The 144,179-nt window shown below is 47.2% G+C and overlaps 4 protein-coding genes and 1 non-coding gene across 9 annotated transcripts in view; 2 read left to right on the top strand and 3 right to left on the bottom strand.

Annotated features, from left to right (window-relative positions):
- The window catches only part of KIF15 (kinesin family member 15), a 34,670-nt gene extending 30,080 nt beyond the window's left edge, over positions 1 to 4,590 (bottom strand). The window contains exons 1-5 of the mRNA XM_032974688.2: positions 4,399 to 4,590; positions 3,492 to 3,525; positions 2,312 to 2,510; positions 1,170 to 1,246; positions 168 to 205 (exon numbers count right to left, since the gene is read on the bottom strand). Coding sequence (XP_032830579.1) covers positions 168 to 205; positions 1,170 to 1,246; positions 2,312 to 2,510; positions 3,492 to 3,525; positions 4,399 to 4,417 — 367 coding nt within the window. The 5' untranslated portion in view covers positions 4,418 to 4,590. The remainder of the gene's footprint in view (positions 1 to 167; positions 206 to 1,169; positions 1,247 to 2,311; positions 2,511 to 3,491; positions 3,526 to 4,398) is intronic.
- A 3,040-nt stretch (positions 4,591 to 7,630) lies between these two features.
- On the bottom strand, positions 7,631 to 7,704 carry TRNAT-AGU (transfer RNA threonine (anticodon AGU)). The gene has a single exon. It is a non-coding gene; the product is annotated as a tRNA-Thr (tRNA).
- On the top strand, positions 7,674 to 44,459 carry MARCHF6 (membrane associated ring-CH-type finger 6). Of its 3 annotated transcripts, none has more exons than XM_032974711.2 (27): positions 7,674 to 8,172; positions 14,196 to 14,292; positions 15,345 to 15,418; positions 15,563 to 15,706; positions 16,981 to 17,053; positions 17,383 to 17,596; positions 18,354 to 18,495; positions 18,627 to 18,685; positions 20,257 to 20,289; positions 20,489 to 20,540; positions 21,204 to 21,262; positions 23,487 to 23,567; positions 24,619 to 24,687; positions 24,860 to 24,934; positions 27,539 to 27,673; positions 28,149 to 28,268; positions 28,899 to 28,999; positions 29,332 to 29,412; positions 29,643 to 29,780; positions 30,828 to 31,143; positions 31,997 to 32,066; positions 32,889 to 33,070; positions 33,840 to 33,974; positions 35,083 to 35,172; positions 36,142 to 36,274; positions 36,962 to 37,097; positions 37,748 to 44,459. In XM_032974711.2, exons 1-27 carry the CDS (start codon positions 8,154 to 8,156, stop codon positions 37,821 to 37,823), a joined length of 2,904 nt encoding a protein of 967 aa, XP_032830602.2. In that variant the 5' UTR covers positions 7,674 to 8,153; the 3' UTR covers positions 37,824 to 44,459. The 3 variants fall into 3 exon arrangements, with proteins under 3 accessions (XP_032830602.2, XP_032830600.2, XP_032830604.2); XM_032974709.2 differs by having other exon boundaries at positions 7,675 to 8,172; positions 18,624 to 18,685; XM_032974713.2 differs by lacking the exon at positions 29,332 to 29,412 and having other exon boundaries at positions 7,677 to 8,172; positions 18,624 to 18,685.
- A 12,733-nt stretch (positions 44,460 to 57,192) lies between these two features.
- Positions 57,193 to 65,674, top strand: TMEM208 (transmembrane protein 208). 2 transcript variants are annotated; one of them, XM_032974845.2, is made up of 6 exons: positions 57,193 to 57,875; positions 59,010 to 59,105; positions 60,429 to 60,488; positions 61,186 to 61,322; positions 63,400 to 63,484; positions 64,604 to 65,674. In XM_032974845.2, the coding sequence occupies exons 1-6, from the start codon at positions 57,870 to 57,872 to the stop codon at positions 64,739 to 64,741; spliced, it is 522 nt and encodes a 173-aa protein (XP_032830736.1). In that variant the 5' UTR covers positions 57,193 to 57,869; the 3' UTR covers positions 64,742 to 65,674. The 2 variants fall into 2 exon arrangements, with proteins under 2 accessions (XP_032830736.1, XP_032830735.1); XM_032974844.2 differs by lacking the exon at positions 57,193 to 57,875 and having other exon boundaries at positions 59,001 to 59,105.
- Positions 65,675 to 67,961: 2,287 nt separating this feature from the next.
- On the bottom strand, positions 67,962 to 126,212 carry LOC116954220 (septin-7-like). 2 transcript variants are annotated; one of them, XM_032974776.2, is made up of 13 exons: positions 126,093 to 126,212; positions 105,851 to 105,957; positions 98,571 to 98,671; positions 95,702 to 95,836; positions 81,212 to 81,329; positions 80,090 to 80,179; positions 78,092 to 78,188; positions 77,389 to 77,440; positions 76,654 to 76,779; positions 75,484 to 75,504; positions 71,975 to 72,110; positions 70,533 to 70,675; positions 67,962 to 69,094 (listed from the first exon to the last, which is right to left on the bottom strand). In XM_032974776.2, the coding sequence occupies exons 1-13, from the start codon at positions 126,100 to 126,102 to the stop codon at positions 69,055 to 69,057; spliced, it is 1,176 nt and encodes a 391-aa protein (XP_032830667.2). In that variant the 5' UTR covers positions 126,103 to 126,212; the 3' UTR covers positions 67,962 to 69,054. The 2 variants fall into 2 exon arrangements, with proteins under 2 accessions (XP_032830667.2, XP_032830666.2); XM_032974775.2 differs by lacking the exon at positions 75,484 to 75,504.
- Between the last annotated feature and the right edge of the window lie 17,967 nt (positions 126,213 to 144,179).

Raw genomic sequence — 144,179 nt, 5'->3', positions numbered from 1 at the left:
TGTGCTGATAGAAATGTATTCATAGGAGGCCAGGAGTTAGTTTCATAAAAATGTGAAGTGTCATTTTACTGCTTCACATTACAAACGTATGCAAATTATACTAAAGGTGTTTTAAGCAACATTTAAATGGGACACCAAATACGCTTAGAGACTTTATAACAACTCACCAAGCATGGTAAATGTTTTTCCTGAACCTGTCTGGCCACTGTTAAGACAAGATAGAGTTATTTTGCAGTCATTGTTAAGCACATAAAAAATCAATTAACTAAATTGGCACCAATGTAACAGCGCAGCCAAAATAGGTTAATTTTATTTTGTTTTCATATAAACAAAACATCCGTTAGGACTTCGTATTTAATTCACAAGATCTTGTGACTGAAGTCATGGACACGTATCTTACAAATTGTCCCATCATTTTCTAATTGTGACCTACTCTTGCTTATCATGCTAAAATACCCTTTAAATGCCCACTTTCTTTCAAATTTTGCCGTTTAAGAAATCCATGGACATTACTTGCCAATTTAAGGACTCCACATGAATAGGGTCCGTATTAAATGCACTGACAGCTAAGGTGTCATCCACCCATTATATACCTACAGTGTTATTTGTATTTTAGGATACTTTAATATTTACGATGGACGTACAGCAATAGTACACAATGTTAAACACCCCTCAAGGTCCACTGTCCTAGCTTAAAAGAAAATACCAAAGCATTCTTGGAAAGTAGCTGTTAACTCTTAAAAGGAGGCACCTCTGTGCCAGTCATTCCTTGGAGGCAAGTTTGGCCAAGAGCCAACCATCAGAAATTAAAACTTAAAACAGTGGAAGATGCTGCAAGCATTATTTTAAAGTATAGAATTGATACCACATACAATAGCGGAACTGCCTGCATATAGAGCCACAAGTGCTGGCATGTTCTTCTCATCAACTCAATACACATACATGTTTTGACCGAGTGTAGAATGTAGAGTAGCGACAAATCATTAGGCCTACAGGAATGTTTTATGAGTAATTAAAATATTATAGAAGTAACTTCTCCTGCACGGTACCTATTTCGCAACATGCGCCCACCAGGGGGATGTGACCAATGGGTTTAGAACATTTGTATTGGATGCATTATAATGAAGACATTCTTGTACGTCTGTGATTTGTGCAAGTATGATACTCACTAGGCAAAGATGGTGCCATTGTAGCCATTCATGCATGACTCAATTATGTTCTTTGCTACTACGGAAAATATCTCTTCCTGCAAATGCAAACAAGACACGATATAAATGAGTGGAACTATAGAGCTTTGATTTAAATTGCAATTCTGGAGACCGATATAACGGCAAGTCATACACACGTACAGTAGCTGATGATGCTCACATGATAAACTAAAAACGAAACTATTGTACTTAGTACGTAAAGCCACACTGAGCTATAAACTATTTTGAAAAGGAACCCGACCACAAATGATAGCTCAATGAAGTGGCTTATCATATGGAATTTATAGTAGCAGCCAAATAATCTAAATGCATGTTTCTAAATGTTGAGGCAAAAACTAGAGGACCCAGAAAAAATCCACGTGACCAGAGGGAGAGAGGACATGCAAACTCCAAATATACAGGTGTCAGGGTCGGGATAGAACCTACAAAACTCTTGTATGCCAGGCGAGGTAGTTCGTTTCTGTCGAAAAGGAAAAATTGTTCTGCTTACATGTGAATCGATTGGCGGTGACCCGGGTCACGATGGTGACCCGGGGGTGCCAAAACCTCCATAACTCCGAAACCAGAAGGCCTATGAAGACGGGAGATGTCACCGAGCCCGATACGCACGCCAAATATGGAAGTAAAAAACAAACGCAAAACACCCATAAAAAAGGGGGGCTGCTGGGGATTTGTGCGTGACAACGGCTGTTTATTGCTTGTTTTGAAAGTACATCAGGATGCTGGTCTGGTCATTTCCCAGCACGTTCTGCTTCTTACGGGGGCGGCCACCCTTGTCTTTGGGAGCGAGACCACTTGGAGGCAATGGCACACCAGGCGCTCTCTTGGTACGGCCGGCGGTCACGGTCGTGCTGGCGGGATCGACATCGTCGTCATCATCGCTCCCAGCGTCGCGCTCCGGCAGGACAGGGTAGTACCAGCGATGCTCCCAGAAAAAAAACTTAAACTATACCCGGCCCACCAATATTTTGCGGTGACCCGGGCTACCCCCAATCGATTCATGTGTTCAGAGACCGGATTATCACGTGCGCAATGTTGACACCCCAAATAAGGTTAAGAAGTGTATTTTTTTTTACAAATTCAACGACGCAATGACACCGTACCTGAGTGGCACTTATGCTGGCCACATAGTCAAAGGTGAAGGTGCGTGGCTCGGGCCGTGAGAGCACCCGAACTGTGTCTGGCGAGACCACCGTCACACACATGCCCTGCTCCATCGACTCGCCCTCGTTCGCCGCTATGCCCTCGGTCGGTGGGCGCACGCGCACGCACACACGGATTGCGTCGCCATCTGAACACGAGCTGTGGAGAGTGCCAACGTTGAGCATTTCAAACGTGCGACATTCACGCAATCTATTTAAAGACCTTAATCTGTATGTCTCAAAAACCTCTAAGGGTACTTCCTGACAAGGCAGAAAACTGAAAATCTGAGATTTTTAATTTTAAGGCCCCCAAATCTCGATTTTAAGTGTCTCATAAACTTGCTGGTGCATGTCATTCAGAAACCGTTCAAAATGTAAGATTTCGGGTTTTTTCGTTTGATAGAGCTTTAAACAGCAAATAAAATTTAAGCAAGAACCATTTTTCTATCTTTCATTGTTTGAGATATTTCGTATTCAAGCCGTTTTGAACGAATAAATCCACATTTTATGATGTTCAAACCTGATTAATTCGAAAACGGTAAAAGATTGGAGCTTCCCCTGAGTAACTTTAGGAATTTTGTTTTGTCTAATAAAAAAAATAACTGAATCTTTAAACCGAGCGGTTTCTGATAAACATTTTTGAGATAGTTAGTGTCTGATCGTAAGTAAAAATTGTAAAAAAATGGCAGTAGGTTAATGATTATATTTATTCAAAACGTTTGCCTGGCAGAATGGACAAGCTTTATCAACTGTTATCACAATAAGCATAGAACGGACATGGCAACGTTTCACCAACATTGAACAACATCATCATTACATGCGTTGTGAGCAATGTTGCTGCGTCGGGCTGTTATTGCCCTGTAAGACCAGACAACCCAGCAGCATGTTTATCGGGCCGAAACCAGCATTTGCATACTTTAACAAATGCTGCTGAAAACACTGATCCAGAAGTCTCACATGCTACTGCACCTAAATAGGATTTTATTTCACGTAAATGAAAGATCCTTGTCCGTTTTTAATTGTATTACCCAACAACCGGTGTTGTACAATTGCGCAGCTTGTCAACACAAGTAATACTGTACAACAAAATACGTTTAATTTTGGTTTGCTACGTGCAGATTGAAAGATGATATTGCCTCACCTTTGGTTCAGGTTACAAGAACCCGGCACTTCACCTGTAAAATAATCGTACGGAATGACCATGTCAGAATTATACATTGATTAACACAATACACAAAATACAACTCCAGTAGTGTGCATGAGTTTCAAATAAGGCCCAGACGGAGGTTCCGACCAAAAATACACACGGACAGATACGGAGACACAGGCGCATATACAGACACGAATAGACACGGAGACAGCCACTGATATATAGACACGAAGACGTGAGACGAACATTTAGAAATAAATAAGTAAAGAGAATGCGACATCAGAGGCAAACAAGCGAGACGCGGACACAAGAGATACAGTGGACAAGCAATCCACTGCTAGATGAATTACTCCCCATGCCGTGTCGGTCGTAAGGGATGTGACAATATTTCACCAAACTGGTCAGTGCGCGTTTGTAAAACAATTGAGATTGAAGGGGGTTTTGATGGGGGGGTGTTGGACCAGGACCGATACAGATATCGTTTGGGATAACTGGTGCGACAAGCTAACCCTGCACCACCGCTCCACACTCACATATACAAATGACACGCTATAAGCAAATATGTACAGTTGTATATTTTGCTCTCACATTGCAACACTTTAAAAAACACACACATTCGCTTCTAGAGTAATTTTAAGAGCGGTCGTCGTAACGCGGTTATCGTTGAACGTGTACGATTATTTTTGGTGCTGCAAGGTCATTTCCCGATACGTTGTTTGTCAACCTATTGACGTTGCAACGAATGTGCCGAGTTCTCGTTATTTGTGCTCACGACAAAACAAGTTAAACGATTAACGTTCGATTTATCTCCGGCGGCCGCGGAAAGCCTGCGCTTAGGCCTCGTACGCACTCAAACTCCATACCAAAAAAACCCCGCAGTAACCGACGCAACTCTTACCTTTATAAACGGCCGGCATGGCGGCAGCAAACGAACTAAAAAAAAACGTAGTTCGCTTTAAAAATGTGACCTAGATTTTTTTATTTGTTTAAACCCGAGACACCGACCGATCGCAACAAACAACAAATAAAAAAAACTTTTCCGCCGCCTCAGCGAACGCCTCGCAGCAGAAAATGGCGGGATTTTAAAAGTTCGCGCTCGACCCGCGCTCGGCCAATCGGAACGCGGGGAGGACGCGTGACGTCACCGCAACCGCCCGCACCCCGATTGGTCCTCGCGCGCTCGAACACGCTCCGTCCACTGCTCGATGGGTTACCGCGTGGCGAGTCGTTGCGTACCGAAGTGGACCCCTACGTGGGTTAGCTCCGTGTTCTTGTACAGCGATATTGAGCTGTCAGGTGCATTGTCGATACGGGCGAATTGTGTTTGTTTCTCCCTTGCGATGGGACTTTGTAGGACGAACGCTGAGATTGAGAAGGGCACGGGGTGACACCAATACGGTCTGAATTGGTCTCTGACAGATATGCATTTTGTCAGAATCCAAAGTTTATTATCATTATTATCCGAGTAGATTACTTATTGGACAAAACACGGCTCTTTTTGTTTCCGAGGGTGGCTCGGCCCAGCAAATGTAAAGTAGATTAACAAACTAAATGATCTTACAAAATAATGACGTGCGTTTGTAGTTGTTTCGACCTCAATAATGTCGGTTTAGAAGACTTAGAGAGATCATCTTTGACATCAGCCGTGGTCAAATACACTGCAGGATGAAGACCTCGATCCTGCGATGCAACCATCCAGCGCCTACAGATGAACTGATTTCATCGATCCATCTCCTTGATGTCAGAGTTCCATTCCTTGGCTGCCAACCCCGTTATGAGTCTTGAACATCGGTTCAAGCACCACTGACTTGGAGGAGAATGATGATCCATATTAGTTTTTGGGGTACAGTCATCAGCATCAGAATATTTATACTGAAGGAATCCGATGAGCTATAAAGCGCTTTGTCACATGTCCAGCCACGTGGAAGCTCAATGACAAAAGTCTTGTCGTTCATGACAATAATTGTATTGGGTACGAAAATATAACGTTTTAATTTTTGATTTAAAGCTTTCGTGACTGCAGGGATTCCTTTTCTTGGTTCTTTCGGTAAAGTCACGTAGAAGGGAAGTAATAAAATAATACAAATAAAACAATAACATAAAATTCTCACGACGTTTCGGCCACTGCCTAGCAGTGTTCATTAGGACGCTGTCTTTCCGACAGCTCTGTTTCTTCACCTGAGGACGGCTGCTTGCGTTGTGGCCGAAACGTCGTGAGAATTGTATTATATTATGTTTTCTTTTTATTATATTATAATTTCCCTTCTACGTGACTTTACCGAAAGAACCAAGAATATAACCTTTTTAAGTTTGGACGACGGCAACCCAGCGTATATTCTATCATATATACGTGTTCCTCGCGTATTTATTAAAGGAAATAGTTCACCCAGGTTATATTCTTGCTTGTGGCAGCAATTTTTTTGCAGGAGCTGTGTGCTAATGTCGAGAGGTCTGCCAGCCACCACGCTTCAGGGTTTATCTCTCCAACAATACACCGTTTGTGCTGAAGTAGTAACTAATTGGCACGTTTTGTTCACGTGAAGAAACCTTACTAACTGACCGTATCGGCTGGTGGTGGGTGTAACGACACGTTTTATTTAAAACCTTTTAAGTCGCATAAACAAAATGTAAATCGAAACTGAACAGCATCTCGATGCGCATGTCTTCGTTGAATTTATATTGGAACAATCCAGCAAGAAGTATCACAAAACGAATTACGGACTTCAGAAGACAATTTACAGCTTCGTCCAGATAACATCTCGGTTTGGAACGGTTGACCCCCAGGTGGTTATAAAGTGACACGTACATATAGCAAACACGTTTACAATGTAAACATCCGCCTACTACAGTATACTTCAAATGGTTTAATGTAATCCAGGACTGCCTTGCAAAAGGGAGACAATGCTGCTGTTTGTTTCAATGGTGCACTCCATGGGGTTTAATTATTTTTTTTAAACCCCTCGAAGTCACGCATTTCAATGGAAATCTAAACTTAACAAAATCTCAACCCACAGGCCGACGGTGATTATTGATTTATTTATTGTAAGCAATCCAGCACAGTGTCACACATTTGCATGATACCACATCAGGGGCGTATTATCCAAAAGGCACAATAGGCACTGCGCCTACGGCTACGAAAGAATGTTGACCGTGTATTGTGTTTGTATGTATAGTAAAAAATATAACCAAAGATATCTTCTTGGATAAATATATTCATATAGCAAGGATAGGCAACAGTGTATATATACGAGGCAGAGTCATGTTAATGCGGGGGTTTTTTTTCACGTGAGACAAATTAACAGCGGATATTTTTTTTTAATTGAAGAATTAGCAATAGCATATTCAAATGGTGTTTCCCCCCCCCCCCACAATCTAATTCTCTACAAAGATTAATAAGGGCAGACAAGCGTTGTGGTGGTAGTAGTGACATGGGGCAGCAGCAGCAGCACCACCAACTCTATAAAGTTATCACTCAAGGCCTACGAAATATAAGTGCATAAGGACCTACAAATAACTTTAATCCAGCCCTTGCAATTCTGCAAAACAGATATCTAACAAAGCCCCAATTCAAGAATGTAATGGAAAGTTTCAGCTTAACGTGACACAACATAAAATAATAATAAATACAAAATAGTCAGCAGGTGGCGTAGGTTACCAATCATTAGAATGAAACCACGAAGGAGTGGATTGGTGGTTCGATATGAGACATACAAACTCATTCAACGTTGACGGCTAAAGCCTAAATGGCTACAAGCATATATATAAAAGCACGGTACTATATTGCTTTTTGCATTGAAAATTCTCACGTAGTTTAAGATTGAGTGCTGTTGCCAATGACAGCATTTAACGAACTTTGGCGCCGATTAGGTCAATAAGTGCCGCAGCCGGTGGAGACTTTGCTTGCTGCTCGGAAACGATTGTTCTTGAAAAGACAATAAGGCTAATGGATTAAAATATGTTCACGTTTGTGATGGAGACAGAACGGAGTTTAGACGATAGCTGCGCCTTAACTAGAATGAAATCAGATCACATCGCGTCACGGTGGAGGTTTTCCAAAAGCAAAAAAAAACTGTACCTATAGTCGGTGCAATCGTGTAGCTTATATTTGCATAAAATAATAATAAAATAAAAGGCACCGCTGGGATTCGAACCCAGGATCTCCTGTTTACTAGACAGGCGCTTTAACCATCTAAGCCACGGCGCCGCCCGTTGCCCGGTTGTGTCGCCCACTCTCTTATGCCTCTACTCGCCTCACCCTCCCTCCCTCCCCACCACGTCCTGCTCCCCGTGTGTTATTAAACAATGTAATCGGTAGCATGAGATAACGCTCGGGAGCCGTTGCGAGGATTAAAACCGCGCTCGCGTTTTAAGCGCGCTTGTCCAGCACGTGGCGCATTTTGGAGAGTTCGGAAGATCGAGTGGTGGTTGGTGGTGGGGGGGGGAAGGTTGGCCGTGCGGTGTCTTAGTGAGTCAGTCATGTACGTGACCCGCCCGGGCACATCGGCCGTTCGCCTTTGTTTTTACGGCTAGTATTGTTGCCGCTTTAAGAGAGGTCGCAGTTGTCGCCGGAGGCGCGGAGGGGGGTTTGTATCGTCGAGGGTGGTTTATTTTTTTTTAATGGCGACGACGTCGAGGTGACGACGAGGTCTCGACATGGAGCTCTCCGACGAAGGTGAGGACCACCTTCAGCGGCGCCTCCTCGCACCATCTTACGGTCGTTCACGGGCATCAACGGTACCTTGGCGCGCCCTTATAGGATTTCGACCCCACCCCTGCCCGTTTGTTGTAAAGAAAGTAAAAAAAAACTATCGTTAGAGGCACCCCTTTAAAATAAACGCGCTTCGTGCGAGGTGCGAGCGAGTTGGCCCCCACCCCGCCCCCTGAGGCCCCACGGGCCCTGTCGAGACCCCCGGCTTCGGCTTCGTGGCTCAACCGGCTTCGATCGCCCTTCCCCGGCGGACAATCTAGGAAAGTGCCGCTCTCTACATTTGCGGCCTTGTTTTGTTTAAGTGTGTGTGGTTTTTGTTTAGTGTTATGAACGGCTGAGCGTATCATTTATACGACGGTTGTTTAGTTTGTGAGTTGTTGTTGGGCTGCGGCGGATAATTGTCAACATGTTTGGTTCGTGTTTTAAGTTAAATGTCAAAAGTATTTCACGGTGGGATGTTGCACACCGTCTACGGTGCTGCAATGGACGTGTTATTTTGACATTTTTAAATGTATCAGTGCAAACCGACAAATCCTAGGTAATAAACACAAGGGAATGGGATGGAAACGCGTCGCAGAATACCAACATGCGGGAGATGGAGCCGTTAAAATGGGTGGCTGTGGACGGATTGTGGGGAGGCCTTCATACAGCAGTGATCATGGCCAATGGTGATGGCAGTGTGAACGGTCGCAACTTGCGTTAGTCCCGACTCGGTCGTGACATTTGAACAACGATTGCAGAGAACCAACGTAATTATCCTCGCAGACGTCAACCGTTGTTGGACAAACGGTTCCAACCACACGGATTATTATTAACAGATCCCTGCAGGGTGGGCTGGTAGGACAAGTCTCTGCGCTATTGATGATTTTACACCCAACAGCACGAGATTTCACTTCGTTAAAGTATTGAAAGGGGACGGACGGACACATTAATCTATTGCAGGCTGGTACACTCAGTTTACAACTTCGTTCCTACCAGTATTATTAACGTCGTAGGCTCGCGAGCGATGACGTGGACTTGATGGCGTGGCCTCCATGCAGCGTGAGATGGAAAACACACGGGCTGTAAGTGATGATGAAAGTATTGCCAATTCGAGTTGGTACCCAAACAATTGAAATGTCTGGCGTGTGCCCATAGACTGGGGAAGAGTGACACCTAATGCCTTGCAGCGTGGAAGTCCCGAGTTAGTTTGACTTGCGTCATGTATAATTTAGATGAAAGGCGGAGTTCGAACACGTCGGAACATTTGGTGTATTGGCTTGACAATATCTTACATTGCATAAGGGGTTGGAGCCTATTGTGGTAAGTAATGTCCCAACAATACAACAGGACTTAAACTTGTCATTGCCCCAGATCTGAAAGAAACTGGCATTTGTAAAATATAATTGAGATGAAATGGAATTGCTTCTATAATTGTGATATTGAAACACATTCACCTAAAGTACACTTGATCACTGCTGGGAAAAGTCATAATAACGTTAAACATTTGGCATAATGCTGTTTCTAACCTCATCTGTAATCATAACACACATCTAAACTTCAAGGAGTAATTTTACTAATTACATCCGAACCCGGAACCATTGTTCTGTGTAGACAGCGGTGGATAACAATGCAATTGTAGTGTCTAACTCCTCTTATCTCTTACAAAAAAGTTAAACATAAGTTGTCAAACTGCCCAATTCATTGCGGATGTATAGTAAGGCCAAATCAAGCCGAGGATGTAGTTGCAACAGCAATGCACACACCCTCTACATAGATTTCACAAGGCGTGCAACAATATAGTTGTGTAAGTGGTTCTATAGAGAGACGTCCCACCAGATGACCGAGATGATCGCCACTCCCCATTTGAGCATGGAAACACTTTTAACCAGCCAAATAAAAGCTGCTTAGGCGTGCAATAACTGTGTACACAGACGACGTGACTCAGCCAATGTATCCTCACCTTGCCAGAGGAGTCCACTGTGCAGATCTGCCAGTACCCGTGGACTCTATCCTCTGTAAGCTTAGGATGAATCATAGACCAGAATAATGTCAAGCTGGCGTGTGTGTGCCTGTAAGTGTACTCCCACAATACAGTGTTAACGAAAGTGTGCATATAATAATTCATCTGCCAAAATAACTTTTTTTCCCACTTGCATTGCATGTTATGTTTGTAAAGCTAGTTTATCTGGGATAAAAGCAATATATGCAAATTGTACGCAAAACTTTCCTTCAGGTTGATGGCACAAATGAGACAACATACGATAGAACAAATTAGCCACAACGAACACAAAATAACGCCTTCAATTAAAATCTGGCCGCGATATATGACTTAAATGGGATTCATCTTGATTTGAAGTTTTTGTGACTGCAGGGATCCATACTCTTTGGTTCCTTCGGTAAAGTCACGTAGTAGGTAGAAAATAAATTAAATCACGACGTTTCGGGCACAACACAAGCGTCCCTCATCAGGTGGAAACAACCCCAGCAATAAACAAATTGCTGAAGTGTCCCATTTCAGCAATTTGTATTTTATACCTACGTGACTTTACCGAAAGAACCAAAGAGTTTAAATGGAATTGTTAAATATCTAACAGTAAGCACGCGTGTGACTTCACAAGCATGTTTTCAGAACTCTTAGGGATGTATACATTGCCATGCAGACTGCACTGCAAGGGTCTGGCATACTTCAAAGTGGTAACGATATGCGAGTCGCACAACATCATGGAGATGGAGCGATGAAATGAGCTCGCGTGCAGATGTCGCGTATACAGTATTGCTATACACGGCAGGATCGTGGGAGATAGCGGAGGCTTGCGAAGCCTTCCAACCAGCAGTGGATTAACCGTGGCTAATGACGATGATATCATGGGGGAAACCCTCAGGGTTTTACAAGCCCCTGCATAGAGGCTCGATGTGACCGCCAGCATCATAAGGCTCAAAGATTGGCCTTTTGAAGTTTATTCTCATCGGGGTCTGGACAATAAACCACAGGTCCGTTAGCTGATCGGCACAGCTGACTGAGCACACGCCTCTGTGCACCAAAACTGTAGGGCATTGTACATTCTTACATAAAAGCACTTAATGGGAATGTAACAACTTAACAATTCGGATGCGTGTTCTGCAGGAGGGGACTTTGGAACGCTTACAAACAACGCGGTAGATCGTCGAGTTCACCTCGGGACGGATTTGTGAAACTGTGCCGTTCTTTGTGTGACGTGACACGCGCAGGGTTTATGAAACTGCACGACATTAAACTTTTAAGTCACGGCAAGCGTTGTGCATCATTACGAATGGGTTTTTGGTTAAGATCACACCTGTGATGAAATACTCCTATGTAACATAATTGTTTAAACTTCGGTGTTTTCTTACTTTCATTACAATATAGTCACCCAAAGCTCAAATGATCATAGGGTGGTTCTTTTCTCCGTTGAAAACCTAGAACCAGTGATGTAAATTTCACTTTCCTGTGGTAGGGGGCAGCCTGTACGTTTAAAGTCACCGGGGTTATCCTCACACAATGCGGGTGCCCCATTATGTTGACTGTGGAGGGATGATGGGTGGAGTTGACCTCCATTTGACGTTTGAACTCGCAACCTTTCGATTTTGAGTTGATGTGCGTGTCCAACAGTGTCAACCACCCATACAGTGTAGCTTTAAAATACAATTTGCAAGGCATCTATCACTAATTTGAACATGAAAGGGGTATAGAAAATACGTTTCACTTAATTCGTATGTTACATCAGTGCAATCGGTATTTCAGCTGTTTTTTTTACTTGAAAATAATGCACCCTAATAATCCCTTCAGATGATACATCTCGTTTTCAAGGGTGTCTTAGGGTGTTGATTGGCACGTAACATAGCGAACACGTAACGACACGTACACAAGCCGTTTACACATGTGTAACTTGGTTCCGTCTACATTTTTACAATGAACATCACATCCAGTCAAACACATAAATAAATACATGCATAATTAAGTGGTTCACATAGAATGTGCTCGAGCTGTAACAGTTGTGCGTGTTGTGGAAGTGTGTTTTAATGGCAGTACTAAAATATTAACTATATAAGCAAAACAACTCTTGAGATATATAGATGTTTTTTTCAGAAGCGACCTGGCCACAGTTGATGGCTTAACTAAGTGGCTTATCACGTGGACATTAATAGAAATCAAATACTCTAAACGCACGTTGATTCTAAATGTGGAGGGAAAAACCGGCGGACCTGGAGAAAAAATCTACGCGACCACGGGGAGAACATGCAAACTCTAAATATATATGGGTCAGGGTCGGGATCGAACCCACAACATCCTGTATACCTGGCGAGGTAGTTAACATCTCTCCACCGTGGCACCCTATGTTGAGACTGGCTTAGTGCGTGTGGAAGATTGTTCCATGTTAAAGCAGCTCTGTTTCTGAATGATAGTGTCTGTTGTTCTGTACAGTATAAAACACATGGCTCTTCCAGGCACTGCATTTCCTCTCACATGCAGTTATTCTGAATAATACAATTGGCCAAACATCCCAAACAGTGACCTTTCAAATTAATAGTCTTGGCACGCAATACATTGAATTTGGTATTTACAGTATAGAGAATATAGAGTCTGCAGCAGCAGTCCCCAACCTTTTTGGCACCAGGGACCAGTTTCGTGAAAGACATTTTTTTCACGGACCGGGGGGGGGGGTTCATCATTGGGTCTTTCCCCCTTTTCAAAGCTCTCCAGCGACATTTGTTTTTTACTCATTTTGGCTACTAGGGGTTAGCTTGTGGGCTTACCAACACTGTGACTGAGACAAGTGCGCAGTGCGGGAAAGAGGCGCGGACGGAAGTGGTAAATAATAAAATAATGGGCGGGCCACGCGCGGACTCACCGCTCTCACCTCCTGCTGGGCGGCCCGGTTCCTAACAGGCCACGGACCGGTACCGGTCCGCGGCCCGGGTGTTGGGGACCCCTGCTCTAAAGTATGCAGTGTGGAGTACAGGATTGTTTGCCATGTTTAGTGCTTAACTCACATTCTCAAGGTGCAAGTTCAGGCCTGTTTGGGGTGGAAACTCAGCCCATCATCATCCCTCTGAGGATGATAAAAAGAGTGCACATTTGTGAAAACTCAAAGTGATTCTGAGCCCAGTAATGCCAATGTGGACATTGTACGACTGTCTCAAGGCCACAAAAGGAGGAGCAGGGAGACACACTTCAACATACGTCCGTCGGTTAACTTTTTTAATCCGCTCCACGGAAACTGCTGTTTACCCAAATAACTCTTAATGGAATATAGGAATTACATGAGTCTGCAATAGAGCTGTTTCCACTGCCAAAACAGAAAACATAACGTCAACAAAGCCAGTCGAGGTCTGAACGGTCATAAATGGACATTGCTGTTTGGCTGAGGGCATGGCTCAGCCCCACTTCCGAGCGCTCGAATTGGCCTAAATTAGCGCACGTGTGCAGAACGTAAACATGCCATTAGAATGTTAACGTTAGTCGAAACTATGGGGTCCTATGGGAGGCGAAACATCAACTGAAAAAAAACGTTAACCGATGTCACTTAACCGAGGGACTCGTGTAATGTATTTTAGAAACACGTTTTGACAGAATTTGAGATGTATTGACACCTGGTGAGAGAGAACGTGTTTAACGGGGCTACCTAATTGTGGGATGGAGCACTATTCAAGTGGGCTAAGTGGTGCCGTAATGCTCGGCAAGTAGACATCCGCATTGCAGATTTGGATTAGAGTATTTGGCTGCTATAAATTTCCAGACGATAAGCCACTTTGTCGCTTCGTAAAAAGAACTAATAGCCCAGTGGGCTTTATCTGGTAAAATAAAAAGAGTACAGTTTTCGTTTATTTATTTGCTTACCTTTCCTATCCTTTGCACTCCTATCGTTTTTTGTTGTTGTAACTTTCTTACCCTGGTGGACAGCTATGAAAAAGAGCTTCATAACTCATCGGATTTCTCCAGGATGAATCAACATTTTGATGACCGGTGGCTATGTTGTTTGCGACAGATATCTGCCGGGTGTGCCGGTCGGAGGGGACTGTGGACAAGCCGCTCTTTCACCCTTGCGTGTGCACGGGCAGCATAAAGTTCATCCACCAGGACTGGTGAGCTGCCTTTGGCATTGGGGAGTTTTACCGAGCATGGGGGGGGGGGGGATGAGCAGATATGTGGGCCGAGGCTCTGTGCGATCGCCTGGTCAAGCTATGGGAACGTTTTGTACTGGAGAACTTATCCCGAGTGACTGAATAGGAGCAGCCTCGAGCCAATTCACTTGGAACGCACCCGGATCTTGTGGGATCTTTTATGCTAAGCTGGGTTGAGTGGATTCTCCTTGGATGTATGTACGTTGAACTTCTTTCGCGCCGTACGTAGCCAACCGTGCTAATCGGAGGTGCGGGGAAGGACAATAAACTAAACGCAAAAAGCAGTAGTATGAGTAACCGCCATGCACAGCAGGTTTGTTGTGGGCATCTGTGGGTCTGCGTGGTGGGCAGCAGAGGGGAGTGCAGCAATATCTAGTGTTGTCCTGTATTTCTATGCTCCCACATCTATGCTTCCCACCTTTACCAACCCGCACTAATTAGCATGATGCAGTGTGGTCACGTAACTTTCACGACCTGCATGCGGAAGTAGGGAGGCCTATTTCTGGTCTCAAAAAAATGGACACTTGACAGAGTTATTGTTGCAGCCTGCAACAGTAACTCTGTGTGCTGCACAAACATTTGCACCTGACTGTTGTTATTAAAGCCATGTCGACCTCATGAGAGCTCATGTGTGCCTCTGTGTCTCCACGCTCGGCACACAACAATCTGCAAAGCTAAAGGGACGATCTCTGTATTTATTGTTTGTGTGCGGGGAGGGGAAGTGAAATGGTTAACGCACTCCGCTACGAACACAGTGACGCGAGTTCGATTCTCGCTCACGGCCAACATCGGTGACGAATAACCATTCCTGGGTCTCCCCTAAGTCGATGCTTAGCTGGTGCCGTGTGTGCATTTTAGCATGGGCGAAAAAAATCCGGGAATGGTTTAGGCCACACCACCCCCTCGTACACCGTTCCGGCCTTCATAGGTGGTCGCTAACAGCACTTGACCTATCATTTTGTTCAAGGCTATATGGGTGATCTTTGTTTTTCTCTGTCTTCGTGTGGTTGCAGCCTGTTACAATGGCTCAAGCACAGCAGGAAGGAGTACTGCGAACTCTGCAAGCACCGCTTCACGTTCACGCCAAGTAAGCGAGCCTCTGGACAATCGATACGTTTCACACGTTAGTTCGTGGGTGATTATCCGCTTCACGGCAACACATCAATGAATCGAATTCAAATCGATTGTTCCCGTTATGGTACGTCTTTGCGTGTGTCCCGCGTTGGTGCAGTTTACTCTCCGGACATGCCGCCACGCTTGCCAGTCGGCGACGTGGTGGCGGGGCTGCTGGCCAGTGTGGGCACGGCGCTGCGGTTCTGGTTCCACTACACGCTGGTCGCCTTCGCGTGGCTCGGGGTCGTGCCGCTCACCGCCTGTACGAACTCACGCACGCACGCACGCACGCTCGGCCCGCGCCGCCATGCTCGGTCGCACAACTCGCGGCACAAGCCTACGCAGCGATTGCGAGAACATACGCTCGCAACAGTTGTGCACACGTGCAGACCTTTTGTCAGTCCACAGCTGGATGAGGGACTTCGCCGCGCCGCGCAGGTAATGGGGGTTAATGAGACATGCTTCACCACACATTACGACTGTGGATTTTCTACACTGCCCTCTGCTGCCACCACCTAACCCTGCAGCCCTATGACAATCTGGTTTTGCATGGCGGTCCCCCATGCATGGTGTGTGGTGATCACCCATCCAAGCACTGTTCAGGTTCAACCCTGATCTTATAATAATTTTTTAGCGCCTTATCCAAGATGCTTTACACAGAATTGACAATGGTACATATGAATGTAATGGTGGAGATTAGGTGTGTGAAATAGATGAGAGTGAAGCAATGGGGGCAAACCTGTGATGCGTGAAATCGGTGAAAGTGAAATTTATGACAGTAAATTATGATGAATGGTTTGAATGAATGGGGAATGAGTGAGAGCCACATGAGAATACGGAGAGGGAAAAGTAACCATACCCAGGCTATGGGGGCGTTCCCTCAATAATGACAAGGTCTCCAAAATGTCCGTAGTGTTTTACAGACCTTATCCTTCCTCCGCACCTTCTATTAGCATGGTTGGCGACGTGCGGTGCAAATGAAGTTCAACGTACGTACACACAAGACAATGGCAGTTGGATTTAAGAGAGAAATTTACTGCAAAACAATGACAAACTACAAAACTAACCCCACAGCAAACGTGCAATCCAGCTTCCTCCCACGTGCACACTACTACATGCACAATACAACACGAAATAACACAAGCAGTCTTCAAAACATCTCCTGTGCAAACATCCTGGAAAAGTCTTCATGCTGCGTGTGTATGCGTGTGTCTTTGCCTCTGTCAGGAGTGGTCGTGTAGCAGTTAGCGCGCCGCACTAAAAGGCCGGCGACCAGAGTTTTATTCCTGCTCACAGCCAACACCAGTGACTATTATCTGAACTGGTCCTGCACCTCCCATAGGTCGACTCAGCCTCAAATGAATACCTGGTGCGGTGTGTAAACATCGCCATTGGGGAGACAAATGCGGCTGGGCGTGGTGCTGGCCACCCACCCCCTCGTGTGCCGTACCGGCCTTCATAGCTACTCGCTAACAGCACTTGTCCCAACAGTCTATTAAGGCTACACGGGCGATCCTTGTCTCGGTGTGTCTGCAGGTCGGATATACAAGTGCCTCTTCACGGGCTGCGTGAGCTCGCTGCTCACCCTTCCCATGGACATGTTGTCAACGTGAGTGTAAACGTGGTTCATCACTTCATCACCATTCGCAAAAAAAATTACCACGTAGGCAAATTGGCACCTGGTTGCCATGGAAAAAACACACACTTTGCAGTGCATTTTATCACGTGTGCCACCTCGTGTGGACAAGAGGCACAAATTTACTGAACTCCGGAAGCCGTTTTGCGAAGTCATCTTCCGGCGGTCATTCTGTGACTCAATTTATTTACCCGGGAGATGAAATAATCACGTTGAGACACGTGAAACGTAATTGCCTCTTTTGCAATACCTTCCCCCCACCCCCCCTGCCGTCGCTCACCGATGTTTTCCCGCCCCTGCAGGGAGAACATCCTGGTGGACTGCCTGCAGGGCTGCCTGGTGGTCACGTGCACGCTCTGCGCCTTCATCAGCCTCGTGTGGCTGCGCGAGCAGATAATGCACGGTGGCGCACCTCCCTGGCTCGAGCAGAACCACCTCGCCGCCCGTGCCGCGCAGCACCAGCAGCAGCAGCACCCGCAGCAGCAGCAGCAGCCGCAGCAGCCTGACGGACAACAGGTTGAGTGCGCCAGTCGTTGCCCGCAGAACCCAGGGCCAACGATAATTAGATCTGCAGCAACATTGTACACTGAGAATGAGAAATTATAGTTTTTAACTCTGTTGCTGAGCACAGGCCCAAAGAGACCCAACATGTTAAGCAGCCAGCAAGAAAAGCATGGGCAAAGTTGGAATGGATAACAGTTCATACACGATTCTTGAATTGAGCAAGTTTATTGGAAGAGCTTTCGGGGGGGGAAAAAGGCGATGGGAGGGAATTCCAAAGTGGGGCAGTGCGAGGGGAAAAAACAGGAAGAGAGGCGTTGTAACCACTTGCAATAAAAAATATAAAAACTAAAACTTTATTTTACCAGGTAAAGCCCACTGAGCTATATAGCTCTTTTGCAGAAGCGACCTGGCCACAAATGATAGCTCAACGAAGTGGCTAATCACGTGTAAATTTATAACAGCCAAATACGCACGTTGATTCTAAATGTGGAGGGAAAAACCTGAGGACCCGGAGAAAAATTTACACGACCGCACACTCCAAATATACAGGTGTCGGGGTCGGGATTGAACCCACGACCTGCTGCATACCAGGCGAGGTAGTTAACATCTCGCCACCGTGGCAACCGATTAATAACCAATGGCACAATTCCAGTTGTGATCGATGAATTAAGATGTGCCCACCCAATCGGCGCGAGAGCCACGACTGGCACGGCGCGCTCGCCTTGCACGCCCCGCGAGTGCCGTCACTCACGCTGTCCTCTCACGCCAGCTCGACCCCGAGCCTCCGGGCGAGGCCCGGGTCGCCCAGGCTCTGCCGGCCGATGCCGAGGACGACGAGGACGAGGAAAACGTGGACGAAGGGGACGAGGAGGAAGAGCAAGCGGGCGACAACGCCAATAACGATGCGCAGGGTGGGTGGCCGCCTTCCCAATTTTTGGGTGACCTTTGAGCTCGTTGTTGCCCTGGGAATGTGACAGCACCGAGTATGCGCATCGGTGATGGTAATTTCGTCGGTGGATTTTTCTTGTGTGCTGCACAGAAGACATGAACTGGAATGCCTTGGAGTGGGATCGAGCAGCCGAAGAGTTGACCTGGGAACGGGTAAGGTGCAGTCCTCGAGAGAGGATATTTTGAGCTCTTTGTCCTTGCTGGCTAGAGGCGGGTGTACTCACACGTTTGCCTTCCACATGGGACCTGCCAATAAACTACCGTGGTGTACCGATTTTTACTGCTGGGTGGACGGTGTTGTAGGTGGGGGGGGGGCTAAATAAACTTGTTTCAACTGCTTCAGATGAATTAATGAACAATTAATTAGTTAATTCGGCAGCCAGTAAGATCCCACAAATGAAAATTCGCAAGAAATTAGATCTGTTAAGATAACAAATGAGTAACGGTCCCTGCATCAGTAAAACCACCACGTGTCCTTTTTGAGAGGGCGAATGTCACTCTGTTACCACTCGCTTAAATATGGAATATTGAAACATCTATCCGGGTGAATAAAATAAGTACACATTTTTATAAAAAATCATCCGTGGCCATCCTTTTGATAGATTAGTCATAGGAATGTAGAAATTTCGCTGCTGGCCCAGGGTCACTGATGGAGACGAGTGCTGTCTTGTTATATTGGGTTTTGGAGTTTTATTTTCCTTGCAAAAAATAGGTAAAAAGTACTACGCCAGGTGATTATATGAATCGTGACTAAGATGACATTAAGTAGGCTGAATCATTGCTGATGACGTCGAGGAGCATGAACCATTACGCAAACTCCCGGTCATCCTCACAGCGCCGGCTTTTGGCTCGCCATCAAACAAAGACAAGTCACCGAATCGCGTGCTTTCAGATGCACTTCTGTGGCCGTCTGGAACACTCTTCCGATATTAGGAAGCCACTGTGAGCCATGCACTTATAAATCACCTACATTGACAAACTCATCTTTAGAACTGCTTTTTGTGTTTAGTTTGTTGTCCTCCCCCCGCACCTCCGATTAGCACGGTTGACTACGTACGGTGCGAAAGAAGATCAACGTACATGCATCCAAGGAGTATCCACTCGGTTTTCATTTTTCATTTATTTGGAATAACCCTGTGAGCCGTTCGGCCCTTGATTCGGGTGCAACCGCAACAAACAATAAAATTACAAGAGACATTTAAAATTTACTGTAGGAAAATTTAAACATCCCCTACAAAAACAATGAAATCTTCCAGAAAAAGCGCCATTTGTGTATGCTGCGTACAAAAATGTGAAAAAATCCCACTCAACCAGCTTAGCATTAAAGATCCTAAAAGATCCCACAATATCAGGGTGCGTTCCAAGTGAATTGGCCCGAGGCTGCTATTCAGTTCAACATACATACATGTGTAAGGAATTTGAGATGAGTGTTTTATTGTAGTTGGCTCAGTGGTGGAACGAGCAGCTCTCAATCGAAATTTTGTGAGTTGAAATCCTGGTCCAGGGGCGGTTGACTCGGCCCATCATCCCTCCGTGGTTGATAAAATTAATTTTGCGGGGAAGTCCAAGAGTGGTTGCCATATGGGTAGATTTACCCTTGCCATTGGAATATGAAATTGTCAACACTGCACCAGGGTCTTGCACAGGAAATGAGCATCGTCTCAATGCTCATTTGAGCAGGAAATCTCTGTGACTCGTTTGTTTATATTTGTTTTTTTCTGCAGATTCTGGGGCTTGATGGGTCACTCATATTCCTGGTAAGACCGACTCGCTCGTCCTCATGTTGGGAAAGATTCCCACCACGTGATTATAAACACAAAGTTCACCCTCTCCTGCGTCGGTGACCAAGCAGCAGTGACTCTCCCACTGGGCTCTCACCCGTGCTTTGAGTGGTGGTCAGGTTTTAATTTACAGGCCCTGTCAACTTGAACCTCGTTCCTCTCTCTGTATTCGCAGGAGCACGTGTTTTGGGTGGTGTCGCTCAACACTCTGTTTATTCTGGTCTTCGGTGAGTGCAGCGCTTGCGAACAGGTTCCTTGTCGAAATGTGTTTGCCGACCGTGCTATCCGAAATTTACATAGATGTTTAAAATATGTTAATTTTTTAATGAAGTTATCACAATATAACTGACACAGATGCAATTAAAAGGCAACGACAATTTGGATGAGACACTGTTATCTGTGTATGAACTATTTTCCCCAAAATACAGTAAGCCTAAATGCTAAAGTTTTGTTTAATTAATCAAATAAACGATGATGAGTGTACCAGTGTAAATATAAATACTTTATTTATGCAGTCTTGTGGAAGTGGTGATTTGTGGTTAAAACACCCAACTTTCAATTGAAAGGTAAAAGTTATAATCCAGTTCGAGAGTTGACTCAGCTCAACATTTATCTGCTTCGATGAAATCCGAAAGAAGTTCCACATACATATGTACAGTACCAGCTTTTTGGCAAAGCTGCAGGGATGTCTTACGGATACATTGCACCCTACCATGGTAACGTGGATTTTCCACCACCGGTTTGTTATGGAATGGTGATTAGCGTCGCCCTACGCTCGTTTGAGAAGATGTTTGGCATTGAATTTTGTTGGCCTATACATTAAAGTAAGTGTCGTGTATGTGTGTGTATTTATACGAACGAAATCTGTGTGCTTTTGTTGTTGTTAACAGCATTCTGTCCTTACCACATTGGCCATTTCTCCGTGATCGGCCTGGGATTTAAAGACTTTGTAAGTCAGTGTTCATTAACATCAATTAATTTCTCTGTAAACTTTTAAAATAAACCCATCCGAGATGGTGAGTTGGGCGTTGTGATCAGGCATGTAATGGTTCGGTCATTCAAATTGATTCCTACATTCACAATACATACATGCTTAGAATTGTGATGGCAAACGTATATATTTTTATTTTGCTGTTTATGCACCATTTTAGCAAATGTTATATTTTTGCCGATTGAATAATTAAGACAGTACTTATGAGGCAGAAAACACCAATACAAATGAGACTTGAAATCAAGGCAAGAATCGATTCTTTAAATTGAGTCGCCACTCTAAGAAATGACAATTGCAACCTTTTTGGGGGGAGGGGGCCGTGAATTAGATGCCTAAATTGAATGCATCAGTGTAGTGACGTCACTAGAGCAGGCCGTGGCTGCCGCACATAACTTCTAAGGTTGTTTTTATTACTATCGGTGCTTAAATCTAAAATGAAAACTTTAGTATATATTTTTTATTTTACCCAGTAAGGCCCACTGAGCTATATACAGTGAGGGAAAAAAAGTATTTGATCCCCTGCTGATTTTGTACGTTTGCCCACTGACAAATGATCAGTCTATAATTTTAATGGTATGTTTATTTGAACAGTGAGAGACAGAATAACAACAAGAAAATCCCGAAAAACGCATGTCAAAAATGTTATAAATTGATTTGCATTTTCATGAGGGAAATAACTATTTGACCCCCTCTCAATCAGAAAGATTTCTGGCTCCCAAGTGTCTTATACAGGTAACGAGCTGAGATTAGGAGCACACTCTTAAAGGGAGTGCTCCTAATCTCAGCTTGTTACCTGTATAAAAGACACCTGTACACAGAAGCAATCAATCAATCAATCAGATTCCAAACTCTCCACCATGGCCAAGACCAAAGAGCTCTCCAAGGATGTCAGGGACAAGATTGTAGACCTACACAAGGCTGGAATGGGCTACAAGACCATTGCCAAGGAGCTTGGTGAGAAGGTGACAACAGTTGGTGGGATTATTCGCAAATGGAAGAAACACAAAAGAACTGTCAATCTCCCTCAGCCTGGGGCTCCATGCAAGATCTCACCTCGTGGAGTTGCAATGATCATGAGAACGGTGAGGAATCAGCCCAGAACTACACGGGAGGATCTTGTCAATGATCTCAAGGCAGCTGGGACCATAGTCACCAAGAAAACAATTGGTAACACACTACGCCGTGAAGGACTGAAATCCTGCATCGCCCGCAAGGTCCCCCTGCTCAAGAAAGCACATATACATGCCTGTCTGAAGTTTGCCAATGAACATCTGAATGATTCAGAGGACAACTGAGTGAAAGTGTTGTGGTCAGATGAGACCAAAATGGAGCTCTTTGGCATCAACTCAACTCGCCGTGTTTGGAGGAGGAGGATTGCTGCCTATGACCCCAAGAACACCATCCCCGCCGTCAAACATGGAGGTGGAAACATTATGCTTTGGGGGTTTTTTCTGCTAAGGGGACAGGACAACTTCACCGCATCAAAAGGACGATGGACGGGGCCACGTACCGTCAAATCTTGGGTGAGAACCTCCTTCCCTCAGCCAGGGCATTGAAAATGGGTCGTGGATGGGTATTCCAGCATGACGATGACCCAAAACACACGGCCAAGGCAATAAAGGAGTGGCTCAAGAAGAAGCACATTAAGGTCCTGGGGTGGCCTAGCCAGTCTCCAGACCTTAATCCCATAGAAAATCTGTGGAGGGAGCTGAAGGTTCGAGTTGCCAAACGTCAGCCTCAAAACCTTAATGGCTTGGAGAAGATCTGCAAAGAGGAGTGGGACAAAATCCCTCCTGAGATGTGTGCAAACTTGGTGGCCAACTACAAGAAACGTCTGACCTCTGTGATTGCCAACAAGGGTTTTGCCACCAAGTACTAAGTCATGTTTTCCAGAGGGGTCACATACTTATTTCCCTCGTTAAAATGCAAAACAATTTATAACATTTTTGACATGCGTTTTTCTGGATTTTTGATGTTGTTGTTCTGTCTCTCACTGTTCAAATAAACCTACCATTAAAATTATAGACTGATCATTTCTTTGTCAGTGGGCAAACGTACAAAATCAGCAGGGGATCAAATACTTTCTTCCCTCGCTGTATCTTCCTGCAAACGGGAGGCGGCATCGCTCCGAACAAAGGAACCCTGGTCTAATTGGCACGACGGAAATGTGCTTTGTCGGCAGGTGGAGGCGTCGCACTTTGAGGGCCTCATCACCACCATCGTGGGCTACGTGCTGCTGGCGTTCACCCTCATTCTCTGCCACGTATCCTCGCTGAGCGCCGCTGGATGTCTCGTGCCGTGTCTTTGTCTGCGTCGTTTGTGCGTGTCGTCTTTAGTTTGTAATTAGCACGGTACCAATAACCTTTTTCCGTTGTCAAACTTTGGCGTCCTTGGTTCAAGCTGCGGTCTTAACTTTACACGCAAAGGACACTGGATCATTACCCAGCTTTGGTAACAACTCTAGATTTGTATTACACTTACAACAGCCTGCATGTTTTGTACCCATAAGGCAGTATTCTTCATTGCAAAGCCCGCAGGCAACAGGCAGCCCCTGGGTGGCCTTTAGTGCGCCCCCTAACGTGCAGCCCCCAACAATACACAAATGGTGAAAACATCCCCCATTATCATTGTGCTACTGTCAAACACCCAATGGTTTCAAATGTGTGGCGGTCTGATACTGACTGATGTCTTATCGGCGAAAGTGCCCCCCCCGCCCCCTCTGAACATGAGTGAAGAACACTGCCATAAAGCAAGCGTTCCTAACAGTTATGTAGCATGATTGGTATGGGCCCTGGTGCAAGAAATTAGAGGGGGGCGGGGGGGTCCTTATCCAATGACCCACCCCCTCTCGTCATAGCCTGACACTTTGATCCCAGCCAGACGGCTCATCGGTAGAGCCGAGCGGCACGTGGTTGGAAGGTTGCGACTTCAAATCGTGGATTGGTGGTTCACTCGGCCTCTCATGCCCTCCAGAGACTATAAAATGTAAACCAACTTGTGTGGGGAAGTCAATATTAGTTGTCCTCAAGATAGACCCCACCGTCACCATAGGAATGTGGAATTTCAATTGCCGGCTCAGGGCTGTCACCAAGAGATGAGCGCTGCCTCGATGCTCGTTTTGAGCAGGAAATCACTTTCGAGGGAGGGCCTTCTGGCTCACGAAGCAGCATGGTGCGGCTGCGCCACCTGCACGCTCGCTAGTTGCACCACTGGTTCCTGACACCGACGCACTTTTGCCCGTGCATGCCCGCCCGCTCGTTCGCCCGCCCGCCCGCTCCCTCACTTCGCCCCTTTTCCCTGACTGGCGCCTCCAGGGTCTGGCGTCGCTCGTGCGGTTCCAGCGCTCGCGTCGCCTGCTCGGCGTCTGCTACATCGTTGTGAAGGTGGCCGCGCGAGCGCACAACGACGATTCGCTCCCTCCACGACTCTACGAATTGTCCCCAATTGCATTGGGCCAATCGGATCCCTTTGCTGCCCCTTTTTGAGCACGGTGGATGTCTTGTGATATGAATGTCGAATCTATAGGTGGGCCCTTTTTGTTTGTTGACACTGCAGGTGTCTCTTCTGGTGGTGATGGAGATTGGAGCGTTCCCTCTCGTTTGCGGATGGTGGCTCGACATCTGCTCTTTGGTACGAGGCCACGTGACCTAATCCCATTCTGATCTCCTCCACACTCCACACTCCCACCTCCACACTCCCACATTCCACACTCCTACCTCCACACTCATACCTCCACACTCCCACACTCCACACTCCTACCTCCACACTCCCACACTCCACACTCCCACCTCCACACTCCCACCTCCACAATCCACACTCATACCTCCATACTCATACCTCCACACTCCCACCTCCACACTCCACTCCACAATCCTACCTCCATACTCCCACACTCCACACTCCCACCTCCACAATCCACACTCATACATCCACACTCGTACCTCCACACTCCCACACTTCCACCTCCACACTCCCACACTCCCACCTCCACACTCCCACACTCCACACTCCCACCTCCACACTCTCACACTCCACACTCCCATCTCCACACTCCCACCTCCACACTCCCACACTCCCACACTCCCACCTCCACACTCCCACCTCCACACTCCCACTTCCACACTCCCACACTCCACACTCCCACACTCCCACACTCCCACACTCCCACACTCCACACTCCTACCTCCACACTTCCACACTCCCACCTCCACACTCCCACTTCCACACTCCCACACTCCCACCTCCACACTCCAAACTCCTACCCCCTACCTCCCACCTCTAAACGCCTACCCCTTCCCACACGCTAACCTCGCGTCCGACCCCAGAAGAGCAATTCTGTAATTGATGAGAAACTTATGAATCCTTCACTGGGCAGGGATTAAGGTGAGGTCAGGAGGGGGCGGTCGTATTGACTCATGTCACACGCATTGAACACACCATTAGCCCCGCTTCTAGCACGGCTTAAACTTAACTAGAAACTATGTTTTTATTTTGCGAGGTAAGGCCCACTGAGCTGCTGTCTATCTCTTTTTCAGAAGCGACCTGGCCACAAATGATAGCTCAGCGAAGTGGCTTATCACGTGGGACGTTACAGCAGTAGCCAAATACTCTAAACACGTGATGATTCGAAATCGGTAGGGAAAAACCGGAATACTCGTAAAAAAATTAACATGCCCACAGAGAGAGAGAGAGACACGCAAAGTCAAAATATACAGGCGTCAGGGTTGGGATCGAACCCACGACCTCCTGCATACCAGACGAGGTAGTTAACATCTCGCCACGTTGTCTTGACACCACAGCGAGATTCAAATGTCTTGTGGAGCCAGCGGAGCGCGGCTCGGTTTCGACTCTGCTCGGTAACATGCCGTCGGAAAATTATCCGTGCCTGGCTGGCCCCTTGCTGGCTCGGCTCAGATGTGCAAGTGGAAATCTCGGGGTATTACAAGCTTGGTCTAGGGGTACGGGTCTGGCTCGCTCGCAACGTCACGGTTCCACTTCGGAAACTGTGGGGACGAAGCAGTGGTTCTCAATCGGGGGGTACGTGAGGTCATTTATAAATGTGTGAAATGATGTCATACGTGAGAGTCATTTGTGAATAATCACGTGTGAGTCTGCCAATATAAAATAGCTATGATAACATTTTTAATCCATATGATAACCTAGAAAGATATAAAGTACCTTTCTAAACTCATTGATCATAAACTACGCGGTTACCAAGAGTAACCAGTGAGCACGAACACGTTAGTCACGCATGCAGAGCGTCCGTTGAAATTTTTTTTATTCGCTTGCAGTTCCTTAGCTGGTCAGGATACCTCGCAAAATAGACAATTGGTTGCAATATTGATGTTGATTAGTCATACTATTATTTCTCAGAACCATGTTGGGTCAGGCATGGGGGTACTCGGTTGAAACAAAATTCAAGGGATACAGTCGCCAAAAAAGTTTGAGAAGCACTAATTTAGCGTGCCGTGTAAATGAGGTGTTGGAGCAGGGATGGAGAGAGGCTTGTGGGCCGCATCCAACCCACAACTTCAGTTTATATGACCCAAGGCCTGAGGCCTAACGCTGCGAGATGTCCTGCCAACAGTATCTGTCACTGCAAGCATTTTAGGTGCACTCATCAGGCACGAAGTCGGGGATATCTTTGACCTGGACACATCGTGCTTTTAATTTTAGCGCGCTCAAGTCATCTGTGTGTGACATCACGGTGCTCTAACCCTGTGACGTCACAACTTTGTCCCAGAGTCGGACCACGCCCTCTCATGCCTCGTTTCCACTTGCGCGTCCGGGCCATGCTCGGGCTCTGGCGAGCCAGCACGGCTTTGCCATGTGCTCATCGCATCGCGTGTACAATGCTGTCAGCCTTGTGACTGCATCCGATCATTACCTGTGTGTCGATAGTTCAGTGTTAATGTGCCATTTTATTGAGGTACTACTGCTGTGTGTTGCCTTGGTGTGGTCTGGGACTGTTTTGCTGTTTTTGCTTCCTTGCCCAAGCTTGATAAATCGGACTTATATTGAAGTATTTATTGCTTATTTATATTTCGTGACTTGCTACTAATTTTCTCTATTTTGCACTCCTATCGTGTGTTTTTGTATGGTTTGCCGCTGGAGCTTGCCGACCCGCCTCACACTGGACATCGCTTGAAAACAGCTTCATAGCTCATCGGATTCCTCCTGCAGTGTTAAATAAAGATTCTGATTCCGATCTACCGCCACTCTGCGCCTTTTCAGGAGATGTTCGACGCCACCATGAAGGATCGCGAGGCCAGCTTCCAGTCTGCGCCCGGAACAACGATGTTCCTGCACTGGCTCGTCGGCATGGTCTACGTCTTCTACTTCGCCTCGTTCGTCTTGCTGCTGCGAGAGGTGCGGGGAGGAGGCGGTTGCGTGGGACTCGTGAGTTTAGAGGGAAGGGAGGGCCCTGCCACAGTATTTTATGTATGTATGTATGTTGAACTTATTTCACGCCGTACGTGGCCAACCATGCCAATCGGAGGTGTGGTGGGATGGGGGGTGTGCGACGGCTGTGTTGGGGACCGTAGCGCCACGTGGAGGAATGTTTGCACCGGTTTGGGAAATGTTTGATCTCGATTTTGTCAAATTTCACTCCTTTGTCAATCCACTGCTAGGTGAAGGCCTCGCCGCGCCGTGTTGGTTGTGGGGGGTTGTTTGATCATACTTCACCGCAGTTGGTCAGTGCTGGTTGCTGAAGCGGGGAAGGTGTCCCGTGGCGACGGTGCGGATGCGGCGGACGGTCGTTCGGTGGACCTCGTGACGTCACCAAGTCGGCTGCGCCCTGTGACCCCGTCGCCGCGTCCCTCTCACCGCCCGCCTCTCGCAGGTGCTGCGGCCGGGCGTGCTGTGGTTCCTGCGCAACATCAACGACCCGGACTTCAATCCCGTGCAGGAGATGATCCACCTGCCGCTCTTCCGGCACGCTCGCCGCTTCCTGCTGTCCACGGTCAGTGGCGCCTGCGTCGGCAGCGCGGTGTTGTAACGTGGTTGGCACTGGCCCTGGTGCGACAAAATCAAATGGGGCCACCTGCCTCCCCGGTGGTGCGATGTTAACTACTTCCTCGCCTCGTATACAGCAGGTCGTTTGTTCGATCCCGACCCTGACGCCTGCTGTATATTTGAAGTCTGCATGTCCCTCTTCCCGTGGTCGCATTCATTTTTCTCCGGGTCCTCTGGTTTTTCCCTCCACATTTAAAATCAATGTGCGTTTCGAGTATTTGGCTGCTGTATATTTCCACGTGATAAGCCACTTATTTGTGGCCTGGTCGCTTCTGAAAAAGAGCTATATAGCTCAGTGGGCCTTACCTGGTTAAAAAAAAAATAGTTTATAGTTTTTATTCCATCCTCCCCCCGACCGTCTACTTCATCGTGAACCCCGGTGCAGTTGCAACACCTTCACGCTCGCTCGCTCACCGCAAAACCGAGGCGGCGTGATGCGACCGCCAGGGTGCGCGGCCGCACAGGAGTTGTGGGATCGCGACGGCGTGACTTGCCGCGGGATTGTCGCGGGGACGCAACGTGTCGGCTCGTGTGTGTGTCTCTCTCTCTGTCTCTCTCGTGCTGCTCCCGCACTTAGGTTGTGTTCGGCTCCATTGTCGTGCTCATGCTGTGGCTGCCCATCCGCATCATAAAGGGGACCCTGCCGAGCTTCCTGCCGTACAACGTCACGCTGTACAGGTAACGCCGGGGAAGTACGCGTAGACTGCACCTCCGATTGGCACGGCGTTGGCTATGTACGGTGCGAAAGTAGTTCAACGTACATACGTGCGTTACAAGTTAATTTGACGGGTGACCGCGAGGGTGCGAGGGAAAGACTGAAGATGACAAGTAGTTGTGAAATGCAGACATGAGGACAAGAGTTTGTCTCGTAAAAAGCAGCTGGTTCACCAAATCCTCACAGCCACCTTCCAGCTTAGTTTGTTCTATTTGCTCGTGTGTGTGTTTGTTTGTGGTTTGTGTAAAGTTGTGGTTACTGTGTGTGCATGTTTGTGTGTGCTCGTGTGAGGCAGTCGCAACAACGGAGGGCAGAGGAGTGACGCTTACAACGCCGGGCGGCTAAAACGCAGAAATTGGCACAGTGGGGAGCACAGGTGGTGCATCTTCAAGTCATCTCAGTCGGTCAACCCATGGCACCTGGGTCTGTTCAGTGACCTGCCAGCGGGCCTTCGACACTTTACGTGGCCTCAAAGTGCACCTAGCGTGGCACAAGCACCGCGGTGACGTCGCCACCACCACTTAGTGGTGAATGACGGTTGTTGTGCTCGTGTATTTATATGTGTGTGTGTGTGGTTCACGTGCGTGCGTGTGCGTGCATGTCCAGTGACGCCCCTGTGAGCGAGCTGTCGCTGGAGCTACTGCTGCTGCAGGTGGTGCTGCCGGCGCTCCTGGAGCAGGGCCACACGCGCCACTGGCTCAAGGGGCTTCTCCGAGCGTGGACGCGCACCGCCGCATACTTGCTGTGAGTGTACACGGCACACAACGTACGCAGTACACACAGCACACAACACACACTGCACAACACACACGGTACAGAGCACACGCAGTACACACAGCACACACGTTGCACTGCCCAGCACACATGGTACAGAGCACACACATTACATGCAGCACACACATTGCACTGCACAGCACACATGGTACAGAGCACACACATTGCACTGCACAACACGCACGGTACAGAGCACGTGCAGTACACACAGCACAAACATTGCACTGCACAGCACACACGGTACAGAGCACACGCAGTACACACAGCACACACATTGCACTGTACAGCACACACGGTACAGAGCACGTGCAGTACACACAGCACAAACATTGCACTGCACAGCACGCACGGTACAGAGCACGTGCAGTACACACAGCACACACATTGCACTGCACAACACACACGGTACAGAGTGCACTCAGTACACGCAGCACACACATTGCACTGCACAGCACACAACACACAGGTTGCACTGCACAGTACACACGGTACAGAGCGCACGCAGTACACAGCACACACATTGCACAGCACACACATTGCACTGCACAGCACACACGGTACAGAGCACACGCAGTACACACAGCACACACATTGTACTGCACAGCATGCACGGTACAGAGCACATGCAGTACACACAGCACACACATTGCACTGCACAGCACACACTGTACTGCACTGCACACAGAGCTGCAAAGGAGTGTTTGTCACGTGGTGTTCAAACCAGATTTGTTAATTCTCCCCCTTCCCTTTTATGTTCATTATCTTCTCCCTTACCTTCCCCCAGCCCCCCCCCCCCCATATAAACTTTCGCTTCTCTGCTAGGGGCTCCCCACCTGGGTAGGGGAGTGAGCCCAATCCACCCCTCTTCAACAAGTCCGCCTGTGTCGATCTCGGGCTTTTCCTTGCGGGATTTATGCCCCCACCCTCCTCCCCCTTCTGGTTCTGTGATCGGTGCTACATACCGGGCTCGCGTCGAGTTGCAATAAAATTGACTCCGCTTGTCTCCAATACCCACAGGGACCTTCACTCCTACCTCCTCGGAGACCAGGACGAAGAGAACGAAAACAACGCCGAGAACGCGCGCGAGGAGGAGGAGGAGGACGATGACGACGGCGAGGAGGAAGAGGAGGACGACGATGACGACGACGATGAAGACGACGACGAGGAGGAGGTGGCGGAGGAGGAGCTGCTGCCGCCCCTCCTTGCTGCCGGGCGCAATGGGATTGCCGTCCCCATAGTGGAGGGGCTGCACGCGGCGCACCAGGCCATGCTGCAGCAGGGCGGCCCGACGGAGTTCCAGCCGTACACGCGGCCCCTGCACTTCACCCTGCGTGTGCGTTGCCGCTGCTCTGCGCTTGTGACAGCGCTGCGCCGGCTGTAGCCCTGCGGTGGAATGGCAGCGGGGTCACTGCACGGACGCTCTCTTTAATCCGCAAGCCTGTGGCCTGAAATAAACTAGCTCATTAAACTAAGTTATTTTATTTAAAGGTTAATGGCCACTCTGCGAATGGCCACTCTGCCAATTATTCTCGCAACCGCTCACTCGCCCAACCAATCATGCAACCGCTCATTCAAAAGAGTAGGGAAAATGTTGTTAGACTTAAAACTAAACTATTTGTATTTGACCAGATAATGCCCACTGAGCTATATTGCTCTTTTTCATTAAGCGACCTGGCTATCACCAATGTTAGCTCAACGAAGTGGCCTATCGTCGCGTGGAAATGTAATTCAGCCGAATGCTCTAAACGCGTGACGTTAATTCTAAATGTGGAGGGGAAAAACCGGAGGACCCGGAGAAATATCCACGGGTGAGAGAGAAACACAACTTCCAAATACACAGGTGTCAGGGTCGGAATCAAACGCATGACCTCCTGCACACCAAGCGAGGTAGTTAACATCTCGCCACCTAGCCCGAACACGAACAGCATGGCGTGGGGAGGCCCTCATCCAGCGGTGGATTAACAAAGGGCGAGAGGGCTACAACTTTCAACTCTGTTTTACTCTGATGAGCTCGATGATGGCAGTCGGTAGAACCTCAAATATGCGTGTATGTACATATGTTGAACTTCTTTCGCACCGTGCGTAGCCAACCGCGCTAATCGGAGGTGCGGGGAAAGGACGGCAATATGTTCCATAATTAAGACGCAGAATGTATCACAAGTACTTTTGTGCCGTTTGCGCTGCAGATCTTCCTGCTCATTGGCTGCATCTGCCTGACGCTGCTGTCGTCCAGCCTTACGTGCCTGGTCGTGCCAGGTGAGTCCTGCGGTGGCGGCGGCGGCGGCAGCGTCGTGCATGCCTCTTCGCTGCGTTGCTGACCGCCACCGAAGCTGGAATGATGGAGCGAAGGGAAACGTAGGACGGGGAGGGGATTTGTGCCAGAAAAGTACCACGTTTGTGAACAAAATTAAAATTGACTTGACTTGGACATTTTCCTTTACCCCCATTTTTTAGTCCCCTAGATTGAAAAGTAATTTCTATAGAACTGCTTTTTGTGTTTAGTTTGTCGTCCTTTCCACGCACCTCCGATTAGCACGATTGGCTACGTACGGTGCAAAGGAAGTTCAACATACGTGAATTGCCCCATGTGTACGATGGGAACGTATGGAATTCACAGCATCTCCGAAGTCTGTTCTCTTCTAATCACTTGTTGAAGAGTGTCCAAGATTTACAGCCATGTGTAGGACATGTGTTGAATTTAACACAAGCGCATAATTTCACGATTGTGGTGTAGCGTGCGCGCTCGGTCACTCGTTCACGTGCGTGTCGTATTGGCATTGCCAATGTGGTTAATTGCACTGCGGTCACGATCTCAACAATCCCAGGTAAGATTTGCTAGATATGCATAGTGCCAGTACCACCTATAGAACGCACCCATCTTGGTCCTTCGCTGGGTTGACGCCACAGATAATATGGGTAACCTGGCGTAGTGGGCACCACCAGAGGCGGTCTCTGGTGGTGTTAGAAACCGCACCAGGCCCTCCCTCGCAAGCCGTGCCGGCCTTCGTAGGTGCTCGCTTAACAGCATTTGCTCCATCCGTCACTGTTGCCTTTGTGTGTCCCATGCGCGTGCTGCAGTGTTGGCAGGCCGTTACATCATGAGCATGTGGGCGGGCGGGCTGAAGCTGCACGAGCTGTACACGGCAGCGTGCGGGCTGTACGCGTGCTGGCTGGCGGCGCGCGGCGCCACCGTGCTGGCATCGTGGGCCCCGCAGGGCCGGCGCGTGCTGCTGCAGCGCCTCAAGGAGCGCACGCTCATGGTGAGTGGTGTTGGGGGGGGGGGGAGGCGCCGCGACATCACGCGAGCGGATTTGTGGCGAGGACTTCCTGGAAATTAAATCGACGATTTTTATTTTACCGCGTTGCTGAAGATCAATCATTTTACAACGTGTAAATAAATGCTGACTGGAAGACGAGGTCGATGCTGAATCTGCCGTTGATGCTGACATTGGCGCTGGTGTTGACGCTGGTGCTCATGTTGCAGTTCGTGTAGCTGGTGCTGGTGTTGACATTGGTGCTGGCGTTACAGCTGGTGATGCTGGTGCTGGTGTTGACCGGTGCTGGCCTTACAGCTGGTGACGCTGACGCTGGTGCTGGTGTTGACATTGGTGCTAGCGTTACAGCTGGTGACGCTGGTGCTGGTGTTGACATTGGTTCTGGCGTTACAGCTGGTGACGCTGGTGCTGGTGTTGACATTGGTTCTGGCGTTACAGCTGGTGACGCTGGTGCTGGTGTTACAGCTGGTGACGCTGGTGCTGGTGTTGACATTGGTGCTGGCGTTACAGCTGGTGACGCTGCTGTTGACAATGGTGCTAGCGTTACAGCTAGTGCTGGTGTTGACAATGGTGCTAGCGTTACAGCTAGTGCTGGTGTTGACAATGGTGCTAGCGTTACAGCTGGTGACGCTGGTGTTGACAATGGTGCTGGCGTTACAGCTAGTGCTGGTGTTGACAATGGTGCTAGCGTTACAGCTAGTGATGCTGGATTCTGCTCATGACGCGGACCGCGTGCGGGCGGCGTCTGTGGCAGGTTCTGAAGACCCTGCTGGCGGCGTTCCTGCTGGCGGGCGTCGTGCCCCTGCTGGTCGGGCTGCTCTTCGAGCTGGTGGTCGTGGTGCCCCTCCGCGTGCCACTGCACCAGACGCCGCTCTTCTTTCCCCTGCAGGCACGTGCCCCCTTGGCCCTCGTGAGACGGTCGCACCCGCGAGCGCGTTGTAACGTTGCAATTCGACTCGCGCCGCACAGCAATGGCTCACTGCTCGAGAAGAGAGAGAAGGACGACTGACTTGGTAGGCGCGTGGACGAACCACAGACCAGTAAGCAAGGCAGCGGCAGTAGCCACGTGCTGAGCCGGTGCCAACAGTTTGCCCCAGCTCTGTGGTCCTCTCTATATAACGGTGTTATCGGACAATTAATGAGTGTTTTTACATTTTGTAGGAATCCGGATAAAACACATGAGCGCCGTGAGAGGGAAACACTTGATCCCGCTCCTGGCGAGCCAGGGTACGGCTACCTCGTCGACGCCCACAGGAAGCGAGTTCGGCAGCGTTTGTGCGATGCTCCACCAACTCCTCGCCTCCACAGTGGTGGATTACGGGCGTGTGCGCCACATGCTCAGACACAGCAATTCCTCGTGTTGACGTTTTTACTTTCGTTTTACTTGGAAGCAAAGACTTTGGCCAGCCACAGATTTCATGATGAGTCTATTCCCGGTTGTGGACACGCTCGTCATTCTCATCGCCGGGAACATCGCCCCGCGTTTAGTGTTGGCCAGGCCGTATTAAATGTGACGTTGATGATGGCGTTACCTCCATTGAGGCAACGTGCCCGACAGCACGTCCACTGCGGAGATGGAGTGATGAAATTGGCTCGTCAGCAGGCGCTAGGTGGATTTTTACATTGGGAGACCACCAGACGTGACGGTGACTTGGTGAGGCCTTCATGTAGCAGTAGATAGGTCCGTGATTGTCATGACGGTGATGATGGATGATGCTTTGTGTAATGATGATGCTTTGTTTAACATGTAGGCTGTCACCTGATGATGCTGGTTATAATTCCTCTCGAAACGTAATGCTCGAATTGTAGATGTCGTGGGTTAACTCTCCAACACACAACCGTTGTGCTATGCTAGTATCGAATTGGCGTGTTTTGTTTACGTGACAACCCTTACTAATTGGCCGTGTCGGGTGGTGGCGGCAGGTTTGACGACACGTTCATATTTACGCGATCTAACACAAACCCCTCTTATGGATGATGCTTTGTGTTTTGCGCAGGACTGGGCGCTCGGAGTGCTGCACACGAAGATCGTCGCCGCCATCACACTCATGGGCCCCCAGTGGCGGCTCAAGGCTGCGATAGAGCAGGTAATGGCACCTTCGTTCAGCAAGTACCGCACGGTCGCCTTGTCTGCCTCTTTGCCCAAAGTGTGTGCAGTCATCTTGTCTGGAATGATTGACAATTTTTAATGATTTCACTATGTAACACGATTTTTGTTCCTGGGTAGTAAATATTATTTTTTAATTGCTTATGCCATATTATGTTGTTACACAGTGAATTTTCAATCATTCCAGGGGCGCTACGGCATCGAGATGTGAACTGCCTTACCTCGTATACAGGAGGTTGTGGGTTCGATCCATTGCCTGGCGCCTGCTGCTGCATATTTGGGAGTTTTTCATGTTTTCTGTCCGTGGTTGCGTGAGTTTTTCTCCGGCTCCTCCGGACTTTTCCCTCTAAATTTATAATCAACAGGCGTTGAGAATAGTTGGCCGCTATGAATTCCCACATAAGCCTTGTTGGGTGAACTAGCCACTGCATCGTGGCAGTATGCTGCTGTGTGTAATGAGTGGGTGAGTGGGTGACTAGTTGGGTGAGTGAGCTAGCCACTGCACTGTGGCAGTATGCTGTTGTGTGTAATGAGTGAGTGAGTGACTAGTTGGGTGAGTGAGCTAGCCACTGCACTGTGGCAGTGTGCTGCTGTGTGTAGTGAGTGAGTGGGTGACTGGTTGGGTGAGTGAGCTCGCCCACTGCACCGCGGCAGTATGCTGCTGTGTGTAATGAGTGGGTGAGTGAGTGACTAGTTGCGCGAGTGAGCTAGCCACTGCACTGTGGCAGTATGCTGCTGTGTGTAATGAGTGGGTGAGTGGGTGACTAGTTGCATGAGTGAGCTAGCCACTGCACCGCGGCAGTATGCTGCTGCGTTGTCGTGCACGCCAGTCCCTGTTGTTGCCCGGCGGGTTCCTGTTGACTGCCCCCGCCACCTCGATGGGCGAGGCGCTGACCGCCCCGTGTGCACACCGGCCGCCCCCCTGCGTGCGCGCGTGGGCCCCACGCAGGTGTACGCCAACGGCCTGCGCAACCTGGACATGCGCGTGCTGCTGCTGGAGCTGACGGGCCCCGTGACGGCCGCCCTGCTGCTCGCCCTCTGCGTGCCCTACGCCGTCTCCTTTGGGCTCGTGCCACTGCTCGGTGAGGGAGTGGCGGCCGGGCTCTCGCGTCGTCACGGGGGAGGGGTGGTGGTGGCTCGTAGAGGAACGTCTTGATTCACCGCCACTGCAATGCAATGAATTGGTCACGATTCAGTGTCACGAGTCAGTTCGAGGATGGATGCTTTATTTGTCCTGTTTGTATCGTCTTTCTCATGGTCACAGGCTCATAAGTACTCCGTGGCCTTCTGTACTGTCTGGCTCGTCTTTGCTGTCTTTGAAATCGTAACGCCTCTTTGCACTGCCTATATCCTCTTCTGTTCCCACTCGTTCCATCTTGTTTCCGATCTCTCTTGTCGTGCCCCATTCCAAGCGTTTGTCAAAGGAAACGGTTGCCTAGAACGTGCATGAAAAGAAAATGATCAGTTTCTGTAGCACAGGATTGGATGTATTGTAGGCGTAAGGATAATTTTTTTAATAATTTCATCACGTTCCTAGTGGCTACATCTGGAGCCTGTGGGGCTCATTTGCGAGTGATTCTGCAATCCGATTACATCTTCCCACTCTCCGTGTAAGCCTTGCTCTTCCTTGCCATCGTTTAACCCCACGGCATCTTTGATGTTTGCGCCCCACCTCCCCTGCCCCGGCCTCGGCTGCCCCACCTCCCCTGCCGCGCGTCCCCTGCCCCGCCCTCGGCTGCCCCACCTCCCCTGCCGCGCGTCCCCTGCAGGCCTGTCAGCCGAGACACAGACGCTGGCGGAGCGGCGCGTGTACCCGTGCCTGCTCGGGGGCTGCCTGGTGCTCGGCGTGCTGGGAGCTCAGCTGCGGCAGTTCCGCCGTCTCTACGAGCACATCAAGAACGACAAGTGAGTTGTGACGATCGCCGTCGCGACCAATGGGCAGTGAACAAACCTCGGCGCTGCGTGCATTGTAGACACAACGCCTCGGCCGTGCTTTGGGCGTTGTGATGAATATTAGGCCAATGGGTGTCACAGACTCCAGTGAAGTGCATCTAGAGATACCCAGTCCGTGTTGAGGATTGCGATCGCTCTTGGACTAATGGACTGCAGAGGTGATGTGCTTCACTCCCTAACACTAACCCTTCTCCCAATAAAGAATGAGTACTTTAAAGTGTTGGGTTACTTTTGAAAAGTAATTGGTCACTGATTAGCGATTACTGCACCTCATACGTAGCCAATCGATTAGCACGGTTGGCTGTTGTACGGTGCGAAAGAAGTTCAACATACGTTTCATACATACTGGTGGCTTTATTGAAATGTAACATTACCTCTTTTGCTATATTTAAAGTAACGAAGTTTGATTTATCGATTGACGTTAAAACATTCGTCAAGTTTAACATGCATGAGCTTGATATCCTCTCTTAAATTGCACCGTAACGTTTAGGACTTTGCAACGCGATACATACAGGTTGGCTGCAACTCTCTTTCCCTCTTCAGTTTAAGGTCGTCTCCAGCCAGTGTCTCGTCATTCACTTTTATTTCTTTTCTCCAAACAGGTATCTCGTTGGTCAGCGGCTCGTCAATTACGAACGGAAGAGTGGCAGGAGCAGCGCTTTGCCCTCGGACCTGTGACGAGAGCCGTTTTGACTCACGCCACGCCAACGATGCCCCTCTACCCGCCGAAATATTTTCGCGTGCTTTGAATTTTCCGAAACTTGGGATGTGACCGAAGTAAATGTGTGCGCTCGTGTGCGCTCTTGCGCGTCAGCCACTCAGATTCGCGAGCGGACTCTCTCCGCCGCTCCTCGGAACTGGAAAAATCGGCACGGAATTTGTGCAATGTCGTCCTTTACTGCTCGCTACTCTTCTGCGCTCTTTGCCGAACCCCGCATTTGCCGAATTGGGCAGAGGAAGCCGTCGAAGATCCGAGTTGTTGGCTGCGTTCAGCGGTTCCGCACTCGGGAGACACAAAGACGCAAGCACGACACAGAGACATTAAAAACAACACACAAACCGGAACTGCAGTTGGGCAGCCTGACCCAGGACAGGGGTGGACTGATTTTCAGCGTGGGGCGACCCGATGAACCGGCCCCAGAGTAAGACTGAGGAGCTGTCCGAATTCGCCAAGAAAGCCACGTTCTAAATGAAATATTAATGTATGCCGAAGGTTGTGAGCTTGCACAGTAACAGTTTTATTTAAGGTGCTGCCCTTTTGCGGGAGGAGGGGGTGTAGAACAGTATTGCATGAGGACAGGGCACCCTTTCAGTATTTTTAATGTGGCAGTTACAAAAGTGTTTGTTGACCCATGAAACCAGATCCGTTAGGTAACGCAACTCACCGGGCCAACGGCAACCTGTGCACGGGGAAAGCGTGCATTCAAAAACTTCCAATTGGTAGAAACGGCTACAGTTGGCGATATGCATATAGTGGAAGATATAAATGTGTAAACTGCGTCTTGGCTTGTACGGGCAATGAAATATTTTAAACTTTTCGGCACAGCCACCCACCGCCTGCAGTGAGTGCTGCTCGTGCCAAATGCCGACTGCGCCGCCACTTCACCGCGTGGTGGCAAGGATTAACCGTGGACGTTCCCACAAATTTAAAAATGTCGCAAAATCACCCCACGGGGGAGGGGGGGGGGTGGTGGGTGGGTTGGCGCGGCGCCCCCTCTGAAAAAAAAGGCCGTCCGGCATCCAGCGTCCGTCGTGTTTGTCTTCTTCGATGGCGTTGCGCGTCACGTCGTTCTCCCTCGAGACGTCATTGTTTTCGATGCCAGGCAGCAACGTGCGCTTGTGTGCGGGATGGTCTCTGTTGCCTCCGGCGGCAGGGTGGGGATAAAGTTGAGAGATGTGCGATGCTGGGAGCCGTCAAGCTGCGCCTTCCTTCATTGTTACAGAGCAGAACTACTGACGAGGAGGGGGGGGGCGGAAACCCTTCGCCGTGCTTGCATCTCTGTCCCCGAGTTTCTTGGTTTGATGTTGACGAGGGATCCACGCGAGCGCCCTTTGCCCGGCGTTCGCGTGCTCGACGAACCCTTGCGGGGTTGCACCATTCGGGCTCGAGGTGCGAGGTAGATCCCTGCTGAACGATGCATTTGCAGAGACGGTGTAGGAGCACAGGTGTGTTGATCGGGATATTGAGGCAGTACCGCTCAGAGGCTGTGTTCGTGTCCCTTGGGGTTGTCACGGTTGGTCGTGTTTGCAGGTGCTAACACGTGACGGTCTCACCACGTGGCTCCACAAAGCAAATTTCTGAATTCGGTCATTTGCACTTTATATCGGGCAAAACCACGCTTTAAGGGTGTTGCAAACAAAACATGTTTTAGGCACTGCGAAGTGAATGCAGTAACAACTAAATGTTACACGAGCAATAATTCCACTAGTCCACCTTGCCCAGAGTTCCACCCACAGCGCTAAGGGGTGCTGGCTCTTTGACCCGACACAAGGTGGGTTGAAGAGCCACACATTTCCATTGCGATGTCACCCAGTCTGGGCCGCCAGTGTCGACCCTGGTACCAGCCAGCTGGTCCTGTGGCACGTGAATAGCCTAGGACAGGCTATACATGGAGAAAATACGTGTCCTGACATATACACGGGGAAACTGTGTATATGTAGCCTTGGCAATATCGATGGCAGCTCTGTAAATCCCGGCCACATGGGCAGAGGTTATAGCCTAGTTGACAGCTTAGTGAAGGCCAACCCAGGCCTCCACTCGGCTATCCAGACCCCACAGGCCTTCCTTGTTTGGCTAAGCACACCGTAATCGGGGTGGAATTGGATCACTGACAGAGATTTTCAGTGACGATTCTAGTGGGCTGTAATTCGCCGTAATCGCCATTCTGGTGGGCTGCATTTGGCAATAATTAGTCGAGATAAGCATAGCCGATTGCTGGGAGAAGTTAGATGTGTAATGAAATTTCAAAAGAACCCGGTTGTTTCGCACACATGCCCCATGGCAGAGTCCCCGTGAGAATCCCGTCCGAACAAATTAAGGCTTTTTAAACGCGGGAATTTGTGGAAGTAACACAATTCCCCCTTGGAAACCGCGCAAGGTGGAAATTGTAGAAGTCGCCTAAGACAGTTCCTGTGGGAATTTCCTTGTCGCAATATGTGCACGCTAATTAAAGTTTTAACCAAACAACTGCAGCGGGATCCTTTGCACAGTCAACGTGAACGGTGGCGACGCTTAACGAGACTGAATAACCCCATTTCACCACGCGCGGGTTTCAGCTCGTGCTCGGTCAACGCACGGATGAGCAGTGTTACCGCCGGTCAAGGCCAGATTCAAATCCATCGCAGCGGGAACACACTCGAATGGAGGCTTGACGCGAAACAGATTCAGCAGCACTCAAGGGCTAACACGGCAATGGGTGCTGCTCGGTCTGTTCGACCGCCGCTGATGTGGCTCATCACATTCTCCAACGCACAGCGTTAAGGAACCGCGTGCTATTTTACTTGCGTTTTCATCGGAACCTGGCAGCTTGTGCTGTGTTTGGCCTTTCAAACGTATATATGAAATGTTCGTTTTGGAACAGCTGAAAACTATATGTATGCTAGTTGAATTTTTTCTTCTGTTCGTGGTTAATGTCACTCGCACGGTTGCACATGGGGGTGCCACGTGTTTCTCATTCAGTTCCCTGGGAATAGACGTCTTCGTAAATTTACATCCAATAAACATCCATGTTTTAAACATTGATTGCCATAGGGATGTTCACTTTACTACTGGTCCTTCGTGTGCCAAGATTGAGATCAAATTGGCCAGAGGTTTCTCAATCTCCCAGTCCTCGTGACTTTTCACATTTACCAATATGCCATTCAAGTACCAATTACGTCTTTACATGTTGCACATACCTGATATATATACACGCAAGCTGAAACAATTATATTCCACTTGCATTAATCATGAAAGTACATAACTTGATTGTAATGTTCTTAATTTAAATAAAGCATGAAGTTACAGAAGTTGCCCTGCCAAGGCTGATAGCGATGCGGATGCCGCCCTCCGTAATCCAGCAAAATAGTTATTTTTTTCAGTCATTTTCATTTCATTTAGCATCGCAATCTGTGCGCTTTAATTAAAATTCAGTTTCATCTTTGTTACAGCGGTTCATTGTGATAAACAGAATGGGCAGCTCGTCAGCCAACCAGAGTCGGGCATCCGCCCCTCACTGCTCATCCATCCGTTCGCTTGTGAATAATGCCACGTGGTTCTTGGTTGAGGTGGCAGACGGGGGGGGGGGTTGTCTTACCCACAAAACCAGAGAGATGTCTGCCCCCGACCATCTCCGATCCCATGAATTGGCCGAGCCTGCTAACTGGTTGCGAGGACACGATCACGTTAACAGTTAATAGTGTACGCAGGCTTAAGAGACTCGCTCCAGAGCGCAAGAGCAATTTTTACCTTTTTTGTTCAGTTTGAGAACGTTCACAAAAGCTGTGATCGACGCGTCAAGAAGCCACGCGTTGGCGCACGCTCAATGTGCTTTGGTGTCGCCTGTTGTTTTCGAGGAGGAATCCTCCACTTATTTCAAGACGTGTCTCTCTAAGGAAGGAACGCCACCGACAATCGCGCGTGTTTCCACGACGCGTGGTCGTTATCGAAACCTCGCGTGGCTGTTCAACTATGGGAAGTATTTTGATTGCACAGACCCCCTGGGGTACTTGAGAGCGATATTATTATTCAAGTGTCCCTGCCTGGCGGTCGCTGTGTGTGTGTGGGGAGCGGTCGTGTACCGGTTAGCGAGCTGCGCTACGAACCCGGCGACCTGAGTTCCATTCCCGCTCACGGTCAACACCCAGTGACGATTATCGGAACCGGTCCTGGGCCTCACCTAGGTCGACTCTGCCTCAAATGAGTACCTGGTGCGATGTGTAAATATCGCCACTGGGGAGACAAAGGCGGCCGGGCGTGGTGCTGGGCACTCACCCCCTCGTGTGCCGTTCAGGCCTTCAGAGGTGCTCGCTAACAGCACTTGCTCCAACAAACGGCTATACGCGGAATCTTTGTCTTGTGTGGTGTGGTTTTGCTAAGGATCTCGGCAAAGAAACCCCGATGTGATGTTTAAGCCCCACGATTAGGGCTGAATTTCAGCTGGGACCTGGCCATGTCGGCGACCCGGAATATATTCCCGCACCCGGCACATCCAGTACGCATCTCGCTGTGGCTGTGGCTACTGCAAAGCCATGCGCCTCACTCCAGTCCAACAGCGGCCCCGGGAAAAAAAATAGAGTTGAGAAATTAAAACCCTGCCCACGATGCTTTGTTGTCGAACTTGTCGCGCGCAGCTCTGCACGTATCATTAATATCCCAACACGTTAATCTTAGCTTGCTTTTTTTTTGTGTCAGCTGATGTGAGATTTGTTATCGGGTGGAGAGAGAGAGAGGATGTTGTTGGCTTGTTTCAAAGCCTTTGGGCTGTGCCAAGTCCTATTTTATGGGGATCCCATAATGTATGGGGGTTCCCCTGTTGTCTGTTTGAAGGGCTATTTTGAAGCGGTGTTCCCTGTCGATGGTTAAATTGGTGTCTAAGTAATACCGTGTGCAGTCATTTGGTGTATAGTCGCTCGAGATAATTTTGCTCACCACATCGATATATTACTTACTCCAGGATGTTTCTCGGCAGCTGGGGGTTCACACGAGGTGTGTAAACTGACCTAGTTTGTCTGCAACTTGCTTTACGCTACACACCCACAATGCACGAAGAGGCCTACACGTATGAAAAACAAATAATAGGTGTTTTACCCTTTCTGGCAATAAAACAGGTGTTAAGATGTCCAAACGCCAAATAGAAACCTTGTTCAAGGAATGAAGTACTGCACACAGTACTTGTTGTGACAAACGTGCAAACAAACATGCTCTGATAATAATGGCATGTTTTGTTTGCATGTTCTATACGGCCACCAATTCAAATTGACCCCTGAACCCAGGGCCCGGCTTACCATGTGGAGCCTAAGGGCTTGCCTAAATGCAAGCCTTAGCAGGACAGGAGGCTTATAAAAGGGGCAGAACAAAACATCCATTTGGCAGAGGCACGACTTGTTTTTACCCTGATATACGCAAACAAAACGTTTCGGCATCCACCATTTGGCCAACTGCTGGGGCAAGTGCTGTTAGCGAGCACCTATTACCTGTTGTATATGTTGAACCTCTTTTGCACCGTGCGTAGCCAACCGTCGGTGAACACGTAGAAGTGCATTCTAAATAACCACCGCACTAACGTTCTATACACAAATGTGTGTGTATATATGTATGTATATGAACACAAGTGCGGATGTAAACAAACATTGGCCCTCTCTCCTGCGTCTTTTCAGGGCTTGCTTTTTTAGGCAAGGCCCATAGGCCCCACCGGGTAGCCCAGGCCCTCACTCTGGGGTTGATTCAAAAGGAGCAGCAAAGCGGGAATTTGTTTAGCAGCAGTTTCCCCGGTTTGCCATGCGAGTTAACGCTCTAAAACCACGCTCACGCTACAATTTTACATGCGAGTTAACGCTGTAAACCATGTTCACTCTGCCGTTTTACATGCGAGTTAACGCTGTAAACCACGTTCACGCTGCCGTTTTACATGCGAGTTAACGCTCTAAAACCATGTTCACGCTGCCGTTTTACATGCGAGTTAACGCTCTAAAACCATATTCACGCCGCCGTATTACATGCGAGTGAACGCTGTAAACCATGTTCACGCTGCCGTATTACATGCGAGTGAACGCTGTAAACCATGTTCACGCTGCTGTTTTACATGCGAGTTAACGCTCTAAAACCATGTTCACGCTGCCGTATTACATGCGAGTGAATGCTGTAAACCATGTTCACGCTGCCGTATTACATGCGAGTGAATGCTGTAAACCATGTTCACGCTGCCGTATTACATGCGAGTGAACACATTCGCTCGGCCGTTTTACGCAAAAAAAAACACTATTGAGAACATTTGAAGCTTTCGAAACGTTGCTACGAAAATGATGCACCCCCACGAAGTGTAGTCAAGTTTCCCCGACACGACCATTGTTGGCAACGTTTTATTTTGCCATGTGTAAGTAGAAAAAAATATATATCATCGGCGGTGGGTTGAATTTGGCTGCGGTGCCTCTCCAATTATCCGCTTGTGTTCCAGACCGGCGGTTTCAACGTGACCACCTTGAGGCTCCTTCGCTTCCACAAATTTGTTCTTCACAAATGACCGTCGACTCGGAATGCGTCCCCCTCCCCAGTGTGAACATCTCTGCATGCGCCTCCTAAATTAGGAGGAACTTAATTAAAAATTATAAACACGGTTACTGGCCACCTTCGTCGTTAATGTTACGAGGATGAACTCCGCGTGGTTTACACCCTGGGTTTTTGTTTTGTCGTAATTCTCCACCCTACGCACCGACAGGGAGTTGCGTGCGTGTGTGTGAGACTCTACTAATTTTCAAATCCCTTGGATGGGACACCCCATTCGATTGGTAGTCTGGCAAATGGAATTTGGGCAATCTTCGTCTATCGTGTGGAATATGTATGTATGTTGAACTTATTTCACACCGTAAGTAGCCAACCGTGCTAATCGGAGGTGTGGAGTAAGGACAACAAACGAAACACAAAAAACAGTTCTAAAGCAATACTTCAATCTAGATGTAAAAGTCCATAGCTCCAGTGACTCCCTAGTAGCTCCAGTAGCTTCCTAGTAGCTCCAGTGGCTCCCTAGTAGCTCCAGTGACTCCCTAGTAGCTCCAGTAGCTCCCTAGTAGCTCCAGTGACTTCCTAGTAGCTCCAGTGACTCCCTAGTAGCTCCAGTGGCTCCCTAGTAGCGCCAGTAGCTTCCTAGTAGCTCCAGTGACTTCCTAGTAGCTCCAGTGACTTCCTAGTAGCTCCAGTGACTCCCTAGTAGCTCCAGTGACTCCCTAGTAGCTCCAGTGACTTCCTAGTAGCTCCAGTGACTTCCTAGTAGCTCTAGTGACTTCCTAGTAGCTCCAGTGGCGTCCTAGTAGCTCCAGTGGCTCCCTAGTAGCTCCAGTGGCTCCCTAGTAGCTCCAGTGACTCCCTAGTAGCTCCAGTGACTTCCTAGTAGCTCCAGTGACTCCCTAGTAGCTCCAGTGGCTCCCTAGTAGCTCCAGTGGCTCCCTAGTAGCTCCAGTGGCTCCCTAGTAGCTCCAGTGGCTCCCTAGTAGCTCCAGTGGCTCCCTAGTAGCTCCAGTGGCTCCCTAGTAGCTCCAGTGGCTCCCTAGTAGCTCCAGTGACTCCCTAGTAGCTCCAGTGGCTCCCTAGTAGCTCCAGTGACTTCCTAGTAGCTCCAGTAGCTCCCTAGTAGCTCCAGTGGCTCCCTAGTAGCTCCCGTGGCTCCCTAGTAGCTCCCGTGGCTCCCTAGTAGCTCCAGTGGCTTCCTAGTAGCTCCAGTAGCTTCCTAGTAGCTCCAGTGGCTCCCTAGTAGCTCCACTGACTTCCTAGTAGCTCCAGTGACTCCCTAGTAGCTCCAGTGGCTCCCTAGTAGCTCCAGTGGCTCCCTAGTAGCTCCAGTGACTTCCTAGTAGCTCCAGTGACTCCCTAGTAGCTCCAGTGACTCCCTAGTAGCTCCAGTGGCTCCCTAGTAGCTCCAGTGACTTCCTAGTAGCTCCAGTAGCTCCCTAGTAGCTCCAGTGGCTCCCTAGTAGCTCCCGTGGCTCCCTAGTAGCTCCCGTGGCTCCCTAGTAGCTCCAGTGGCTTCCTAGTAGCTCCAGTAGCTTCCTAGTAGCTCCAGTGGCTCCCTAGTAGCTCCAGTGACTTCCTAGTAGCTCCAGTGACTCCCTAGTAGCTCCAGTGGCTCCCTAGTAGCTCCAGTGGCTCCCTAGTAGCTCCAGTGACTCCCTAGTAGCTCCAGTAGCTCCCTAGTAGCTCCAGTGACTCCCTAGTAGCTCCAGTAGCTCCCTAGTAGCTCCAGTGACTCCCTAGTAGCTCCAGTAGCTTCCTAGTAGCTCCAGTGGCTCCCTAGTAGCTCCAGTGACTCCCTAGTAGCTCCACTGACTCCCTAGTAGCTCCACTGACTCCCTAGTAGCTCCAGTGGCTCCCTAGTAGCTCCAGTGACTTCCTAGTAGCTCCAGTGACTCCCTAGTAGCTCCAGTGGCTCCCTAGTAGCTCCAGTGGCTCCCTAGTAGCTCCAGTGACTCCGTAGTAGCTCCAGTAGCTCCCTAGTAGCTCCAGTGACTCCCTAGTAGCTCCAGTAGCTCCCTAGTAGCTCCAGTGACTCCCTAGTAGCTCCAGTAGCTTCCTAGTAGCTCCAGTGGCTCCCTAGTAGCTCCAGTGACTCCCTAGTAGCTCCACTGACTCCCTAGTAGCTCCAGTGACTTCCTAGTAGCTCAAGTGACTTCCTAGTAGCTCCAGTGACTCCCTAGTAGCTCCAGTGGCTCCCTAGTAGCGCCAGTGACTTCCTAGTAGCTCCAGTGGCTCCCTAGTAGCTCCAGTGGCTCCCTAGTAGCTCCAGTGGCTCCCTAGTAGCTCCAGTAGCTTCCTAGTAGCTCCAGTGGCTCCCTAGTAGCTCCAGTGACTCCCTAGTAGCTCCAGTAGCTCCCTAGTAGCTCCAGTGACTTCCTAGTAGCTCCAGTGACTCCCTAGTAGCTCCAGTGGCTCCCTAGTAGCTCCAGTGGCTCCCTAGTAGCGCCAGTAGCTTCCTAGTAGCTCCAGTGACTTCCTAGTAGCTCCAGTGACTTCCTCTAGTAGCTCCAGTGACTCCCTAGTAGCTCCAGTGACTTCCTAGTAGCTCCAGTGACTCCCTAGTAGCTCCAGTGACTTCCTAGTAGCTCCAGTGACTTCCTAGTAGCTCCAGTGACTTCCTAGTAGCTCCAGTGGCGTCCTAGTAGCTCCAGTGGCTCCCTAGTAGCTCCAGTGGCTCCCTAGTAGCTCCAGTGACTCCCTAGTAGCTCCAGTGACTTCCTAGTAGCTCCAGTGACTCCCTAGTAGCTCCAGTGGCTCCCTAGTAGCGCCAGTGACTTCCTAGTAGCTCCAGTGGCTCCCTAGTAGCTCCAGTGGCTCCCTAGTAGCTCCAGTGGCTCCCTAGTAGCTCCAGTGGCTCCCTAGTAGCTCCAGTAGCTCCCTAGTAGCTCCAGTGGCTCCCTAGTAGCTCCAGTGACTCCCTAGTAGCTCCAGTGACTTCCTAGTAGCTCCAGTGGCTCCCTAGTAGCTCCAGTGACTTCCTAGTAGCTCCAGTAACTCCCTAGTAGCTCCAGTGGCTCCCTAGTGGCTCCCGTGGCTCCCTAGTAGCTCCAGTAGCTCCAGTGGCTCCCTAGTAGCTCCCGTGGCTCCCTAGTAGCTCCAGTAGCTCCAGTGGCTCCCTAGTAGCTCCCGTGGCTCCCTAGTAGCTCCAGTGACTCCCTAGTAGCTCCAGTGGTTTCCTAGTAGCTCCAGTGACTCCCTAGTAGCTCCCGTGGCTCCCTAGTAGCTCCAGTGGCTTCCTAGTAGCTCCAGTAGCTTCCTAGTAGCTCCAGTGGCTCCCTAGTAGCTCCAGTGACTTCCTAGTATCTCCAGTGACTCCCTAGTAGCTCCAGTGGCTCCCTAGTAGCTCCAGTGGCTCCCTAGTAGCTCCAGTGACTCCCTAGTAGCTCCAGTAGCTCCCTAGTAGCTCCAGTGACTCCCTAGTAGCTCCAGTAGCTCCCTAGTAGCTCCAGTGACTCCCTAGTAGCTCCAGTAGCTTCCTAGTAGCTCCAGTGGCTCCCTAGTAGCTCCAGTGACTCCCTAGTAGCTCCACTGACTCCCTAGTAGCTCCACTGACTCCCTAGTAGCTCCAGTGGCTCCCTAGTAGCTCCAGTGACTTCCTAGTAGCTCCAGTGACTCCCTAGTAGCTCCAGTGGCTCCCTAGTAGCTCCAGTGGCTCCCTAGTAGCTCCAGTGACTCCGTAGTAGCTCCAGTAGCTCCCTAGTAGCTCCAGTGACTCCCTAGTAGCTCCAGTAGCTCCCTAGTAGCTCCAGTGACTCCCTAGTAGCTCCAGTAGCTTCCTAGTAGCTCCAGTGGCTCCCTACTAGCTCCAGTGACTCCCTAGTAGCTCCAGTGACTCCCTAGTAGCTCCAGTAGCTCCCTAGTAGCTCCAGTGACTTCCTAGTAGCTCCAGTGACTCCCTAGTAGCTCCAGTAGCTCCCTAGTAGCTCCAGTGACTTCCTAGTAGCTCCAGTGACTCCCTAGTAGCTCCAGTGGCTCCCTAGTAGCGCCAGTAGCTTCCTAGTAGCTCCAGTGACTTCCTAGTAGCTCCAGTGACTTCCTAGTAGCTCCAGTGACTCCCTAGTAGCTCCAGTGACTCCCTAGTAGCTCCAGTGACTTCCTAGTAGCTCCAGTGACTTCCTAGTAGCTCTAGTGACTTCCTAGTAGCTCCAGTGACTTCCTAGTAGCTCCAGTGGCGTCCTAGTAGCTCCAGTGGCTCCCTAGTAGCTCCAGTGGCTCCCTAGTAGCTCCAGTGACTCCCTAGTAGCTCCAGTGACTTCCTAGTAGCTCCAGTGACTCCCTAGTAGCTCCAGTGGCTCCCTAGTAGCTCCAGTGGCTCCCTAGTAGCTCCAGTGGCTCCCTAGTAGCTCCAGTGGCTCCCTAGTAGCTCCAGTGGCTCCCTAGTAGCTCCAGTGGCTCCCTAGTAGCTCCAGTAGCTCCCTAGTAGCTCCAGTGGCTCCCTAGTAGCTCCAGTGACTCCCTAGTAGCTCCAGTGGCTCCCTAGTAGCTCCAGTGACTTCCTAGTAGCTCCAATAGCTCCCTAGTAGCTCCAGTGGCTCCCTAGTAGCTCCCGTGGCTCCCTAGTAGCTCCCGTGGCTCCCTAGTAGCTCCAGTGGCTTCCTAGTAGCTCCAGTAGCTTCCTAGTAGCTCCAGTGGCTCCCTAGTAGCTCCAGTGACTTCCTAGTAGCTCCAGTGACTCCCTAGTAGCTCCAGTGGCTCCCTAGTAGCTCCAGTGGCTCCCTAGTAGCTCCAGTGACTCCCTAGTAGCTCCAGTAGCTCCCTAGTAGCTCCAGTGACTCCCTAGTAGCTCCAGTAGCTCCCTAGTAGCTCCAGTGACTCCCTAGTAGCTCCAGTAGCTTCCTAGTAGCTCCAGTGGCTCCCTAGTAGCTCCAGTGACTCCCTAGTAGCTCCGCTGACTCCCTAGTAGCTCCACTGACTCCCTAGTAGCTCCAGTGGCTCCCTAGTAGCTCCAGTGACTTCCTAGTAGCTCCAGTGACTCCCTAGTAGCTCCAGTGGCTCCCTAGTAGCTCCAGTGGCTCCCTAGTAGCTCCAGTGACTCCGTAGTAGCTCCAGTAGCTCCCTAGTAGCTCCAGTGACTCCCTAGTAGCTCCAGTAGCTCCCTAGTAGCTCCAGTGACTCCCTAGTAGCTCCAGTAGCTTCCTAGTAGCTCCAGTGGCTCCCTAGTAGCTCCAGTGACTCCCTAGTAGCTCCACTGACTCCCTAGTAGCTCCAGTGACTTCCTAGTAGCTCCAGTGACTTCCTAGTAGCTCCAGTGACTCCCTAGTAGCTCCAGTGGCTCCCTAGTAGCGCCAGTGACTTCCTAGTAGCTCCAGTGGCTCCCTAGTAGCTCCAGTGGCTCCCTAGTAGCTCCAATGGCTCCCTATTAGCTCCAGTAGCTTCCTAGTAGCTCCAGTGGCTCCCTAGTAGCTCCAGTGACTCCCTAGTAGCTCCAGTAGCTCCCTAGTAGCTCCAGTGACTTCCTAGTAGCTCCAGTGACTCCCTAGTAGCTCCAGTGGCTCCCTAGTAGCTCCAGTGGCTCCCTAGTAGCGCCAGTAGCTTCCTAGTAGCTCCAGTGACTTCCTAGTAGCTCCAGTGACTTCCTCTAGTAGCTCCAGTGACTCCCTAGTAGCTCCAGTGACTTCCTAGTAGCTCCAGTGACTCCCTAGTAGCTCCAGTGACTTCCTAGTAGCTCCAGTGACTTCCTAGTAGCTCCAGTGACTTCCTAGTAGCTCCAGTGGCGTCCTAGTAGCTCCAGTGGCTCCCTAGTAGCTCCAGTGGCTCCCTAGTAGCTCCAGTGACTCCCTAGTAGCTCCAGTGACTTCCTAGTAGCTCCAGTGACTCCCTAGTAGCTCCAGTGGCTCCCTAGTAGCGCCAGTGACTTCCTAGTAGCTCCAGTGGCTCCCTAGTAGCTCCAGTGGCTCCCTAGTAGCTCCAGTGGCTCCCTAGTAGCTCCAGTGGCTCCCTAGTAGCTCCAGTAGCTCCCTAGTAGCTCCAGTGGCTCCCTAGTAGCTCCAGTGACTCCCTAGTAGCTCCAGTGACTTCCTAGTAGCTCCAGTGGCTCCCTAGTAGCTCCAGTGACTTCCTAGTAGCTCCAGTAGCTCCCTAGTAGCTCCAGTGGCTCCCTAGTAGCTCCCGTGGCTCCCTAGTAGCTCCAGTAGCTCCAGTGGCTCCCTAGTAGCTCCAGTGACTCCCTAGTAGCTCCAGTGGTTTCCTAGTAGCTCCAGTGACTCCCTAGTAGCTCCCGTGGCTCCCTAGTAGCTCCAGTGGCTTCCTAGTAGCTCCAGTAGCTTCCTAGTAGCTCCAGTGGCTCCCTAGTAGCTCCAGTGACTTCCTAGTATCTCCAGTGACTCCCTAGTAGCTCCAGTGGCTCCCTAGTAGCTCCAGTGGCTCCCTAGTAGCTCCAGTGACTCCCTAGTAGCTCCAGTAGCTCCCTAGTAGCTCCAGTGACTCCCTAGTAGCTCCAGTAGCTCCCTAGTAGCTCCAGTGACTCCCTAGTAGCTCCAGTAGCTTCCTAGTAGCTCCAGTGGCTTCCTAGTAGCTCCAGTGACTCCCTAGTAGCTCCACTGACTCCCTAGTAGCTCCACTGACTCCCTAGTAGCTCCAGTGGCTCCCTAGTAGCTCCAGTGACTTCCTAGTAGCTCCAGTGACTCCCTAGTAGCTCCAGTGGCTCCCTAGTAGCTCCAGTGGCTCCCTAGTAGCTCCAGTGACTCCGTAGTAGCTCCAGTAGCTCCCTAGTAGCTCCAGTGACTCCCTAGTAGCTCCAGTAGCTCCCTAGTAGCTCCAGTGACTCCCTAGTAGCTCCAGTAGCTTCCTAGTAGCTCCAGTGGCTCCCTAGTAGCTCCAGTGACTCCCTAGTAGCTCCACTGACTCCCTAGTAGCTCCACTGACTCCCTAGTAGCTCCAGTGGCTCCCTAGTAGCTCCAGTGACTTCCTAGTAGCTCCAGTGACTTCCTAGTAGCTCCAGTGACTCCCTAGTAGCTCCAGTGACTCCCTAGTAGCTCCAGTGGCTTCCTAGTAGCTCCCGTGGCTCCCTAGTAGCTCCAGTGGCTTTCTAGTAGCTCCAGTGACTCCCTAGTAGCTCCAGTGACTCCCTAGTAGCTCCAGTGGCTTCCTAGTAGCTCCAGTGACTCCCTATTAGCTCCAGTGGCTTCCTAGTAGCTCCAGTAGCTCCCTAGTAGCTCCAGTGGCTCCCTAGTAGCTCCAGTGACTCCCTAGTAGCTCCAGTGACTCCCTAGTAGCTCCAGTGACTTCCTAGTAGCTCCAGTGACTCCCTAGTAGCTCCAGTGGCTCCCTAGTAGCTCCAGTGGCTCCCTAGTAGCTCCAGTGGCTCCCTAGTAGCTCCAGTAGCTCCCTAGTAGCTCCAGTGGCTCCCTAGTAGCTCCAGTGGCTCCCTAGTAGCTCCAGTAGCTCCCTAGTAGCTCCAGTAGCTCCCTAGTAGCTCCAGTGGCTCCCTAGTAGCTCCCGTGGCTCCCTAGTAGCTCCAGTAGCTCCCTAGTAGCTCCAGTGGCTCCCTAGTAGCTCCAGTGACTCCCTAGTAGCTCCAGTGACTTCCTAGTAGCTCCAGTAGCTTCCTAGTAGCTCCAGTGGCTCCCTAGTAGCTCCAGTGACTCCCTAGTAGCTCCAGTGGCTCCCTAGTAGCTCCAGTGGCTCCCTAGTAGCTCCAGTGGCTCCCTAGTAGTTTCAGTGGCGTCCTAGTAGCTCCAGTGGCTTCCTGAGAACACTTACAAGGGTAGATCGGGTTTAGTTATCTCCATCAGGGCAGTGATGTACACCTGTCTTGCTCTGGGTGTTTGAATCATCTCATCAAATTGACCGACACCTGCAACAATTCAAGGGTGCAATATCAATGATGGCGCCCTTTCGCATAACCTTGTTGGGCATATCCGTCAGTATGTTGTGTGGAATATATTATTTTATTTTTGCAGCGTTTTGTTTTGCACGTAATGTAATTGGCTATGTCCCCAGATGTTATGGCTAAAAGCGCATTTTTGAAAGACTGCTCTGTAAGTGTTTCTGTATACTCATACTTAGCACAACCTGTGAAGAGCGGTAGTGTAGCAGTTAGCGCACTGCGCTACGAACCTGACGACCCAAGTTCGATTCCCGCTCACGGCCAACACCAGTGACGATTATTTGCACCGGTCCCGGGCCTCCCCTAGGGCGACTCAGCCTCAAATGAGTACCTGGTGCGGTGTGTAAATATCGCCACTGGGGAGACAAAGGCGGCCGGGCGTGGTGTTGGCCACCCACCATCCCTTGTTCCGTGCCGGCCTTCATAGGTGCTCGCTAACAGCACTTGCCCCAACAGTCTGTTAAGGCTATACTGGAGGTTGGTGTTCCCAGTCTGTTCATGGCCAATTCAATGTCGTCTCTTAGGCAGAGAGACACACGGAGTGGAATGAAAAGCCGGTCTTACACAACGATGGAGAGCACTTGAGTATGACAGACCTTTGAAGGATTAACCAAAATCTTCTTGGTTTACTCAATTTAATTGGGCTCAATGGAATATAGAATATTGGGTAAAGCACAGTCCGCGATAACACGCGAGATGCGTACGCAGGCTGAGAAAAGACTTGATGCGCGCGTCTAGAAGCATCCAGCAGCATCCCAATGTCTTGTGTGATGCTACGCCGAGGCAGCCGTACGACCACTTATTCCTACTTGCGCGAGCGACGTAGTACCATTCACTCGATCGCGTTATGTCCAATCCGCATCCGCCTTATAAAAAAATGTGTTCCTCAATACATTAATCGCGTTATAGCCAATTCACATTATGAAAACAACACGCGGCGTTATAGGAGAACTGAGTATATTTGAAGTATTTGGCTGCTATAAATATCTACGCGATAAGCCACTTCGTTGAGCTATCATTTGTGGCCAGTCCGCTTCGGAAATAGAGCTGTGTACCTCAGCGGGCCTCACCTGGTCAAATATAAATAGTAAAAAAAAATGACGTCAATCTATATTTGAAGTTTTCGTGACTGCAGGGATCCATACTCTTTGGTTCTTTTGGTAAAGTCACGTAGGCAAAAAATAAAATAAATTAGATCACGACACTTCGGGCGCAACACAAGCGTCCGTCATCAGGTGGGACAACCACAGCAAGAAACAATAGCTGAAGTGGGCAAAAGGGGCTGCCGTGACAAGAGGCGATATCGGTAAGAGAGGGGGGAGGAGTAAGGGGGTAGAGATAGAGAGGGGGTGGGGTAGGGCACGGGGAGCGCTGCGAGAGCGTTTACGGAACGAGCAAACAAGCAGACAAAACGCTCTCGCAGCGGTCCCATCCTCCTACCCCACCCCCCTCTCTATCTCTAACCCCTTACTCCTCCCCCCCGCCTCTGTTACCTATATAGCCTCTTGTCACGGCAGCCCCTTTTGCTCACTTCAGCTATTGTTTCTTGCTGTGGTTGTCCCACCTGATGACGGACGCTTGTGTTGCGCCTGAAACGTCGTGATTTTTTTATATACCTACAGTGAGGGAAAAAAGTATTTGATCCCCTGCTGATTTTGTACGTTTGCCCACTGACAAATAAATGATCAGTCTATAATTTTAATGGTAGGTTTATTTGAACAGTGAGAGACAGAATAACAAAAAAATCCGGAAAAACGCATGTCAAAAATGTTATAAATTGATTTGCATTTTAATGAGGGAAAAAAGTATTTGACCCTCTCTCAATCAGAAAGATTTCTAGCTCCCAGGTGTCTTTTATACAGGTAACGAGCTGAGATTAGGAGCACACTCTTAAAGGGAGTGCTCCTAATCTCAGCTTGTTGCCTGTATAAAAGACACCTGTCCACAGAAGCAATCAATCAATCAGATTCCAAACTTTGCACCATGGCCAAGACCAAAGAGCTCTCCAAGGATGTCAGGGACAAGATTGTAGACCTACACAAGGCTGGAATGGGCTACAAGACCATTGCCAAGCAGCTTGGTGAGAGGGTGACACCAGTTGGTGGGATTATTCGCAAATGGAAGAAACACAAAAGAACTGTCAATCTCCCTCGGCCTGGGGCTCCATGCACGATCTCACCTCGTGGAGTTGCAATGATCATGAGAACGGTGAGGAATCAGCCCAGAACTACACGGGAGGATCTTGTCAATGATCTCAAGGCAGCTGGGACCATAGTCACCAAGAAAACAATTGGTAACACACTACGCCGTGAATTACTGAAATCCTGCAGCGCCCGCAAGGTCCCCCTGCTCAAGAAAGCACACATACATGCCCGTCTGAAGTTTGCCAATGAACATCTGAATGATTCAGAGGACAACTGGGTGAAAGTGTTGTGGTCAGATGAGACCAAAATGGAGCTCTTTGGCATCAACTCAACTCGCCGTGTTTGGAGGAGGAATGCTGCCTATGACCCCAAGAACACCATCCCCACCGTCAAATATGGAGGTGGAAACATTATGCTTTGGGGGTGTTTTTCTACTAAGGGGACAGGACAACTTCACCGCATCAAAGGGACGATGGACGGGGCCATGTACCGTCAAATGTTGGGTGAGAACCTCCTTCCCTCAGCCAGGGCATTGAGAATGGGTCGTGGATGGGTATTCCAGCATGACAATGACCCAAAACACACGGCCAAGGCAACAAAGAAGTGGCTCAAGAAGAAGCACATTAAGGTCCTGGAGTGGCCTAGCCAGTCTCCAGACCTTAATCCCATAGAAATTCTGTGGAGGGAGCTGAAGGTTCGAGTTGCCAAACGTCAGCCTCGAAACCTTAATGACTTGGAGAAGATCTGCAAAGAGGAGTGGGACAAAATCCCTCCTGAGATGTGTGCAAACCTGGTGGCCAACTAGAAGAAACGTCTGACCTCTGTGATTGCCAACAAGGGTTTTGCCACCAAGTACTAAGTCATGTTTTCCAGAGGGGTCAAATACTTATTTCCCTCATTAAAATGCAAATCAATTTATAACATTTTTGACATGCGTTTTTCTGGATTTTGTTGTTGTTATTCTGTCTCTCACTGTTCAAATAAACCTACCATTAAAATTAGAGACTGACCATTTCTTTGTCAGTGGTCAAACGTACAAAATCAGCAGGGGATCAAATACTTTTTTCCCTCACTGTATGTTTTTATTTTGGTTTTATCTTGGGTTTGATTGTGTTGTGATCAGGTTATTACTAGCTTATGTGTTTTATTTTGACAATATTTTTTTTTACCTCTGATGTACAGCGCTTTGAGAATACCAATTTGAAAGGCGCTTTATATATAAAATATATTACCACCAATTACAGTTGTACGGTGGCTTGCCTGCTACCATGCGCGCCATGTACATCATATCCTAGAAATAATGCGAACGGAAATACCGTGGCCTGCATATAATAGGTTTGGGTTTGTATGTTGAACATCTTTCGCATCTTACGTAGCAAACCGTGATAATCAGAGGTCCGGGGGAAGGTCAACAAACTATGTATGGGAAACTCTTAAAATGTGTGGACTTTTGAAATGGAAGGAATAGGATTTTGTGATGAACTTGCGACACATTGGGGACACCCACCCACCTAGCCCGGTATTTGATGGACGCGCTGTTTTTTGTTGTCTTAATTACTCACTTGAAGCCAATTGAAATCCCATTTGAGCAATTTGCAGGTAAATTCCAAGCATTGGGAAGTTTGATGAACTCCAGTTACAGTTTGTGTTTTAAATGAACGTTTGCAAGGGTTTTCACTTTGCATTTAATTCAATTACAGCGGTGGAAAACTTTAAGAAACAAAAAAACGAACCATTGAATGTCGCATTGAATAAATTGCTTGCCAAGTAATGCAACACAGAAGCGGACCCGATTTAAGAGGCACATGGCAGCCTATAAGACCCATCCAGAAATCAACTTTAAAATATATAAACTAAGGGATTAAAACGTGCCAGCGTCAACTGCTGTACCACACTATTGTCTTGAAATTGCCTTTGGTATTATTATTGTTTACGATTAAGAAAAGCGTGAAATGCACTCACACGCACGGAACTTCGAAAGTTTAACACATCGGCTTTCACGACCAATATTATCCAAAATAAAGTTTTTTTTGGCCTTCCAGTCACCTCTGCTGCTCGATTTAAGACCAAAACGGGAGGACTTCTTCACAATTCTGGCTAATTGCCTGATGACGCCGGTTGTTGGAATCACCAGCGAATGTCATTAACTTGAATTGTAAATGTCGTGGGTTTTTACTCTCCTACACACCGGTTGTTTCTGAAGTATAACCGGTTGTTGTGCCTTACGCCTCCTCACTCCAACAAATGGAATGTTTTGTAGCGTTATGTAATTATTTTCCTTTTGTAGCATTACATAATTGTTTGCTTTCTGTGCTTTCCCCCCCATGTTTCTACTGCTAGTTTTCTTCAGTTTAAGTTTATCTCACGAGTTATTTATTTTACGTACTTGATTGAACACAATTACACTTCGATTGCTTATCGTCTCAGCCAACAGCAATCGGAGAAGTCTATAGACCAAGCCTAATGCACGGTATACAAACATTCGGAAGTGACGGCTTTCTGTTAACAATAAATATAAAAAAAAATGTTTCGTGGTATTCATAAACAATTGGACACGGTATATCTTCCATTAGTTTAATTATGGGTAGTGTTAGGGTTGATATTCGATTTCATGAAAGAATCCTTGCAAGTGCAGGTAGCGAAAGCAACTGGAGGACAGCGCGATACGGCACTGAGTAAAAAACGACCCTAGTTACTGGGTAGGGATTTTATGGTTGACTTTGGCGGGGGGAATTTGTTCAGTTTCCGACATACGGAAAATTTACGTATCGTGCGCGGTAACACAACCCCCTTGCGTAACCCGGGGACTGCCTCTAAGTAACCAATTGTCCACGTGACAAAGTGTCGCGTGGGCGGCGTGGTGTGAACCACACATTTATATATTTATATATATATTTATTTGTTACGTGAAACTTTTTGCAAGCTGCTCATATATTATCGTCATTATTATAATAGATTTATTAACCGAGCACAGTCTGCGAGCGTGTTAAGCAATCGGGGGGGGGGGGGGGGAGGGTTCCCGCTTCCGCTTCGGCCCAGCGGGAGTCGCGGCCGCTGTCGGCTTCTGTCAGCCCCCCACCACCACCGTCTTTATCTCCCCTTTTATACTTTCTTTAAAAAGCGTCGCGTCAGAAGCCCGCCAGGAGGTGTAAACGTTCGCGTTCGTTCGTTTAAAAGCGGCTAAATTTGTTAATAAATCGAGAGAGAGAGATACGGGGGGGATAACCGACGCTCGTTCGCCGGCCGGCGCAAGGCCTCGCACACCTCCCTCCCCTTAGGCGGTGTCGCCTGGATGCGCGGCCGACACTCGGGCGCCCAAGCCCCGCCGTGTGATCCAGGCGAGGTCGGGGATCGCGGGTGCGGCCCCGTAGCCCGTGGGCAGTGCTGACGTGCACATTGAAATTTAAAAAAAGCTCCTCTCGTGAGGCGTATTTACTTACGTTTAAAAAGAAAGCACACGGGACTTAAACTTGTTTTAAAAGATCAACTGCACGAAATATTTTTTTTCCAGACGAGTGTAATTTCGCCGTGAACTAAAGCAATCGACGATGGCTGTAAGTTTTAATTCATTTGCTACCACCAGCAGACACTTTCACACGTTAAGCCGCCGATCCCCGTAAACGTGGATATAAAACAATTAAACGGTGAATAAACGAAGCCTTCTAACGCCGCTTAGTGAATTACAGGCGCTGGTGTACTGCAATGCAATGAAATTTGCAGCGTTTGTTTAATGTTTAATCCTACCCCTGGACGGTACAGTAATATTTAACGTACACGTGTCTCTCCTAAGTAGCACGACTTGCAGCTGCGTTGTGACATTTAAAATCTCCTGTTTCAGGAAATCATTGTTGGTTATTAGATCGCTTTAGTTTTGTACTTTACGCACGTACTCTGTGTGTGTGTTAAACATGTGGATGTACAGGGTGGTCCAGATGTCTTGTGACACTCCCCCCCCCCCCCCCCCAAAATGTTTTTTTTTAATTTGCGATTATTTTTGTTATCTAAACCTTTTAAAATATGAAGTTGTAGATTATTAAATGGGGGTGGGGTCACAAGACATCTGGACCACCCTGTACAGCACGTTTGAAAACTGCCACGCCAGTGTGCTCATTGATTAATGAATCAAATCAAGGTAATAGCAACATTCACAAACGTGTGTCCACGTGAGTCACAAGGGACGGCAAGATCGCCCGATCCAATTACCGACCAAGTGCTTTACAATACTGGGCAGTGGAATTGTGTACAGCTGTGGTTAAAAAACACACGAACGCATCCCAAGACCCTGTGCAGAAACAGTTTGTGAAGTTGTTTTTAGGAGGGCAAATACACGAATTGAGGAAGTAGTTGAACAGAGGCACGGGAAGTCGGCATCACGGATGACTGTGGGATGGGAGTTCCATCCAGGCTGTGGGGGGTCGGCACAGGAGAGCGAGCTGAGAGGCAAGAAGCCAGCGAGTTTAAAGTTCTTTAAGCGGTCACTTTTTTGTTAAGTTGATAATATCGTTTAGTTTGATGCCGTGTCGCCCATTGAAATTGCATCTCTCAATCGCTGAGGAACCACAGACAATCCCGAAGGGAGCCAGGTGGTAAGCCAACGCTCTGCAGTCTACCGTATATTGAGATGTTTTCAGCCAATGAATTGAGTGTGCTTATCGTGTGCTTTGCTTCATTGCGTGTTTATGTTGCAGCCCAAAGGCAAGCAAGGCACCAAGGGCCAAAAGCAGATCGTGGAGGAGAACAAGGAGACGCTGACGTTCTACACACGTGTCATCATCGGAGCAATTGTGCGTCGAGACCTGCGGAACCCGTTGGGTTTTCTTGGCAGCTTTTGAATGCGAGATGCACACAGGCGGTCCCTGACTTACGAACGCCCGACTTACGAATGAGCATCCATAAGATGTTTCTTTTTTTAACCATCCGACTTGTGAACATCAACTCGCAATTGCGAACCAAATCGCGGAACTATATTTGCTTCAGCGCAGTATTTCTTAATATATTTCTTCTTTTTTTATGAGTTTAACAATTGATGCAATTGGCGGGACCCCGGGGTCCCATCACTGCCCCTGGGTGGGAAAAACCACGTAGCGACACGAGTCTTGCCTCACCAACAACAAAGCTAGTGGTCAATCGATTGGCCTCGTCGAGAGCTACTCGGGACACTAAGTTTCGTAAAAAGTTGAAAAATTACATAAACACGTTAAATTCACTGCTGGGGATGGCTCGCCTTGGCAAAGAAGCTGAGGATTGACGGCTGACCGGAGGGCCCGGGCAGACGCCCGGGATTGCGTTTGGCCGGTGGGGTGGCGCCCATCGTGTCGATCACCGCCTGCTGCTGGCGCTTGTTGTTGGCGCGAGTCTGGGCGGGCGGCACGTTGCTGTCGGGATCACAAGTGGGCGGACTGAAAAATAATAATTATTGACCTGATTTTTGCGGGACCCCGGGGTCCCGCCAAATGATTCAATTGCATCCCTTTTTTTGTTGAACCGTTACACGTTTTATAACACTCACCATATGCCCATTTGAATACAGTAGATTATTTTCCGACTTGCGAACCATTCGACTTACAAACGGGTCTCAGGAACGGAACCCGTTCGTAAGCCTGGGACTGCCCGTACTGGCAATTATACCACGAGATGGAAAAGGAAAATGAATCGTACCACAATCAAATTGGAGACGCGTAAAAGTGGACATCTCTATAATGGATGTGGATTGATAGACGAGACTGGGGATGGAATGGTAGCCAAAGGAGAAACCAGGGAGATGGAGCGATGAAATCTGCTCATGTACAGAAGTGGGATTGTAGCATCTCAGTACAGTGACGGATGGTGGCGGTGGAGGGAAGCCTTCATCCAGAAGTGAATAGATCATGGCTGATGTTATATGTGTGGTTTTTTAAGGTGTTGTTCTAAATTGTTCAACTTGAATGTAGATACCAAATTGTCAAACAATTCAGGATTTCAATTACCTGTGGCATGAGCGAAACTCGGTGATCTGTAGTTTCATATCCTCGCTACAAACACCTCCGAATAGCAATGTACGGTGTGAAAGAAGTTCAATATCCATACAAACATGTGCATTGACCCAATCTGTCCCATTTCTCTTGCAGGCTATATATGTCCTTGTCCACCTCGTGCTCTTCTATAGTTCTTCAACTTTTTGGTCCTGGGTAAGGAAACGTACATCTATTGCTTGTGTTTACGAATTACACTCGGTTATAATTCCCGTCTGTGTGTGTGTGTCTGCGCGTGTGGAGCGAGCGTGCATTGGTTAGTGCACTGAATTAAGAATCCTGTGACAAGGCTCTCCTTGCCGCCTGGACAGAGATCATGCTGGACCTCCCCTAAGTCGACGAGGCCTAAAATCGGTTCCCGTTTTGATAAAATGGACCCTGGGTTGTAAACGGTAGTCATGCATTCGCAATGCTGGCTCCACCACCCTATTGTGCCCTGTGCCAGCCTTAATAGGTGCTCACCAACAGATATTTTTCTAGCAGTCTGGGGTGCCACGGTGGCGAGATGTTAACTCCGTCGCCTAGTACGCAGAAGGTCGTGGGTTCGAACCCAATCCTGACGCCTGTAGATTTGGAGCGTGCATTTTCTCCCCATGGCCGCGTGGATTTTTCTCCGGGTCCTCTGGTTTTTCCCTCCACATTTAGAATCAACATCACGCGCTTTGAGTATTTGGCTACAATAAATGTCCACGTGGTGATAAGCCACTTCGTTGAGCTATCACTTGTGATAGCCAGGTCGCTTCTGAAAAAGAGCTGTATCGCACAGTGGGCCTTACCTGGTAAAATAAAAAAAATAGTTTCGTTTAGTCTGTTAATTGATATTTGTATATTTTTTCTGTGTGTGTGCATTCAGGCAATGCTTCTGCTGGCACTCCTGGCACAGGGCGGCTGCAGGCACGTGATGGTGCACATGGCGGTCGCCTCGTACTCGGGGGATGGAGTTCTGCTCGACGGAGGCATCGACCTCAACATGGAGCAGGGCCTGGCCGAGTGAGCTCCCCGTCCGCCCCATTCACAGTCCATTACCCAGTCAGCTTTTGCTCAATGGGTGGTTGTGTCTTCACCGCTACTACCCCCAAAGTCCTTCTCGCTAGTACCGTATTTTCCCCGCATATAACCCGCGGGGTATACCACTTTTTACAAATAAAACAAGACCCTGCGGGGTATATGGAGGTGCGGGTTATCCCAAAAATATTTTACACGTGTGACATGTCGTGATTCGTTTAAATGTTTTCATGGTAGGACTATCCACTATGCAACACTTAGCTTTGACTAAAGCACTGCTGAATAAACCACTCGCACTAAAGTTGCACGTGTGATCACGTTTTAAATTAATTGTTTGTACAATTAAACGACAATGTTTGAAGTGGGCGCACTGTTTACCGGCGACGGGAGAGCTGTGGGGAGAGAGGTGGGGGGTGGGGCAGCTGGGGGGAGGGAGAGGTGGGGGGTGGGGGGTGGGGCAGCTGGGGGGAGAGAGAGGTGGGGGTGGCAGCTGGGGGGAGAGAGAGGTGGGGGTGGGGGGGGCAGCTGGGGGGAGAGAGGTGGGGGTTGGGGGGTGGGGCAGCTGGGGAGAGAGAGGTGGGGGTGGGCAGCTGGGGGGAGAGAGAGGTGGGGGTTGGGGGTGGGGCAGCTGGGGGGAGAGAGAGGTGGGGGTGGGCAGCTGGGGGGAGAGAGAGGTGGGGGTTGGGGGGTGGGGCAGCTGGGGGGAGAGAGAGGTGGGGGTGGGGCAGCTGGGGGGAGAGAGAGGTGGGGGTTGGGGGTGGGGCAGCTGGGGGGGAGAGAGAGGTGGGGGTGGGGCAGCTGGGGGGAGGGAGAGGTGGGGGTGGGCAGCTGGGGGGAGAGAGAGGTGGGGGTTGGGGGGTGGGGCAGCTGGGGAGAGAGAGGTGGGGGTTGGGGGTGGGGCAGCTGGGGGGAGGGAGAGGTGGGGGTGGGCAGCTGGGGGGAGAGAGAGGTGGGGGTTGGGGGGTGGGGCAGCTGGGGAGAGAGAGGTGGGGGGGGTTGTGGGCGAGGCGACGGCGTCACCGTAGTGCCGTTATTGTCTGCACAGTGCGCAATCTACCAGTGCTAAAACTTTACTTATCTACCAGTTACGTGTTACTTATTTATTGTATATTTACTTTTGTTACTTATTTACTGTTGTAAGTTCACTCGTTTCCGGTTAGTTTGTTTTCGTTGTGCACGTTATGTTTTTAATGTTAACAATTGATAGTGGAATGTATTACAAATGTAAACTTCGTATTCATATGATGGAATTAAGCTCCGGTAACGACGTTAAATCTATGAATGCATGCGGGGAATATGGAGGTGCGGGCTATCTGAAATTTGTTTTACACAAAACGCTTTTTTTGAGGGGTATATGTGTCTGCAGGTTATATGCGTCTGCGGGTTATATGTGTCTGCGGGTTATATTCGGGAAAATACGGTAATCCTTACTGCTGCCTTGGTTCGCCAGTTGCAGTCCAGGCTGAAGATTTCCTTTTTTTATTACTCCGCGTGCGTATGATTGATGAGTGACTCCTTCCCCCACCGTGTATTGTCTTCCATGCCGGGGTTTTCCAAACTCCAGGCCCGCGGTCCACATTCATTGCAGAGAACAAATGCAAATTGGATACATCTGGTAGATTATTAGATTTTAAATCAAGTAAGTGGGCTTGGGTCAGGACACATGGCAAGAAGAGATGGTGAGCAGTGGCCAAAACTGGTGATGGAATGAAAGGCAAAGGAAGGAACATTCCCAAGTGGACATCCAGTGTGGAGATAGAGCGACGGGGTCCATTTGTAAAGAAATGAATTTGTCAGTCGAGATGATTTAAAAGTGCATGGTTCCATTGGCCTCCTGATATCAGAAGGAAGAGCGTTCCAGACAGCCGCAGAAGCGCATCTGAAAGCGTGCGATGCAGTGACCACCGTCTTTGTTCGATGGCCGAGCCAAAAGCCGCTGCTGCGAGGGTGAGCGGAGTTCACGTGATGGTTTATGCGCCTTGACGAGATCAGCGAGGTCATTGTGGGTCACTTGTGCTGTATTTGACATTGAGTGTTCATTTCTGTTTCTCTTCTGATGTAGGCACTTGAAGGACGTTATTCTGCTCACAGCTATCGTCCAAGTGCTCAGTTGCATATCAAACTACTTCTGGCTGCTTTGGCTATTGGTGAGGCATGTTTGCATGAACACCCGATGTACTATCTGTATATTGCAAGTCTGATAACAACGTCTGGATATTTCATCACACTACATAGCAATCACTCCTGGCACACTAAGACAATACAGCTTAACGTAGCATAATACGTACTCTTGGTTATTTCGGTAAAGTCACGTAGGTATAAATGAAATTAAATCATGACGTTTTTTAATTTGCCCACTTCAGCAATTGTTTCTTGCTGTGGTTGTCCCACCCGATGATGGACGCTTCTGTTGCGCCCGAAACGTCGTGATTTAATTTGTTTTATTTTGTCTACCTACGTGACTTGACCGAAAGAACAAAAGAGTATGGATCCCTGCAGTCACGAAATGTAGCATAATACAGTTTGTCAAATGTAAGTTTTACCTTGATGCGTTGGTCCTCGGAAATATTCAATTTATGATAATAACGTTACGATTTGAGCTGCACGACGGGATGACGTCACGCGGCACACGATGTGTGGCGTCGTGGGATCTTGCCACTCTTGTATCTGTCGCCCCCTTGTGCTCAATCCACGCTGCTGCTGCTCTCTCTCTCTCTCCTCGTCCCCTCCACATTAAGCGGTCACCTTCACTCACTAAGTTTCTGCTCCTCACTCACAACTCACTCATTGTTCCCGAGCTCACCCCACGTCCGCCTTAATCTCCCCCTCATCACCGCCACCGTTACCTCGTCATATTCCCATGACACGGCTCACACTCATTAACCCCGTGCATTCATCATCATCATTTACGGTCATCAATTTCGCTTTCACCAAATTCACGCAGAATCACAGATTCTCCCCCATCGCTTGATCTCATCTATTTAATTAATCTCATCTCCACCATTACAGTCACACGTCGTCGTTGTTGTACCGTTGTTAATTCTTCGCAAAGTGCCTCGGTTAAGGCGCTCTATAAATTCCGCTAAGATAAGATGGGATGACGTCCAACTGCGTGGCTTCCAACGTAACCAGATCAGCGCCGAACGAATTCCTTTTCGAGGACAAGCGCACGTTGGAAACAGGAGAACCTACGCGTGTGCACGTGGCGTGTGCACGTGGCATGCGCACGCGGCTTCTCCTCCCTCGTTATCTCGTTATTGTTTCAGGCTCCGGCCAGGGCGGCGCAGCTGCTCTGGGTGAACATCCTGGGGCCCTGGTTCACGGCGCAGCCGGAGCAGCAGCAGCAGGAAGTGAGCGAGAAGAAGCAGCGCAAGATGGAGCGCAAGCAGATGAAGCGCTTCTGATGCGGTCGCTTCACGGGCGCATGGCAGGAGCTTCCGCGTCAAAGCAAACCTCTCGCGACACCGCGCGAAGCACACGCCAGTCACGTGCCACGGGTTTACAGAAATACTTTTTCCATTTAAAAGCGGCTGGGTGGCGGCAGGTGTCATGGTGACAGTGTGCCTCCGCCGCCGCCACCACCTCGGGTGCGGTTTCCAAGCCTGGGCCTTGACGTGCCAGGCAAGCGCCACGAGGTGGTGTTGGAAATGAAATGATGATCGCCTTATTGAGCAGATAGCATTGATTTTGTGAAGGAATGTTAACATTGCGCTGGTAATTATGCTGTTGCCCGTCAAATACTGTACTAAATTACCAAAACAAAGTAATTCTGGTTCTCTGCGGGATGACGAGGCTTAGAAGCAAAAGGCCTTTATTTAAGAGCTGGGTAAGACTTGGCTAAGCGGGCGTAAGGCAGTAATTAACCCTTTCCTGTTCCAATGACGTACATGTATGTCATCAGTTTTTCGTTCCGTTCCGATGGCTTGCGTGTGTGTCGTCAAAACGGGAAAAAAAAATAACTTGAACGGTACCAAGGCTTCCACGAGGCCATGCGGGAGGGCGCGTGGCACAGTTTCGTGGCAGCTATCGTGCGGTCGTGTCGCTACAGTTCTCTGCGATGAGTAAGCCTTGAAAAGCAGCAGTGTCGTGCCTCTAGAATGTAACGCTAACCTCTCGTGCGTTCCGAGATTCGGCGGCAAACCGGACACCCACCCTGCAACTTGCAGACTTCTCGGAACGGGGAAAGGGTTAACGTGCTGATGAACACTTTGAAATTCACGCGAAAACCTCGTCGCCTCGGATCGGGACTTGTTGAATTGGTGCAGCTCTAACAGTAATGGACTTTTTTTTTTAAAGACTTGCTGGATGACGGAATATAAACGAAAACTGTTCAATGATTCCAGTGTTCTGTCATCATTGCGCGAAAGGCTGGGCATAAAAACCGCACTCTGCGGTGGTTTGCATGACCAAAACAACGTTTGCGGTGGAAATTTATGGCCAAGCATCTGTAATAAGTGGGTGATTTTTTTTTACTTTTGCTATGAAAAAGCAAGTAGACTCAATGACTCAAACAGTCAAAGCTCTGCATTTGGTAAAACGTTGCCAATTCACGACAGGATTTTCACGTTCGCTTTTCTGCCAGTAAGCTCTCGATGAAACCCATTAGCATTTCGACAAAACGGATACTTGGATGGGGAAAAAAATGCATCAACATCAGGACATTTATAGATTAATTTATTAAAAGTCAAACTGTGTATCGCTCGCCCATGATCAAAGATTGCCGTCGGTAGGACCCCAACACCTCTTCATTGGCCACTGCCTGATGGAACCGGTCATGGATATCCTGAGGGCGTTGCCATGTCCCAAGCGCGGATGATGGTGGCCGACGGTTTGGGAGTTTGTGCTTGCGGGCAAATGCAATTGGTGCACAGGTGACGAGTCGAGGGACGGAGTGAGGGAAAAGGTGCCCGTAGCGGAAGACTCCTTTCTCAAACCGTTTAATAGAAATTGATGTTTTGAGCTTCGATGCCATTTCGCAGAAATATTGAGATTCTCTCAGTGGGGTTTTTTTTGGGGGATGTAGGGGAAGTGCTGGAGGGAGATGTGGACCTTGACAAAGCTGTTCGTGTCGGTGGCATTGAAGGGCAAAGGCTGGTGGGAAGAGGATCAATAAAAATAAATGCAAGAATTTGTTTTCAACTTCTAGCCAAGTGAAACATTTTGTTGGGACCCCGGTCACCCCCAAACTTCCGTTATGTTCACACACAACCTGCTGCTGCTGCTACATCACTCGAGCTTCCAGACTTGCAGCAATGGCCAGCGCATTGGACACAATAGGAGTACGTGACAATGCAAACTCCTTTTTAGAAAATTTCACCTCCCCCCCCCCCCCCAACAAAAAAAACAGGGAAGGAAGCGTGTCTTGTCCAGACTGATCAACGTGCAGCCGGCTTCCTATTCAAAACAAAACCCCGAGGCCGGGAGCGGTGAATGAGCGATAACATTTCACGAGCTGCCGCATTAGTCGTGCGAAGCGCAGCCATCGCATTCAGTGCGGTGTCTCGGGGATTCCAGCACAGTTAAGCCCCCCCCCGCTCCCCCGCCAGCCACAAAAGTGGTGGAACTTCCAAAGTGTGCGCGCGCGTGCGTATTTTTGTCATAGGAATGTGGAATTTTCACTGCCGACACTGGGCTGCCAATGGAGATGAAATGGTGGTGCAATGCACGTCTTTGACAGCAGGGTGGCGCAGTAGGAGCACGTGCCACGCAGCAGGATAGACCTGCTGCTGGATGAGATTCCACTTTGGGCGCCCTTCGTGTGTTTGTGTTCTCCCCCCGCGGTTTCCCTCCGATCGCGAGACACACAGAATGTCATTGGTGTTGACCAAACATTTCAACGTAGCGGCACTCTCCCGAAAAAAAAAGATTTTCAACTCAGAGTGACTTTGTTCTAAGTGACTATTATTCGATTTTAGCAGAGACGATGCACTGAATTTTTTATCTTTCGCCACTTCATTTAGAAAAATTCGATCATTCCGGTTTTGCTAGCGCGTGTCATCTCCCCGTGACGTTCACGGGGGCTATGGCCAGGAACTGTTCCCTGCAATGGTAACGGAACCAAGATCAAGATCCTCGTTGACACCACCACGCCAATGCCTAAGACTCTCTCCGCCAGATCCTGCAACTGCTGCTGCACAGGCGACACGACATCCAAAATCTTCGCTGACAAGTCTCCCACCAGCAGAAGACTTCTTCACAATTCTGACAAATCGCCCGAAGCTGGTCGTAATCACCAGCGAAACGTCGGGACTCGATTATAAATGTGGGTTTACTCGCCACCACACCGATGTACGTTGAAATGCTTTAGCACCGGACGTAGCCAATCGCGCGACTCGGAGGTTAGGGGGACGGACAACACAAAGCAGTTCTAAATAAATTAGTGCTAAATAGCTCATTGCCACGTTTTGTTCACGTGGCAAACCATTCATAATCGGCTGTCGGGTGGTGATGGTGGGTTAACGACAGATTTATATTTACGCGATCCAACCCAAAAAACTTTTGTAGCTCATCGGATTTCTCAAGTCTAATTATTCTGAGATTCTCTCCACGCGTGGTCCCCGGGACTCGTGGGGGTCGGAGCACTCCAGAGTGCCACGAATGAAGAGGAGGCAGTGCACAGAGGAGTTGTATAAATGTCTTTTGTTACAGCTTCAATATCGACTGCAGCGAGATACATGTTAAGCACTTTACATTTCAATAAAGTTCACTGTTAAATACTGTACTGGGTATTGTTTCATGTTGAGTTTTGGGCAGTGTGGGTGGCACTAAACAAATATCCCTCGAGTGGTGAATATTTGTTGATGTTGCTGTTGTTGGTCTATTGTATTCCGTTGCTATTTTTTTATCATACAGGGTTAACAAAAATATTTACTTAACATTAAAAAACAACGTTTGGAAAGATCCCAATAGTAAAAACATTTTTGGCAGGTTGTTAATAGTTCTACTTGCTAAGCACATATATAAGCTTTTATACGGCTTGTAGTTGTTTTAAAAAAGTGTACAATTGAACAATCGATTATCCCTGGTTAAAATTTCATTTAAAATGCACAGTGACCGCCAAAACGGGGACTTTCGTTTAAAAATTTTAAATTCATGGCTTGGAGCTTAGAGGTTAATTTTTATTGTCTCCCATTTCCAGTTTATGGACGGTTTCCGAATTTGATTCAACGTGTGTTCAGTGTGCGGTCGGATGAAGGACGTTTACCATATTTTAACAGACCTCATTGACACTCCGTTGTACATAATTGTAAAATACTGTAAACAAATTAAAAGGCAATTTTTTTTCTATTTTTCTTTCTTCCCCTCCTCCCCCACCCGCACCCCCCCCCCTCATTATTGCAAAGGACAGGTTATTTTTTAAAAAAGCAGAAAAATAAACCATCATACGGAAAGAGCCCTCCTCGTGCGAGTTAAAACGGAGGCTCAAATTTATTTTCTTGGAACGGTACCCTAGTAAAAATCTAGTCGGCTGTTAACTAAAAAATAATAAACACAAAAACCGCAGTCGTATGAGGACCACATTGAAGATACAAAGCCGTTTGTACAGGCAGACAAGATGCTGGAATATTAAAAACAAAGAAACGTAGTAGGGGAGTGCTCTCAGATGGAGTGCTCTCAGACGGAGTGTTGCGATGTCCGGAGCAAAGGTCAAAAAGCCAATCTCACAAGGCCAACACCCAAGGTGACCCTGTGAGAGTGCTTCGGACCGTCGGGCTCCTCAGAAGATTTTTCCCTTCTTCTTGTTCTTCTCGATCGTTCTGCGGGCGGGCATCGGTCATGGGAGGGCGCACACAGAGAGAGGGGGGGGGGGGCTGTTAGGGGTGCGCGAGAACCCGGAGCGCTACGCTCTGCTATCAAGCTTTACGAGTTGAGTTTTCAGGATGCAGCGCGCGGAGGACTCGGAAATCAGAATATTTATTCATACTGGAGGAGGAATCCGATGAGCTATAAAGCTCTTTTTCACTGATGTCCAGTAGGGGCGGGTCAGACTGATGGTTCCAGCCCAGCCGATTCATGGTGGTTAACAGTGAGCAGCCACTAACAGGTATTGCGATTTTTGGGGCCCAAAAACGGCAGAATGTACATACATAATTGTACATTATGTATGTTAATTAACTGTGAATAACCCAACCAAGAATAGATATCCATTGTTATTTATACGACTACATTCACCACCCGCCCCCCTGGTCTTCGCACCTGATTGGCTCACAAGTGGCGACATCACATTCATCACTCTATTTAAGACCGAAACAGGATGATTTCCCCCACAATTCTGTCTGTGGCCTGATGAGGCTGGTTGTAATTACCGGCAAACACTTTGTGCTTGATTTGGAAATGTTATGGGTTTACTCTCAAACACACCGGTGTGCTAAACTAGTCACTAATTGGTATTTTTTGTTTACGTCACAAACCTTACTAATTGGCAGTGTCGGGTGGTGGCGGGTTTAACGACGCATTTATATTTACACGATCTAAGTACAGGTGTGTGTGCGCATGTGTGAATGTGTGTGCATGCAAGTGCGCGTGTGCACAAGTGTGAGCCTGTGCATGTGCACATGTGTCAGCGTGCTGGTATGTGTGTGTCTGAGCATGCTGGCATGCGTGTGCGAGTGTGCTGGTACATGTTGCAAGTGCTGGTACGTGAGTGTGCCAGTACCTGTGTATGCGAGTGTTGGTACGTGTGTATGAGCTTGCTGGTACGTGTGTGTGAGCATGCTGGTATGCGTGTGCAAGTGTGCTGGTACGTGTGTATGCGAGTGTTGGTACGTGTGTGTGAACCGATGATGGGCCTCCCCGAGGTCAACTCAGTCTCAAATGAGTACCTGTCACGGTGTGCAAACATCGCCACTGGGGAGACAAAGGGGGCCGGGCGTGGTGCTGGCCACTCACCCCCCACTTTGTGTGCTGTGCCCACCTTTATCGGTGATCGCTAACAGCACTTGCCCAAACAGTCCATTAAGGCTATACGGGGGATCTTTGTCTTTGGTATGTGTTCAAGTGCGCTGGTATATGTGTATGAGCGTGCTGGTACGTGAGTGTGTGCTGGCTGATACGTGTATGTGTGTTGGCTGATACGTATGTATATGTGCGAGTGCTGGTACGTATGTATGTATGTGTGAGAGTGCTGGTACGTGTGTGTGTGTGTATGTTGGCTGATACGTGTGTGCGCGTGTGTGTGTCAGAGTGTGCGCTCACTTAGTGTCAACTCTCTGCTGCTCCAGGGCGAGGATCTGTGCCTCCCAGGTGCTCTTCTCGTCCTCAAACTGGCGCCGCCGCTCCTCCATCTCGCGGTGTTGCGCCTCCAGGTTGCGTTTCATCTGCTCGTGCCGGCGCTGCAGCTGTGGTTCACACAGACGTGCGTATGCGCGGGGCACAGCGGATAAGAATCGGCACTAATCGATCGCTGAATGCAAAACACAAAACCACCGTGAAAAGTACATCGACAAATCAAGGAGAGATCAAACAAAGACACACACGCGCGTGTGTGTGTATTCATATTCTGTATCAATTCTAAAAGCGTTCGTTTGTCAACTTCAGCTTGCAAGGGATCGCAATATACAAGGCCATTTCTCCAGCCGTGAGTCTGTCATGCTTTGCTCACCCAATCGCTCATTTCGCTCAACTCTGAACAAAGGCCGAAATGTTACCCTCTTAGAAATTCTCACGTTCGAGACACACTGCGAGTGAAGAATGTTGAGCTTTTTTTGTAATTGTGCTTACCCACATACGTAAACACCCACATATGTAACCACCCACATACGTAAACACGCTTGCAGACGAGATACACAGCGACGGCAATTTTTCAAACCCAGCCAGAAAATCTTGCGGGGTGGTGGGCGGTGCGTCAAAATCAGTTCTCGTGATGTCGAGGCAGTGAAAAGATGAATGTCAGTTCAAATAAAAAATTTAGAATGGTTTTATGAGGACCGGTGTGTTATGCTGCACCGATGTTCCGCCCAAAGCTCCATTTATACACACAAAGACGAAGATCCCCCGTACAACCTCTTAACAGACTCTTTGGGCAAGGCCAGCACCACGGTCGGCTGCCTTTGCCTCGGTAGTGCCAATATTTATCGCTAAGGCCGAGTTGGAATTGGGGGGAGGCCCAGCAGTGCTTGTTCCAAATATTCTCCACTGTTGTGGGTCGTGAACGGGAGTCGACCTCGGGTGGCCGGTTTCGTAGTGCATTGCGTTAACCAAGAACACCGACACTCCCGCACAATATATACACAGGTGGTTGGCTACGTAAGGTGTGAAAGAAGTTCGATATACATACAGTCTGCTCTCCTATAACGCGTGTTTTCAGATGCGAAACGGATAGGACGCGTTTTAGTGAACAAGCGGTCGTACGGCTGCCTCGGCGTAGCATCGCACAAGGTATTGGGATGCTGCTGGATGCTTCTAGATGCTACCCACGGTGCCTCAGCCTTTGTTCAGCCTGTGTTACGCATCTCCACGTGTTATCGCGGGGGCGACATTACCCTATATATATTATTTATGAAAACGTCATTTTCCCAAAAACGCCGCATTATAGGACACACTGTACAGGCGTTTACACACACACTCAATAGTACGTGCCAACACAAGCGCGCACGCGCACACTCGGATACAATAAGTGCCATTATCCGGTGTGTTACCTCCTGCTCCGAGTCCATGAGCTTCTGCTGCTTCTCCTTGACCTTCATGAGGAACACCTGCTCCATTTCCTTCTCCATCTTATGCATCCGAAGTTTGTGTTCATGCTTCTCCTCCTCCATCTGGGCCATGGGGCTCCTGCAAGCGCCGAGAGAGGTCCAGCGATAACGTACGCGGCGTAAGGGTGCGTGATCTGCGCTTGTCGCCCTCACACAAAGACTAATAACCCACCCCCCCCACCCCCCCCCTATAGCTTTTAACAGACTGTTGGGGCAAGTGCTCTTAGCGACCTATGAAGGCAAGTCACACGAAGGAGGTGGGTGGCCAGCACCACGCCCGACCGCCTTTTTTCTCCCTAGTGCCGATGTTTACACATCGCACCAGGTAGTCAATTGAGGCAGAGTCGACCTAGGGGAGGCCCAGGACCGGTTTAGATAATCGTCAATGGTGTTGACGGTGAGCAGGAATCGAACTCGGGTCTCCGGGTCCGTAGCGCAGCGCGCTAACCGCTACACTGCCGCTCCCCACACATACACACACACACGTGTACAAACGCTCGTACACCAGCAGGCACTATGGCCACCACTAGCTATAGCCACGGGGGTGGTTTCCAAATGGACAAGACTGGCCCTTAAAGGCAGACAGCCCCAAAAAACGAGCGGGTCTCATGTTACAGGTATGCACTGAGGCCGCGTGGAGGGCCGTTCCACATTGGTTGGAAGCTTAGTTAGAAATGACAAAAGACGTATCTGGACGTGAGTGATCTCACTGCAATCACAGTGTCTTGGAAGGTATGGGAGCAACACGGCAGGTACATTATGAGAGTGCGTCCAACTGTAACTTTAACTTTTTGTTGTTGTTAACACATTTTTTTTACTTCTTGTTGGACAGCCCAGAACACTCATTCTACGTAAGGGAATATTTGCTTCCCACGTTTTGGAGGCCTGTTGCTCAGAGTGCACCAATTTTAAAGTGGCTGATGATTAATTAGCTATTTAATAATCAATTATTAATCTTAACCGAGTACACAAATTAATCACGAAGCGTCGTCGATCAGAATGTTAACAGCAACATAAATAATGACTCCTTCCCATACGTGTCTTCCCGCATAAAAAAAAAAACACACACACGAGCATTTTTTACAGAAGTCTTCGGCCGCACGGCCCTTCTTGGAGAGCATCTTATCAGCAGCATTGGTTCAATACAAGCAAGCTCTGGACAAGTTTCGATACTCAGTGACTCATCAGCAGTCAGGACTGCTCGAACCAATGCTGGTGAACTGCCCAATGTCCATAAGACAAGGGACCCTTGCCTATTTAATTAGATTGATTAATAGTATTAGCGCACAACATTTGATAAATATTACAGGTTCGATTGTTGTTGATCGGGGTTATTTATACAGTCAAATATGATCGACATTTGAAAGCAAATGAACATGATCACAAACACTTGAATCCTAATACAAAGACAAAAGGACAGATGTCCTGTATAGCCTTCACAGACTGTTGGGGAAAGTGCTATTAGCGAGCACCTATAAAGGCCGGCACGGGACACGAGGGGGTGGGTGCCCAGTACCACGCCCGGCCGCCTTTGCCTCCCTACTGGCAGTATTTACACACCGTACCAGGTATTCATTTGAGGCCGTGCCAACCTGGGGGGAGGGGCCCAGGACCGGTACACATATTCGCCACTGTTATTTGATCGTTGAGCGGGAATCGAACTTGGGTCGCCAAGTTCGTAGCGCAGCGCGCGAACCGCCGCGCCGCCGCCGCCCCCCCCCACACACGCACAGACACACCCCGCCAAGCACGCTCCAAGCCAGCCACGCGCAGGCAACACACACACACACTCAAAGCCACAAAAGTGTTGGCGGCGCACGGGAGTAGGTGCAATCAAACAAAGCGCTTTGGGAGACGGCGAGCAACGTCGTCTTTGATTGCGGCCGTCGTAGTCAAAGTCTCACGAGGTGGAGAGAAAGACGGAATAAAAAACACATCTGAGTCCTTCAGGAGGACAGAATCATCGATTACCAGCCCAGGAAATCACACTGGAAGAGAAAAACCCGGGGACTGTACGCAAGAGGAAGCGGTGAAAACGTTCCCACCATGGAACGTTGAAAAGCGCGACGGTCAAATGTGAACCCATTTATTTTGTACATATTAATGTATCTTTAACTTCCTTCGCACCGTACGTAGCCAACCGTGCTAACTGGAGGTGCGGGGGGGGGGGGGGTAAGACAACTAAACATAAAAAGCAGTTCTAAAGAAATGAGTTCTCAATTTGTTTTTTTTTTAATTTTGCTTTTCAGTAGAGTCAACGATAATATCAGTGTGCGGCGATTTGGTGCAATTAATAGAATAAGGGCGGTGGAGCGGTGGCACGTCGGGCTAGCGCATTGCGGTATGACTCCGGCGAGGAAAGTTCCGATTCCCGGCCACGGTTAACATCAGTGGCGAGTGATGTATGAACTTGTTCTGGGCCTCTCTCCATGCTCTTCACCAAACCGGCACCGACCGGCACGGTGAAGTATATTCAAACCTCTGACCAACGAGGAATGGGGAGCTGAGATTTTTGTCCAGCAGCGGATTGGCAAGGGGCCCTTGATTATTGTTTAAGACGTGCAAAGACTTCACACGGTCTCATTAAACTTTTTTTTTTATGACCACCCCCCCCCACCCTCGTTCATTCAGCTAATTGGGACACAACTTCTCCATCGATATGAGGCATTCTCAATCCACTTCAGGCTTTTAGGATCTATGTACAACAGCTGGGAAAATTCATGTTTCATTTTTCTTTGTTGGAAAAATGTTCCATTAGACTTCACGCTAACTGGGACTTTATTCGTCTGGTTTTCCCCAGTGCCCATTTGTAAAAAAACAGCAAAGCGTGGTTAAAACCGAGATTCACTTGGCTCCGTCCGTTTGAGACCCCGAGCGCTAAAACCGTGACCCCGAGTCCTCCCAGGGGTTATTGTTAGTCGCGGTAATGTTAGGTGAAGTTTTAACATCACATGCAGTTCCTGGGGTGACCTTTCAAAATTACGGTAATCACGAGAGACATAGGGTGCCAGCGCGATGGCCCTTGGGGGCGCTGCTCTGGCACATCGCTGGCAAGCGGTAACTGAACCTGGCCAGAGCTTCCTTTGGGTAAACTCAGCCTTAAACGAGTACCCGGCAAGGGTCTGTAAACATCGGCAAAAGGCCAGACGTGAGTGACTGGGCATAGTGCTGGCTAGAGTATTTCTCTTTTATGCCACGCCAGCATCCTGAGATACTTTCTGCCAGCACTTGCTCTTACGGTCTCTTACACGGCCAAAAGGGGAGAGCGTGCATTTAGTTTTTGTCCCAAACGTCGGCAACACGTTTAGCCTGTCATTACCATAACTCTTGAAAGGTACCAGACATTAGGAGAGATAAAGATCCCTTGTGGTTTCCCAAGAAGGTTAATTTGTAAGAAATTAAGTGTTAAACGGTGTCAGTGGCATTAAAAAAAAAATACATTTCGCACTTACATTCCTGCATTGCCTTCCCCTCTATAAAACACAAAAGGTGACACACAATGCTTGCTGTGGTTAAACTCCAAACACACAAGTCACATTAATAACCCACGCGCCGTTATACGAAACGAGCTGGGTTAGCTGCGACGTTCGGCTGTTCGTGGAAAACAGTGCTGCTTGCACGTTCCGCATTCTCAAAGCCGTCGGAAGCATCACCCCCGTCGGGTCAATTCCATGGCGAAATCAATCAAAGATTAGGGCGGAATTTTACGCGACGTTTGATCGGTATTGCTCACTCATCGTCATCATCACCACCACGTCGTGACCATCGTACCAACGCAGGGCAGACCCAATGATGACCACGTGTGGGCCAGAGCTCCCTTGCACAGCTCAGAAATTGTGTTTAAATCGTCAGCTGTGCGCTGGCCCTCTGATAAAACTAGAAACTATATATTTTTTTATTTTACCAGCTCTTTAGAAAGCATGTTTCTAAGTGTAGAGGGAAAAACCGAAGGACCCGGAGAAAAATTAACACGACCATGAGGAGAACATGCAAACTCCAAATATAATGGCGTTGGGGTCGGGATCGAACCCACGACCTCCTGCATACCAGGCGAGGCAGTTAACATCTCACCGCCATAGCTCTGGAACAGATGAGACATCGTCTGCTGGAAATAATTAATCGAAATCAGGTTGGGTCAAGTATCTTCTCGACTGATCCGGTATGTAATGACCCCATTTGTTAAGCACACGATTCAATCAACGGATTATATTATTCAATGCATATCAAACGCTGCTGCTTGGCAATGGGAGGGGGGGTTATTTTTCAGCAAGGTATAGCAGCATGCCGTGCATTAAATACTCTTGCGACTCTTGTCGGAAAAACATGCGGCCACTGAGAGAGAAAATAACCGTCAACAAATGCATCGCGCAGATCGCCGCATTCAAAATAATTGTAAAGACGTCGTAAGACTGTTGCAGGTGAAGGTGACGATACAGAAGGTGAAGGCGAGGATGATGGGCAGGTCATTGTGAGGCTGTGGAGCAATTTGGGCGGAGCGGTGGTGCAGCAGTTGGGCGAGACGAGGGCGAGTGAGAGGGGGTTGGCGGTGGGCGAAGAGAGACACTGGGTAGCAGGGCAACACGGAGGGGCAGGGGCCGGCAACGCGACGCGAGACGACCCACTTGCTGAGCTGCCCCTTGGAGCGGTTGTTGTCGACGCCGTTGCAGGCCAGCGCGGCCAACTTGCGGCTGCGGAAGTTCTCGTAGTGGACGTTGTTGGTCACGTCCTTGAGGTCCTGCATGTGCGTCCTAGTGGCAGGGGCGCGGTCGCGTGTTGGATGGCAAACAATGAGACACGACAAACTGGCATCCGCCAACCACCGCAGCGAGCAAGCGTCACGCTCACCATCACCCAGAACAGACTATACACAATTATGCAAACAGTATAAACGAGAGAACGTAATACAAATGAAACACAAGTCATTACAAACAAGACAAAATACATTACGCTACATCGTCTCAGTTCATTATTGCGATGAACCTCAGCAAGCGTTAGGCGGTGATTACCACGCGATTAACACTTTGCAGCGGTTTTACTTTGGAGAAATTGGCCTCTGCCATGGGCACGTGGAAATTCCATCACTGGCTCAGTGCCGCCAACGGAGATGAACATTGTTGTAACGTTCTTACCCGCCCCCTGTGAAAAAGAGCTTTATAGCTCATCGGATTCCTCCAGCATAAATACATATTCTGGTTTTCTATAGGAACTATAGGTTCCTGCTACACGCAATGCGCTCCTTATAATGAAAGCCAAATATATTTCAGTGCAGGACCCTCCTGTAATGTAAGAGAGAACAAGAATGTATATTTGTTTATTAACCACAAGGACAATATCTACACTGCACAGCCAATACTTACCTAATCAGCATGTTGCGCAGGAGTGTGAAGTCGCAATGATCCGCACTCTCCACTGTTCAGGAATAAAGGCACAGCGGAGAACGGCATATACACAATCCGGGCAAGCTTCGCGATGAGTACATTACGGGTTCATGGCGAGGTTTAGGGCAATGTCCAGGACTGCACCTTTATTGGCTACATTGCTGACCGCCGACTGACCCGAGAGACGAATTCCCCAATTGGCCAACGTCAGTCACTGCGCACAAACCGGCTCGGTGGCGTAGAGCGAGGTCGGCATGGACCTCTGGTGCACGGAAATAAAATGTCCCCGCCACCCACCCTCGCCCCCTGCCGCACCCTCCCCGCCGCCCCCCCCCCCGCACAATTCCCCATCTTAGTGGCTCCAGCAGTTGCGCCTCCCCGGCCAGTGCTTGCTGGTGCAGTCGCACTGCCTGTACACTCGCCACTGAACTGGCAAACAGAGGTTGTTATTTTTTTTTATTATCTCTGTAAGCGGTATCTATATTTGGCGTTTGAACATCTTAGCACCTGTATTATTCCCAGAAAGGGTAAAGCCCATTCTTATTTTTATCCCCCCCCCCCCATCGGAGGTTATAATTTTCACAATTCGGCGCAGCTGTAACTCCGGCGACCGTCGCACAAACCCAAGGAACACGACCGACGTGCACGTTTGATGCTCTGCCAACACGCCCACGCACTGTACCTTCCACGACGCCCCACGGGTACTGGCGGCCCCGCACGCGCTTGCCGTTCACCTCCAGCACCGTGTTGCTCCCCACCACCGCCAGCGGGATGTTATCCTGCCGTAGTCGACGGGGGACGTCGGTTAAATTGCATAAGCGAGCTTTGCCTCCGACCGCTCTACGGCGTGCCGGGATCACGTCAGGTTCTGTTCGTCCCTGCGGCGGCCTCTTACGGGAGTGTACAACTGTGCGAGCGGGCCAAGAGTGCGCGAAAGGCACATTTGTTAAAGAGTTAATAAATGTGCCCTGGTATAATGAGTTGACCCCGCTTGCACCAGGGCCGATGCGGGAACCAATCCTAACATCACGTGTGTCAACGGTAAACGGTAACAAGACGTTCTCATGCTGTGAAATCACTTATCTGGCCATGTTGGATATTAAATGACAAACCGTGTTGCTTATCTCTCTACAATGTCGATAATAATCTTCTCTTAACACAAGCCCCTTCTCAATCCACTGCTCGATTAAGGCATCCCTTTATGCTGTGTCCATCCTGGGGTTTGTTTTACCGTATTTCACCAGGCTAGCCGGTATGGGTTGGTGAGTAGAGTGGCCAAGACCGCTTCGTATCGCCTCATTTTATGAGCGAGCAATGTTAGCCATGGCTGGAAATTTAACTTAGGTTGCCGGGTTCAAAGGGCAGAGTGCGAACCACTGCAACCTTTCCCCTTCCACGAAACTTTATTAAAGGCAAAGTTTCTAAAACATCCGACTTTTATTTCTTTAGAGCTGCTGTTTGTGTTTCGTTTGTTGCCCTTCCACCCGCACCTCCGATTTGCATGGTTGGCTACGTACGGTGCGGAAGAAGCTCAACATAAATACGTACTTAGACCACCACCTTCCAAAGCTCGCCTATATTTCTTCCTTCTAAACACCAGGCCACAGCTGGTAGGGAAGGCGTGGGCATTAGGGTGACAGGGTGGGCATGGGCAGAGGACAAAGTAGGGGCCAAGGCCATGCAGCCTAATTAACATATACTTTGCATACTGGCTGTGACCGTGGGGATGGAACGGGAAAGGTGTGGGGTCACGAACTCAGTGATGGCGTGGACGGGGGCGAGCGACGTCTGCGTAAAGGTTGGGAGCGCGAACACGCAACGGCCCGGGGGAGAACGCTCATGGGCGACTGCTCCACACCGTCAGCGGTGCGTTAAAATATTCAACGCGTTGAAGGAATTAAGGGTCCGTTAAGTTTCTTATCCTCGAAAAAAAAAGTATCTCGTGCAGCACTGATGTACTGGTTGATGATGAGTGCACCTGAGTGTTAAACATTTAGCAGGTCGGGCAAGGAAAGAAAAATAAGTGTGCGCATATATTATTTAGGAATCTAGCAACGGGCGATAATACTGTCCGTGAAAATTACTCTGGCTGCCTCGTCCGGCCGGGCGACGCTGTGGCGAGAGAGTGTGTGACTCATCCCTGTTAGTTCAATGCATTTGCAACTACTTTGTGGGATATTACCGATGATTGGCTTGCAGAGAGACAAAGGGAAAGATCTCCCGTATAGCCTTCACAGACTGTTAGGGAAAGTGCTGTTAGCGAGCACCTATGAAGGCCGGCACGGCGCACGAGGGGATGGATGGCCAACATCACGCCCGGTCGCCTTTGTCTCCCCAGTGAACGGGACTCGGGTCGGCGGGGTTGTAGCGCGGCGTGCTAGATGCTACACTACCGCTCCCCACACCACACGCCCTCTCTCAAGGTGGATATAGGCAGGGGGAGGGTGGAGGGGTGAGGTGCAGTCTCCGAATTTCAAGCAATTTAATTACATACAACATTGAATTATCTTCTCTGGTGATTGTCAATAAAATACCAATTTCCAGGGTCTCAATGGTGGAGGTAATTTCCCCATCGCCCCCCCCCCCCGACCCTGGATCTGCCACAGGCCCCCTTCTCTCACCTGCTTATTAAACGACGACTCAAACACGAGGTTAAGAAGTGACAAGCGTGGATAAATACCTTCACTTTCTTTGACAGCTTCTCGTCGTCATCTTCCACATCGGGAAACTCGTAGATTTTGATTTTGTGTTCCAGAATTTCTTTCATGATCTGCAAATAAAAACCACCCCCCCCCGACATAACGGCAGTCCGATTAATATCATATCAGATTCTTCACACATCTTCCTAAATCTGATTTTCTTTCACAAAATGTACGGCATTCATTTGTTAAAATATGACAGTGTGACACTTCCTATTAAAACAAATTATAGTTTTAATAGCAACTAGCAGGAAGACACAACAGATGGCCACAATAATGACTTGATATTAGAAGTTTTTTGGGTTAGATTTAACCCAAAAGTAGAAGTTTTTTGGGTTAGATCTAACCCAAAAAACCTCTACTATGGATATTGGTAGTGAAAGCCCAAGTGTTATAATAACTTGACCCTGTCAGAGAAATGTGGAATTTACACCACCGGCTCAGATCTGTACATACGAGGCGAGTGCCTTCCACACACTTGTTTAAATGTGAACCTCAAGTCCATATGTGTTTGGCAAATACAGCCTGTGTAGTTTTTTTTTTACTCTCGTAGATTTAAGGTGTGCCAGGCAAGGCATGAAGATTGAGACATTTGGAACAAAGCTGGCGGCGGCCACAGAAAAATAACTGTAAACAAACACGAGTCATCAGTTTCTGATTTAAACACGTTCGGAATATTTTATAAGAGCGATTTTGGAACTTTTCCATGAAGCAGAGTTGATATTACTTGAGGCCACGTGTGGCACCATACTGGCAGGTACAGCACGGCGGTGATGTCATATTAGTTACATCACATCAGGCTCTCAGATCCATCCGAAATGAAACATTTTATTGGACCGTGCAAAAACTTCAGAGGCCCAATTTTTCAAATTTTCCTGATTAATCCCAATATCAGCGATAAACCCCAAATACATCTCCGTTTAGCACGGTTGGCTATGTACGCTGCAAAAGAAGTTCAACATACATAAATAAAAACACTCCGCATCCGTGACGGGGGTTACACATTGTGATGTCAAAGAAAGCTACCGTGGGTGGCCGAGAGCCGGATTTCGAACCCAAGTGTCTCGGCGGTGCTGGCTCCGTGCTCGACGGCCAATCCTCACCGTCTTCTTGAACTGCTGGCACTCCTCGGTTGTGAGCGAGTCCGCCTTGGCGATGAGCGGGATGATGTTCACCTTGTCATGCAGGCGCTTCATGAACTCAATATCCAGGGGCTTCAGCCTGCACACGGCAGAGGCAAATACATGGAAGGTGAATTTGCTTGTGAGCGTCCATTCCGACAGATCATCCTCATTAATCCACTGTTGGATAAATGCCTCCATCCCCCCACACAAAACCATCGCCTTCTCGCACGGCAATGCGACATAGCGATCCATTTAGCAACAGCGCATGGGCTGGTTTCTTTACAATTACGACTTCAACTGCTATAAATGCGCGACACTAGTTTCTGCAAATTATGAAAAAAAATTGTTTAATACCGTGAAAAATCCTGAAAGCAAAATAGGACCGTTGGGAGTGCGATGAAAAACAGGGCTTTATTGCGGATTTACGAATAAACAAAAGTCTGGACAAATTACCTCTTGCAGTTCTCAACATTCAACGGTCTAGTGGCTTGGCAGCCGGTCAGCACCGAGTGGGCATTCTGACTTCCATCGCCGCACTCTTGGCATTTCCTGGCAGTCGTTGCCAAAGTGCACAGCTCGTTGTATGCACGTATATATGTGTTGAACATCTTTCGCACTGTACGTAGCCAACCGCGCTAATCATAGGTGCGGGGGAAGGAAAACAAACCAAATACCAAAAGCAGTTCTAAAGAAAGGAGTATTCAATCTTTATTTAAAAGTGCAGAGCTACAGTGGCTTCCTGATATTTGAAGGAAGGGCATTCCAGACAGGCCCAGAAGCACATTTGAAACGGGGGATTTTGAGTTAGATTGCGTGAATATGAATCTTTTATTAAACCCGCCATCACCTGACACAGCCAATAAGGTTTGTCACATAAGCAAAACATGCCAATTCGTTACTATTGCAGCACACCGGTGTGTTGGAGAGTAAATCCACAACTTCTACAATCACGAAAGCCTACGTGTTAAATGCACATCTGAAAGCAAGCGATGTGGTGACAGTCTTTGTTCGATGGCTAGTCAAAAGCCACCGCTGCGAAGAAGATGACCGGGGTTTACGTGATGGTTTATGCTCGCTGTGAGGTCCACGTCAAGACCCTCCAAGTACCCACTACGCCTAAAGTCTTACTCCGATGTTGCCCAAGTAAAAACTCACTACAGGCTGTGCAAGTGGCTTTGATTCGGGTGGCTTTGATTCGGGTGCCTTTGATCGATCCCTGATGTAAGCTACGGCGTATGCATCAGAAACTTGGACACACCGACAAAGAAAATGGAACGGCTCAAAAAATTGGCAAAGAAGCACTGACAGACGGATGGTCGGAATTACACAGCTTGACAAGGGGAGCACATGAATCCGAATAACAAATGCAAAGCAGGCATCCCACTGACTGACACGTTGCGAGCAGGGAAGAATAATACTGGGCATGGAATGGTAGCCGGAGGAGAGAACACACCCAAGAGGAGCACCGCAACAGAAGCAGCCTTGAGATGAGTTCATCCAGAGGAATGAGATACATTACAGCAATGGCATCGGTGCACGTACAGTGAAACCTTGGATTGCGAGTTACTTGGTCTGCGAGTGTTTTGCAAGACGAGCAAAATTTTTAAATAAAGAATAACTTGATAAACGAGCGATGTCTTGCAATAGGACCAGTACGTACAGTATACGCTTTGTCTGCCGAGCGTCACGTGATCACAACTGAGCCAATGGTTCTTCTCTCTCTCTCGCTGCGGGATTGTGGGTAATCATCTCCCATGCTCGGTCTCAGTCGGTGTGCCTCACTCGTATAGTCAACATCCGTGCGAGCGTATACTGTTTACTACAGTACTATAGTGTTGTGACCACGTGTATACTGTTTACTACACTACTATAGTGTTGTGACCACGTGTATACTGTTTACTATAGTACTATAGTGTTGTGACCACGTGTATACTGTTTACTATAGTACTGTAGTGTTGTGACCACGTGTATACTGTTTACTACAGTACTATAGTGTTGTGACCACGTGTATACTGTTTACTATAGTACTATAGTGTTGTGACCACGTGTATACTGTTTACTATAGTACTGTAGTGTTGTGACCACGTGTATACTGTTTACTATAGTACTATAGTGTTGTGACCACGTGTATACTGTTTACTACACTACTATAGTGTTGTGACCACGTGTATACTGTTTACTACAGTACTATAGTGTTGTGACCACGTGTATACTGTTTACTACAGTACTATAGTGTTGTGACCACGTGTATACTGTTTACTATAGTACTATAGTGTTGTGACCACGTGTGTGCGTAAAACATTTTTTTTATTTTGCGTCTAAGTGTAGTGACTGTTCGTTAGTAACTGTACTGCAAGTGAAAGTCGTCCTACACGATAACCCTCCTCCTCCTCTCCCTCACACCAGCCACGATTAAATGTAATTAATGAATGTGATTACTTTATATTAAATTTAAATAATAAAAATATAAAAAGGTATTTTGTAGTAATCATTTTTATATGAATACAGTATTTTTGGGTTGTGGAACGAATCATCTGAGTTTCCATTATTTCTTATGGGGAAATTCGTTTTTGATATACGAGTGCTTTGGATTACGAGCACGTTTCAGGAACGAATTATGCTCGCAATCTAAGGTTTCACTGTATACATCTTTGTCTAGCAGTGTATAGAAAAGGTATAATTATTAATATGATCGTCATCATCTCAAATGGGATTTACAAGCCAATTATGCTCACAATCGCTGTATTTTTTTCTTAATCCCAAGGCTACTAGAGTGACTTGGGCACGCACACTTCACAGGCTGTAAACACTCCTCGCGCAACCGTGGGACATTTATTCACATGAGGAACAAACGTGCTTGCACAGACTTGTTTACGGAGCCAAACCAACATCACGAGCCGCAGGCAGGTGAACTAATTGCCAATATAAAATGGCATTATGTACCTTCTTTGCATCTTGAGGTCATACGTGTACACAGTACATCGTGGACACGATGTGTTGGGAACAGAGGTTGCTTTAAAATACCTCTGCGACGAGATTTGCGAGTGCCTTTGTGTTATGTCTAAATTGCCACGCTGAGATTCCTGGGGTACCAAGGAACGGTTCAGATATCACTCACAGCTGATGTTCGCCGTGGCTGGGAATCGAAAAACTAAACTAAAAGTTAACTATATTCTTTGGGTCTTTCGGTAAAGTCACGTAGATATTTTCTTTGAACCTATCTACGTGACTCTACAGAAAGACCCAAAGAATATGAATTCCTGCAGTCACGAAAGCTTTAAGTCAAGATAAAAGTGAACTATTTTTTTTTATGTTACCAGATAAGGCCCACTGAGCGGCCTGGCCACAAACAATAGCTCAACGAAGCCGCTTATTGCGTGGAAATTTAACGTAGCCCAATACTATAAACGCATGTTTCTAAATGTGGAGGGAAAAAATCCACATGACCACGGGGAGAGACATGCACACAAACTCCAAATATACAGCAGCAGGCGTCAGGGTCGAGATCGAACTCACGACCACCTGCATACCAGGCGAGGGAGTCAACATCTCGCCACCGTAGCACCTCTTCACAGGACGTGAGCACTCCTCGAACTCGGGTCACCGGGTTCATAGCGCATTGCGCTAACCACGGCGCCACCAGTCTATATCCCCGCTGGCATTGTGAGTGGAATATAAATGTATTTTGAAATTCTAAACCAACATTTTTAAAAATTAAACATCTCATGGGATTAATCTTCGCAACACTAGGCCACGGTGTAAACTATTCAACACCTCCCTCCAGGGGGCGACAAGGCATGTTGGTACGAATGTGGTTCCGAGTGGCTCAACATATAAAGTACAAAAGCTGAAAATGCCTGGGCGTTAGGTCTGACGCAACACAGCAGATCAGCCCTATTTATAAAAGTCAAGTCACAGCATATCTGTGCTCAAGTGCACATGAGGACGTGTTGATCTGCGACTCGATTACGGAAATTCCAGTCACTTTCATCGCGCAGCACGAAAGCCACTGCACCACTGCTGCCCCGAAATAGTAGGAGCCATAACACTCCTCCCTACATATTTGTACACATATATGGGATGGACAACAGGAAATTTTAAAGTGTGTTGTTTGGAAATATGGAAGGTACCGGAAAGAGAGTAAGACCTAACACAGTGTGGCTTGACAATGAGATAAGAGATTGGTGCGAGAAATATGTCGCCACTACTTTAGCATATTGGCACGAGACAGAGGAAAGTGGAAACAAATTACGAAATGTGCGGTGGACACCTACGGGGCTATCTGCCCATGAGCCGTGATGATACTCCCCCACAAAGTGTTCTCTATCTTACCAGCCATTAAGGGATGATACACACTGGGAATTAACGGTAGTAATTAACACAACTGGGTGGCCCAGTGATCAGGAAGCAGTGAGGATCAAAAACTGGCTCTAAAGTGGGCAATAAAGTGCCCGCGACATAATTGGCAAGAGTGGTAATATTTGCACCACAGTGATGGCCGACGTTCTTAATTTGGAGTTAAGAATAAAACTCTTCATACCGATTCTTTCAGGCACACTTTTTTTTGTAATACCCCTTTATTCATTTGTATAGCCCTTTGTTGATGCACTGCAGGATAAAAGTCATGGGGGTTGTTTGACTGGTCACGGCTGGCCGGTTTAGGGTATGGCCCCAGCAAAGGCTCCGATATCACTCGCCACTGATGTTAGCCGTGGCTGGAACTGGATCTGTCAAGAGGTTAACCCTTTCCCAATCCGATGACGTACGTCTACATCATCAGTTTTTAGAAAAAATACAATAAAATAACTTTATCGGTACCGAGGCTCCCACAAGGCCATGTGGGAGGGCGTGTGGCAAAGATTGTCGCCAGCTATCATAGAGTGCGGTCGTGCCGCCAAAGTTTTCTGCGATGAGTACAGGTAGTCCCCGAGTTACGATGGTCCGACTTACGATATTTCGATCTTACGATGGCGATAGCGATACGACAAAATTGCCATCAACAACCTAACATCGTTCAAGAAAGCAGACGAAGGACAAAATCTTGATACGCTACTATACGTTCAATGCATGTATGATACGTAGCTTTAGCGATTTCATTTTAGGGTTTCCACGATACGATACTTACGTTCAATGCATGTTAAAAGCTTTTTTTTACAGCAGATAGGATTGTTTCCTGAAAAAAACTTTCTATTAAATTGCAGTTGATATAGGTAGGCTAAGAATTTACCTTGTTTTTTACTTTACATTTTACTGTGCAATACAGTATTGTAATTAATACATACAATATATAGTTTATACAGTACGGTACTGTAAATAGCTCTGTTTTGCTAAATTATCACCATTCTTTAAGACTGCTGGATAGGCTAGGCCATCTTCGACTTACGATATTTTTGACTTATGATAGGGTCGTCGTAACGGATCTCCTTCGTAAGTAGAGGACTACCTGTACAGTGTCTTTAAAAACAGCGGCACTACGCCTCTCTAAATTAAATTAACGCTGAACCGCTTACGCGTTCCGAGATTCAGCGGTGAATGGGACAGCCACCCTGCAACTTGCAGACTTCTTGAAACGGGAACGGGTTAAACGCTTGATGTGCAAACCACTAAGCTCACGCTCCTCATCTTTATCCATCTATAAACTATTTAATAAACACTGACAACACAAAACAGACGGCTATGATCACACACACATATGTACGTTAGGGCGGAAAACTCACAGAAAGTACATCTACAAACGCATAAAGAGACGTTTAACCCCTCCTGCCAGATCCCAGGGCATCCGTGAAACTTGGAAGGAGTGGCGACAACAGCACAAGCACGACTCCCCAAATGTGCCCCCCTTGCTCTTCCTTCCGTCCTCACCGTTGCACGTGCCTCTCCCTTCCTGCCAGGAAACGCTGCTCGAAAAGGTTTTCTGTGCGAGACGTTTTGTTCTGCGTGAATGTTGGCTTGCTTTGTGTTTTTTTTGGTCAAACATTTGGGGCTCATTGCTTCCCCGTCCGAGAATTTTTTGTTACCGTATTCTCCGGATAATGAGATGCTCCAGGAAAAGTAAAAAGCAACAAAAAAACTCTGGGTTAATTAAAAAAAAGTGCGTGTGTTATAACCTGGAGATTAGTATACAATGGAGAGCCGTCTTCCAGAAGGTAATCATGAACGCGCTGCTTCAACACGGAGGAGAGATGTCTAGTAAGCTCACCGCTGAGCCAGTTATAACACAGTCAACAGCTCTATTCTCACTACAGGCAGCCCAGTAATTTCTGTACAGCGTTGTATATGATGTGAACAGGTTGCTGTACACCAGAGGACATTAATGAACCTGTCATGTCATTCACAAGAGAAGGCTCGTCACGGCCTGCTGATAAAATGCAGCAAATACAAGGCGGTCTAAAAGCTCATTTTAACTACCACACAGAGGGATTTCAAGCCCAGTGTGCTAACAACACGGCCGCATCCGTATAGGACTTAACCGTGTTGTTGGACCAGATGGTTTTATGAGAACTGGTCATCTCACAATTATCAAAGGTCAAATCAGTTCCATCATCCTTCTGCGGTCAAATAAATTAGTACAACTAAGTGCGACATCAACTTTGATCACAGCATGGAGATTGTGACCGGGGCCATGGGGATGGTGAATTTTCCACCACTGGTTCAGGGTCGCCAAGACCATGCCACTTTAGCGATAATCACATACATTTCAATGACCCCACTATATCACAAGCAGTAACATAAGCCACCATAAGAACTTATGGTTATAATAATCAATAAACACTTTTTCCCATCCACGCACGAAAAAAATAAGTGGAGCAACTTAAAACAGATCCTAAGTCAGCTGTACGATCGGACGTATAAACTGCCGAGTTTATTTGTAATTAAATAAACACTGCCTGCATATCATTCCAGGAAACCGATGTCACACAAGGCGAGTGTTTAATTGTTCTCTAAAATCTTCCTTTTCATGTCATAAACACCAGAGCGGCGAACGTACGCCGCGGAAGACGGCTACGTGGGCGCGTATGCAACCCAGGCCATTGCTGCCAAGTTGGGCAATGCCACGCCGCCAAGTCAGTGGCAGATTAATGTAGCTGTCATAATAGCTCGGTGCATGCTTTAAACAAAACAAAAGATTGTTATTGCAAGGGGGCCCATGCTGCCTTGGCCCAAGCATTCTGCAACACAACAGCACCACCACGACTACGCTCGCTGCTAGAGCAATACATTAATTTTATTTTAATCACTTGAGACAGATCGCTATTTTTCAGAAGCGACCTGGCCACAAATGATAACTGAACGAAGTGGCTTATCACGTGGACATTTATAGCAGGCAAATGCTCTAAACGCATGATTCAAAATGTGATGGGAAAGATTGGAACAGCCGGAGAAAAATTCACGTGACCACGTGGAGAAAATACCCCGGTTTATGTTGGGGATGCGTTCCTGAAATGTGCAAAGAATAATATCGAAATGACGTGAATCTAAACTATTTACAGGGTAGGTGGAGACGAAGGCTGAGAGGCGACGGATACGAGAAAAGATGGACAATGCTGTCGGTGGTGGCATTAAAAGTGACGACGAATTTGCAAAACGATGTAAAATCGTAAGAAGCAAATCAAGGTATTACTGTACCAAATACTTTACTCTAACAACCCCACGCATCTGACTTATACGTTTTTTTATTATAAAAGTTAATTCAACTCATTCTTCAAGTCCAACACTTTCTGCAAACGGTGGAAAAACCCACAACAAGTGTCAAATGAGTGCAGGCGGAGAGCATTGTACATGAAATGCGGCGGTCACATGACGTGTGCAAGGCATGATGATGGGATTTGTGCCTTCTTGCCGTTTGTGAGCAGCACAGCTGCGTGTGTTGTTCATCTAATGTTATTTTATGGGGTTAGTATTTAAGTGGCTAGCACACTGTGCTTTCAGTGTGGCCACCAGAGTTTGATTCTCAGCCACGGTTATTACCCCCTCCCCCTCTTCACGAACCCACCAATAAGCATGAAGTATCGTTCAACAACCCCCAATGACCGAAAAGGTATTCATTTAGTGGATTGAGAAAGGGCTGAAACTATTTGTGGGTTTCATCTGCCTGCGTTGCACTGTGGCATAGTGCCCTACTAACAAGCATTGGGTTGCCGTTTAAATTCCCGGCAAGTGGTTGGTCCATGCACATGATCTCCTTTGGATGATAACACAGATAACAAAATAACGTGGTTGAACCGTTGGGAGACCATGGTCTGCACCATGGGACTGTGGAATGACCACAACTGGAGCTGGGATATGAGTGGAGAAGGGCACTACCCTCCGTGCCTGAGAATGAATAAGTTTTGCCTCGAATTTGTTTTTCCTGCAACTTTTTGCCGATATTGTAAATGACAGGAGTAATGCGGTCCAGTGGTCAGCAATGCCTGTCCACAGCTACAAGGTTTGCTGCGTCAAATCCACCTGTGTATGCAACTAACCTTGTTCATTATTTCAAAAGCTCTTCGAGGACTAGTCGTTGACAGTTGTCGCTCGCTATCACCGCAATTAATTCGCCTGCTAAGCCCGTGGAGCTTTCAACCAGGCGTAGCAAATCGACTGCGTATCGTGCGCGTGTATTACCCGCCGCGCGGGCTACTGTAAGTGCAGAAATACGACGGTACCACCGCCCCCCCCCCAGCGACAGGAAATTCCACCGCGCTTGGTATGAGACCCAGCAATGCAAAAGCACTTCCAGCCGGCCCACCGTCTAGGGAATATGAACGGCATTTCGCGCAACTGTGCATCTTCAACGGCCCATTCCGCGCCTCTCTTCCTCGACACGAAAAAGAAAAAGAGATCCCCCCCCCCCTGCCCTTCCATAGCCTTTAACAGACTGTTGGGGCAAGTACTGTCAGTGAGCACTATAAGGCTTCATGAAGTGCACCTAGCCTGGCACAAGCACCGTGGTGATGTCACTTAGTAGTGAACAGCTGCTGTTGTACAATATAGTCGAGAATACAGCACAGGAGTAACTATCGTCCAGTCCAACACAAGTAACATGTACAATTGCACATCTCAGCGTGCACTGCTGCATTGTTATAGTATACAAAGGCAAAGATCCCCCGTATAGGCTTTCATAGACTATGAAAGTGCTACATATTCTTGGTTCTTTCGGTAAAGTCACGTAACTTTACCGAAAGAACCAAGAATATGAATCCCTGCAGTCACGAAAGCTTTAAATCAAAATTTATTAAAGTGCTGTTAGCACGCACCAATGCAGGCCGACATGGCACACGAGGGGGCGGGTGGTCAGCACCACGCTCGGTCACCTTTGTCTCCCCAGTGCTGATGTTAAGCTCCAGGGTGATTTCAACAAACTACAACATCAGCTAGTTGCTCTTAAACTAGTCCTGAATACTTCCAAAACCAAGGTGCTATGCTTCTCACCAGGACTAAAGCAGGAAGTTATTTTTTCCCCAATTACATTCCTTAAATTATCAAATAGAGCAAGTCAAGATCTATAGGTATCTTGGGGTCATCCTGGATTCAAAACTAAATTTTGAAGATCACATTGATTATATTGGTAAAAAGACAAAAATAAAAAATGGTTTTCTGTATCGACACAAGCACTGCTTCCCCCCTATGTTCTGTTTGGAATTGATAAAAGCTACCATACTGCCTCTACTTGATTACTGTCACATCCTGCATAAATCAGCCCCAAGTACAGTACTGAAGAAGCTTGATTCCATCTATCACTCGGCCTTAAGATTTGCATTGAACTGCTCATATAGGACTCACCACTGTGATCTCTACATTGGGTCAAACTTAACATCTCTTAATGTTCGACGGCTTGTGCACCAGATCTTATTTATTCACGATGTACTTACAAAAAAATCCGCAGACTACCTGCTGGATCTCCTCTCTGTTTCAAAGAACAAATTTGACCTCAGGTCTTCGCTCATTTACCAGCTTCACATTCCCTATTGCCGTACAAAAATTGGAGGAAGGGCCTTTGCTATTGATGCCCCCAGGGTCTGGAATGCTATTGCCAATAAACTGCAACTTGAATCGCTACCAATGAGATCTTCTCTCAAAACTGCTCTAGAGGAGTTGTACACCCCTAGCTGCCACTGGTATTCATTGGCGTAAAATAAAATAAAATGTTTTCGCTCCGGATGATGCTGCAAAGTATTATCTGTATTTTAATTTAGCGTGCTGATCTTAAAGGTGCATTGAAAAATTTGATACTTCGACTGATGCTTCTGTTGTTGAGTAACTCATGCAGCCAGCTATGGCTCTAGGATTTGGTGTTACATGTTATTTATGTAGTTTATTGTAAAAATTCGGTCACAGTCCCTATGATCACTGTTACGTTGCAATTATGGCTTTATTGTTTGGTGATTTCGAAAACGTTTTTTGGTTTGGACATGTGTGTTTTATTGTAGTACGGAGTTAGACTGATGGCCTTAATCTAAGTTTTCTTGTGGTTGTTGTTGTTTGACTTGCATCCCACTGGGATTTTTTGCACACAGCGTTGGTGTACGGTGCTTTTTTTTCAGGAATATTTTGCTGTTTTTTTCATGGATTTTATGTTTGCACAGTCACATAGTCACTTTAAGATGTTTTCTTGTTCGTGTTTTTGTTTTTTTGTTTGTTGTGGTTGCACCCGATTCAAGAGCCGAATGGCTCACAGGGCTATACCAAAATAAAGAAACTGAAACTGATGTTTACAGAGTGCACAAGGGTACTCATCTCAGGCAGTCAAGCTCGGGGAGGCCCAGGACTGGTTCGGATATTCACCACTGATCTCTGGTGGCCATGTTCGTAGTGCAACGCACAAACCACTGCACGACCCTTTCACAACAGCACACACACGAATTGCTCTCCATGGGCACGTGTGTGTGCCCGAAATTCAATCTCCCTCTTTAATCTGGGTAAACTTTAGCCACGTGACGCCTGCAGTTTTATTTCGTTTTCGCTGGTGGTGGGGGGTGGGTCGGTTTTTCAGGAATTCACAGCCTCCATGAGAGATGGCTGACGGCAAATACACCCATGCCCCACGACTTCCAAGCCGTGTTGGGTTTTTTCACGACCAATTTAAGGTTCGGTGGTCCTATGGCACTGTGGTCAGGGTGCTCGACTCGATACGGAAAGCCTCGCGAGTTCAATTAATGTCGGTGGCAAAAGGCGCTTTAGAAATCGAAAATAGCATAGAACTGAGGCCCCGTAATCCCTTTTAGGATGATAACAAAACCCGTAAGGTTTGTCACGTAAAAACATGCCAATTCGTGACCAGTGCATTGCAGAGTAAACCCACAACATTTAAAATTCGAGTTAACGACTTTTCGCCGGTAATTACAACATGCCTCATCAGGCAACAGCCACAGCTGTGGACAAATAGTCCTGTTTAACAAAAGCACTGCCCCCTGCAGGAAGTCAATAGGAGTTATCTAATGGTGAAATGAACAAAGCACTCGTCCTAGGCCACCAACAGCGATGTGCACCACCCTATATTACTGCTTGTCTGAGCGGGGAGAGAATTACAAGACACATAACACTTAAGTATTGCCCACTAGATCTTCATGAAGCTAATGGAGACACACAGGCACTTTGCTTCCTGAAGCCTTCTTGTTGCGAGCAATAAGAGGGCTTGTGGTTCAACCACCAGGAATCACTCAGGTCGTTTTATTCATTGAATAAGAATATTTATTTCGACCGGAGGTTTGTCGATGAGCTATGAAACTCCTGTTCACAGATGCCCAGTAGGAGCGGCTCAGCAAGATCGAGGTGTATGGTAGCACCGGTGAAATGGATCAACAGTGTTTGATGGGATCATGTCAAATGCGTTGTCTTTGTACATTTAGATGTTGTTGCTGAAATGTGCATTGTATCTAGAATCTTGATCTCCGTGCGTCAGCAAGAGTTATTTCGACAATGTGTTGTCTGTAATGCTTGAATGAGGCTGCATGGCCCACTTCACTTTACATAGACTTCTCTTACAGTAACTAGCCAGACAGGATAAACACGTCACTTTAATAAAATCAACATCCTCCAGCGGGACGCACACATTTCCCGGTGATGTCACCTTTCGAGCAATGTAATTGGCATGAAATCCTGTTTCCTGGATCCAAGCATAAAGGGCTGGATTTCTTAATAAGTGGTCCCATGGTCGCTGGGATTAGCAGCCAGATTCAATCATTATGAGGTTTTTCAACAGGACCAAGGACCCCCCCTCCCTCCAATCCACGTAAGTTTAAGTAAATACAACCCTAAGTCTAAACACACACGTCTACCCATCAGCAGGGTGGCACTGTAGCAGGAGCACCTAACAACAAACTGGCGGGTTTAAATACTGGTCAGAAGGTTGACTCGGGCCATCATCCATTACAGGGTCAACATATTAGTCGTAAAAACAATAACTTCAACTTGTAACACACGCAGTCTTCCCTCACTCTTGTGGAGAGAGGACTTTTGATCCACAAGCAACCACAAACAAACAGTGTTTTAAAACTGCTTTTAATGTTTAAGTTTGTTGTCCTTCCCCCCCAGCACCTCCGATTAGCACGGTTGGCTATCTACGGTGCGAAAGAAGTTCCACACACATAGAGGAACTCAACAGCGGCTGTCCTATGGAGATACTCGTAACTTGTCCTTAAGAATGTGGAATTTCCACCACTTGTTAAGACTGCCTACACAAAGATGAGCCCCCCACCCCCCGCCGCCCCCCACACTCGTTGGGAACAGGGATAAGTTTTGACTTTTGTGTTTGAACCCAACAAGTCAAGAGCTACTCCACCACACTTTCCTCAAACGCCAGTTTGTAAACCCTCAATAAAATCCCTCCGCTTCTTCCGCCAAGAGCTCAAATGCCCCTTCCCATGCCATGTGGCATGATATTCATTGAAGAGGGGCGCGTGCGCACACCCACCAGCTTCACGCGAGTCGGTGCCGGCAAGCCGCAGTCAGGAATCGAACTGAGGCTTCCAGATTCGTAGAGCAATGGGTTGGTTAACCACTGTACCCACTACTATTATACCGCAAACCTTCGATTATAGCAGTTGGCTACGTACGGGGCAAAATAAGTTCAACATACATACATGCGTAGTAATTTTCTGGACTTTTGCTTATGTCAGGAGTTTAAGCAATGTCACTCCACCTGCTTCATGTTGTGTTCACCTCCGTATCCTTTATTATGTTCCTGTTGTGTAACCACGGTGCATCCCGTACCATTTTTCACATCAATGTGGTTCGCAATGTTTAGCATTTGAGAAGCAATGTGTTCACGACGAGATGTAAAACAAAATTTAATTGTTATGATATTCATCGAACAACAATACTGGGAAATGCAAAATAATTTGCTTCACATCCGGCAGATGCTTTTAAACGTCCCATAGTCCGACGTTTTTGACTGCCCCTCACCTTGTGTACAATTCCCAGTATGTATTGATGGGAACTTTTTGGCAGTATGATAATGATAAAAACCCACAATTAGCTTTAACCCTTGCTGGCAATAAAAGAGGAGGTGCTCAGACGTTCAAACACCAAATAGAAACCCTTTGCAAGGAATCAAGTCTACATTAACCACACACGGTACTTGTGACAACACATGAAAACCAACATTCTCTGAGATATATATGAAAGGGAAATTTGTGAATATGTGCATCTGTGCGAAATGTTTAGCATACTTCCCAACATGCAACAATCTTGAAATTTGGCATGTGGGTAGCTTCCAGACTGTACATAATGCAAAAAGTCCAAAAATAGACTTTTGTATTTTGGGGGGAGCGCAATATTATGGATTTAATATTTTGCACGGCAAGTGAGCGGTGACGTCACATCTGTAATGTCACCCACATGCGGCAGCGTGCCTGCTGACGTCACGCACCCCCCCCCCCAACCAACCGTGTAGGCCGTGTATTAATCCAAGACAAGAATCCAAGTCTCGGGCGAAGCCGGGTAGTAAAGCTCGTTATAATATATATGCATCGCCTTTGAAACTAACTGGACTACACCAGTGACAGCCTTCTTTTTGGCCTTGTCTCTGTACCAGTGTGAGACCAGAGAATGCCAAAAGGCCAACGGTACAAAGGCAATGCAAGTATCAAAGCATGAATTGCTCAGGTTGAGCACTTACATCAATGGGACATTTTTATTTATCCATAATGTGATTACCTGAGCTGGTAATCAACGATATTAGTTCGTCGCGCCGTACGTTAACCACTACACACGCTACCACAACAACCAACCGCACTCACGCGCGCGTACGTTCATGTGCACGTGCGTGCACGTGCGTCCACATGCGCACGCGTGGACGCGCACGCACGTGGACGCTCGCACGCACGTGACGCACATGCGTGGATGCATGCACACACATGCGTGGATGCATGCACACACATGCGTGGATGCATGCACACACATGCGTGGATGCATGCACACACATGCGTGGATGCATGCACACACATGCGTGGATGCATGCACACACATGCGTGAACACACACGTACCCATGGCCGGAAGGGAAGATGAAGTAGAGGCAGCAGTGCACGCGGCTGTCAGGCATGAGTCTCCGGTTGACCCGAGCCTCGGCATTGAGGTAGTCCTCACATTTGCTGTCGATGTAGTCGATGATGGACTGCCAGCTGCTCACAAACACACACACACACAGGCAGACAAAGATATTGTCTCACAGACTGCTGGGGCCATTAGCGAGCACCTATTAAAGCAACCACGGCGCACACAAGCAGATGGGTGTGACCGGCACGATGCCCGGGCAGGCATGCTACTGTCCGTTTTGTGTCTGCCTGTCATCACTGACCAATCGGAATGCTCCCAGGTGTCAATCAGTCACTGCTGAAGGTCAAACGACCTACACCGAACACACCCCCCCCCCACCTCCGCCTCATGAGTGGTGATCGTCTGGTGATTGAGTGGTGAGTGTCAGGTGAGTGGTTGGTGGGTGCAAGACCAAGGCATGCAGTGATGCGGCAGAGCTCATCACCAACAACATTACTGTGCTACACAAACAAGTCTGCACCACATGCACGTCGGGGGTTCAAGCAAACCTTCAGGACTGTGCATTCGCACCTCCACTTAGCATGGATGGCTGCGCACTGTGCGAAATAATTCAACATACATACATACTTTCAATGATAAACTTTTGGGGCTAGTCTCATAAAGCAAGACTGACGAACGAAAGGGGCGAAACCGAAGTGCACGTTCAATAGGGCTGTACCCACGTGTCTCGCTCCCACTGTGATGGCACGGCTGGGTAGATTAGCGGTCAGCACGCTCATCCACCTGTCCAGTTTATGTACAGGGTCGACGCAGTTCGATTCCCGCTACAGCCGTTCGGTAACTTGAGCGTGGGGATGCTATCGTCAAACTGCTCCCTGCTGAAACTCCGTGCACTAAAGAGAACTCTGTGACAACATTCACAAGAGTGCACAGAGAGTGGCAACGCTCCGGCCTAACCTCTCGAAACACCCAGAATGGATAACTGGTTGAGAGCTCCTGTTACCCAGCTGCTCATTGGCAAAAAAAAATACTTAACACGATTAAATTACGCCAATCATGTTAAGTCATCCATAATACAGGTTTATTCGATCGCGTAAATATAAAAATGCCTCGTTAAACCTTCCACCACCCGACAAAGCAAATTAGTAAGGTTTGTCACGTAAACAGAAGATGCCAATTCGTTACTAGGAAAGCACACCGGTGTGTTGGAGAGCCAAGCCACTAGTTTCAATTACTGGCAAAACATCGTACTCAGATTGTTGTGGCTTTGCTCTCCAACACACCGGTGTGCTGTACTCGTAACGAATTGGCATGTGCTGTTTATGTGTCAAACCTTACTAATTTGCTTTGTCGGGTGGTGGCGGGTTTCGCAACACATTTATATTTTTACGCGATCTAACCCAAAATAACCTGTATTATGGATGATATTGGTAGTGAAAGCCTACGTGTTAAACTATGTAAAGCCATTTTCTGAAACGAGAATTCCAGATTATGGATACCCTGTATCGTATGATAATACAACTAATAACAGGAATGTATGCATTGACCCATTGTAGGTCTTAAATTAGTCAACACTTCTTTAGCCTGTCCTGCATAGCGTGATTTTCGTTTCAGCATACTACGTGCCGATGGAAACCTGAGTGCCTCCCACGAAACACTCTGTACTTATGCAAGCATAACACAAACTGTACGAAGTAGGAATGCAACCTACTTACCCTACCGCATCGTAAAGGCCAAGCAGCTGGGTTTCTGCCGCACGTCATCTCCCGAGTGCGATCCGCCTCCCAAGCGCTGGGTTGCAGGAGTGCAAAACCACTGCGACCGCGCACTGTTGTTTTAGTGCGAAGTTTTGCGCATGTGTGTCTGCATGTACATGTGCGTGTGCGCGCGTGTGTATGTATGGAGAGCGGTAGTGTAGCGGTCAGCACTACGAACCCGGCGACCCAAATTCAATTCTCGCCCACGGCCAACATCGGTGACAAATATTTTAACCGGTCCTGGGCATCCCCTAAGTTGAATCAGTCTCAAATGAGTACCTGGTGCGGTGTGTAAACATCAGTACTCGGGAGGCAAAGGTAGTCCGGCGTGGTACTGGCCACCAACCCCCTCATGTGCCGTGCCGGCCTTCATAGGCGCTACTCACGAACAGCACTTGGCCCCAACAGTCTGTTCGAGGCTACACGGGGGATCTTTTGTCTTTTGTGTGGCCGCGTGTGTGCGCCGATTATGAACGCATGCAAACTGAGAAACAAACACAAGCCCAACTAACTGCTAACTGGCATTCCATGAGGACCAATTGCCATACATCAGGGCAAGCATGCTGAACCCACACCAGTAAAACACCGAGAGGGAATTGAATCATGCGCCTGTGTGCAGACAGGCAAGGTTGTGCGAGCAAGCAAGTTAAAAGACAGGTCCGCCAACCTCATGAATATTATTCAACGCAGCTCTGAGAATTTAAATGATCGGTTTTACTGTTACGTAATGAACATAACTCTCTCAGTAGCAGGTGTAATAGTGCTGTCCCCTGCTGTTGGAACATAGGTCATTTGAAGGGATCTCAATGGTAGCTCTCTCTGGTATCTGCTTCCATGGGCCATTGTCAGACACAATGGTTTGCATTGCTCTAAAAGAGATCCAAACGTATGTACATGTACGCATGAACTTCTTTCGGACCGTACGTTTCCAGCCGTACTAATCAGAGGTACGGGAGACGGACCCCTCATCTTATGGCGTGGCAGCAATATCAATCAGACGAAGCTTGAGGTAAAAAGGATTTAAAAGAAACGAGCGTGGCTTCGCATTGCACGAACCACACAACTACCGTGTTTTGTCCGTGGCTCTGTGCGTTAACGGTACCAGCTGCTGTTGTCCACCGCGTCGCCAAAGCCCGGCGTGTCCACTATGGTGAGCGTGAGCTGCACGCCGCCCTCCTTGAGCACCACCTTGGACTGCTCCACCTGCAAGAGACGCGCGGGGATTTGGCCTCGCGGAACGTCGCGGCAAGGGGCTGCAAGTGAAACGCACGAGGAGGCAGCTCTTACAAACGCAACGCATACCCGGCCACCTTTCCATCCCTATTGTCTCTGTCAAGGGCTCCAAAGACAAAAATCCCCCGTATAGCCTATAACAGACTGTTAGGGTAAGTGCTGTCAGCGAGCATCTACGAAGGCCGGCACTGTCGCACACGAGGGGGTGGTTGGCCAGCACCACACCCGGCCGTCTTTGTTTTCCTACTGCCAATATTTACACACTGCACCAGGTACACATTTGAGGCTCCGTCGACCTAGGGGAGGCCCAGGACCGGTTCAAATAACTATCACTGGTGTTGGCCGTGAGCGGGAATCGAACCCGGGTCATCGGGTTCGTAGCGTGGCACGCTAACCACTTTGCCGCTACTCCCCATTGGCTCCAAAACCTCTCGACCCGTGCGAACCACCGTCAACCCTCAAAATCTATGTCGTGGAACATCGTATCTCCAACAGTTCTGCGCCCCACATCCCACGGCCTTGCGGTCCACCAACGAGATCGTCTGTGGACCACAAGGTGGAGAATTACAGGTCTACTAAGTTCATGCCCGCATTGCAATCGGTACTCATATTAGGCTGAACAGATCTAAGAGAAAGCCCAACACGGGTTTGAAAACTGATTGCCACCATCGGTTTGCTTAATGACCAGAAATGTTAGATTTTCTAACGATGGATATTTTCTCCTTATCCTTTTTTCATAATTAAATACCAATTCTGCTCGAGTTCTGCTTTGGCAGTTACTGTCATTTCACGTCACAACGGCAAGCGTGCGCCTCCCCTCCGAAATGACGTCATTACCGAGGTTAAGCAGGTGTCAGCCTCGATAGTGCTTGGATGAGCGACCACCATGCACGACAGATTGCCATAGGACTATATTGTGGGCAGCAGAGGCAGTACAAACAAATCCACTTCTATGCCCCCACGTCTATGCCCCTCCTCTTCGCCAACTCCGCACTGAACGGAGTGGTGAAGTATGGTCTAACAACCCTCATGTTGTTAGACCGTTGGGGAGGCGTTCATCCAGCAGTGGATTGACAGAAAGGGCCGTGAGTGTTGTGTTGCACAAGGACTGGATGCGGTAACCACGGGCCGCAGTCGCCACCACGGCACCCGTGCGGAAAGAGCACCACGTGACGTGCGGTGAAATCAACACCAATGTCGCGTCTATCCTAGGGTTTTAAGGCTTTTCTTGCAGCCTATAGGAGCTGTTTGGCACTATGGGACCGTGGTGGTTGATGGGCTGGGGTTAAACACTAGGAGCCTCAGGCATAGCAAAGCTATGTTTGGTTAAAGCCCCTTTACGGTTGACCCAATTCGATGTAACATTTTTAAGAGGGAAATTGTTCCGAAACTGGTTACACTCTGCTGCAAATAGGAAACCTATGTATGAGTCTGCCAGGATTAACACTAACAACACATTGTCGGTTGTACTGGGTTGACAATACAGTACTCCACCGTACAGGGAAGCGTAATAAAGCAGCGTTAAACCCGCAGCAACATAATTACTCATTCTGTGACCAAACCACCCGGAATGTGATCAATCTTATCAGAGGCTAAGAGGGGTTTGAGCCTGGATAGTGCTGGGATGGGCAAGTACCCGGCTCAACAGGTGTTAAAGGCTGCGGGCATGACGTGGTGAGCAGTAGCGGGCAGTGTGCAGGAAATCCATTGTTGTACTGGATGTCGATGCTTCCTCCCCACCCTTCACCAATCCTCACTGACCAGCGTGGTAAAGTATAGTCATACAACCCCCCCACAACCAACAGAATGTGGTAATGTCCCCATCCAGCAGTGGATCGACAAAAGGACTATGCACGTACAGTTGCTCATTTGACCGAGTGGCCTTGTGGCAAAAGCGCTCCGTGCATGGCGAGTGGGGTGCTCGTTCACTCGGCACATCGCCCCTCAAAAAGTTTATAAACTAAGTCCCGCATTGCGAAAAGCCAACTTTTTTTATGGGGAGAATGGCCCCATCATAGAAATGTCGAATCACCATCTGGCGAAGGGCTGCCAATGTATGTATGTACAGTAGATCATCGATTATCTGCCAGAGTTAAAAAAAATCCGGATATTAACTAATAATTATTTTAAAAAGCTTATTTTTGCACATTCTTGTATTAAATGTTTCTAGATATGCTTTATTAGTGTTTTAAATTTGTTTACTCTATTAAATTGGCATAAACATACAAATAGACAAAAATAAATATCCTATTTTTAAAAGTTACTGTATTTACTACTGTACCGTACTTACCACTCCAATCTAGAAGAGTATGCATGGGTCGATATATAAAAGTACAGTGTTTTCTTTGTTTAAGTTGCATGTAATGTATAATGTAGTGTATATTATATACTTTTTTGTCACAGGAACATGCTGCCGATCGCCAAACTGGTTTCAACCTTCAGGGTGGTGGAAGCCGGATAACCGCGCGCTTGATAATCGATGATCAACTGTATGATGAACTTCTTTCGCACCGTACGTAGCCAACCGTGCGTAGCCAACCGTGCGAAATTGGAGGTGCAGGAATTGAGTCAAGTGCCACCCCCCCATTGCTCATCGAGCCGAGGCAGACACTGACGTAATTACTGCTATGATTGTTTTGTTGTTGTGACATTTACATTAAATTATGCCTGAGGCTCTATTGTGTGAGGGGCGTGTTGTTTTGGCATCACAACATATTTCCTTCCAGAACGCACGGGTTTAAGAATGATTTCTCTCAGTCTGTGTCCTGCTTAGGATGTTTTGACCGCGTACGCTGCACAAAACAAAAAAACATCTTTCCGGATGCAAAGTTGCCCTTGTGTTCTGAGGACACACCTTCAGGCATTACATGGATATGTAGAGGTCTTTGTAAATCCATTGCTAGATGAAGGCCTCCCCAAGCCCTTGGTCATTCTGGCTGTTCGCCTTTATTTCACAAAGCTGATAAATGCCACTGATGTTGGCCTTGACCGCGGTGGCGAGATGTTAACTCCCTCAACCTGGTATGCAGAAGGTCCTGGGTTCGATCTCAACCCTGACGCCTGTATATTTGGAGTTTGCATGTTTCTCTCCCTGTGGTCGCGTACATTTTTCTCCGGGTCCTCTGGTTTTCCCCCGCCACATTTAGAATCAACGTGCATTTAGAGTATGGTATTTGACAAATTTCCCCCCGATAAACCACTTCGTGAGCATCATGTGGGTAGGTCGCTTCTGAAAAAAAAATCTTTAAGCTAAGAGTGATGGAGGCCTCAACACAATTTCAAATAGAAAAATGCACTGAGCCCCTACATTTAAAAGCAGCAGTCAACAAGTAGTCACCCCATGTGGAATTACTGTCACAGGCTCCACGCCGCCATTGGAGGGTGAGCGTCAACCCGATTCTCGTTTGAGCAGGCAGACATTTAGCGACTTTTGATTGACACGTGTGTACAGGGGATTCTGTCTAGCATGGCAATAAGCCTGGGCATGGGGGGGGTAAGGACGATTCTATGGGCAGTAGACATCCACGGAAGTGGCAAAGTCTACTAACAAACATGCAAGGACGCCCGCCTACTAAACCAAAATGCAGAAGTGATTATGATTATTGATAGGAGTGCCATATCCCAAAGTGGTTCTGTTGCTGATCCATAAAACATGTCTGCACTTTACAGACTTCACCTTGTGCACTTTACGATACGGCTTCTGGGGATTTCTACAGTGACAAGCCATGCTCAGCGGTGGGACGCATTCCATCCCGATGAGAGAAAACAGTGCAGTGCTAACGGTCTGGAAAAATGCTTCCTCGGGCTTCGTGGGAAAGTTGAAAAAATAATCAAGCTGCACAATGTGGAGCTGTAGAAGCCGTCGATTTGGAGCTATTTTAACATGGGAATAGCGTAAACATGGGCTCACGCGCACACTCATGACAGCATCAGAGCGTGCGCGCATGACAACTGGCAACACGGTTCCCATGAACTTCGCCCCCCTTGATTCGCCAATTCGCCAACCCATGTTGAGGACTCTAACGGACCGACTGTCTCGTCTCATCCGCACTGAGTTCAACCACCACCACTGCAGCGACTGACACGTCTCTCCGTCTGCTTCTTCCGTTGCACTGCTGTCACTTTGTAATTACCTCCTGTCGTCCCTTTTTCTTGCTCAAATCAAGAAACGTGTTAACTCTTTATAGATTACAACTTTGATAGTGCTGTTTGTTGCTGGCCGCTTTGGCGTTTTCGGCCTTTTGGCCCTGTGCTCAGCAACTATTTTGAAATGTCATGAGACCTCCCTTTGCCAGTATTAAATTATGATAATAGGGTTTTCCCCTTTCTGGCAATAAATCAGTTGTGTTAAGATGTTAAAACACCAAACTGAAACCTTTGCAAGAATGTCTCCATTAACCACCTACTTGTGGTGAAAATGCAAACAAAAAAACATGCTCTGACAGTAGGTGCATTGTCTTTGAAACTGATTGGTCCACACCAGAGACAGCTTTCTTTAGAGCCAAGTCTCAAACAAGTATATGTGGCTAATGCAAACATGATTCCTTGCAAAGGTTTCAGTTTGGTGCTTTAACATCTTTACACCTGTTTTGAAATGGTTTAAGTAGTAATAATGGGGCATTGACTTTGACACTGAACTGTAGTCAAGAGTGTACACATAATAGGGTGTACCCTGCTATTGTTGAGTGCAAGAGGGGGTTAACTTACACCACACGAGGTTCTCCCTGCAGGAAAGGTACATCATCAAACGCCGTCTCGGAAACACGTATTGCCTACTATCCGTGTATAATGTAGTTTAAATTGCATGTACTGTATAATGTAATTAAGTTGCATTTAGTGTATACTCTCAGACGTTGCTGTGTGCTGTTGAACAAGACTTTTGGGGTGCAGAGCTGTACGTACGGCTCCAGCCAATAACATCAGCCTCTACTGCGGCATTCTTACGAAAGGTTCTCGGTCACACCTTGCTGATAAGACTCGGAGAAGTTAAAACAGGTTTAGGGTTTTCCTACGTAAAACAAAACACGAGCGGCCAACACTGGTTCTGAAGGCTCATTGGTAAAAGCAATGAATATTTTTTTTCTTTTGGCGACGAAACAGATGCCTCCTCAGCTGTAGTGATTTATAAGATAAGTGGCAGAGCGACGTGACTAAGACAAACCCACAAGGTCACCGTTTACTTAATTGTGCTTCTATACGCTTTGCAAAAGTGGGATATTTTAAGAATGTTAAATATTAATACTGTTCAATTCACACACGTATACATTTTTTACAAGCTGAAATTGAGTTGCCTTGAAAAGCCAGAGATGGCTACATCGGAAATACATTAATTTAGATGCCTGTGTCCATCTGCTGACCTATCAGTCATCACAGTAGGGTTCTCATTTGACCATTATTCACGGTGGTCAGCACCGGCTAAATCTATCAACGGCGAGCAATGGGCCAATTGCTCATCTTCATGGATGACCCTTGGGCAGCTGTGAAAAGGCAACGTTTCTTTGGCAAGTAGTTGCCCCCCCCCCCTCCCACAGGACAACCAAAGTTAAATGGGCAATAAGGTGACCCTGTTGACCAACCAGGAAACTATAAACATGACAACTAAAACAATGGTTCCTACCCGAGTAACTACTTATTATTCTTGGTTCTTTCGGTAAAGTCACGTAGAAGGGAAACAATAAAATAATAAAAATATAAAACAATAAAATTCTCACGACGTTTCGACTGCAACACAAGCAATCATCATCAGGCGTGAAAAACCACAGCAAGAAAATTATAAAAAAGTTTTTTTTCAATAAAAAAAAAATCAAATTTTCTTGCTGTGGTTTTTCACACCTGATGGTGATTGCTTGTGATGCAGTCGAAACGTCGTGAGAATTCCATTGTTTTATAATTTTATTATTTTATTGTTTCCCTTCCACGTGACTTTATCGAAAGAACCAAGAATATGAATCCCTGCAGTCACGAAAGCTTTAAATCAAAATTTAACTACTTATCCTTTTTTTGTAACTTTGAGGTCGGCAGCGAACCTGATAAGCCTGTCAAGGCCATGATGAAGACCCGCACTTTGTAACTTTGTTTTTGTTCACGCTTGGTGGGCGGGGAAGAGGGATGGGGGTGAAGGTCCTAAGGCCGCGGGACATTGCGTTGAGATACTGCTGAAAGACGTTCTGCCCAATGAGCCAGGGGGAGGAGGAGACTTGGGGCAGTGGAATGCACCACGGAATGTGGTGTCACATGCCATGCACAAATACTGAAAAGGCCGCCCCCCCCCCACTGCCTCGACCCACAATGCCTCGCCGAGCCCACATAAACTAGTCGATCCATTTCAATTACAGAGGCAGCAGCGGACAAATGAACCAATTTTCATAGCAGCAACAAAAACAACAAAGGTGGCTCACAGGGCTGGTGGTGATACAATGTGGGTGGGATTCAGTTGAGGTGGCGCGGGTGGCTAAGAGGTCAGAACGTTGAACCGGCCATCGCTGAGAACCTGAGTTCGAAGCCAGGTTTCAGCCGCATGTGATGAAACCAGGTCCTGAGTGTAGTAAGTTCGTGGTTTTGGCCATTTTGCTAATGACAAAAAAATCCCTCAGACTAAATTTAAGCATTAAGGATTTAAAATGTTGGTTTGACTGTAATGCGATGAACATTAATTGTGGTGGCAGGGCGGGTGGGAAAGTGTGGACCAGAAATCGCTTGAAAGAATATCAAAGGTAGCTCTGTGATATCCGTTTCTGTGGGCCGTTCCTCGAACACAAAGGGTTGCGCTGCTTCGCGAGAGATCAGAATACTTGCTTCGTCAAATGACGAGGCCGATATTACGATTGGGATACATTTGGTGAAAAATAAAAGAAATTGTAAAAAAAATGTGGTATGTAGGTGTTGGAGCACTGAGCCAGTACCACCGAAATTTGCACACCCCAGACTCCTACTCCACGGGCATCACAACATAGTGGGGATTCAAAAACAACTGTCCTATGCAAAAAGTGACTTCCACCACTTGCTCAAGGCCACTAGATATTGTTTGTCCGCGAACAATATCTATTTTAACGAAGCAAAACAGATTAAAGATTGACACTAAAAATAAAACCGATGGAATACCAGCATACGACTCACTCAATACCTGCTGCGGCACACCACGTCATTTACCTGGAGGGTTTTTCTGACCCGCTGGGAGGGCCCCGGGTACTCAGACGCGTAGAGGTCGGTGAGGAACAGCGAGTTTATCAGCGTCGACTTTCCCAGGCCAGACTCGCCTGCAACACAAATCAACAACGACCAATTAAGCCTTTCCTCATACATAATCAGTTTTTATTCCGATTCCGTTCTGATGACATATGTGTACGTCATCATCACGTACATGTATGTCATTGGAATCGAACCGGAAGATAAAATAAAGTAAGTTTATCAGTACCGAGGCTCCCACAAAGCCATGCGGGAGGGCGTGCGGCACAGTTTGGCACCAGCTATCTCAGAGCGCGGGCGTGTCGCTACAGTTCTCCGCGGTGAGTACAATATTAAATTAATGCCGAACCGCTTGCGAGTTCCGAGATTCAGCAGTGAACGGGACACCCAACCTGCAACTTGCAGACGTCACGGTATGGGAAAAGGTAAACATATCCACACTGCATTTGTGCAACGAGCATGATTCCCCCCCGTGGCGTCTCGTGGTTGGCAAGGACCCTCGTGCAAAGGAAATAAATTAGGGTAATTTTTGTGCCTTGCTCTTCATAGCCAACCACTTATGCAACCGCCTGCCGACAGCTAAAGGTGACTGACATCGTAATGCTTTATATCATCCGGTGTAAGTTACAACAGCGTTAAAGAAGGGGGTGATGAAAAGAGTCTCTGGCCTGACATGGGAAGAGTAGCATAACAAAAGAGAGTCGAACACAATGCCTTGGTAATGTTTTTTTCTTTACAGCTGTTTGAATTCATCCTGTGTGTGTTAAGTGAAAACAGAGAAACATAAAAAAATCTAGAGAAATTGGTGGAAATCCTTGAGAGAAATCTTTATTTGAAGCTTGAGAAACCTCGCACGTCTCCAGTTTAAAAAAAATAACTTGCAGGGAAAGCGATCATTACCAGTGGCAAAGAAGTGCGGTGTGTTGTGAACGAGTGGTTAAGTTCTTCCTTGGATAATTGATGGACAAAGTGTGTTTGCACTTCAGTGGGATAGTGTCAAAAGGTCAGACTGTCCAATCGCCACCCACACTTAACACGGGTAGTGAAGTGTATCCTTGCCTGTACTGCATCGTATTCCCAGACGTCGCCACGGTAACCTCACTCACGACGGCTGCCAGATGCAAGCGCCAGGATTTTGATCATCAGCAAGTTGTCTAAACAAGTCGGCCATTAGAGTGGCGGCAGCAGCAGCAGAGGGCTAACGGCCGTTGCCATTGTGCATGTGTAGAGGTGTTACGGGAGGGGGACACGCGGTTGTAGGGCAGTGGCCACACACACGTCCGCTACGGCCACCACCCTGGGGGGCTGTGGAGGATGCTGTGATCCCTCCTAGCCCCACCCCTCAGAGGACTGTATAAAAGGTGAGACCCGGAGAGCTGGGGGGCAGTTCGACTCAAGCAAGATGAAGAGCCAGTGAAGAAAGATGATCAACTAGCTAGACCCTGGAACTCCTTTGGCCCGCTGTCCTTTTGAGGGCCGGGCAAAGCAAGCCAGGGTGCGACACCAGAGCCCCGAGGCCCGATGTCCTTCTGAGGGCCGGACTCGTGGGGCTGGTGATCGGGACCTGCGCCGAAGCTGGGCCAGGTCAGATAGCCTCCTGAGAGAGGACCAGGATAGAGGGAACCAGGGAGCTAGCGTGGGCTAAGGCTCGGGAAACGTTCCCTCCATAGAGTACGGGTGAAGAGGCCGTTACCTCTTCAAGTATCAGATTAGCCACTGTACAGTGAAGTGTCTGTAATAAATACGTGTTACCTCCAAAGAATAAGTCTTCGTCGTCAATAAGGCCACTACATATGTATGGAGTCCGCATTTTACTGTAAACCATTGTGGTCTGAAGGGCAAGGCCCCAGGAAGTTCTGGGAGTAAACACGCACACATTGTTTAAACAGTGGCTCCCACATGAAACCACCATACGCCCCCCCACCCACTTCACTTTGGGTTCAGTCAAAGATGGTAACCAATGTCACCAACGGTGGATACGTTTTTAAATCGTGTGAATGGAGAAGTGGAGCTGTTCAAGAGAATTGGATTAGGTTGATATCCCCAAATAATTTAGTTGGAGGCTGCCTTTAGTCCTGCGATGTTTGTGTTTAAAGATAGGCAGTGAGCAGCAGCAACGTATCTATGGCACTGGAAAACTGACAAGGTGAATGACTTCCCTATGGTACACTACATGATTATGGGCTATGGCTGTGTTAGTCTAACACGAATGCTTTCGCGACCACGATTATCCATGTAAGAGTTTTTTGGGTAAGATTGCTTAAATATAATGGATGTGTTCCCGATTTTCACCATGTATCTGAGAGTCAAGTCCAGTTAGGACATTTCAGGTAATTGAAAAAATACATGTTGTGTCCGATTGATCCGGAGTGACAGAACGAGTGTAATGTCACTTCCACACTTTACTTGCCAAAAGTAGTTCCCACGTGGCATCGGGTGATGTAACTATTGTTAGCACGGAAACATTTGACATTGGTATAGAACGTAAATTTATTCAAAAATCTGAAAAACATATTTAAAAAAAAATCATAAATTGTCATCAAAAATCCAAGTCATCCATTCCTGTTAAAAACAAAAAAATTGCATAGGGTTTATGTAATCTGTGCCCATTATATTCATTAAATGTAATAATAACTCAAGAGCATCTTTGCAATGATGTGCAAGAACTACATTAGTCACGCCTGGAATATCCTGTTTTCCGTGTTGGACAGTTGTCCTGACAACCATATCATCAGCAGCCACCGCTGGCAGAAAGGCCACCCCACATCATTGCCATTCCTCATGGTCTCGGGATGTCACAAATCCAGCTTGCTCCAGCAATGACAACTGGCCCTTAGCAGTGCTGGCTCAGAGGAGTCCCATGGGAGCATTGCATTAGCGATCAGCAAGCCACCAGATTCCACGTTGCAATGGCATTCGGGTGTTCGCGGACACCGCTAAAACAGTGGGGTGGTGACTGCATGACCCTCCTCAGAGTAGCCTCGTGTCAATGATTATTCTCGAGCACTTTTAAACGCAATTACCATTTGCCCTGCTCAAACAAACCAAGCACTTATCCAGACGCAACCAGCGCACTCACGTCGTGGAGAGAGACGAAGAGGGAAAAAGGGGGGGGGGGGCACCGTGGTCACTGAGGTCAGGAGACCACGAGTTGTAGTGGAAAGGCTAAGGTCGCCGACCCCCATCAATTTCCTTTCGGTGGCTCTCTGACCGACCGGCAATTACTCGTCAAAAGCCCTGCATTAATTTCGAATTCCCACAGTACAGCCTCGTCCTGTGATTTTACTCCCAGTGTGCGTCCCCACGCGTAAAACGAAACTTCACTCATTATGCGACCTCCTTTGCCAGTAACAAGATATAGTAATAGGTTTGACCCTTTTAACTGGTACAAAAACTGACACCTTTATGCCTTGAATAAAGGTGTCAGTTTTTGTGCCAGTTAAAAGGGTAAAACCTATTACTATACACTTCACTCAGTTATTCCTCACACGGGGTTGGCTGCTCGGATTCCCTTGCCTTTCCCCTCTCCTCTGGTCGAGTCTGCTTTCCTCATATCTGTGTTGCCCACATCCTTCCATCTCACCCTCGGTCCTCCTCATCGCCAGCAGTTCTCAACCCATGGTGCACGCCGCCCCCCCCCCACGCCCCGTCCCCTAGCGGGCAGCGAAATTCTCTTCAAGGGACAGGGCCTGTGGCATGGACACCGTGCAGGATACATTTCAAACGTGCACGAGGAATGTCATCGGACACACTGTGACGATCAAACAACATGAAACAAATTCCCTCCTAACACCACGTTGACTCGAGGCGTGGGGGACATGTGATCTCTGTTTTGTGGTCAGAGTAACCTTAGCTGTAATTTTGCGGCCAGAGATGGGGGGGTTGTATGCGGTGGGGGAGGGAGGGGCAGTGGTCTACAATGACGGTCACGATTCCCAAAAGGTTGGAGAAGCCACTGCTCTTCTCTACTCGTGTCCTGCACCAGGCTTTGTATCACACACATTTCGAAGCATGCATTTACATCATTTAGATTATTTGGCTGCTATACATGTCCACATAAGCCACTTCGTTGAGCTTTCATTTGTGGCCAGATTGCTTCTGAAAAATAAGCTTATACCTCAGTGGGCTTTACCTGGTCAAATAAATTTATTTATTTTGTAGTGATTTGCTTACCTTTCCTATAGTTTGCACTCCTATCCTATGTTTGTATTCTTTGTTGTTGTAACTTTCTGACCCCGCCCCTACTGGACATCTGTGAAAAAGAGCTTCATAACCTCATCGGATTCCTCCAGCACGAATAAAGATTCTGATTCTGAATTACTGAAAGCCATCTTCGTCTATTCTACTCGACTTTGCTCACATTCAACACGACGTAGATTTGTGCAACCTCCATGACCTATTGAAGAACCGAATCCGGGCTGCAGGGAAAGCCTCATCTCTTTGTGCAACTGCCTCTTGGCCAGTCTGTTTCTTGACATTTTCCGTTTAACATTCATACCGCAGTCGTCGAATTCAGTAGAACTATGATTTATTACAACCAAAAGAGTTTTACCAAAATAATAACCAGCATTATTATTTGGTTCTTTCGGTAAAGTCACGTAGAAATAGAAAATAAAAAATTACATATCATACGACGTTTCGATTGCAAAGCAAGCAATCATCATCAGGTACAAATGAAAGAGAAACAAACCTAGTAAACTTAGAAATATAATGCAATACAGCGCAGATAGTCGGCTGACATAACAGTCAACACCCTACCTGACATTATATAATTTATTATTTTCTATTTCTACGTGACTTTACCGAAAGAACCAAAGAATAATTCCTGCAGTCACGACAGCGCCAAATCAAGTTTAATAACCAGCATCGTAGTTTGTCCCCACAAACTTAAAACTGTACACGCTGTGTTTCTTTAAAATGTAAAACAGCCATTATTTGTGTTGTGGTTAGCATTTATCGGTTACAGCCTTGAAGTGTTTGTACATCTATATAAACTGCATGCACAATTAAACCATTTATTTATATATGATTGGATACGATATTCATTGTATGTCCCCATACTGTTCAAGATAGAGATACATATTTTAATATACATGTCATTATGTGTATGCTATATACATGTCGAAAGACGCGCTTGCAAAAGGGATGTTCCATTTCAAGGGAGTTCCCAGGTGAAATATTTAAATGAATACCCAAGTTCAACTATTTAGCATCAAATGCTCAAAATAATTACCCACAAAACGTGGCAGGACCCCACTGAATTAAGAATATTGAGACTCGGTGAAGCTTTTCCTGGGTAAAAAAAATAATCTCAATAATAACGGGTCGCCTTCACTACTGTTCACAAAGAGGGCTGTCGGAATCGTTGTTTTAACTCATTCCCAATCGCCTGATGGGGACAAGGTGTCACAAAAGTCGCCCTTGCTGAAGGGGACCCACGATGGAAATCCCCGGGTATGGTGGCGCACGGCTGTATATCCAGCGCCTTCGAGAAAGAGAGGCCCGGTGGTGGAGGTTCGCTCAAATCACGCACACCAGAAACCTCGCCTGCTACGGGATCAGCGAAGTGCTACTAAGGTGACAGTAGGGCCCAGCCAAGTTGGATTTCTGGTGCGTTTGCGTCGGGTTTGGATTTTCTACCATATACGTGGGGAGGTGGAGGGGGTGCTTGTTCTTTGAGCACCCACGGTTTCCTTCCCACACAAATGTACAGTACTCAGGAAAGAGAGAGAGGACTGGTCAGGCAGCCCGAGCACTTAAGGCATGGAACTACCAGTATTCTCCCCCTGAGATTTGGTGAATTGTCATGATTTGATTTAGCCATTCGATAAAAAATGATTTCCTTATTTTTTGTCCCATTTGCATTTTCTCACTTGTACGATCTTGTTCGTACCATCTCATTCAACTCCAGTAGCCTAAATCTAAAAATTTCCAGCAGTGGATTTTCACAAACATTTACATGCATCACAACTAATTGATTAGCAAATGAACAAGTTGAAGAATAGATATGAGGCACAATAATATATGAGGCACAATTAACTTTAATTCATGAGTTGAAAAAAAAAGATCGAGACCAGTGATCCTTAATGAAGAAATTATCACATCAAACGCTATCTTCCACCATCATTCATGGATCTCTCTAACGGCCACTTCACCGTTCCCTCTTCGAGCACGCAGACATACAGGTGCTTCTCTAAAAACCCAGACATTGCTGTGTGTCTGACAGCCTCTGAGCCAGGGAGAGGGTTGGGTCGGTATCACCTGGGTTGGCAAATGTTGCAAGTTTGCACCATGGGAAGACAGCTTAGTCAAAATAGGTTTTTTTTTGGGTTAGATCGCGTAAATATATAAATGTGTCGTTAAAACCCACCATCACCCGACACAGCCAACTAGTAAGGGTTGTTACGTAAACAGAACGTGTCAATTCGTCACTAGTACAGCATCACCGGTGTGTTGGAGAGCCAAGCCACAACATTTACAATCTGAGTAAGGAACGAAACAGGTGGACTTCTCCACAATTCTGGCTGTCGCCTGATGAAGCTAGTTGTAATTACTGCCAAAACGTCGTACTCAGATTGTTAATGTTGTGGCTTGGCTCTCCAACACATAGGTTAGTGCTGTACTAGTGACGAATTGGCATCTTCTGTTTACGTGACAACCCTTACTAGTTGGCTGTGTCGGGTGGTGGCGGGTTTTAACGATACATTTATATATTTATGCGATCTAACCCAAAAAACCTCTACTATGGATGATATTGGTCGCAAAAGCCTACGTGTTAAACAGACAGCTTAGTGTACACGCCGTCTGTTATATAGACACGCGTCCCATTGATGTTCACAGTCCGCAGGTATTTCATTTCACGTTTTTTCCCCGTCCAAAACAATATTCTCCACCAATAATACTACAGCACTCTTCTTTAAAGAATTTTCTTTCTCACAAAAAGCTAGCATGGTGACCTTGCTGTCATACATATTTGTGATCTAGAGATAAAATGCTTTATATAATGCTTTTATCTCTAGATTTGCCACCCTGGATGGTACCAAAAAGGCATTTTTGGGCCAATGGCCCGAGGACCATGGGACCTCGTTTCTCTGAAACAACAAGAGACCTCAGGGCTTCGAGGCGCCAAACTCGCTCTGCGTTGCGGAAACTCCCTTTGGGCGCCGCAGTGGCGAGATGTTAACTCCCTTGCCTTGCACGCAGGAGGTCGTGGGTTCGATCCCAGCCCTGACGCCTGCATATTTGGAGTTACTATGTTCTCCCTGTTTTTCCCTCCGCATCTAGAATCAACGTGCGTTTGGAGTATTTGACTGCTGTACATGCCCACATGATAAGGGACTTCGTTGAGACATCAATTGTGGCCAGGTTGCTTTTGACAAAGAGCTACATAGCTCGGTGGGCCATACCTGGTAAAAATAAAATAAGAGTTCAGTTTAGTTTCTAATGCCGGCTGCCCATGGGTTCTCCATGCCCGACTATGACATTCTTCACGCTGCACGAGCCTGTGTGCGTACCCGCGGCCCAGGTGGCACGTGATGCCTGTTAGCAGAGCCGCATTCCGGCCTTCGGGTCTTTCGCTCAGGTTACTCTGCTTCCTGCCTTGGCGAGTAAGGATGCAGATGTGCACGCAGGCAGGCATTCACGCACGCACACGGATGTGGATAGGCGGCTCAAGGTTTTCATCATGTCCTAAGCTGGCACTGCTGAGCCTCTGCCGTTGGAAACCGTGTTTCAGCCCCACGTGATTAAAACAGGTTCTTAAGTGTCGTCATTTTATGGTCTCGCCCAGGTTGCAAGTGATTTGGTGACAAGACGTCAACGTGAATTCCTGCTCAAATGAATAACAAGACCAGACTCCTCTCCCGTTAACAGCGATGAGGCAGTTGTGGAAATTCCACATTATGGTAGAGGTGAGTTTATCCACAGGATAACTATTTTTGACTTCCCCCACAAAGCGGTGATGGGCTATCTTCAACCCCCCCAACCAGGAATTAAAGTTGCAGCCTTCCAATTGAGACCTGGCTCACTCTTCCACTGAGCCCCCCGGCCACTTACACCAAAGACCACACGAAAAAATGTCACGTTATTTTTGGTTTGTAGCTTAATTTGGCACATTGAATCTGTGAGAACGAAAAGATATGAGCGCGATTGCCAACTCTGTGACGAACCTTCTTTGCTGGGGATATGAACGGTGCGCTCCTCACGAAGCTCAAAGAGGCCTTGTGAACGGAATACAGTAATGTTTCTGTGACCTCATCTTTCAGGGGCCAGCCTGACGCGGGGTGATGCAACGCTCACCGCGAGAGCTCCGAATGAAAATTATTCATCATAACCGAAGCTCCTAAGTCTCACTCAACGTCAAGGTGATAGCATGCGGTGGGTTATCGCCGTGTGTTTGTTTGTTTACCTTCCCCCGCACCTCTAATTGGCACGGATGGCTACGTACAGTGCGAGAGAAGTTTATCGTACACACACACATCATGCTCAATTAAGCGTTGAGAAGGTTGCTCAACTCCTGTTTACAGGCCTGAAGCCAGTGTAGGAAATTCCATTCCTATGGCGGGGGGGGGGGTCTAACAAACAAACAAAAATTGTCGACTTCCCTGCAAAGTGGTGCTCATTGTATCTACCCCAGAGGGATGATGGGCCGAGTCAAACCCCAACCAGGACCTGAAATCATAACCTTCCGATTGCGAGCAGCTCTCTCGCTACTTGACATGTGTACACTGTCCGTAAGGACTGCAAAGGTACTGTGGCTTTATGTCATAAAGCTGTGTGGCTTAAATGTTGCACACATTTATGCAAAACTTTGTTCAGCACGTTCATTACTCCTGTTGCTCACAAATATCCACAGGTAAGAGGAGTTGAACCTGCAAGTGTTTGTGAAAAAGACAAATCCAGTTGCAATTTCATCCTATTATCAGTTGGCACAAGTTACACCCCGAAGTGGCTGCTTTAGGCACCGATTACAGGTACAGTATGATGAACGTCCAGTGGGCGGTGACACCCTACATCAAAACGACCGATGATGATGTTGCCTGACGGTTTTATAAGATTAATGATAATGGTGGATTGATGACGGATGCCAACAATGACGATACAAGTTTTGATGGTGAGGCCGCCGAGTCAGTTAGTCGAGGGGGAGAGCACCCTGCGATGCCGCACCAGATTGCGGTGTCGGCGGGGTATACTTTGTGGCTACATCAGCCGGGGCTTATCCTTCCGGCCGCTTTGTCCCTGGAATGTAAGCAGGGCACATGCAGACACCACAACAAGCCGTGATATACGCTCCCATTCACTCTCAACCTGACTCTCCGCTCACAAACATCCATACCCGCTGCTGGTCTCGCTCTTCATGTTTAACAGAGCCGGTAAAATGTTTGCGAATTTTTCGTGGTGGGCAGCAGGGCAAAAACGATAATATTAATAATATATCACTATGTAACACTATTCTTGTTCCTGGGTAGTAAGTGTTATTTTCTAATTGCTTATGCCTCAAAGGTACAGAGAATGGCTATTGGTCCCCACAAACTTTGCTTTTGTGACCAGGACTTTATGATAAGGAATGACACAAATGCATGCCACATTTTCTCATTGAAAATAGGTACATTTAAAAATAGCACTGTCCTGGTCACAAAAGCCATTTTCTGTACTTTTGAGGCATAAGCAATTAGGAAATAACACTTGCTACCCAGGAACAATTTTTTTTTTATAAATTTGTTACACAGTAATATGCATATCTCAGAGCAGCTGTGCTGATGTGTAAGCTGAAACATGTAAAGTCCTTTTGTCAATAAACATCATGAAAGTTGTGGGGGTTAATTGGCCTGATAACCACAGGAGGCCCTCACCAAGCAGTGTATAGACAAAGTGCTCAACACGTATCGCTTGTTTAGGAGTAAAGTGTGAGGACCGGCACCACTATCACTCAAACAGGACATGACGGACATTGAGTGCAAGAGGACAGACATCGGTGCAGGCGTGTAAATGCTACCACCAAGTCATAAGGTTGAAACATAGATGGGCAGTGTGTAACAGCTGACTGCCCCAAATCCAGTTCATATAGAGTTTTGTCATCCGCCGAGGATGAAGGCGTAGCAATATTAACAGCAGGTGATAAATGCGATGCCGACCCATGCAAAGAAAAAGCTGCGTTAAACCGCCATTCCATGCAGCCATAGAAAATGCCTGGTGCCTGTAGATGCCTTCAAGCACCCATCACCCTCCTCCTCCTCCCCCCACATCCCTTCCATCTTTCCCACTGTCACCGCCTCACCCACAACCCCCCCCCACCACCCCATTCCAGCCCAATTAAAGCCAAGGTTTCATTCTGAAAGCTCAGGACCCCAGGGAGAGTGGTGGGGGGGAAAGACGCAAAAAATGCCAAGTATGGGGACACTACTGTGGGAATGTGCGGTACAGTGGGAGTCTGGTGGAATTAAATAATGAATGACGTCCTGCTCGACTCGTATTGACGCTGTCCCCCATGTGTGGGCCGGTGTGGCTCGGGGCTCATGGCTGTGTCAGGCCACTCGGCCCGGGATAAATGAGGGCCCTCCGTTTGAATGCGGGCAGCATCCTTACGTTAACCGAGGCTCGCTGGTGTTGTCAGTCGGTATTTTTTTTTCAAATTGGACGATGGAATACACCCGTTGGGAAACGTGAACCAGTCTCGTTTTAAAACAGCGACCCTTGTAAGAAAGTTTGATACTGTCAATGCTGTCCCCAATGACTGTAACAGAAGAAAAAAAAATGGTTTAACACGTAATAGGCTTTCGCGACCCATATTATCCAGAGATGTTTTTGGGTTATATCGCGTAAATATAAATGTGCCGTGAAACCCACCACCATCCGATACAGCAAATTAGTAAGGTTTGTCATGGAAACAAAACGTACCAATAAGTTACTACTTCAGCACACCGGTGTGTTGGAGAGTAAACCCACACCATTTACAATTTGCATACGAAGTTTCGCTGGTGATGACAACCAGGCAATAGCCATATTTGTGGAGAAGTCTTCCTTGTTTTGGTCTTAAAGTTAAGGCCATGTCATCACTCTGAACCTATCAGGTGCGAAAAGCAGATGGGGGTGGGGGGTTAATATAGTCATATCAGTTACAATGGACAAGAAAAAACTATAATAGAAATTTGGATGCTCGCTTTGGTCTAGCCGAGCTACGAGGGTCAACGTTTATAAATATATCAGATGACAACATGTGGCAAGTCACTTTACAGAGCATGCAGGAGAGCTGTCCAGTGTGTGGGTAAGCAAGGCCTCTTCAATTGATACAAAAACTATTCCAGAAACAAGATGAGGCTCTGATATACGCGAAGGGGTTGTGAAGACATTCCTTCACCACGTGCCATAACTCCTACAATACAATTGGGATGCAATTGGTGATAAAAAAAAATAACAGAGGATAACACAAGTTGATGTAAAAACGATTAACTTGTATATTTAAGATATCCAGCCAGGTGGCTCAGCAGTAGAGCAAACGGGCTCGCAACCGCAAGGTTGGGAGTTCAACACCTGGTTGGTGGTTGACTCAGCCCATCATCTCCTCACGGATACGGCTTTGTGGAGAAGTCAACAGTGATCATCCTACGGATAGAGGCACGCCCCTGTCATCGAAGTGCGGAATTTGCACCACTGGCTCAGGGCTGTAAACGGAAGATGAGCACCACCCCAAACCTCAGGAAATTGTTAATACAATATTTAGGGTATCTCTTGTAATTAAAACTATTTTTTCTTTTTATTTTACCAGGTCAGGGCTACTGAGCTGTATAGTTATTTTTCAGAAGCGACCTGGCCACAAATTGTAGCTTAACGAAGTGGCTTTTCACGTGGAAATTTATCGCAGCCAAATATTCCAAACGCATGATTCTAAATGTGCTGGGAAAAACCTGAGGATATGGAAAAAAATACACATGACCACGGGCAGAACATGCAAACTCCAAATAAATGGGCGTCAGGGTAGGGATGGAACCCATGACCTCCTGTATACCAGGTGAGGTAGTTAACATCTCACTACCGCGGCACCCATAATAAAATAATAATCATAATAATGTATCGTCATCTATGAATGAAGGCCTTCCTATACCTTTTTGTAATGGGGGTTGTTTGACCATACTTCACCAAGCAGATCAGTGTGGGCTGGTAAAGGACTGGTTCAGATATCAATCAACGATCAAGGCTTCAAACTGAGATTGCCAGGTTCACAGGACAATCAACTAACCACTGCCCACCACCCCATCCTTACTACTTAGATGAGATCTCTTGAATTATATGTACAGTGCATCACTTTTATAAACTGCCTCTTTTTATACGCAATACACTTTTGTGTAATTATTTCAAGATGTATACACCTCTTACATCTATTCAATCTATTCTCATACCCGTATTACATTTTCGGCTTAAGGGGTCATCACTGCCTCTGCTGCCAATGCTAATACTTCCTTTCTTATGTCAGAGCACATCATTAGATTCTTAAAATATATTGAAATATAATTATTTAAATGCTAAGTGTCTGCTGCTGCTGTCTTGTACGGCGCTGAGGTCCTTGATGAAAAGCGCAATATAAATGGAACTATAATTATATTGTTCTGCAAACACCCAAGATCCTGCTTTACTGCATCCCACCATCTGACTTTAGGTATGTTTCACTTTGGCCCCTAACCTCTGGCTGCCTCTGATAATGCCTCAGTCATCTGCCCATTCTTTTATTATTTACAGAATCCCAATCTCACTTTGCAGGGATACAATCAATGAATATGCGTTGTGTTTTACTTGGTTTTTAATTAACAATCTTGACTGTTAAAATGCGTACCCTAAATTATGTTCAGAGGAAAGTGCTTGCATAGTTATAGCCATAATAAAGGTGGGCTGAAGTCGTAACTATTTGTCGTTTTGTTTATGTGACAAATCCCTTACTGATTGGCCGTGTCGGGTGGTGGAGGGTTGACACATTTATACTTACGCGATCTAACTCAAAAACCTTTATTATAAATAATATTGGTTGTGAAAGCCCATGTATTAAACTAGTTATAGCCAGTTTGTTAATCCACTGCTGGATGAGGACCTTCCCCCCCACACCCCCCCAAGCTGTGCGGGTCATGAGGGTTATTTGACCACATTTCACCACGTTGGTCAGTGATGGTTTGGTGAAGGTGGATTTTGCTTCACGGCCCTATACTGCTCACATACGCCAATAACACCTGTTTTATTTAAAACTGCATGGTGGTCACCCATTCCAAGCACTATCCAGGCTCAAGCCTGCTTAGCTTAAGGGCTCAGGCACATTCCAAGCGATTTGTCCATCGGCAAGAGCTAAGCACAAAAAAAACTCTTGACAGCCCAGCAGTCACTTAATAAAATAGTGAGCACTCTGTTAAAGGCTGCGTGATAATGGGATTATCCAATTAGTGCCTAATCGGCTAGCTAATAAGAATTACACTGATAATGCTGCGTCTATTCTACTGATTTGACACTGCCCGGGTTCTCATATGCAGCATACGCAGTTGGTCTCAGTCGGTCACCGATGGCCGAATCAGAATCAGAAAGGGTTTTATTCGTCATGTAAGTTCACACCGACACGGAATTTACTTTGGCAGGATGGTGCATACATTCAACATATAGGAATCTAAAATCTTAAATAAGTTTTAAACAAGTCTTACTATAAGAAGGGTTAAAAGTCTAACACCAAGGGGCTGAAGTATATAAAATTGAATAAATATCGAATATAAAATAGCTTTAAGATATAATTTAAAAATAAAAAATACAAATAGGGTAACATAGTTAATATCGGCAAGGTGTCGTTATGTAGATCAAATGTTAAAAACAGTGTTAGCCCTTGGCCTTGTTTAACAGGCCAGCAGCAGATGAATGAAAATGCCATTGCAATAACATAGTAGAGGGCAAATGAATCTCCCTGCTCACATAGGAAATCGGGTCAGGATCATCCCGAATGGCAGTGGTGAGCACAGTGGTGTAAATTTTACCTTCCTATGGCAGCAGGAAGTCTCCCCACAGAATTATTTCCGTTGGGTTCCCAAAAAAGTGTTATATCATCGACCTTTTAGGGAAGAAGATCGGCTTAAATTTTGACTTAAAACTTTCGTGACTGCAGGAATTCATCTTCTTGGTTCTTTCGGTAAAGTCACATAGATAGAAAATAAAAACAAAATTAAAAATTTAAGGAAAATAATCAAAGCAAAAAACCCACAGTGGGTTTTTAGAGTTTATTATTTTCAATTTATTTTTCATTTTCATTTAATTGTATTCTTTTTACTTTCTATCTACGTGACTTTACCGAAAGAACCAAGAATAAGATCGGCTTAGTCAATGCCAAACTAGGATTTTAACTCGCAACCTATGATTGGACGTCGCTCACACTACCACTGATCCACTGGGCCACAAAAAAAGATAAGAAGTAAAAGTCTCCCCCCCCCCTGTGCTCATATCCATTGGCAGCCATGAAAAAGTGGGTGAAATTCCATAATTTTATGCCAGGGGCTAGTATCTATAGAGTACAACCACAATTGACTTCCGCCAAAATTCTACTCATTGAAGTAACCCGGATGGGATTATAGGGACAAGCTGGCGGCTCCTGAATGGAATTTTTAACTCCAGAACTACGGGTCGTGCACTCCAACCACATGACCCTGCGGCCGAACCGAGACGCATTCCCCGAATTATTTAACACGTACGCATAACGGGTGCTCCTGGAATGGTGGGGAGAAACCAACGAGGCAGCCGCATAACTCACACATCGAACGCTGTTTAACACGTAGGCTTTCGCGACCAATATTATTCATAATAAATATTTTTTTGGTTAGATCGCGTTATTTATAAATGTGTCGTAACCCTCCACCCCCGACACGGCCAATCAGCAAAAAAAGTGTCACGTTGACAAAAGACATAGTTTACTACTTAGCCCACCGGTGTGTTGTAAATGTTGTGGATTCACTCTTCAACACACCGGTGGGCTAAAGTAGTGAACTATGTCGTTTATATTCTTGGTTCTTTCGGTAAAGTCACGTAGAAGGGAAACAATAAAATAATAAAAATATAAAACAATAAAATTATCACGACGTTTCGACTGCAACACAAGCAATCATCATCTAAATTTTAAATTTTCTAAATTTTAAATTTTCAAAATTTCTAAGTTTCTTGCCGTGGTTTTCACACTTGATGATTGCTTGTGTTAGTCGAAACGTCGTGAGAATTTAGTTGTTTTATATTTTAATTATTTTATTGTTTCCCTTCTACGTGACTTTACCGAAAGAACCAAGAATATGAATCCCTGCAGTCACGAAAGCTTTAAATCAATATTTGTCTTTTGTCAACGTGACACTTTTTTTGCTGATTGGCCGTGTCGGGTGATGGAGGGTTATGACACATTTCTAAATACTGCGATCTAACCCAAAAACTTTATTATGAACAACCTAGATCTGTACGAGGCTATTGCCGTCAGTTGCGAGAGGCTGCAACGCAGAGCGATAAATAAATAAATAAAAATCTGCCACGTGCTCTGCTCTCAAAAGATCGAGGCCACAGTCCACACCCCCCCGCTCCCCAAAGTGCACGGGTCAGTGCGCCACACAAGTTACTCTCTGCTCAATGCCATGAAAGCCCTGGGCAATGCATCTTTGCCAGAGATACAAGCATAGCTCAGCTGTAGGGAGGGGAGGGAGTGCGGGCAGGCAGGCAGGCAGATGGCCTGGCCTGCTGAATTCAACTCTGAACAACCGCACGGAATCCTCGTAGCTTGCGCGTTACTATTCCTCTATCTACAGCATCACCGATGCGACGATAATGGCGGTATATTCTTGGTTCTTTCGGTAAAGTCACGTAGAAGGGAAACAATAAAAAATATAAAACAATAAAATTCTCACGACGTTTCGACTGCAACACAAGCAATCATCGAAAGAACCAAGAATATGAATCCCTGCAGTCACGAAAGCTTTTGATCAAAAGATAATGGCGGTGTTTCTGGAAAAGCCATTGTCGAAGGGATAAGAGGACACGGGCCACAGATGACACTCAGCAGTGGAGACAGTGGGGCGGGTGTTCAGGTCTATTGGTGACCCTGCACCAGAAGTGGTGGATATTCCAAAATCCCATGGCAGGAGGATAGTTCTCCACATGACAACCACCGTTGACTTCCCACAAAGTGGCCCTCCTTTATTGACCTCCCGATTGATAATGGCCGGGTGGACACTTGACCAAGATGTTAATTTGCAACCTTCTGACAGCGAGTCTTGCGTTTGAACCACAGTACCGATCATCCAGGGGTCGTTAAAAGGAGTGGTTTTCACACCTGATGATGATTGCTTGTGTTGCAGTCGAAACGTCGTGATAATTTTATTGTTTCATATTTTAATTATTTTATTGTTTCCCTTCTACGTGACTTTACCGAAAGAACCAAGAATAGGAGTTGTGCTATGAAGAGACTGACCAATGTCATAAGAGTATTACATCTTTAGCACTAACGCAGTATTGCCAAGAGACATGAGTGGTACCCAAGCAATCGATTGAGATGCTTTAAAAGTTAACTATAAGTATCAGAACTCTAGGAAACAGTAATAGGATGGTACAAAAAGTGTGTTCAGGACCATTATAATTACCAAATCAATATTCTTAAAGGTATATTAACATATAATAAATACCCTTTGATGTTATAAATTAACCTTATGACAGTACCCCAGAGTACCATAGTACTCCGGCTATCGCATAATGTCCGTGATAGTCATTTTTAGTCTGTTGATGGGCGGCGATGTGGCAATCGACGCATCTCGACGAGCTGTACACGATGCACTGTTCAAAATTGAAATTTTCGATAACGGATTTTTTATGCTATGGTTTGGCGTTTCGACATGGTGGAGTGTGGCACTGATTTCCGATTGATTGGTTACCCCAGTCACGGAGTGAAGTACACCCCTCGAAAAAATTGTCCCAGAAATAAAATATTTAATTGCCTCGGCCATTTTGTATTATTTGGTACCCTGGGATACCGCCATAAGGATCAAATATACAGACAACGAAATTCTTCAACATCTGGGGTAATGTGGGGGAGGAGTGATCTGGATAGTCCACACGGATAATGCAACACACATGTAAATTCTGCTTCTTGTATATATTGTTGACCGACATAGCTAAACATGCTCACAGTGTGACTTGTATTGGGAAAACCGTCGAAAGTTTTCAACATTAACGGCAATAACTCAATTGGGATTACACATGGGAACATCACCACCCTATACTGTGAAATACATCAGAATATTTATTTATACTGGAGGAATCCGATGAGAATGTTACAATAACAAACAGTACAAAACAGGATAGTAGTGCAAAGTACAAGGTAAAGAAATCACCCAAACACATACAAATAAAACTAAACCATCCTACCAGGCCAAAAGCCCACTGAGGTATTAACTTATTTTTCAGAAGCAACCTGGCCACAAATGATAGCTCACCTAAGTGGCCCATCATTTGGACATTTGAACCTTATGGCGGGACCCTGGGGTCCCATACGCCCCCGGGGCTCTCGCATAAACTGCGTTGCGACGTCATTTTATGTTTGTTGAAGGCGAACGATACGGCAATCTATTCCTCTCGACGAGCTCTGCATGATGCGCGAATCAAAGTTTTGTTTGTGACTATGGCAAAAACGACGGGTGCTTGAAGAACGAGAGTATTGATTTCTGGTGGGTCGCGGCGTTTGTGTGCGCGGTGGGACGGAGTCGCGAAAAAAATTAATTACGATTTTGACTTCCATTTATTTGGGACCTGGGGGCCCCGCCATATTGTTCATTTATAGCACCAAAATAATGACAGGACCCTCTTGAAAGATAGTCTTCAGACTCAACGAGGCTTTTCTGGGTAAACAACCACCACGATAACAATAAAACTGGGTTGGTGGTGGAAGGCAAAAGATTGTCTCAAACATGAGCTAATTATAGCCTGACGAGCAAAACCACTATCGCAATGATTCATTCATCTATTTGCTTGGCTGTTATTTCGACGACAATTGCTTCCGCCTTTGTTCAGATTACCGTGTTTTGTTGATCGTTTATTAATAGCCGCCAGACACTCGCTGTGTGACAGGGGCAGGTGGCCCGGCGGTGCGCGTGCGCCTATACACGGGAGCAGCGGGCATGAGCGGTGGACCCAGCGGCCCTCCGCACATCGCAGGCGCCCCCCCGCCGCCCCCCTGCCCCCTCTCGCATTCCGCGGCAAGCCTCGCGAGTAAACAGCACATTCCGAGCAGCTCTACAGAGCCGCCACCAAACATTTCCCAAATACAGATCCGCGCCACGGTCGCCGCCGACTCCTCAACGCTGCAGAAGCGATGAAGATCGTTGAGCAGCATTGTTGAGCAGCGGTGGTGGGGCACCTCGGCAGGCTTGGTGGCGCTACCGAGCGAGCGAAAAGTCTGCGGCTCAACAAAATAAAAACAATAACTGGACCCCTTCTCATCCAATAAAATATCGGCACAGGCGGGGGAAGGATAACAAACTAAACATACTACATCAGTAATGTGTGTTTTAATTATTATTAGTGTTTCTGTAGACTGGTCCTCGTCATAAGATTGTGGAATTCCACCACTGATCGACCAACAAAGTTGCAAATGTCTGTCATCGTCGTTGACAAGGCAGATCCACCATCCGAGGGTCCAGCATCAGATCCCACTGCCGGAACATTAACTTCACAAAGATATTGTAGACTAAAAACTATTGTTCATTACCCTGCTTCAGCTGCCCTGTTAGTTTCTCCCAAAGGGAGGTACCACTGGCGTACATACAAGTCTCTTATCTCGTATAGCTCTTTTAAATACACTTGTCCCTCGGTTAACAATGACATCGATTCACGGTTTTATCGGTTAAACGTTCGGCCTCCCATCGGACCCCATGGTTTCGACTAACGTTAACATTCTAACGGCATGTTTACATTCTGCACGCGGGGTGACCATTTCGGCCAATCCGAGTGCTCGTAAGTGGGGCTGAGCCGTGCCCTCATCCAATCAGCGACGCCCATTTATGAGCGTTTAGACCTCGACTGGCTTTGTTTACGTTATGTTTCTTTGGCGGTGGAAACAGATTCTCTTGTAGCCTCGGTGATTTTTACGTATTTTTCAACTCATAAGTGAATTTGTGAATTCGATTAACAGTTATTTCAGTTAAAAGAAGTTTTTTGTGGAACGGATTTAAAACGTTAACAGAGGGACTACTGTACATCTTTCATATCTATCAGATTCATGTTATGCCTGCATAATGTTCGTGTATCCTATTGCACTCCTCTTAATACAGCTTATAAATCTGGTTGGAGACCAAATACTTTATTAATTACGCGACATGTCTATAGCTGGCTCACGGCCAATAAGCAGAGATGAGCAAAACTCAATGATAAATTTAGCCAGGGGACCCCCCCTAGACCTCTGCATTAACAAGACAGCTTTGTCAAAGAAGCCTTGGCGAGGTTCTCCAAGTAAGACACGAGGTGTAGACTCCCTGTCAAAACATTTTAATGGGGAGAGATCCCTACAGAGAAGCATTTCTGAATAACCCCCAAGAGGCTTTTAATTAACGAGCGATGGGGAGAAGTCTCATAGGATGAGATTCACTGAAACGATGACTTCAGACCTGTGGTCTAATTACAATTGTTAAGTGTGTCGTTTGTAATTAATTGCAAAAACAATGCAATTTAATTTCTGCTTATGATGCTGCCGTAATTAAAAAAAAAACTTGAGCCCATGTGTGGTTCATAATGGAACCTTGCAGAGCTCAAAGTGGAAACGTCAAGGTCAGCAGGAATCAGATGAGCTATGAGTGCAAAGTATAGGAAAGATAAGCAAATCACAAATTTGTAGTTATCATTTTTATTTTACCAGGTAAAAACCCACTGAGTCATTAGCTTATTTTTCGGAAGCGACCTGGACACCATCATATCCTTTCCACCATTACATCTCACAGCTCCTGCACAACCAACACTTGACCTCTAAGGCCTCCTCGTACAGCAGGTGACATGAAATGAAGTTGCAGGCCAAATCCTACCTGCGGGCCATAGGTTTCCCCCACCCGTTCCTATTGCAGTGTGCTACCATGTGGCTCCATGTGTCTTGCCTTGAGCATCAGCAAAGGGAAAAATGGTGAGGGGCTTGGAAAAGGAGAGACCAAGGGAGTGGATGTCACACAGACAGACCACTTACCGACAACCATAAGTGTGAATTCGAATCCACGCTTGACCGATTTTCTGTACACCTGGTTGGGTAGGTTTGCGAACCCAACATAGCCTTCAAGCGGTTTTTGCTGTTGGGACAGAGCACAAGGCACAGAGTGTCAATGCGTGCATACATTCTCATCGCTGCCGTCAATATCATCATCATCTGTCACATCAATTACACTGCAGCAGTTTGATCCAGAGGCATCCAGATTATTACGTTTCATGTCGCCAGTCACTGGTGACCGGGCTGAGGCCAGGCAGCAACTCGCCACACTAGAGAACGCGGTTCAATCATGGGCAACTACCCAAATTCGAACCCAAGATCTCAGCAGTGTCAACTTGGTGGTGTATGTATATTTACATGTGTATGTGTGGGTGTACATTGTGTTACTGTGTGTAAGTGTGTCTGTGATGGTGCAGTGCAGTGATTTGTACACTGGGGTAGAAACTCAGCGACCGAGTAAAAGTTTCAGCCACGACAAGTGAACTGGATATCTCAACCTTGTAAAACAGTCTGCGTCCGCAGCAGACTATGCTTTCCCACCTGATGACGGACGCTTGTGTTGCGCCCGAAACGTCGTGATTTATTTTATTTTATACCTACGTGACTTAACCGAAAGAACCAAAGAGTATGGATTCCTGCAGTCACGAAAGCTTCAAATCAAGATGGATATCTAGACGTGTCCTTGGCTTCGACAGGTCAAATCAGTCTGAAACGAGTGCGTGGTGCAGTGTGTTAACATCGGCAGTGGGGTGACAAAGGTGGCCCAGGAGTGCTTCTGGCCATAACACCCCTTCTTCATGTGCTATGCTAGCCTTAATAGAAACCTGCTCACAGCACTTGCCCCAACAGTCTGTTAAGGCGAAACGGGAGATCTTTGTCATTGTTGTATGTCTATGTGGGTCTGGGTGCATGGGTGTGTGTCTCTTTTGAGAAGGGATGCACATGAGAAGCCTTAGAGGAGAGTCAAACTCGTACATTTTATAAGGCATTTCTGGTGATGCCATCAACACGCATATCATAAGCCACATTTCAATTCATCATAATTATGACAGTGAACAGACTACCAAAGATACTTGCAGGACTACGTTAGCATAACATATGAGGCAGAGAGCCAGACTAAACCACCTGTAGGATGTCAAGGGTTCATTGTGACAAGACATCCACTGGCTTAGTGCCAGTTTAAAGAGCGAAGGCGGTACGCATAACCTCCAAGTGTGTACAGTGAAACCTTGGATTGCGAGTAACTTGGTCTGCGAGTGTTTTGCAAGACGAGCGAAAATTATTAAATAAATAATAATTTTATGAACGAGCGATGTCTTGCAATACGAGCAGTACGTACAGTATACGCTTTGTCTGCCGAGCGTCACGTGATCACAACTGAGCCAATGGTTCTTCTCTCTCTCTCTCTCTCGCTGCGGGATTGTGGGTAATCATCTCCCATGCTCGGTCTCAGTCGGTGTGCCTCACTCGTATAGTCAAGATCCGTGTGAGCATATAATGTTTACTACAGTACTATAGTGTTGTGACCACGTGTATACTGTTTACTACAGTACTGTGTTGTGACCACGTGTATACTGTTTACTACAGTACTATAGTGTTGTGACCACGTGCATACTGTTTACTACAGTACTGTGTTGTGACCACGTGTATACTGTTTACTATAGTACTATAGTGTTGTGACCACGTGTATACTGTTTACTACAGTACTATAGTGTTGTGACCACGTGTATACTGTTTACTACAGTACTATAGTGTTGTGACCACGTGTATACTGTTTACTATAGTACTATAGTGTTGTGACCACGTGTGTGCGTAAAGCATTTTTTTAATTTTGTGTCCAAGTGTAGTGACTGTTCTTTAGTAACTGTACTGCAAGTGAAAGTCGTCCTACACAATAACTCTCCTCCTCCTCTCTCTCGTCTCCCTCACACCAGCCACGATTAAATGTAATTAATACATTTGATCACTTTATATTAAATTTAAATAATAAAAATATAAAAAGGTATTTTGTATTAATCATTTTTATATGAATACAGTATTTTTGGGTTGTGGAAGGAATCATCTGAGTTTTCATTATTTCTTATGGGGAAATTCGCTTTGATATACGAGTGTTTTGGATTACGACCACGTTTCCAGAACGAATTATGCTCGCAATCCAAGGTTTCACTGTATACTGTAAGCGCTCTTAAGCAATTTCTCAACATCAGCCACGATCATTCTACTGCAGGATGAAGGCCTCCACAAACTGCTGCAACCGACACCTGCACAAGGAAAAAAAATCGTTTCTCCATCTCTTAATTTCATCCAAATTGTCTTTATGAATTCCCGTCAGAATCATAAGCTTTATTTACACTGCAGGTATCTGATGAGCTATAAAGCTCTTTTTCACAGATGTCCGGTAGGGGGGGTCATGTCATAGATGGACATCCTCTCTGACAAGTTTCAATCTTGGCTGCCATTCCATCATTATTCTTGAGCATCGGTCATCATCGCTTCCAGTGACATGTGGTACCCATGCCCACTTATTTTTCTTCCACGTGTTGCCCCTCTGTTTCTCATTGTAATTCCGAACACGCATTTCCCCATGCTTCTTAGTGCACTGTTCAGTTTGTTCCAATTTCTTCATTATTAGCCACGTATCTGAAGTATGTTGAAGCCGATGGTACACGTTGATTCAAAACTTCCTTCTTTCAGAGGCACATTGGTATGTTGCTTTTCATCGTCATGTTCAGCTTAACCATAACACAAGCCGCAATGCAGTAATCACTTATCGATTGGTAATGGGTCAACAACTATCAACTTTCTACCGGTGATACGGCAAGGGGGCTACAATGAAGGCTGTAATATATGGAGCGAAATAATCTGAAATAAATAATGGAAAAACAATGGAGAAACGTGACTAAAGAGTCAGGAAAGATGAGGATAGAGGAAAAAGCTACATGAGGGCCTTTAATTTGTCATTCCCCCACACCTCTGATTCGTACGGTTGGCTCTGTACCGTGCGAAAGAAGTTCAACATACATAGACGCTGCGGCACGGAGCAGCGTCTGTTTTCAGAGGAAGCGGAGAGAGCGGAAGAATTGCAGGGTGGAGGATGGCCACAAGTCACATGATTAACAGGGGGCTTGAGCTTAATTAGATAGGGATGTTAGTAGAGGGGTTGGGCTAAATTGACCCCCACACATTAATTGATTTAAAAAAACCGTAAAACTCCTTGCAAAACAATTTACAGCGAATGTCAAATAGTCCCTCACCTAGTTAAAGCCAGACAAATATTAATTGTATAACGGATTTGTCAATCACAAGTGCACCATGATGCGTGCGAGGGGCGAGGCTTGGCGTCACGATGTGGAACCGAGGCGAACTTTGAACGCAACCCCCCTACCCCCCCAAACGGCCCGGGCCTTGCAGCTCAGTCAGAACTTTGTCACCAAGCGTAGATATTTCAATCGCGGTGGTCGTAAATTAAGCTAAATATTGAGAGGTGTTCATGCAAGATGGACCAACCCCCCGTCGTCCCCAACCAACCAAATTCCCGCCATGGAAAGCAGCAGACACGGGGGCAGTTTACACTCCACATAACAGCAGCGTTGAGGCTCACGCAGCCACTTTAGGAGAAAATTTACATCCAAATTTACGTCCCCGCCGTGAATGCGTTATTGTGATGCACAGCGCTCCCACGGTGAGTGACCGCCAGCACTGAATGAGCTTCTGCGCCTCCAATGGGACATGCTGAGCAATAAAACTTTATTTACACCAGTGGTTCTCAAACTGTGGAACAAACCACTCCGCCGCCCCCTTTCAAGGAGGGGCGGCGGGTGGGGCATAAGCTGAGGCATGCAGAAGTATCGAATGCGCACGGGGGAACGTCAGCGGAACTTTGCGGCAAACAAAGTGCTCGAATACGCAACAATGAAAACAAATGCATTCCTAACACAAAATCCAGGTATACAAAATTCCTTACTATCACCGCATTGGCTTGAAGTGTGGATGTGATATCGAGTGTGCTGTGGCGGGGGGGGGGGCGATGAACAGTGGTCTTGATTCAAAGGGGTAGCAATATCAAAAAGGCAGGGGACCACTGCTTCATGCCAAACAGCTCTGTACAGCTCAAAAACACATTGGAGAGCTTTGCAGCCAAACCGGGAAAACAAAGCAGTAAAAAGAGATGTAACTTTTTGTGATGTCCATCTCTAGTGGGTGCAGGTGTGTCCACCGATTTTTTAATAATCCAAAGCCAAGCATCCTCTACAAAAGCGGCAACAAATGGATTTAACGAGCCGCAATGTGTAAAGGCGCTTGACCAAAACCAGTTGGACTGAATCAACATCTTTATTCTTAGTTCTTTCGGTAAAGTCACGTTGAAGGGAAACAATAAAATAATAAAATATATATAAAACAATAAAAATTCTCACGACGTTTCCCTTCAACGTGACTTTACCGAAAGAACTAAGAATATGAATTACTGCAGTCACGAAAGCTTTAAATCAAAATTGAATCAACATCCTTTGTTTAACCAAGCGAGAGCCCGCTGAGATTCCGTATCTCTTTCGCTCGGGAGACCAAATAACGATGGCTTGACAGACACGGTTATTAATATTGTAAATTCAGTTGTGGGTAATATTCACGTTCTGCGATTGAGGCTATGGGCACCGGTTCTCACTGGCCATCCCGTGCCAACAATAACAGTAATACTGCCGATAACACCAACAATGTAATGTTGGTTGGCACGGCACCAGACAATACCACACACAAGCGGCTGCCGTTATCTGCCCAGTCTTGATGATGTTGGCACACCGCTCGGGGCACTCGCAGATTAAGGCGTGGGGATGATTGACCAAGGGGATGCCCAACTGAATCGGCTTTACATACATACCAATTCACACTGATGTGCACGGCCAGGAATTGAGCTCAGGTTGCCGAAATGTGTGCAAGTGTGCTCGATGACTACCACACACCACCACCAATGCACACGCACACAAATGGAGCAGCCATTATTCGTCACTCAGCGGCAGTGACATTTTTACAACACATAGAAATAGGTTTTACCCTTTTAACTGGCACAAAAACTGACACCTTTATTCAAGGCATCATGTTTGCAATAACCACAACACAAGCAGTCAAAATGCAAACAAAAGAGACAACTCTGATAATAATATGCACTGCCCTTGAATTTGATTGGTCCACACCCGAGACGGCTTTTCTTAGAGCCTAGTCTCCACTGGTGTTGGACCAGAAGACGCCAAAAGGCGTACAACTCAAAAACAGCGCACTTTTAAGCAATCTAACCCAAAAAACCTGGATCATGCATGGCAGTGACATCACCAATGCGCTTGGGCCAAAAGAGACGCACTTTGGCCTCACATAAGGGGTCACATGGGGAAGACCCATGTGTTACTCATGTAGTTAAAAGACTGGAGGAACAGGGAGATGAACTCCCCACCACCCAAACGATGTTTTTTTATTCTGAATAACACTACCCATTGTTGTAAGCATTACTTCTTAGCCCGCCTTTGTTGCGGGGAGGGGGGGGGCAGCTGCCACCACTCTCTACGTAATGTTATCACAAGTTTTTTTTTCTACAGAGGCCGATTTTGTCACCACTGGTGCTAGCCATTGGCAACTTCACCGGATTATTTTCTCTCGCCCATGTTACATTAGTTTAGAGCCCTCTATCCAGCCAAACAAGAGGTGCAAGGGCATGTAATGTTTGATGTTTACACATCGAACACATTTCACTCAAACAAAAAAGATGATCCGTATAGCATTACAGGTTTTTGAGGAAAGTGCTATTAGCGAGCACCTATTGAGGCCAGCTCAGTGTAGAACAGTGTGTGGTGTGGCCAGAACTCCACATGGCCACCCTTTTCTGGCCAGTGATTATGTTTACTTCCAAGTTGAGGCCGAGAAAGTTTTAGATTCCACTTGCCACTGATGCTATCCATGCCCAGGAATTGAATTGCCTGGGGCTAGGTTTATTGTGCGGCATGCTAACCACTGTGCCACCACTCCCTCCACATCTCAAACAAACACATTCATGTGTAGTGTAACCGTAATTCGTGTACTCACAGCAGCTGTGTTGTTGGTGGTGAAACAGCACAGTCCAGCGTCAGCATGAGGCGGGTTTGGATTAAATAAAATAAAATAACAATGCGCCAACCATGTGTGGCCATGAAGAAGAAAATAAATTTCCAAACGTGGGTGGCAGTTGAAATGATGTTGTTGTCACCAGCAGCAGCAACATAAGGGGAGCAGACACACACAGGAAAAACAAATTAATTCAAGTACACAAGTACATATTCTTGGTTCTTTCGGCAAAGTCACGTAGAAGGGAAACAATAAAATAATAAAAATATTGTTTCCCTTTTACGTGACTTTACCGAAAGAACCAAGAATTTTAATCCATGCAGTCACGAAAGCTTTACACAAGTACAGTTGCATGATAATTGCAGAACACTGTTTTCTTTATGAATTGCGCTTTGCTGAACTGGACAGTTAAATAAAGGAAAATGTTTGAAAAGCTATATTTTTTATATTTTCCTATATTTATCTTTGGTAGCTTAACCAATTCATGACATCGGTCGTAAGTTTTTGTATGCAATAGACATGCCAGTGGACTCAAATACATTTAATTTTAGTTTAATGGCATGTGAACTGCATTGCATGTGTTTGTACTGTATGTTTGCTACAAGCTCACGAACAGCGCTTGCCCCAAAAATGTGCTAAATGCTATACAGGGAATCTTTATCCTCGGTACGGAGTGGCCAGTCAGTTTTTTTTTTCTCTACATTACAAACCCGGCAATGCGAGGCTTGATTTCCCAGCCACAAACAACATCAGTTATCTCAACCTGTTTTGGACCCCTCTCAACTCGGCCTCCAAATAGTACCCGGTGCAGTGCGCAAACAGCAGCAGCAGTTGGGCAACAAAGGAAGCCGAGAAGAGTGTCAACCACGCCACTCATCACTCTAACACTGTGTTGGGCTTAATAGGGCCCTCAATCAACAACAATTGCCAGTATGGTCTCGATGGGCAAAATCAGGGGATCATTGTAAACAAATTCTGTCACCTTCTGTATATAATGAAAAGCTCAGGCAGAAAGTGAGTGTGTAGGCTTCATGCAAATGGAGAAAGCTGGAAACAAATCACAGTAATAATGCACGCCAAAGATTACATCTCGACAGCACGAGGTATAAATGTGACCATTAGCTGGAGTCTTTCGATCATGCCCTGCATCATCAGGTGACATCGCGATCCTGCATGGAGAATGCACACGGCCTTGTTTTAAAGCACCGACTCAAAACGGACGTAATTTTGCCCATATTATGTTGTCCGTGTGATTGCGTACATGTCGTTGCGTGGGCGGGCCAATGCGTGTTACCACTCTTCCCGTGCCAGCTAGCTACACCTGGCATTGTTGGCTTGTTACTGATAAATAACTGAGGGGATACAGCGGGGCATTCTGTCACAAGCGATGGGATATAGTCTGCTGTCCCGTGGCCCGTGCGCCTTCTACTCCGGCTACCACAATCGCGGCCATTGTTCCGCTGAGCTCAAAACATTCCAAAGGTTACGTGGGCATGAAAGAGATGGCAATCAACGACGCGTGCCACCATGGCGCTATCGCGACGCCTGCACTAAAACACCTCGCTGTTTTGTCCTGAAATTTGAATTTGCGCCCGCGTTAGAAAATAAGCGACGTGCAGCGGCGGCGCTCTTCGGTGGGCGTGCAACGATTTGTTAATTCGCCAATTAAAATCCATTCCTGTCGCATGTGAATCGCGCATTCAATCGCTGTGCGGAAGAATCAATTGTTTCCGACGGAGGCGAGTGTTGCGCGAATTACCTTGAGGCTAATGGAACAAACAACATCGAATAAATAACGGCAAGAGAGTACACGCGAGAGAGAAAAAAGCGCGTTACAAAAATTCTGCATAGCTCCATCGTGGGGAGCCCACTGCTGCCGTCCCGTCACACAGTAGAATAAATTGTATTGACGCCGTATGAACGATGGGGGCTAAGCTGGCTCACACCGAGTACAAACCTAAACAAACACAAACATCCTAATTCTTTTCCAGCCGAGCTATCAGTCGAAACATCAACTCAATTATTGCCCATTCGATTCAGCAAAGTCCCCATTTAAAGAAGTACTGCATCTCCTCACGTGCAACAGCCACATAGGAAGAAGACCCATAATACGCCAACGGGCTACACATTTCCTTCCATTCCAGCAAGTGGTTTCTTCAGGAATGTGAGAAAAAAAAACCTAATCTTGCGATCACGATCGACAAATCAAGGAGTCTGCTCCCTTGCCACAAGCACAGCTTAAAAGGTAAACCCCTCTTCTCTTTTGATCGCGCGTACGCAAGCTCCCAGACGGGCGACCGCTTGAGAGCCGGGAAAGAACCCGTACGCACTGCACAGCAGACGCGCTTCCGATGGCAAAGCGTGGGGGGGGGACGGGAACCCGGCCAACCTCTCCCAATGTTCCGAACCCTTCACTGTACACGCACATCTGTGCTCACCGGCAAGCCCGGAAGAGCTGCATTCTTGCTCGAATAACTTCTCCAAACCAGCGATCATAAAACAGAGCGCTGGCTTGTTTCACAAATGGGGGGGGGGGGAGAGAAAGAGCGGGGGGGGGGGCGCTTCAGAAGAAAACAGCACTGCAAGCTCGCTAAACTGCAAAACACCTGTTGTCATCCTCTTTGGTTCCTTTCGGTAAAGTAACGTAGATATAAAATGAAATAAATCGCGACGTTTCGGGCGCAACACAAGCGTCCGTGATCCCACCTGATGACGGACACTTGTGTTGTGCCCGAAACGTCGTGATTTGTTTTATTTTCTACCTACGTGACTTTACCGAAAGAACCAAAGAGTATGGATTCCTGCAGTCACGAAAGCTTCAAACCTGTTGTCGTGTTTGCGCGCGCACGCACGCATTTTTGTGCGCGGTGTAGCGGTTATCGCGCCAACTGCGCTACTACGAACCCGGCGGCCTCGAGAGTTTGAGTCCTTGCCCCACCCGCTCGCCTCGCAGCTAACACCGGTGACGATTATCTGAAGCCGATGCTGGGCCTCCCCCCCTAGGTCTACTACAGCCTCAAATGAAGTACCTGGTGCGGTGTGTAAACATCGCCACTAGGGAGACAAAGGCGGTCGGGGGTGGTGCAGGCCACCCCACCCACCTCGTGTACCGTGCCGGCCTTCGTAGGTGCTACTCGCGAACAGCACTTGCTCCTGCAGTCTGTCTCGGCTTTGTTATGTGTAAGCGTGCATTCACGTGTACATATGTTTGTTATCCTCCCCTAAGTAGACTCGACCTAAATTGAGTACCTCCGATTAGCGCGGTTGGCTACGTACGGTGCGAAAGAAGGTCAACATACATACGTACGGTGGTGTGTAAGGATCAGTACCGGGGGGAAGTGCACGGTGCTGGCAACACTCACCCCCACTGTGCGCAACACTGGCCTTAAATAGGTGGACATCTGTGTGAGAGAGCTTCACAGATCATCGGATTCTTCCAATCTAAATAAAGATTCTGATACTGAGGCGCTCACGACATGGCACTACGCAGCACGCAAAGACACCCGTCTGCGTGCCACGTATCTGGGTGCGTACACAAACGTCCTTCCCTCTGCGAATTTTGCCCGTGATGGTAAACAGCGCTGGCCATAAGCTCGATTTCGCTAAGCCCTGCTTGCTAATCAGGCTGGAGCCTGGTTGGGACCTGCACGCGGAGGGCAAGTGGGACACGCCAGGTGCGTGCTTCACAAACGCCTGCCAAAGCGAGCAGGTCTCAACGCGTTGAACCTCAAGGGGGGGGGCCTCTTATTTTGCTTTGGCACTGCAAAGCACATCGATCGATCGTGCGTGTCAAAAAAAAACGAAACCGTGCCCTGATTATTTGATGGGATTTCACCAAAGTAACAATTTCAAAGTTGCGACTGCTTGCACTGACACTTACAGAATCTTGTCGAGCGTCGTGTCATCTCCCCAAGGCAGCGGCGGCGTTTTCCCGATGACCTGAGACTACGGTTTCCGCAATATGGCAAATACCGCGACATATTGTAGGATATATTATCCACAATTATCCTCCAGGAGCATTTTTCCAAATATCATCCGCTCATGATTACGGTTGCTCATTTAATTATTCTTCATTATTTAATTTGCGAACAAAATATTTCTGAAACAACTCAAATAAAACTTCAGTAACAACTAATGTTCCAAAAACATTGCTGTTACCCATTAAAACGAGATTTTGTAAAAGTTTTCCAAAAGTAACGGCATGCAGGTTACAGAACGTCATTTTCTGACAGAATGTGTTATAATTGTTGTAGATGATAAAGTTACAATTATAAACAAAAAAAACTTATGGCAGGCTGAAGTTAAGGGGATTGCAGTTAAACTTTAAAGCAATCTACTTGTACTGGAAGTCCATAAAAGTAAAACAAAACACGAGACAATACAATGTGAAATACAAGGTTAAGGGAAACTGATATATTGGTAATCATCATAACGTGACGATTACCACGTTATCGTAACGTGAAGAGTAGTATGGTATTGATAATGATATTGTTACGGATCCAAATATTTGCAGGACACTGACTGGCCAATGTCACCCATCCATCATTCCTACGGGCAATCTCACCGTGCGAACTGAAATGTCACACAGCCATAGATTAATTACAGTTGAAGCAAATAAGCCCCACCAAACAATCACCACTCAAAACTCTTCAACTCAATCTGCTGCTCCAACAATAAGTAGCTTTATAGTTGCTCTTAATAACGTAATAACACCAAATATGCGATTTAAATTTTTTATCACGCTTACAAGTTAAGTATCAATTAATCCATGTGACAAAAATTGGCTACTTCAAATACATGGAAAGTATGCACTTCCCTGCTCAATCAACATGCAGCAGGGTTCAGCTTCTGTTTACAGCTATGGGAAAAAATTTGATTTAAAGCTTTCGTGACTGCAGTGATTCATATTCTTGTTTCTTTCGGTAAAGTCACGTTGAAGGGAAACAATAAAATAATATAAACCACCCACTCTTATATATATTTTATTATCTATGGCTGTGTGACATAAAATAATATATATTTTATTATTTTTATTGTTTCCCTTCAACGTGACTTTACCGAAAGAACCAAGCTATGGGAAAGTTATGGAAAATTCCATATTCGTATGGCAAGGTTGACCAAATCCGTTTGGGCAACTACTGCTGACTTTTCACAATACGGTACTAAATGTACCGATGCTGGACGGACTTTAAAAAGTTACGTCAATCCCCAACTGGAATATGAACTCTCAACCTTCCGATAGCGCAAGCCACACACTACCCACAGCACCACAATTATTTACGTATGCATGCACTGTAGACTATTTCATTCCTTTACAAATTCTACATGGCCTAAATTACAATAATCGGACCTACACTTCTTCATAAAAGGGTAAAATAAATAATCCATTAATTGAATCATGATAGCAAATCACACAAATTAATACAAAAAGGTTGACCGGTTAAATCATTACATTCATAATTTAATTATTTTTTTGACTCCTTCCTACACTCAGCTATCTATGAAGTGGGTGATGAGTCAAACCACCCACTCTTAATGAGACACTGAATGTTGAAAACCCAGTCTAAAGCTTGCTTGTATTTAACCATTACTGCTGATAAGATGCACGCACTCCCAGAAGACGGGTTTGTGTACAAATTAAAAGAAACACATTTACGTCTCACGTGGAGACAAATATAGGTAGGAGACGTCGTCTTATCTCGTGATACAGTCGCGATGGACAAGGCGTGCGTGTGTCTGAAGAGGGCAAAACCCCTCATTCAGCTCTCCCAGTTGTGGAAAGGAAATGCTTTTATTCTCGTAGTCGAAATTCACTGAAAATTGCATGGGTGCGGAGGGAGGGGGGGGGAGAGAAGTTAACCATAGAAAAAAAAATCCCACAGGCTGCTTGAGGTGAGCGCATTTCAAAGCCGACTGCATTCCAAAACGAAAGCCCCGCTTGCGTGGGTTGCAAAATCGCCGAACGCTTCCTCGCGAGAATTTTTTCTGCATCAGGTCATTCATCAAACTGAATAAAGTGACACTGGGCGGCGTTCCAGTGATTAACGCCACGTGTCCTGGGCACTGTACAGGCCATGTATTTTATTTATCTTACAGAGCAACCAAAACTATTCCCTGTACACGGTGACGCGAGTGCATTTCATCTTCCCCCCCCCCCCTGGCTGCCCGTGAAACACGGCACACGCACACTTTCTGTTGCCTCTCGCCTAGCTATGGAGATTACACAGTTCAACACGTAGGCTTTCGCAACCAATATTATCCATAAGAGTTTTCGTTGGGGGGTTAGATCGCGTAAATTAGTAAGGTTTGCCACGTAAACAAAACAAGCCAATGTTGTTTACGTGACAAACCTCACTAATTGGCTGCGTCGGGTGGGGGCGGGGAGGTTTAACGACACATTTATATTTACGCGATCTAACCCAACAAAACCTGCATTATGGATAAAAACTACACAGCAGGGGAAGGCCCTGCGACGTAAACAATGAAAATTGACAAATATAATTAAACTCACCCAGGGCTGTGGGTTAGTTGCATATAGCCTTTAGGGAAACGGCGCCTTTTAATATCATTTTGAGGAAGCCAGTATTATCATAATTATAAAAATGTGGAACTGTTGCCTCATTGAGTAGCCAGACTAGCCGCATTTGAGGGACACTTGACTTGTTACTCTGTGGCAAGATTTGCGTGAAGCTTTTTGTGTCCAGATTACACCGGGAGTCGAGGTTGCAGCAGGCATAATGTCAAGTGGGATATATCTGTATATATATATTTTTTTAAGCTGGGCCAAAATGCTTCCAGTAATTCCTGCTGGTGTCCTCACAGTGAACAGCAGAACGGCGAATTGCAGCTGGGAAAAGCCTTTGGGGATTCTACGATTGACCAACCTTTCCCTATAGGTTGATTCAAAACTGATTAATTGGTTCAGGCACATAATGATCTGGCCAAGTTTTTTTGCCCTGTAAACCTCAATCCTAAAACAAATATAAACTATAAATGATAAACCTACATATTCTGTTCCCAAAAGGTTAAATGACAAATAAATTGCTTCCACAATCCAATACGTTTATTTTTTATGACGTTTGCTGACCTTAGGCCCAAAAGCACAAAACGCCAAGCGGCCAGCAACAGCACTATCGAAAGTGAATACATTTCAAGTTGATAAAATGTTTGAATCTGCTTTTAGACCCCATAACAAAAATAACTTAATGAAGATCAGAATTTATTTATTTGTCATCAACGTTTAAACTCACATACTTCCAAATCGTCTGCCATACTTTCTAAAATCTCTCATGTTTTTTTCACAAGTGTATAACATCAGAATCTCTCATGTTTTTTTCACAAGTGTATAACATCAGCATTTGCAACGTGTTGTCTATGTTCACATTAAAACAAAACAGTGCAATGAAATCAATTTGTTGTAAATGAACGCTCAATGTCCGTTTGTGTAACGTTAATGAGCAAAGTAGATAACTGGGCAAATTGGGCAAATAGCACAAATTAAGAGGACTCAACTCAAAATGGAAATATAGTTGCTAATCTAAATCCTGGTTGGAAAGTGATAAAGCCGATTATAGTTCTTGCAAGGGACATCAAATTAGTACCACAATATGGGAAAAGTCACCAGAAGTGCTTCTTTTGAGAGAACAGCACCCACCATATACGATCTACCAGACAATACGATGTGCCACAAGTCTCAATTACTTTAATCCTTTAAATAAAACTCGCTCGCGCACAACGCGTGCAACTTTGACAGCAAAGGAAGAACATTCTATATGAACTGGCGGGATGTACACCTTGTTTAAAGATGTACACCTTGTTTAAAGATGCTGATTTTGGTGCGATGTTCATGTACGCTGCCTTGGCTTGCCACGTTCCGAGGCACTGTAGAAGTTGCCGATATTGGCTGTCATTGTACATGTAAACTCTACTGTATATATGCTATAGCTTTAAACAAAAAAAAATGCATGTGTCATTACATGTTTTCAATGTATGCATCACTTGATACCCTGGGACACCCCTGCAAACCAGATGTTCCAACTGGATGGCTTTTCCAGGTAAAACTTTCAATAAAAAAATAATCTGCAATATCCACCACCGTCTCAGGGCTGCCAAGATATACGAGCACAATCCCATGCTCAAGGGATCAGGAAGACACGGACTTTAGAGCACATTCGGTGTGACTTGTGGCCGGAACAGACGGGCGCGTGCAAACAAACCGAATGTATAACTCGCGAGAAATGAAAGCTGAGTGCAGCTGTTTGCCCCACTCACGTCTCGGCCAAAACTCACAAAACACCAGTATAATGATAACACGAACAGGCTCTTTTAAGTACACAATTCAGCAATTCTACTCACCAGCGTGCAGAATAGATTTGTCATGGCTTCGGTATACAACCACGGCTCGATTCTCATTATTCCACATCTCTATATATCTATATACCACCACAGGGGGTGAAGTGGTGGTGCGCGCAACACTGTGCTTTGAACCCAACTCCAGGCCAAGGCTAACAATTCCCCACTAAGATTCTATTCATGGAATCATCAGAGAAGTAAATCATAAGACGCCTACAATCTACACGCAGTATATAACAACACGAAATGTTACCTATTCTATAAACGCATGATTCAACTAAAAATATATAATGAGCGTTGAGAATCAATCTTAAATCAAAGAATCAATGAACCGTTATATCCGTGGTATTGTGCCTGATACAGCTGACATCACTGGGATATTTTCAATAGAAACGGGGAGAACGCTTAACCAAAACTAGCCCATTAAAACAGAACACAGCAATTAATAGCATCCCTCCATTAACATCAGGATTGCAGGCTACGGGCAATGGACTAAACCCAAACCAGGCACTTTAAAAATATATAAAGATCAAGGGCTACGTGGGTAAGTGGACACCATGTAATTGAGGTTTAACTTTCAACGTTAACTACCAATTGTAACTGCCCCTGCTGTTGACAACCAAATATGTGTCCAATTTGTGCCTTGTGTGGGTTTTTTTTGCAAGGCGACACGTCGGGAGACCGTGGATAATTTAGCAAAGCGATGTCTGTGTTAAAGCAAATTAGACAAGACTGTAAAATGGAATGTCAATCTGATCACGAGATTAAAACCAAAACGTCCACCCATCACTATTTAAAAACCAACGCTTTCTGTGAATAATACGGCCAAACATTCACCTCTTTCGAACTGGTGGTTTGAAAAATGCCGACATTGTAAATGCAATACCTTCCTGCTGTTTGTAACCACATTGTTTGCATCTTGTTACATCCACCCATCACTATTCGCACGAATGCAACTACATTTTTCGCATTCCCAGATGATTACACATGGTTAAAAAAATCACGTAATTGTTCAATACGTTCAAGCCTTTCACACAGTGACGCATAGGCGATATTTCAATGTCTACAAATAACAATAAGCACAACGTACTTTCAATATTTACTGGATAGGTCAGTATCCGGAGTGCAGCCAGTTGTTAATCTGGAGATGCCCGTCTGCTGTACCGCCCCATATTTAGAAACACGCGTTGAGTATTTGGCTGCTATAAAATCCCACCAAAGCCACTAAGTTGAACTATCACTTGTGGCCAGGTACCGTCTCTTTAATTTATGGTGCTAATTATGTTAGTTCCACAGTTTTTCGCTGCTGGCCATTGTGAGTTTTTTTTCGCAAGCGGTGATTTTCCACATCCGCAATGTCCCGTTCGAGGCGCTTCACAATGTTCAGAAGCACAATCCGCGATCTATACTGGAGGAATCCGATGAGCTAGAAAGCTCATTTTCCACAGTCGTCCACTGTTTCAATTCAGCGAATCCGCCAGCGCATTGGCGGATTCGCACTCCAAACGTCGCAAAAGTTCGATGCGATCTACAGGCGCGGCAGTCTTAAAACTAATTGCTTAAGTTTATCAAATCCCCCCCTCCCACCACCAGCCCACTCTCCCCTCATCTCTCCATCCATCCCAGCAATATTATTCAGGAGTAGACCACGAGACAATCGATCGCCTATGGTGGGGGTAACGTGTGCATTAACAACCCACACTTCTTCCAAGTCGCACCGGGCCCCGGCGTGCACGAGGTGGGCCCACGGCAAATCCTCCCTGTAGCGCGCCCTCTCGCGGTGGGCAGGGGCGACGTGCCCGCAGTTGCAGGGGCTGAGACTTTACCAGTCGTCGTTACTTTCAATCTCCAGCCGAGCCAGTCGGCGATTTAAAGAGGAACGTGTCGTTTTTGTTATCATTCCCGAGGCTTGACGATGGGGTTTTTCTTATCTTTACCCGTGTTTTTTCCCCACCACCCACCACCACTCTGAACACGAACAACAAACCGGTTATAGACTGTGTTGCGCTGCGCTACTATATACTGTATATTGTTCATAAGAGGACCACCACCCCCCCACCGTCAGCAATTTATTTTAACCCCATTCATCGAACGCGTGATTTCAAATACACAGCAACCGTAGATGACGAACAAAGTCCGTTGTGTATATATACACACACACATGTATCAACAAACAAAAATAACCTACAGTTATAAACAAACATTTTCTCTTCTTTGGTTCTTTCGGTAAAGTCACGTAGAATGAGAATAAAATAATAAAATTAAACAATAAAATTCTCACGACGTTTCGGCCACAACACAAGCGGCCGAAACGTCGTGAGAATTTTATTGTTTCATTTTATTATTTTATTCTCATTCTACGTAGACTTCACCGAAAGAACCAAAGAAGATGGATCCTTGCGGTCACGAAAGTTTTAAATCGAAACATTTTCTCATTATTTTATGAGGGAACCCATTGAATAAGCGGCCCACGATTGAAGCGAACCCTTCAAACCACACAAGGCACTACCACCACCACCACCAAGCAACACTCGACGCGCACGCGGGCGCCGACGTGACATTCAACGTGAACCTAGTCAGACCGTCGACGTTCCGGCGCTTGCACGAACGTAACGAAAGGCTTCGCTGTGAGAGTGGAGGGGAGAAAAGACGAAGATTTAGAGAGACGCGCCGCAGCTCACCCATCCTCCGCCCTGATCGCTTCCACAGCCGCGAGAGTGCGCATGCGCAGTGACGTCACGGCAAGGTGTGGTCTCCCCCCCCCCGGCCCCCCCCCGCCCCCCCCCCGCCCCCCCCCCGGCCCCCCCCCGGCCCCCCCCCGGCCCCACCCGCCCCCCGATGTTCCACCCGCCCCTCCACCCGGCCAGGAGGGTGTATAATCCCTAGCACGGATAAACATAGCGGCGCACATTGCGTAGTTAGGATAAGCGGCGGGCGAAATGCCACGCGCGATGCACGTGTTGTTACAACGACTGACGCACGCACAATGCAGGCTCCCTTTTGTCAATCAAACTGCTGGATATGAAGGGGTGCGGGGGGGGGCTATTTGACCATACTTCACCACGCTGGTTGATGAGGACGGCGAGGATCGATAGACGCGCAGAGCATTGAAGAATTCGATTGATTTTTCTGCACCGCCCTCTGCTGCCCGGTGGACCCGAAACGTTGGACCAACAACTTCGCGACCAACGTTGCTTTGTCGTTTACAATGTAGCCCTGCGCGAACGGCCCTTTAAGACCCGTCAACGAGATGCTCTGCTCCAATGAGCTTTGAATCAGAACATTTATTCATACTGGAGGAATCCGATGAGCTATAAAGCTCTTTCTCACCAATGTGCAGTTGGGGCGGGTAAAAAACGTTGCAACAACAAACAATTCAAAATCACAACAGCAATGCAAAGTATAAGAAAGGTAAACAAAACACCCAAACACATACAAATACAACACTAAACCACACTAAGTTTCGTTTTGTTGCAGTTACTGAGCACGAGCCCAAAACGTCAAGCGGCCAGGAACAAACGGCACTATGAACGTGGTTTGTAAACGAAGAGATATTACGCTCATGCGTTTCTGAAATTGAGCAAGGTCATACGAGATTGGAATATTGAGACGATGGGAGGGATGATGGTG

This window comes from Petromyzon marinus, chromosome 54, assembly GCF_048934315.1.
Source record: "Petromyzon marinus isolate PM22_M1 ecotype Great Lakes invasive population chromosome 54, UKy_Petmar_22M1.pri1.0, whole genome shotgun sequence".
Lineage (NCBI taxonomy): Eukaryota > Metazoa > Chordata > Hyperoartia > Petromyzontiformes > Petromyzontidae > Petromyzon > Petromyzon marinus.
This window is presented reverse-complemented; position numbering and strand designations above follow the sequence as displayed.

What these genes read in the sequence shown, in the direction of transcription:
- TMEM208 (XM_032974844.2), top strand. Translation starts at nt 59,001, where the DNA reads ATGTTGCAGCCCAAAGGCAAGCAAGGCACCAAGGGCCAAAAGCAGATC. An exon ending in CTTCAACTTTTTGGTCCTGG is followed by an intron (nt 60,489 to 61,185) that starts GTAAGGAAACGT and finishes GTGTGCATTCAG; the next exon opens with GCAATGCTTCTGCTGGCACT. An exon ending in ATGGAGCAGGGCCTGGCCGA is followed by an intron (nt 61,323 to 63,399) that starts GTGAGCTCCCCG and finishes CTTCTGATGTAG; the next exon opens with GCACTTGAAGGACGTTATTC.
- MARCHF6 (XM_032974709.2), top strand. An exon ending in TACAACGTCACGCTGTACAG is followed by an intron (nt 29,000 to 29,331) that starts GTAACGCCGGGG and finishes CGTGTGAGGCAG; the next exon opens with TCGCAACAACGGAGGGCAGA. An exon ending in GAGCACATCAAGAACGACAA is followed by an intron (nt 37,098 to 37,747) that starts GTGAGTTGTGAC and finishes TTCTCCAAACAG; the next exon opens with GTATCTCGTTGGTCAGCGGC.
- LOC116954220 (XM_032974776.2), bottom strand. An exon ending in AGCTGTCAAAGAAAGTGAAG is followed by an intron (nt 78,189 to 80,089) that starts GTATTTATCCAC and finishes CGACTACGGCAG; the next exon opens with GATAACATCCCGCTGGCGGT. An exon ending in CCCGTGGGGCGTCGTGGAAG is followed by an intron (nt 77,441 to 78,091) that starts GTACAGTGCGTG and finishes ATTCCTGAACAG; the next exon opens with TGGAGAGTGCGGATCATTGC.